This window comes from Populus trichocarpa, chromosome 12 (genome assembly GCF_000002775.5).
Source record: "Populus trichocarpa isolate Nisqually-1 chromosome 12, P.trichocarpa_v4.1, whole genome shotgun sequence".
Lineage (NCBI taxonomy): Eukaryota > Viridiplantae > Streptophyta > Magnoliopsida > Malpighiales > Salicaceae > Populus > Populus trichocarpa.
Genome location: NC_037296.2, coordinates 5,165,806 through 5,309,984, shown reverse-complemented (window position 1 = coordinate 5,309,984; position 144,179 = coordinate 5,165,806). Strand labels below are relative to the sequence as shown.

Below are 144,179 nucleotides of genomic sequence, written 5' to 3'. Positions count from 1 at the left end.
TGATCATTGAAGTAAAAGCCACATAAAATATAGTATGATTACAAATATAAAGATCAAGGTCTACACCAGTGACGGAGGCAAGGAGGCTGGCATAGGTCGGGGCCCCTGCAAAAAAATGTTTTTCTCAGTCATTTCCTTGTAAATATTTATAATTTTAGTAAAAATAACTAAAATTCTAATCTTTTTAAAATAATTTTTTTTATTTGACCCCCTCTAATTCTTTGTTCTTGCTCCGCCCCTGGTATACGCAAACTTAATTTCCTAACACGAACCTTAAATATATCCCTTGGTATAGACTTAGTTAAGGGGTCTCCCACCATGTGACTCATAGCTAAGTGTTGCAATGTCTACCATATTACATAGGTTTTTTTTAGTGAAGGCCAATGTTGCCATACTGTCACAGTGTAGCAATACTGAGTTGGTCACATCACCTACAACTCTAAGATCCATGTAGAAACCTCCTCAACCAATTTGCTTTCTAGGTTGCAAGCGAAAATGCTATGAAATCTGCTATTATAGTGGAAAGAGCTACATATATTTGGTTTTTACTACTCCAAGATGTGGCACCATGGTTGAATAGAAAAACATATCCAGATGTTAATTTGCACTTATCAATGTCACCTTCTCAGTTAGCATCATTATAAGTTGATTGTGGATAACTTGGATAAAAAAAATACAGAATAGAGAGATATTACATGATGGGGAAAATTTTTTGTATAAATCTGTTTGTTTGTGAATGGCAATTAAGTTTGCGAATTCTAATGCATCTGAACTAAGATGTAAGTTGATCTAGAATCATATATGGATTCATCAGCTTGCTTGATTTGTTTTGCTTCTTCTTGAAGATCTTTAAACATCCCACGACCAAATGAGGATACTCTCTCCAGACATTTCTATATTGGGTCCAAATGGGCTTCATGGGCCGTGGCAACCAACAAGGGCTAATGAAGGGGTATGTGTTATATATACCTTTACGTTTTGGTTTTCCATATGCAGTTCTTGCACTGACATATCTCATGTAAATGCAGGTCGAACACCCAAGCATCGTTGACTTAACACCAGTTCAAAATCCCAAGGTTAGATTCTTATTTAGGTTTTGGGATTCAATTTGTCCCATGCTCTGTGGATTTACAAGATTGACCCAGTAAAAAATTACAAGATTGTATGCTTAGATCATGCTGCCTGAAGCGGTTGCCATATATTGTCATGGCACCAAGAGATTCTTCGAGGTAAGTGTCATTATCACTATGAATTGTCATTGTTTTGGTGATGTATGTCAAGCTTCATCAAGTTCAATCACATCCTTATGCGGAACCCATGGCATCTTTAGATTGACAACTCATGGCGGTTATAAGACAGTGCCAGCAATCCTCACGATCCACCTCCAGATGGTGGTCCCATTTACAAAGCCTGTACAGTTGTTTATATGAACCCTAACCTAAAGTTCGATGATCTTAATTGTGCCATTAATCTTGCCAATGCAATTGTTCATACAGGAAGCATCTAGAACTATTGATTTCACTAATGGACTTCAAGATGTAAGAGCGGTTTATAAATTAAACAAGAAAGATAGAAAGAGGGAGGTTGCTGGTGCGTGTATCCAATTCTTTAAGAGCTACAAATCCTTCTCAAGGTGCCATCTCTTCATTTTGTGTGACAATAGAATTATCAAGACAAAGGAACTAAAGGAAGACGAAAACAGTGGTGCAGTTAAGTAAAATGAAAGCATTCAAAAAAAGTGAAGAAATCATGAGGAGACTTGAGTGAGATCAAATCAATCTCGTATGCCATAGGGCAAAAGGAAAGGAAGGTGAGGAGCGATCTCCACAGAATCTGTCCAGAGTCAACTTCGGCTGATGCTTTTGAAAAATGGATAGTTTTTTTTTTTTTTAATTATGGATGTCTAGACCAGCTTATATTATACCTTGACTAATCTTTTAAGATCCTGAAGTTAACGACCATATAAACTTTCAGCAAATCTAAAGTTTTTAGTACTTCAACTGGTGATTCATAGAAAACAAACTAAAAACCTGAACAATTAAGCAACACTTCTCAAAATTAATTTTTTTTTCTTGGATGTGCCTCCTTTTGGTTTACATGGGCGTCCAAGAAAGTTGTTTTAATCCAATCTCGATTTTCTTTAAGGTAACTTGCAGGGTACTTTAAATCGTGTTTGTGCACACACCTAGCGGTTGTCAAGAAAACTCATTCCACCCATCATATTTATTCCCTTTACTGCTTTAGATCAGCAATGTATGCTTCCATGCTTAAACAGTGGGGCAAGCATCTTAAAGCGTGCACCACCACCCATGAAAGAGAATCATCACACATGAATGGGTCTCCTTGTGTTATTCATGATGACAGTGATGGTATTTGTCATCAATGGAACAAGCTATGAGAAAAAAGACCCATCAGAATTACAGCACTGGTTGCAGATCAGGCAAGGATCATGAGTTAGAACTGCAGTGAAGGTGACGAGACAAGTGTCTGTGGTTCTGTAGGTCTGAATGCCACACTTCACAGTAACCACTATTTACCAGAAGAAGCCAAGTGGCAAGGACACAGCAGGTGATGTGTGGGGATCCCGTGGTGGAACAAAGACTAAGCCGTGTGCTAGCCAAAGCCGTCCTCTTTTGTTTTGTTTGGAATGGTTAAAATATTTCATATTAATTTAAAAAATAAAAATCTTGATCTGTTCTAGATTTTTTAGTTAAATTTCAACTGTAATATTCCGGTTTTATTTTACATGTTCCGTTCCGGTCTTGAAAAGCCATTAAATCAAATTGAACTCGGTTCAATTTAATTAATTAAACAACCCAAGTATAAAAAGCTCTTTTTCATTACTATTTTCAATAACAATGATATTAATAATAATATTGAAATTATTATTACTATTTTCATTAACAATGATATTAATTTTTTAAAATTAGATTTATCACTAATATATATGGTTTATATTCATGTTGTTTTTTTATATTTATACTTTGTAGGAATTTGAGCAAAACAAGAGATACTTTAGATCCTATTAGTCTTGATAACATTGACCTAGCTTTATATTTAAAATATTTGTGTTAAAACATTTTACTTTTATAATATTTTGATATTTTATTTAAGTTGAATTACTTTAAGTTAAAGATCTATTTAATCTTGACTATTTAAAAATATTTTAAATTTTGAAATTATATTTGTTTTACATTGTGTTTGTATTGAATTTGAATTAATTTTAAATACAAACACAATGAATTTGTATTTACTTTTATAATTTCTAATTAATTTATCTTGAATTTGAATTATGTTTATTGAATTATATATATATATATATAACAGTACAACCCCGAAACAGCACGCCGAAACACTCCGAAACTGAAACATTCCATTCCAATTGAAAAAATAAAACACCTACCGAAATGGAATTGACAACCTTGGTGCTAGCAAGGATTTCGTCTGAATCTTGGTGAGACTCCTTGCTATGGATCCCATGCGTTGATGTGGACACTTTTTTTAAATATGCTAAGATTATATTTGAATAAATTATAACTTGACATAATAAGAACTTATATTGAAGAATCAAAATTATATATAATAATTATCTTCATCCTACGCCTATAAAAATAAGATACAATGAATAATATAAAATTATAACAAAGTTGATTAATTATTTAATGAGTTTGCAAGTTCAATCTAGAACTTAGTACATAAAAATTGTGTTTTCCTATTTTTTTTACACACTCTTCTTTTCTTGTCCTTTCGTCCTTCTCTCTACTCATTTTCTCTCCACACCCGACTTTTCTCTTATTTTTTATTTATTTTGGATGAAGCCTTTAAATTTATCTTTAATCGATGAAACTTTACCCCTTGATGTTTCACACTCATGACTCATCTTTGTTTCACTCAGCCTCATATACTCACCATTATATTGTAACAAGGTTTGTTTGACTTCTTTTGCTTTCTTCAACTTCAATTAATCTTCATACATTTGTCTAGGTGACAATGGTGCAAATGTGTATCTTTCCATATCCTTTTCCAGTGCATATCTATTTTTAAAATCATCATTTTGATCTTTCTATCAAATTGCCAAGGTCTCCACAACAATAGGTGTGCAGCACGCATAGAAACAACATCATACAAAATCTTATTCTTATATCTTTCTACCGAGAATGAGAATAAAACCTATTTAGTCACTATAACATTTGCACATTCATTCAACCATCGAAGTTTATATAGTGTAGAATGCTTATTAGTAGTCAAGTTCAACTTTCTAACCAAATTTGTGCTAGTAACATTAATACAAATACCATTATCAATGATCATGCTATATACTTTATTTTTTATAAGACATCTACTATAAAAGATAGTTTTCAATTTGTTGCTCAACATCTTTTTCATTAACCTGAACATTCAAAAATCTTCTTATAACCAAGAATTCACCAGTAATAACATATTCAACATTACTAGCATCTTCAAGTATTCACATGCTTTCAAATTCAAATTCATCACTAGCTGATTTACATCTCCATCATCTCTTAAAATTATAATCTTTTTATTTGGACACTTTGATGCATAATACCCAAGTCTTTGACATTTAAAACATTTAATCTTTCACTTATGCTTTGGCTTAACATTATTTCTTTTTTTTTTTCCTCTATTGCCACAACTCGCTTTTTAACATATGTTGATTCAATAACTTTAGGTACTGTTATTAGCTTTGTTTGTGCATTACCCTTGTCATAACCCATTTCTGGGTTATTCCCTAAATTCACTTTTTTTCTTTCTAAAATAAAAATCAAAAAATAAAATAATAATAGCAAGAAGACTGATATTTTGGCAAAGACAAACTGAGAGGTTTTCAAATATAGAGGAAGATTAAGTTGTAATTTTGAATAAATTAAGAGCCAGATTATACCTCATTTTACCCAAAACTGGAGAGACAATGTTGATTTAAGGTCAAATTAAATCATTATTGGTGTAATTTGCATAAACATTAAGTTTAAGGACATAATTAGATTTTATATAGGCCAATTTGATTAAATCATAAGCCAAATTAAAGTTTAATTATGTTTAAGAATTAATTTGGATTCAATTGAATGATTTAATTGGGTGCAAGGACTTAATTATACTTTAAATGGGTCAAATTAATTTTATTAGGGGCTTAGTTGGTAAAAAATTAAATTTGGGAGCTCAATTTGAGCTTAATTGAGAAAATTAAAATTTTAGGAGACCACATTTAATTTTTATAAAGTCAATTGGTTCAAATCAGGGGTAAAATTGAAAAAAAAATCAAAGTTTAGGGTCAATTTATGGTTAAATTGATGAAATTTGCACCCGAATACCATTTTGCAAAAGGTGTCGAATTATGGGGACTCAATTGATTGAAATCATAGGTGAAATTGAAGGAAATTAAAAGTTTATTGGTCAATTGCGGGTCAAGTGGCATAAATCCAAGACCACGGATTCAAATGAAAAAGGCGCTGAAATCTGAGGTCAATATTGAAATTCAGCAAGGGTAAAATTGCATAAAATTGGAAGTTTAGGGTCAATTAGGGGTGCAATTGAAAGAAATTAAAAGATGGAGGACTATATTAAAATTTGGAAAAATTCCTAAATTAAAACCCTAAATTCCCTAAAACAACACCACGTTTTTTGAAAAAAAGGGGACCAAACAACGCGTTGTCGAGTGACTATTTATCTTCTTCTGTATTTTGCTCGAAAAAGCTGCTCGAGTGGCCACATTTCCAAGGCATTTAATGCTTTATCAAATTTAACAAAACTTGCATGTAAATGATGGCTTGACATCCAACTACACCCTAATATGGTCCTTTCTAGCTGATTGACGCCGTAGCGGTTGCGGCACTGCTCTAAAGTGGCCAACTCGACAACCCTTTTTTGCAGTAACTCTTCTAGTTTATGATTGCCACTTTGAGCCAATGCTTGGAATCCTTCGAGGTCGAATCAAGGGCTAAGATTTGATACCATTAAAGACAAAATGTTTTTTTTTTCACCCCCTATAAATAAATGTGGATTTCATGGCCTAAGAGAGTAGAAAATCGAGTGTAAAGTTGACAAAAAAATACCTCTCTCCCATTTTTCCAGCTGACATCTCTCTCTCTCTCTCCCCACCATCTCTCCAGCCATCACAACCTCATAACCACCACAAACCAACCTCATCCACCAACCAATCCCCTCACGACAACAGGAACCACCATGGTAGCTTCTCCTTCTTCTTCTTAGACGTGGTTGTCTTCTGCTCCAGCAACCAACGACAGTTGTCAACTCCTCCACCAATGCCACCACCAACCTCATGTCACCTCCCATCACGACCAGCCAGACCACCGACAACACTCCCTAACCTAGGTAACTCTCTTCTCTTTTCTTCTTCTTCTTCATGTTATTTCTGTAGTTGTAGCATGCATAATTTGTTCTGCATGCAACAACAAAAATAATTAACATGGTTGTTGGGCTGGGCCAGTAACCATGTTGGTCGTGGGCTGGACCTATTCCGGCCCAGCCCATATGGTTGGGTCAGGTCCAGCCCATCCTAAGAAAGGGAAGAAGGGTTTGTTGGGCTGCCAGTCGGCCCAACCAGACTAGGTCAGGTTGGAGTCGTTTTGGCCCAGCCCGGATTGCTGGGCAAGGTCCAACCTAATTTATATTTAATAATAATAATAATAATAATAATAATAATAATAATATAAAAATGAAAATTTTCAACAAAAATTCAAAAGTCCTTTCAATTTTTTTTTTATTTTCTCGCATATTTTTCTGTCAATTTTGCATAATATCGAGTTGTATATTTACACTGTACGATACAAATCTGGTATTAAATACTCGATTTTCTCTGAAACCTTTCTTTAAAAAAATTTCTAAAAATTCAAAACAAATCTTAAAAAAAAATTAAAATTAATTTCCCCTTTTCAAAAAAACAAAAAATATTTTATTTTCATACATACAACCAAATCATAAAAGTTTTTATGCAAGACCCATTTCTTTGAAGTACGATTTGCCATTCAGCAAAAAAGATTTTAACTGGTAAGTCTAAAACTGACATCTTTTCACACAAGCTTGTTTCTGGGATTGCTCATCTTGATGCTGATTTTTACTGGCTTTCTGAATTTTTATCAAGGACAAATTAACAAAGATATATGATAATCTAGCATTGCATCCTGAGAAGATCTACAATAATCTAACATTTTAATGGAATTGGCATTTCGATGGCTTTCCTCAGCACACCCAAACATTGCATCTCATCTCTGTGAGGAAAAGTAAGTGTTTAAAGTCCACACATCTCAATAGTTGGGATGTATAAACTATATATAGAGTAGGAAGGAAAATTTTCAAAACATAGATCTCAATAGTTAATGAATAATAACATCAAATTAAAAGGATGTGGGCGCCATATTTGTGAAGCAAAGTTCTGTCAATAATGTTTTCCAACTAATCCTAATAAAATTTTCTATTTATAATTATTATATAATATTACAATGAATATTTTCTAATCAGTTTATATATCAATTAAATTGATTTTTTAAAAAAGATCTTAAAATACATCTTTAATATCGGTCAAATGAATTAAAAATAATTTAATAAATTATAATAGATAATAATCTTAATGTTTAAACTCAGAAAGTCAAGAAATGAAATATAATTAAATCATACCGATTGATAATAATTCCTTAAGATTTATATTGATAATAATTAAATCATACCTATAGTGATACAAAATATAAATCATTTTATGATTAATATGCTTAATTGGATTAATGTTAAGCCAATCTACATCTTTTCATTTTTATTTTTAATGTGGGTGTCCGGGTCAGCTTGCACCCACTTCAACTAATCTCATGGACCCTGAAATTAATGACCATGTAAGCCTCCAGTGGCTCTGAGGTTTGTGAGACTCGAACTGGTGACCTCTAAATAGCAAACCTAAAGTCTGACCAGTTGAACTACATCCTTCAAGATTCAATCTATATCTTTATTCCATGTAGTGTTTGTATAGTCTGTATTTTCTCAAGATCTGATTAGTATGTTATCAGATTGTTTGTATTACTAAGCATATTTATTACACAGATGGGATGTGGTAGCCAAGAGTTTCAAAGAATTTAGTTATGAAAATTGAAATATAGTATCAAGATAGACAGAAACCATAAATTAATAATTCCATGATTGGCAAATTTCAATTCCTATTATCATGATCATGTAAGATGAAATATTGCACTTCTGTAGAAAAATAAAAACCTTGATATTAATATGGGTTGGTTGAAGAGATATTTGTCCAGGTGCAACCTAAGTCATCCATTATTTAGTTAACATTTGATTATTATCTTGAAAAAAAAAACAAAGACACTTAAAATAAAAAATAAATTATGAAGCTCAATTTTCAATTAACACAATGTTATGGATTAAAAATTAAAAAAAATAATAATTAAGAAATCTAAGGACCTAAAGAAACAGAACATCTACGAACAATAAAATCAAATATTTTTTTGCAAAATCGAGCATCAACCTAATTTCAAGACTATTTTTTAGACCATAATAATCTAAAAAAAATAAAATAAATTATAAAATTCAATTCCTAGTTGATTTTTCTTTTCTAGAAAATAAGCATCAATCTAATGCCGAGACTTTTTTGTGACCATGATAACCCGATAAAATACAAACCAAAATAAACCATGAAACTCAATTCCTATATTAAATTGTGTGATGGTTGACCGATATGACCTAATCAACTTGACGTGTCCAAAGACAACTTAGACAACCAGTAAAAAACATGGTTTGACTTAAAAAAAATAAAATTACAGACAACATCTTTTTTTTTAATATTGAGATGTCAACGTATTGGACAAAATATTTTTTTTTTAATATTGAGACATCGACATGTTGTATCAACCTAGGTGAACAAGAGTTAACCTATCAAACCTGCAACTTGGATTAAGAGATCAGGATAACCTAATAGAAAAAAATTAAAAAAATTAATATCAAGACGACAACATACTAGATCGAATTGGATCATCTCGAGTTAATTTGTCAAATTTGTGACTCGAGTCATAAGACCAAGATTACTCAATAGAAAGCAATAAAAAATAATGAAGCCGAGTTTCAAAGCATCTCAATGTTAAAGGATGAAATCGAAAAAAAAAATCAATTAAGAAAATGACCCAAAAACAAACAACCTGAGTCATCCCGGATTAACCTGATAAACCCGTGATTTGAGTTTTAAGACCGAGATAATTTCATAGAAAGTAAATAAAAAAACTACAAACCTAATTCCCAACCACTTCAATTTAAAAAAAAAAAAAACACTAAGAGGTGAACACTTTATTAACTCTTCAGTTTATGTTAATAATAATAATATCACCTGTGAGTTTTATGTTGGATCAAATCAGATTTGCAATGAAAAAAGAAGAAGTAAGGAGATAGCCCACCAAGCAAGTTGAACAGGTTTTGCAATTTCATGCAAAAAAGGGAAAGAAAACTGATTAATTACAAACAAACTTAACACTGTAGGAAATTTTTTAAAAATAAATTGATGTGTTAACCAATAAATGGTAAAAATATGGGTTTCATGAATAATAAATTATTTATCTTCCATTAAAAAAATCACCACATGTAAATGTATGGCGATTCTTAAGAGTTGTTTGTTCGTGTAACAAAACCAATATACACACTAGAAAACAGCAAAATCAGCCTGATATCAGTAATTTCCCAAAGAAAACATGATTTAACTATAACACCAAACACACCCTTATTACATCATAGTTTCCAAGAGAATTAAACCTTAGTCAAATGTCAAAGTATATATATATATATATATATATATATATAGACACACATACAAAGAGGGAGGGCGAGAGAGTCAATGCACGAAAACATTATGACCTACCAAATGTTGATGAGAAGAGCATTATTGTTTCTTCACCATTTGGTAAAGAAAGGGTGGAAAGCAACAGGAAAGTGGAGGGAGGAGCAAGAGGTAAGAATATCTAGAAGAAACAGTTGATTACCTACCACAGAAAAATAAATTATTTGAAAAATGAGTGGAAGGAAGGAAGGGCTGAACTGTGCAAATGTGTCAGCGGAGTTCTTCCACCTTGAAAATAATTTTTTCCCAAAAACATAAAGGAAACTGGAAGATTCTTGAAAGAACAAATGAAGCTTTAAGTGGTTGAAATGTTAGCCCAAAAGTCAATTATATGGTGAGAAGGTTAACACACAGGTCATTTTTTCTTAAAAGAAAACAATGAAATACTCATTTAATCTCCAATTCTCCAAAAAAAATATAAAAAAAGAAGAAGAAGAAGAAGATAATGATGATGATGATGGCCTTGTTGTCCCTTTCGTATCCAAAAATCGCCCTATATTTTTGTCAGTTTGAGCAAATTGTAGTTTTTATGTGAAGAATTCTTGTGTGCAGTTTTCCTTTGCTTCAGATAGAAGTAAACCAATTTTCTATTTGTCCCATGTGATTGGGCTTCATTTACAAATCTATGCAATTACCAAATGTCCCACAAAACTCACCCAACATTTTTCTTTTTGCTTTTTCTCTTCACCTTCAAGTAGCTTATTATTTCTCTTCTCTTCCTGTTTCTCAGGCCACCTCTCTATTTTACTCATGCTCCCTCCTTCCTTTTATCTAAACAGTAGCATACAACTTTTCTCTGCAGCCTGCTCTGCTCCATTTCAGAGAAGAGCAGAGCATGCTTCCTCTGTAGGATCCTTGGATTTTTCTAGATACACTTTCATCCTCAGACCTCCAAAAAAGCTGCAGTGATCTCTTGTCTTGTCCTGTCTGTTTTTTCTTCGAAACTCTGACGTCCAATTTTCTGTATCTCTCTTTTTTGACTTCCTGGTCCAACCATACAATATTGTCAATGTTCAACATCATGTGTTCTTCTCATAGCCACCGTCTTTGAATCTTTCTCTTTTTTTCGTTACCTTTTTTTTTCTCTCTTCTCTTACAACATCTGCTCTCATTCTTGAATTTTGTTTCCCCTTAACATCCACTCTTTGCTCCTAAAATCGCTCTCTTTGATTCCATTGTCTTTGACATGTTAGTAAGAATCTGAAACCGAGGTAACCAATATGTGCTCGGAAACAAGCCCTCGAATATCATTCTCTAATGGTCTTGGACATGACAGAGAAATTGAGCAAGTGTCAAGAAGGGACATAAAATTATTGGACTCAAATTCTGATTTTGAGTTCAGTATTTGCAGTAGTTTAGGCCATGAATCGTCTCCGGCAGACGAGCTTTTCGCAGATGGCATGATCCTGCCAGTTCAAATTCCAGAAAGAATTACTGCCTCAAAGCAAATACATAAATATGAATCTCCACGAAAAGATTCCCTTCCTCCTCTTCCATTTCCTTCTACTAATGGCAATTTAACTAAAGATAGCATGAGGGAATTGATGGTTGTGAATTCTGATCAGTTGAAGGAAAAGCCTCAGTCCAAGTCTTTCTGGGGATTCAAGAGAAGTAGTAGTCTCAACAGTGATATCAAGAGAAGCCTTTGCTCATTACCACTTTTATCACGGAGCAGCTCAACTGGTTCTGTGCCATATGCAAAGAGAACAACATTGAAGGATATGCGCAAGAACAATTCACAGAAGCAACAATCAGCTGTCATGGCAAAGTCAGAACCATATCCATCATCATCGTCTTCGGAGTCTAGTTTTGTTTATTCATTACCACAAAAGCCTCCATTGAAGAAGGCAGGGTCTTATGGTAAGATTAGTCCTGTGTTTAATTTGCCACCACCTTACATTTACAAAGGAACTGCAAATCTTTTTGGTTTGGGATCCTTTTTGCGCAATGGAAAGGAGAAGAAGAGCAGAAAGTGATTATTTTTACCCTTCAACTAATGATATGATGTTATCTTCTAAATTATAATTCGGGGGGCTCTTTTGGTTTTTGCTGATCTCAAGTCTTGTAGTACTTGAGTTAAAGTTTGTTGGAAGCTAGCAAGGACTAGGGAGAAATAATTGAGGTCAGGAACTGAGAGAGCTAGTTAAGTGAATTGTACAAAACAAATATAATAATGTCAATGAGGGATTGGAAGGGATGGAAGGATCACGTTCTTGGGAATGCTCATTGTTCATGCATATCACCCTGTCACAAGCTTAGGAGACAGAAGAACAGGTAACCTTCTTTCAAGGCTTGTCACATTCTGTTGTCTTTTTTGGTCTCTCTTCGTTAGAGGGAGTCTCTTCTAGTTTATTCAAAGGCAACTTTTTTTATGTCTTTGTTTTATTAATGCACAGATTGATTTGAGAGATGTCTCTTGGTTTGGTTAGGTTGTGTTTTTATCTTCTTGTGGGATTAAGGAGAAAGGCAATGTTTCAAGCCCTGGGCTTGAAAACCAAAAACACATGATAAGATGCCTTTGAACTTTTTCTGAGTTTTTTGTTTGCGTTAGCTTCATACTACCATCTAAAAACTTCCCTATAAGTGGGATGAAATTAGAATCCTATTCCTTCCTTACTTAGTCAGTTTCATGTAATAGTGATTAGAGCTCTCTAATTGACATCATCAGTTTCTTATTTCTCAAGCAACACACCATTTACAATGAATTCAAGAGGAAACAAAACCTCCCAATTTGAAACGGTTTGAATCAGTGATTTTATCAAGGAAAACAGAGAATGGTAATACATCAATCATCTCTGAAACGCCGGATTACCTCAAGTGAGCGTGCACTTTCAGCCCAGTGACTCTTGTTTTGTAAAGCTTGTCTTGTGCCCTATGACACCTCTTAAAACGATGGCATCTTGTTAAGACAGCATGATAGTTAAAACCTAAGGTCTAATTTCTATCCAGATTTCCACGCAGCCTTAATTACCACCTCAGGTGCTGAAATCTGATATTGAAAGACAAACCATTAAGTGGGATGTCATGTGAGGAGCAACCGACACTACCCAGCAGAACTTAAATCTATCTAATCCAAGTTTGAGTATGAAATTTAACTTATTATAGTGAAAAATTACAAGATTATAAACTATCTAATCACAATATCTACACATGAAGATGAACAAAAAAAAAGTATAAAATCACTAATAAAAATTGATCAATTCCTTTAAAAAGTTAAAAATTCAACCAAAAACCAAGAGAGATAATATTTTTATTCTACAAAAAAGTCTGTTATAGAAATATTCTTCACAAAGAGTACTTATAATATAAAGCTAAGTAACTCTAATTTTTCTAATGGGACATATATAAATCCAATTTAAATAATACACAAACCAAGCTAAAACTAGACCAAAATAATTAAAATAAATAAAATAAATAAGTCTGAAACTTAAACAAGTGTCGTACAAAACAAAGATAGTTCAATAGCCCAACTAATTAAAATAAAACAATGGTGGTTTTTCTCGTAATCTGCTGGCAGTATCAAAACTCAACTTCAAACAAATAGTTATCCCTCGTCTTAATGAATTAAAAAGCGGGTCATGAATCATTGAAAAGATATAGAAATCAAGTTTTTAGTCCAACTACAATCACATCCAAATTCAACTTATAGCTTTAGTTATAATCAAAATAGTAGCGAAAGATTAAATTATCCGATTTGAATCTTCTCATCTCAATCCTTGTGCAATAAGCCTTTCTTGAATCCTGAATCAGATTAATTAAAACTTGTTATTTATTACTTATTCCATTAAAAACTTCTTTGAATTTTTTAGCCGTAAACCTTATCACTAGACTAACTGTTACCTCCCATGTATGTTGCTTAGTTCCCATCATACATCCCGCCCCCCCCCCCCAAGCTTTTCCGTCCAAGTATTAGGTAGGAATATGATGTCACCCTTCAATGCGTTACAAGCTTAATTTTCCTCTCATAAAGGCGTACCTATCAACAATGGATCCCACATTTCAACTCTATGAAGTCCGAAATCAAATCATTCTTGTCGTAAAAACAAACTGTAAATGAAAAGCACTTTCACTATTTTGGCCTAGAACATTCACTGCTCTAGCTAAAAATTACTTGAGCTTCAACATGCCTAATACATGAAAGAAATATAGACGGATAACGGACGGACATATGTAGGGACTATCAATAATGCCAGGGGGCTTCATGGTAGCTTCCTTCAGGGTTGTTGAGAATTATGCAGTGTCCGAGTCCGAGGATAAGAAGACCATTTCTTCTGTGTTTTTTCAAGGTGCCCCATTGCTTCCAACCCATTCAAAACATGAACCATTCCCCGTGTTGATCAAAAGTGAGAAAATCAGGTAGTAGATCCCATTCTCACCACCAAGAAGCTTTGCAGGAGTTTACCAATTAGTCTTTTTCTTTCTTTTCAAATAAATAATGTATACCTAGGTAGTGGTCAACTTCTATCGTTATCATTAATTGTGGAATTAGAAGACCCGAAAAAAAAAGGAGTTGGAATTTTTCATTTCGAAGTTATTTTGTAGGTTCATTGAAGTATTGAACTTCAAAAGTTGAGGTGACCTTCTTCCTGCTTAATTCTCTCCCACTTTTTTCAGTTTTGAACCTCATATTTTCAGATTAAATTCAACTATTGTTGCTTATCCTCACTTATGAAAGAATTCAAAGCACAAGCAAGCTGTCAATTTGGATGTTATAATGCAGGCTTGGAGAGTACTGGTATACAGGGCAGTGCTGGCCAAATGAAAGCATCTTTAGTTAATATTTCTCAATTAATAAAGGATTAAATATACAGTGATATGATTTATCATTTCAGAATCACTGTTTCTTTTCCTTGTGTCTTCATTCAAATGGTAATATTTTCACAAAACAATAGTAATGGAGCAAATAGAGGATACAGTTTCATGATGAATTTAAAACCTATTGTTGGAAACATTATCTCCAGAGAGATTTCTGACTGAATTCACACAGGTGGAAACACAATGAAAGGGTGTTCTTAAATCCAAAACCTGGCAATGAAGATTGAAATACAAAATTTCTGCCCGCACTTGAGCATGCACAGTAATACTTGGAAACAAAATTTCTCATTGGATGCGAAGCATAGGCAAATCTAAAGATTGAATGGACATTCATCTTCAATGAAATTTAATAGTTATGCTGTATTGCTGTTAGCTGGGACCAATAAAAGGGTCAGAAATGGAACAGCTTTTTGTTTCTGTTTTCCCTGTTTCTTTTATCTGATTGAATAGAGTGTTCTCAGTGTACAAACTTTTCTTCTGTAGAATAACTCTCAAAATGTCTGTTCTGGCAATACCAAAATCACATCACTATTGATTAAAAAAAAAATGTTAAATTTACCCGTGCTGTTCATAATGCAAATTGTGCTGTGACAATGACTGCAGTTACAACATGGTAAGTTGACAATCTTCCACAGCAGCAAAATATGGCAGTACCCTTGTTCAATAGTGCATGAAGAGGAATACTTCCACACTAGTTTCAATATAAAGAGTTTTTTATCTGAGAGTATTGCGTGGAAGATGATTGGATAAACTCTGATCCACTGATAGCCCTTTTGGGCCAAAGGCAGCCTATGATAGCAAAAGCTTTTGCTTAAACAAGAGGTTCCAACTCGACATAAAGGCACTGAATTCAGTGCCAATCAGATAATCGAAGGAATGTTTTGCTTGAGAAGATAGAAAATCATGAAAGAAATAGGATAACAAGAAATAATGCCCTACAAATGAAGATAGATAACGCCATCAACAAGAAGCAAAGAGGATAAGATTTACGGTCAAGGCTGTATTTATTATATGAAGAAGCTAATCCTAGAACAGGCATGTTTTACTCTGATACAGAAATGACTAGCTTTTAGCCCCGTATCAGCCTGCAATACTGATTGGAGGATCGCTGTTTTTGGTCGTTTAATGTTAAACTTTGTTAACAGATTTTCAGAACAAGCAAAGCCAGATTGTATTTATGCCTGTCGAACCCAGTTTTCCAAAAATTTAACACCTATTTTTTAGAAAAACAGCTCAATAGACTTCTTAAATATGGAAGTCAAATGTGATCAATTGAGTTCCTCTTGGACCACAACTACATATGTAAAAAACAGTGAATTCAGCTATGAGTGTCCAATAAGAATACCAGGTTTTGCTCTCTGTAACTCCACACTCAATAAACCCAACACTTGACAGTGCAGAAAAGAAAAGAAACATTCCCACCACTGATACCCTTCCATCTTTGTGCACAGTTATCTGTGATTCTTCCCTACCACTTCGGTTCAAATTCGACTCATTTGGAACCATTAATTATGTTTCAGCAAATGGCTTGACGTAGGGTGTTGTTTCATTGTTGATGTTTCTCCCCAAGGCACCTCAGACTTTCACCGGCACAGCTAGGTTACGGCTGAGAGATAATGCAGCTAAGTGTGCGTGTGTTATTGCGACTAACTGCACAGCTGGCCGCAATAACAAACATAGTCAAGTGGGCTGAGTGTGAAGCATACCGATGATGTTTGCAATCCCTACAGGATAAAAGATTTTCTAGAATTAACCTATAACTAGGTTCACAAATGATTTTAAACATGACAGAGGGTGCCAATAAAAATTAAGCCAGATTATAGAACTCATTTAGCTGACTCGTGGTGTGTTCCTGTCCTGTTCCTACAGTGAAGCAGACTTCTATGTGAGCTCCCATCTGTTGCTGATGAAACACCATGAAATGACTACATATTACTCAATCGATTCACCTTCAATTATCTTGTTACCCTTGCTGACTTGAAATTGTGATAAGATCTAAGAAAAGGTGAAATAAGAAAATTTGGATTCTAGTATAATTGTGTTTATGGTCCAGTTTTACTATATTAAGCATAACTCTCAATATAACCGTTGGATCACGCTGAAATTTTATCAGGAGTTTCCAGACATATTTTTCTATATTGAGTTAAAATTTCAGATCAATTGGATTTTGAAAAGGTCTTGTGATACAGGTCAATAGATGCAATATGGATTTTGTTATTTGTTACCTTTTGACTTTAGACTTCCTATTAGAGAGGATTTTTCCCTCGAAATCCAAGGATATTGAACATCTTATTTTTGGAAGTTTTTTGGTTCTACAAGGATTTTTAACAGGCAACCTTTTATTATTGAATAATTCAGGTTTTTGCTCAGTGCAAATCACGTTCTTTGCTAAGACAAAGAGCAACAACTAACTTATCAAGGTATAACTGATCTTGTGGCATCTTCACATACTTCGGGTTCTTGTTTCACTATAAACAACAGGTCTGAATTCTTTTCCAATACATTTGGTTCTTCGGTACAAGGTTATTTTTAGGTCAAGGTTTCTATCCAAACCTGAATTTTGTTGTTTATCTACTTCATTGTGGGTTTCTGAATATTTATATCCATAAGGTTCGCATCAGTTGGTATTAGAGTTAGGCTCTGAAAATTAGGTTATATCCTCTTTGTTTTAGTTGTTTAAATTTGTTTCTGGGTATATCTTTTTCTTGTTTTTCTTTTTATCTTGTTCTGAGTCTGATTTGGTTATAGTTCTTTTCAGTTAGTTTTGTTTTCTCTTTTTCGTTATTGTCTAGTTTTACATTAAGGATCCCTTGATAAAAAAAAGTATCAACATTTAATTCTTTCAAGAATATCTATTTAGGGCAAAAAAAAAAGAGATAAAAAAGATCACAATTTCAAGTATTATAAGGGCTGATTCATTCAAGTAACAAGGTAAATTGAGGTTTTCAAGTTTAGTCTCATTAAGATCAGTTGGATACCTATAGTTTCAGATTTAAGATTTTGGATCAGAATTCCTATTTTATAGTGTTTTTATATCATATCTTGCTTGTCTTTCATCTCATTTTTCTACTTGTGTCAAGTATTCATCAAGAGAGAGAGAGAGAGAGAGTAGCAACAATGCCAAAAAGATAAAAGATGAAAAAGGATGACTGCTACTTTTATACAAAGTTGTTGGAGGCAAGTGTTTACAAGAAAAAAGCTTTGAATGCTTAAATAAGAGGTCTTAAAGTACTTATTGGTGATTCGAGGACGAATCATCTTAAAGAGAGATATAATGATATGATCCAAGAAAAGGTTGAATGAGAAAATTCAGATTCTAGTGTATTTATGTCTACTGTCTAGTTTTACTCTATTGAGAATAATTCTTAATTTGACCATTGATCGGGCTAGAATTTTATTTCATACATATTTTTCTATATTGAGTTTAAATTTCAAGTCAATCGAAATTCAGGAAGGTCTTACGATACAGATCAACAAATGCAATACGAATTTTATCTTTTGATTTGTAGACTTTTTATTTAGAGAAGATTCTTTTTCTCATATCACACGTATATTTAACAACTTATTTTTTGGAGTTTTCTAATTTTACGAGAATCTTTAATTGACAACCTTTTATTATTGAATAATTTAGATTTTTACTTAGTGCAAATCACATTTTTTGTTGGGACAAAGATCAACAACTAACTTATCAAGGTACAACTGACCTTGTGGCATCTTCGCATACTTTAGGTTCTTGTTTCACTATAAACAATGGATCCAAGTTCTTTTACAATACCTTTGGTTCTTTAGTACAAGGCTATCTTTTATGTCAAGATTTTTATCCAAACTTGAATTTTAGCTTTCTTGAGTTGTTTATCTACTTCGTTATGAATTTCTAGATCTTTATATTCACGGGTTCGCATCACATTGCTTCTAAGAAATTGCATCAGCTCCCCTTTGGTCTATTTTCAGTGTTAGAGAGCATAAAGAAAAATCATCAGAAGACCTAGATTAGTCAACCAAAGCATAAGCGGCAAGAGTCCTTGTTTCCAAGACATATCTTAATGAGTTCCAGTGTAATCAAATCAGGATTGCATAAACAAATCTTGATACATGAATGTTCTATCAAGCCAAGTCTCTCTTTTCAAAGTGGATAACAATCAACTACATCATGCAAAGTGGTTAGAACCAAGCAATGAAGAGAAAGCAACTTAGAAAAGTGCGGGCACTGGTCATATACAGCATGCAAAGGTTTGGTGGAGAAAACTCATGCACTTATTTCTGCTACCAACGGTTAGAAATCTTGCTCGACGTGTCTTGTGCAATACACTTCGGAGTCTAATCTAGCCTAGTGTGTAGAGGTTGCTCCGTACTGCGAGCGAACAGGTATGGCATTAAAAGTAATTCAAGTAGTTTGGCTAGAAAATGAAGTCCTACAAAGACCATAACCACAATTTAGTAGCCGCTTAATCAGTTGACAAAGACTTTTGAAGATGGTCAGGTCATTATTTCCCTTGTCATGCCGAGTCCTTTTTGGAGGGCAAGGGATTTCAAGTTTCAAATCGAAGAGACAGCATCAAAGATAGTGCACAATGGTATTTCTATTCTCCAAGAATATTCAGAGAAAACACAACTAAGGGAAGTGTGAAAAACTATACCCCAAATGTATTTGTAATGCACTGAAGGGTCCAGTAGGCATGTTGAAGTCGACAATTGGTACCATTATGGAGCTACATGAAGTCAACGGTTAGGAGAACCTATTTCTCACTCTTCAAATCATCTATGCAAGCTCCTGTGGTTAAGGTGGCACGGATATAGCAAAATAGCAGCTCGATTTGGTTACCCATTTGCAAGGACAGCAGTTTTTGTTATGGAACTAGACTGTATTTTCTGCAGTTCAGGCTCTCAAGTGCCTCTCTAAAAGCATCCAGTGACAAAGCTGTTATCATTTATATCATACCACGAGCCATGCAAATGCTTTTAGCGGCTTTATTTGTACACTACTCATGCCAAACAAGAAGGGAATGAGGTTGCCATCCTCTGAGCAAACTATTAGGTCCAAATGACACAAGCAGGATTGGTTCATAGATATTTAATTCCTTGAACAAAGGATTTGCATTCTGGCTCTAATCAATGAAGTACTTCAGTTCTCCCCGCAAAAAAAAAAAAAAGGGCATAGCATTTAGCTTCATGCATCAAATTAGAATGAACTCTTTTGATATAAATTTGAAACATGCTTTTAAACATAAAATTATGCCAAGAAGAGGGAACTACTCCATCATTTTTGAGAGCATCTCAGAAAAGAAATTGATGGAATCAATGAATGAAAGCAGAATCTTCAAAATAAAAAAATTGTAAAACAAAGCAAGAATTTAAGATTTTATTTCATTAAATTTGCAATTTACAAAAATGGTGCAGCATTACCATAAGTCGAGGTGAATTGCACCAGTGTTAGGAAGGAAGCAGAATATAAAGAAACTCCCCAGAAAACAATTTTGCTTTCAGTTCAATCCCTGCAAAACCAATTTCCAACACCATAACTAATAACCCAAACTATCCATGTAAATCATAAAAAGGTAATCAACAACAACAATGAATTGGATTATCCAACCAGAAATATAAACAACATGGATATGAAACTAGAGATTATCACCTTTCATGATTCAGGCACTTCTTGAACCTTGTATGAATCTGGTGTAATTTCAGCTAGCCACAACCCAGGGAAAATTGACTGTAAAATAGCCAAAAAAAAATTGTAAATCAGCATTCTGGAAACCAACTACAAAACAAAAATGAGTCAAATACTACAAAAAGGAAAGGAAATGGAAATCTACAACTTTTAATCTGATTAGTACTAGAACAAGAAATTTTTTGGAGGAAAAAATCAAATTCTATGGCTTGATAATTCTACAACTGACTGATTAGCCAATCACTCAATAAAAACAAAACTTTCCAACATTTTCTCAACAAACAAGCAAGAAAATCAAAACCCAGAAAAACTTACATCCAAATTCTTCTGTACGATTCGAGGCCTCTTCTTAGGCCTCCTTGGTGGCCTAATTCTAACCATCTCAAGAAAATCCTCTTCAATCTCTCTCTTTGATAAAGAAACCGAAAACTTGACTTTCTCCTTCATCTCGAAACTCTGCTGCCTCTTCACCATCAAACTCTCATAATATTTCTTTGGTGAATCAATCTCTAAATACCCCCTTGGAGAAACAACAACATTTCTCCTTGACGGCTGCTCTTCGATTCTTAGTGGAGCCTTACAAGCTGCCCTTCTAGTCCTCAAATTCCAGGGTCTTGGAGATTCATCAATATTTCCTCCTCCTTTCTCTTCCTCAACAACAAAAGGAGAAGAAGAAGGAAGCTTCAATCTTTTGGCAGCAGCATTGTTGACTTGAATCGGGTTTGGTTTATAATTCTTGTAAGAAACCAAATTGATGGGTTTTGATTGAAATCCTTGCTGGTGTTGATTATCATCATTGCTATTGATAATGTCATCACTGACTTTGACACATCTAAGGAGTCTCTGATTGCCCCATCTCAAACAAGGCAAAGAAAAGTTGTGCAGTTGCTTTGATCTCTCTTGAGATGATGAGGAAGCCATTGGTATTCGCAAACAAAACCACTACTTCTGAATTTGTGAGTCTTTCTTTATTTCATGTGAAGCTGTGTGTTGAAGGGGTTGGATTGTGAGGGAATTGTGGAATGAAGAGAGCAAACAAAAAGGATGGAGCTTTTGGTCATCAAATGAGATTGCTGTATGACAGGAATCCTTTTATATAATCTAATCGCCGGGGAATTTATAGTTATACTCTGAGAGATGTTAAATCAAGAGAGGAGAGGAGAGAGCGGTTTTAACGTTCGGGTAAAGACTTTGCTGTGGTTGGTTGGTGTTTCCACATTTGTTATTTACAATTGAAATTTAAGGTCCCTGTGGTATTTCATCTTCATCATATCAATCCCTGTGGTTCAGAAAAAGGATAACTGAGTCCTGCGAGGATCAAGATTATGAATCTTATTAATAATATGTTTGTTTCTTGTTTTAAAAGCATTTTAAAAAAAAAAATTATTTTTCTTTTTACTTTATATTAATTTTTTTTTGTTTTCAGATCATTTTAATATGCTGATATCAAAAATAATTTTAAAAAAATATATATTATTTTCTTATTAATAATATGTTTGTTTCTCGTTTTAAAAGTATTTTAAAAAAATTTGAAATTTTTTTATTTTTCTCTTTACTTCAAATTAAATTTTTTGTGTTTATAAATAATTTTAATATGCTGATGTTAAAAATAATTTTAAAAAATATTATTTTGATGTCTTTTTAAGTAAAAAATATTTAAAAATATAACCGCTGTTATATTTTTAAACACCCCAATAAGCATACATGGCTCCAGCACAGGATTGGTTTAGCAATAAGCCATTTATTTTGTTCACTTTAGTAAAGACTTGTTCTTGGTTGGTGGTATTTCCACCTTCTATAACCATTTTCTTGCAAAGTATTTTTAGTTTTTAGCTTCAAATAAATACATTAGGATAATGTGAGAAAAGTCTACCATGCTTAAAATAAATATATCTCTTCTTTTTCAAACAAAAGATATTCAAATTTGATAATGCTAGTTAAATTCAATTAAAAAATTATGTAATAGAATTGCATGGGGTTATAAGCTTTATTCCAAAATTCAAATATGAAGGACCAAATTGAACTCTTGGAATCCTAAGACTCAAAGTAAGAAAAAATATATATGAAATTAAGCACCCCATTAGAAAGAAAGAGAGACTTTTTTTATTTTTTATTTTTTCTTTACTTTGTTTCTCAATAGCGTAAACTAGCCATATGAATGCCCAAAATCTATTTTTACTTAATTATAAGAATAAATATTTTTAACAATCCAAATGATTTAAATTATAGAAAAAAATATAGTTTTTATTTAAATCTTTATTTTTTTATTAATATATTTTTTTATTTTTATGAAAACACTTATTTTTTATAAGTAGCATGATATTTTGAATGAAAAACTAACACAATTAAAATTATAAATTCACAATGATTTAAATCACTAAGAAAAAACATTTTCTTTAGCCAAAACCTTCCATCTTTATTCATGTATTTTTCCTAGAGAAAACATGTTTTTTTATTAGAATAATGATTTTCTAAATAAAAACTTAGCATCATATAAAAAGTAAATGTCAATAAAAAAAAACATGACATAATAACTCTGACGCAACAATATAAAAGAATGATTAATTTGAAAAAATTATATAAAAAAATAATATTATCATTGAATATTCATGAATAATCTTTTAAAAATTCATGCATACTAGATTTATATAAAAAAAATTTATAAATTAATTAAAAATATTACCATAAAAAACTCAATTCTTACTCGAAAAAATAAGGCATAACTGGCTAATTTTCTAAGTTTTATTGTAATAATATTAATTAAAAAGCTTTTTATTATAAAATAAAAAATATATAATTAAAAAACAATTAGAGGCCAAACTGTTTAGGCCCGCCTGACCTTTAAAAAAAAAGCCTAATAATCATTTTTTTTTTAATTCAGGCGAATGAAACATCATCTCATAGGTAATAAATTACATGAATCAAAGTGGAAGAAAATAGAAAATATAAATAATAAATGAATATGATTGTGTTAATAGAGTTTTCTGAACAATAAAAAGCATTGTCGTTTTTAAGTTATTGTATAATGTAAAATAAGATAGATCATTCTTTTATGATTAACCCCCTCCCACCTATATTATTTAGTTATTTTACCGATCACCCCGATAGACAAAACAACAATGTTGTTTTAAGTTTACGGTCAAAATAGTATAAAATAAATATAGTTACTCTAATTTTATAAATAAAAAAAGTAGCACTTAATTAAAATAAAATTTTGAAATATAATAACATTATATATTTTGAAAATTATAAGAAATTTTGTATGGGTAACGTTGTCATATATCTCTGTATTTTGTTTTTTATATAAATAAATCCTTCAATGTGTTATAACCCTTTTTAACCATCAATTATTTAATTTATGGTATTTAACTATTTAATTATGATAATAATATAGATAATAAAAAGAAAAAGAAAAGAGTTTGAAGAGTGAAATAAAGAGAAAGAGAACAATGGACTAAAAAGAGTGGGAATGGGAGATTATGCAAAAGATGAAAAGAAAAATAAATAGGAAATTAAACAAAGAGGAGAAATTACAGGGAAGAGATCCTAAATATTAAGAAGAGAAAATTTAATTAATTAGGAATTCATAATCAAGAAGGAAATAATATAAATTGTCTAATTTATTTTTCTAGTTTAATTTTTTTTTGTTTTACAGATGATCCCAAACAATATAAATAAGTGGCATTAAAATATACAAAGAAAGGGGGAGACACTCAGATATTAAAAGGGAGGTGCTCTTGCAAAGAAGAATATGATGTGCACGCAACATACATATCCACTCTTCCCCTCTCTTGGAGGCGCATGCAACAAATCTTTGGAGGAAAATATATTGTTCAAAATGTCTAATTTGTCCAGCAATAACAACAACTTTTCAGCCTCTAATCTTTAAGATCTGATGGAGGTGATCGACACCTCTAACACCAATAGGAATAAGAATGACTCTCCTACACCAAGAAAATATACACTCTCCTCATTTCCTAGTGACACATATAACAAGGCATCGAAAGAAAATCTATCTATGCACCAACACTATTATTTTCCAACACTATTTTTTTCATGTTTCAGTCTCTCCGATTCAATTCTAACCAACTCAAATGATTGGCAAAGGTCAATTTTGAATCCCAACAAATTATTTACTAGTTTATATCACAATTTATAATTTATTTGTTCAATTTTGACTTGCAATGATTTATATTTTATATTTGAATGAACTTGTGATGTGCTTATAATTTTCTTGTTGTATTCATTTATTAATTGAGTTGATTGAGATCATTGCGATTATTTATGGTGGATATGTTTGGGTAAATATTTGATTTGTGATGGATTAATATAAATTGATTAGTTAAAAGAAACAATTCAAAACTTTAGTCTCCATTAATTATTATTTTGATTATTTCCCCTATCATTAAAAAATTGAGATATAGCCTTCGTTGTCAAGCTAAAATCTCAAATCACTATCCTAGGGGTTTTTACCTCTAAAAAACACATATATTTAGTTTAGGCAAATAATGGCATGTAAGCATAAATAAGTGTTTTTATAATTAAAATCAAACAACAATGCAATTTATTTTTGATGAGATGTTTTAAGGTGATATTCATACTCCTTTTAGCATAACAAGTCCCTTACCCGAAAATCTTTAAAAACCAGTTAGGGTTCTTAGTATCCATAAAGTTAGGTGAAGACTCCTTCTTCTTTTTTTTACCTATTTCACAATAATTAAATTCTCTAAGATGTTTCTCGTGATCGAATGCCGATTACATTAAGGATTTAGGGTTAAGCTTTGATTGTTTAATTTTATGATAATATGTTTGATATGCATTGTACATATTTTATGCTTGTTTGCCTAAGCTATAAATGTGTGTTTATTTTTTGTTATTACATGATCTATGCTCTTTTATATATCTTTGTTTATATGATTTGTGTATGCTTTGTTTCATACACCATTCATTTTTATTAATCTCATGCATAATTCTTTGAATTGAACAATAGTTTACACTCATGCCCTTATTACTTTACACTTTGTTTTACAGACTTTACCTAAGTTAGTATATGGGGAATTAATGGTATTCTGATGTGGTTTTGTCTCGAGCTAGTACTCATAAAAACCTAGACTCTCATCAAAAGTTTATTAAGTGCAACTAGTAGCTGATGTGGATTTCCCTAATCTATATATTATTATTTTTTTGCGCTTTATAGGCCTTGGTGTAACCTTTTAAGGTTCACTTCCCCAAGCAATGATGGACCCTTTGAGACCAATAAGTTAACCAACCTACACACACGTAATGACTCGAATCTCCTTATTCATGCAAGATCAGCTTTGAGTTTCATAAAAGAAAGGGTGGAACAAACTTAGAGTATAATTTGAAAACTTGATTTTCTTCGAATGCCTATAAAGATTGAGCGATGGGAAATGAAGAAAGAGCTTGGACTGAGGGAAATCACTTGGATAAGGCCTGTTTTTTAAGAGGTGAAATGAATCGGTTAATTGGCTTGTCTGAATCAGCTTCACAATCCATACATCATAGTATAAGTTTTCAAGTTTCTACTATACAAATTACTATAAGGAAGTCTTCTCCTAGCCCTTCATCAATTGAGATAACCTTATAAATTTGTTATTCTTACACTCAAGGCTTGTCTGCTCGCGAAAAAAGAACTTTTAACTTCTATCAAGACAACCAAGCTAAACCAACCACTATTGTCAAGAAGAAAAATCTAGCAACTTGAGATTTAGTTCTAAAATCGCCTCAAGTATTCCAAGGTTGAACTATTTCTTCTGCTGAAAGGGTGATTGAAAACGCTAGTGCCAACCAATATCATTTGATTGAAGAGCGACTAAAAGCTATTACAAATTTATATGGTTCTTTTGAGGCTACTAAGATATGTTTTATACCCGATGTTGTTATTTCAGAAGGTTTCAAGATGTCACAATTCAACAAGTTTAATGGATCTTAATGTTTTAAGATTTATTTAAGGCTTTATTATACCAAAATGATCGAGAAAATCCATAATGATAAATTGTTGATGGATTGTTTCCATGAAAGCTTAGACAAACCTACTCTTAGTTGCTACATGAGTATTAATACAGCTACAATCAAGATGTGGAGTGATTTGGACAATGCTTTTCGTAAATACAACCAGCTAAATATAGAATTGGCCTCTAATAGAAATACTTTATAAAATACGGAGAAAAAAGGTTAATGAAACTATTAAAGGATATGCTCAAAGATGGCAAGAACACTTTCAAAGCTCTTTATTTTTGGTATCTGACTTATACTACTTCAAAATAATTCTCAGATATTATGGTTGTGAATGAAAGAGTCGAATGAGCTCTAAGATAAGAAAAGATCCAAGACATGAGGGCATCTCCTGCAATTGTTGAAGGGTACAACTAGAATGAATCAATGAGTCAATAGTATTCAAGGAAATGACCTAGAAATTTGGCCATATCATCCAAGTTTTTCTCATCATCAAGCTCCTAACATTTTAACTATTAATACACCTCTTTCAACCCCATTAAATGCTACATTCTGCCATAAAATCCAAACACTTACAACATCTTTTTTTCATCCTAAACATCATGCTTCTTAAAACACATAAAGTCTAAGCCATAAAATAAAACACCGTGAACAATCTTCCTTCCCAGTTCCTCTAATTAACTTTATCAACACCTTATGAATGCTCGTTAGATAATACCTCCACCACTCGAACTTATTCAACCACCTTTTTCTAAATGGTATAACAAAAATACTAAATGTAATTATCATGCAAGTGTCATGGGCCATTCTATAAATCATTGTTAGAGGTTTAAATAGCAAATTAATAATTTGATTTAACATGAGTGATTATCATTTGAAGAGAAAAATGATAAATACATCATAGTCACAAAGAGGTTTGAGGAACGTCGAAGAGGACAACTAGGATATGATGTTATTTTGATGATAAGCGGATCAAACAGTTGATTCCATAAAATAAAAAAGCTCAAATTTGCTTTCTGATGAAGTGATGAAGATAACATGCTCAAACTTTAAAGGTGTTGTTTTAGGATGACATTATTTTTTAAATTGTGCTTTTTTATTTTATGTTCAATTAGTTTTTTGAAATCAAGAGATGGTATATGAAAGTAACATTTGGTATTCAAAAATCTTTAAAATTGGTTGAATTCCGAAATATATCATGTAAATACTAGGGGGCAATCCTTCTTTTTATGAATCCTAAAATATCTTTGAACCTTAAAAGGTAAAGTCCAACTTATCTATCATTTTTTAATTTCAAAGTGACTCTTTCATCCTTAATAAACCTTAAATGATAAATTATCGATGATACCTCTTATAAAACACAACTTCTTTTCACTCCCAACAAATTCTAAAGAGGAAAATCTTGTTTAAAATAATACAATTAATCCCAAATAGAATCAAATGATTTAATGACATAAATGATAATGGATAGTGTACATATATGTCATGATCCCACCTCTTCTTCTCTAAGTTTCTAAATAAAGCTAAGATTTATCAACATGAATATATTTGAATTAGAGATGAAGAAAGGTTATATTTGATATATCCCTTAAAAAATAAAAATTTACCCCTTTTCATACCCATTTGAGTCTTGATATCTTTATTGGATAAGAACCTAGATAATGATCACCTTCCACACTAGGGGTATGTTTTGGAAGTTTTTGAACAATTAATGAAATTCTTTAAATGAAAGTGAGTAAGAAGAAAATATGAAAAGGAAAAGAGTATTATAAAATAGAGCAAAAGAAAAATAAAAAAGAAAAAGAAAAAAGAGCTCTCCAAAGTGTCAAAATTATAGTGTGTAAAGTCCACAAACGAAGGCAATGACAAAATGGCAATGATAAAACACAAAGTGCAATTTGGAGAATAAGGTTTTGGTAAGATCAATCATTAAAATCCCAAAATCAAGACAACATGTCTAAAAAATCTCTATAGATAAACAAGTGATCCTATATCTTTAAACCTTTAAAAATCATTTAAGCCTTATATACATCTCATTCTTTCATAGACATAAATATTATCCTACATTACATGCTTTCAAAAATCTTTTCTGATAAAAAAATAATTTGTTTATATTGATAATCTCTCTCTCTCTCTCTCTCTATATATATATATATATATATATATATTCAAAGCAAAATCATTACTCATGTGTGTGTTGTGTGTGTTGCATATCATTCTTTATACTATTAAATCATATAATCACATCAATAAATGCAATATCAATATAATGTGAAGCAAGATGGTCCGATTGAGAAAACCAAAACTCTTCATTACAAAATAACTCTTCATTTATCAGGGAATCCATCGCCATTTAAAAAAAAATAGCCAAAAAATCTGAGATAACCTTTTCTTTATATGCCAACAGAAATTTCCAAATTTATATCTTAGTACTTGAATGACATGTTTTGGGTTTAGCAAAGAAATCTAAATGTCTATACTTTAAAATTTATATCTCAATAATTTCATTTCAATATATAAAAACACAATCATTGAAATTTACGACTTAGTCTCGAAATAAAAAAAGATGATTTATAGTAAAATTTTCTCGATCAACTAAATCTACTAAGTTCTTAGAAATAATGATGATGATGATGATGCATGTGTTTTTTTTATTGCTACTAGAAAAGATGAGCACAATTAGATCAGTTGAGGACAATTCAGTTTGAAGAGACCAATAACAATGATAATAGAGAAACAATGATTCGATAGCTCCATCACAAACTGAGATGATAATTTTTTCATGGAGATTATGAAAAATAAAAAAAAAGTAATGAACATATACTCGTAGACTATACTTGAAGGTAATGAATGCCAAGTAGAGCCAATATGGGGCCAAACTAATACAATGGATAAACCATGCTTATTTAGTGATAAAAAATGAACAACATGGAAAGATAAACATATAGTACGCATTTCAGGTATTGGGTTCACTTATACAATTTAAGCAAATCAGTGTCTAGTTCTTGACAATTCTAAAGTTAAAGGTCTTGAAATATGCAAAGAACATCAAAAGTAAAATTGAACTTTCAAAAGGTGTAACTTATGTTTTCTTTCTACCCTAAAAGGTATGTTGGTTTCTTATCACTTCAAGTTTGTTTCTTTGTAACAAAAAAAACTCAATTCGAGTCTGTCACTTTATAAAATAACTATGTCACTTTGAGCTTGTCACTCTATAAAATAGCTATGTTTCTCTAAAATCATTTTGGGGTTGTCACTCTATAAAATAACTGGTTGAAAACCCCTTTGAATTCAACTATATTTTTGAAAATTATTTCAAGTTTTTCACTTTACAAAGTAACAATATTTTTTAAATCACTTTGAGTTTGTCACTCTATAAAGTGACTAGATTTATTAAAATAACTTTGATTTCATCACTCTGTAAAAATAATTGTGTTTTTAAAAATCAATTTGAGTTTGTCACTCTATAAAATAACAAGTTGGAAATTTCAAGCCTTATCATTAGGAGGTTCAAGCCCTATAATCTAGAAGTCTTAAACCCTATTATTCGAAAGTTCAAACTGAGTTTGCAATCAAGATATCTTTTGACCAAATCACATTGCGAGATAAATCAAACTAAACTCTACAATCAAGACTATTTCTAATTACTATTTATCTAAGTTTTTTAGGGCAGCCATCTCTCAAAGAGACTTATTCTAGTATTTAAGGGTAATAGCATTCCATTTAGACTATTTATTTGATTGTTTGATTTAAGGATAAATCACCTTTTAATGAGACCATTTATCTAATTATTGTTTTGATATTTATTTGTTTAGGGTAATCATCTTTTAACGAGATTATCTATTTGATTTTAGAGTCATCTTTTAATAAGACTATTTGTTTTTTTAAGGTATTCGCTTCTTGATGTGACTTTTTTTAATTGTTTGGAAGGTAATTGTCTCTTGATGAGACTTGCTTTGCTTTTTTTATTGTTTTAAGGTTAGTTGTCTCTTCACGAGACTTGTTTTATTTTAATTTTTTTAAGGTAGTTTTCTCTTGATGAAACTATTTTACTAAAAAAAATTATTTATGGTATCATTTTTCTTTACAAAGTTATTATACAAATACAAAGTAAAATGAATTTTCCAACATCTTTGTACTTTAAAAATTATAAAGAGGTGGCAATTTTCATAACCTATTTTTTACCATCAATTATTTATTTTTTGATTTTTAATTATTTAATTATGATAATAATAACAAGAAAAAAGAAAGGAGTTTAGAGAGTGAAATAAAAAGAAAGAGAAAACAATGGACTAAAAAGATTGGTGACTAAAAAATAATATGGGAGATTATGCAAAGATAAAAAAGAAAAATAAATAGGAGATTAAACAAAGAGGTAAAATTGTAAGGAAGATACCCTGCACATTAAGAGAGAAAATCTAATTAATTATGAATCCATAATCAATAAAGAAACAATATAAATTGCCTAACATTATTTTTCAGATTATTTTTTCTTGAGGACCCCAAACAATATAAATAATAGGCTCTCATACATACAAAGAGGGGGGCGATGCTCAAATATTAAGAGGGAGAGGCTCTTGCAAAGAAAAACCCAATAAAATGACAAAAGTAGACAATGAAACAGCTAAAACACAAAAAAAAAACCTAACCTCCCAAAGTTGTAAAAGTGACAGTTTAGAAAGTTCAACCTCAATAGAAACTTTTAGGCCTCTTATCTCTTAACTCCAGTGGAGGTGGTCGACACCTTTAACACTAAAAGAAAGAAGGACTCATGCATGTTGTGGACATATCCACTATCACCCCCTTCCCTAGAGGCACGTGAACAAATCTTCAAAGGAAAATCTATCATCCGATGCATTCAGTTTGTCCAACAGTAGCAACAACTTTTCAACCTCTAATCTCTCATATCCAATATAGATGGTTGATACCTCTAGCACCAACAAGAAGAAAAATGAGTCTCTTGTACCACAAACATATCCAATCTCTCCCTTTCCCTAGCTACGTGTGTAACGAAGCGTTGAAAAAAAATTTGTCTATGCAACAACAATGTTATTTTCCAGCATTTGTTTTTTACGTTCCAGCCTCTCCAATCTAGTTCAAACCAACTCCAATTGTTAGTAAATGTTGATTTCTAACCTCAATATATGATTTAGTAGTTTATAGAAGGATTTATGATTTATTCATTCAATTTTGACTTGCAAACATGTATGTATTTGTATGTTGTATTTGAATGAACAAGTAATGCACTTATAATTTTCTTGTTGTGTTCAATTACTAATTGAATCGATTGAAATCTTTGGGATCATTTATGGTGGATATATTTGGGAATATAATTAATTTATGGTGGATTAATATAAATTGGATAGTTAAAATAAACAATTCAAAACTCGAGTCTTCATTAATTATTATTTTGAATCATGCCCCTATAATATAATTTTAAAAAAATGAGGATTAGGCTTCGTTGTCAAGCCAAAATCTCAAACCACTATCCTATGAGCTTTTACCTCTAATAAACACATATATTTAGTTTAGATAAAAAATTGGCATGCAAACATAAATAGCTATTTTTATCATTAAAATCAAACAACAATACAACTTACTTTAAGGAAAATATTTTATGATAATATTCATTTTCTCTTTCGCATAACCAGCTCCTTACTTAAAAATCTCTAAAGACCAATTAGAGTTCCCAGTAACTATAAAATTAGATAGTGACTCATTTTCTCTATTTTACCTATTCCACAATAATTAAATTTTTCGAGATGTTGCCCACGACACAATGAAATGTTTTTTACAATAAATATAATTTAGTCCATAAATAAATTTTTTTTCATGTAAAATCATATATTTGATCAAAGTAAGTCAATCAATTCAAAATTGAGACAAAAATGAAAGAAAAAAAAATAAAGTGTTGTATTTGATTTAATTTGACCAAGTTTATAATTTGACATGTAAAAAATCAATTGAAAAAAACTAATTTAAGTACTAAATTATAAATACAATCAAATATGATGACCGAAATACTTTTATCCAAGGACCCATTTCTAATAAAAATAAAATACATGTATTAAAGTGAAATTTTTGAGAGATTTTAGTGGTCGAAATGTAAATCATTAGAAATTCTATACTATTAGCATGTGGAACATGTTAATTTTTAATGATGCTAGGAATAATATTTGACAGAAAAAAAGTGTAATAATAATAAAAAGGTAACGTATAGAATTGATAGTAGAAGAAATAAATAGTAGAGCGATTTTTTAAACACAAAACATTAGGTACAGGAATGTAGGGCAAAATTAATCCATTTTTTCATATGCTTTAGTTATTTTCGACGCCGCTGTGGTCTCAAAAACTATATATTTAATATTTATTATGATATCAAGATTCATGCTATTTTTAAAATAATTTTATTTTTTATTTTTTGGAAAATAGAAGAACGAAAAAAGAACGGTGTTCCAGAAGATTAAAGAAATAGTTAAAAAAATTGCTGTATCGATGATCCAATGTCTAATCCCTTCCCTGTATTGGGATTTCGGACAAGACAAATTGTTCAAGCCTCTTATGATTTGAGCAAACCTGCCCTGTCAAGCAAGCTTAAAGAGAAGGAAGCTTTGATCAAACAGACATCTATATACATAAACAACATTTAAATGATCTTATCTATTTCTGCTAACTTTGGCTCTAGTGCTCTGTTTCTTCTACCTTCAGCTGCGCTCACCGATTAACTAAAAGTTATAAAATAACCCTTTTACCCCCTACTGGCCAAATGTTGTTGTTACAAGAGGCAAAACCGTAATCCATAGTACCACCGAGTCTAGAGCTACAGTGATTGGCCATGTTGATTTCACCATTCCCTTTTAGTTTATTTTGTTGGCAAATTTCTCTATTTTGTTATGTTATTTGGCAAGGGGGATAAATAAATAAAAATGATTGATTAGCCATAAACGTATATACAGACTTGAGCCTAGACCTCTTTGTTTAAGAAATAAGTTGTCAGAGACGAGTGGTGCAGATGGGATGGGTCACCTCATTCTTGATTACCCGGGTGTTATAAGACCCACATAATCCACACTTGTGATATAACCAGTGGAATTGTGCAGACCCCTTTTGATCACAATCATTGCACAGTATATCCTGCATTAAAATATGAACATCAGAAGTCTCAACGTGGAGTATAATCAAGAAGATAAACAACCACTTCTGAATGAGACTAGTGATAATTAAACAACGATGGCTAGATTTTAATTTGTCCAAGTAATGCAGCACAAGTTGAATGCTTTCAGTCAGTTTTAATCTCAGTAAAAGCCGCAATCCCCTCGGGAATTAAGAAAAACCCATTTCTTCTTTCATGGAAAAAAGAAATTTCACCGGAAAACTGGCACGCTTGTGAGAAATCCGGCAGAGGAAAAGGAGAAGAGATTTCAAGTTTGTGTGGATAGCGTATGAACACATAATTCTGGGAACCCATACAAATCTAAAGCGAATTCTTTTTGTTTTTTGGATCGATAAAAGAAGAAGGAAAGAAATAGCTCTGTAAACTATAATTGAGATATTTTCTTGTTTCACTAGAAATAAATGCTGCGTTATGATGACTTTCACTAGAATGCAAAGTACCGGAGAGATCAGTTGTAGAGGTAGGTGTACCTGACAACGATCCCTGTATTCCTCTGGCAGCTCCTCGGCAGCCAACAATGCATCAAGCATGCCGAAATAAACCTGGGTGGGTTTACAATAATTGTTATAATAACATTACGATGCTTCACGCATTTCATAGCTAAGTAAACAGAAAGACTACTATGACAAAATTTTGTGCCTATCATTATATTAATGATTCAGTAGAATTTAACAAATAATGCTGATGGGATGTATCCTGTGCAGGATGGAGAGGATAGACTTTGTAGTTCTATTGAGCTTGGATGAAATCCATCAAAACAATTATGATACCTGAACCACAAGAAAGTTCATATAAACTAGTCAACTGTGTATTAGATCTTTCTTGTTGCCCAAGGGAATGAAGTTCACGTTTTAATGGGTATTATTGAATGTGCAAAAGATCCTCGATTACCTTGAGAATTTTATTGTTTAGAAGGGAATTTATCCTAACGATGAATTTCTGTTCTAACAGGGAAGAATGTTTCCTTGAGGATAGGAAGAAGCTGCCCAACCCTTTCCTTCAATCAGCAAGAGAACAAGGAAACCACAAATGGCAGTCATTCCAGTGGTCCATATAAAGCCATTGGAAAAGCTAAATCAAACTGAAAACTGAAAATTCTAGTCTTCTTGGGTATCAAAAGAATAAACCACCAATAAGCATCCTAGAAAAGCTAGATAAATTCTGTAAAATATATAATTACGGGTAGGGGAAATCCAATTCTCGACAAGTAACAATACTTGTTTGTTTATCCCCAATTTCTAAACCTTCCTCTCTAGGTAAAAGGCATTCTAGTTCAACTGATCATCAATTTCACTGTCATCTCCTCAAGTGCCCCTGGTGAGTATATTACAATGAACAAGGTAATGCACATCTCTGACGACAGAAATATAACAAGAAATTGTACTCTTACCGCCATATCTCCCAAGGATTTGCAGCATATTGGACAAGTATAGTGACTGCAAGTATATGCCTACAGAACATGAGATGGAGTAGAAAAATAAGCCACCTTTCTGAAATGCACGAATCAAGATATATGAAGAAAAACGGAAGAAACATGGACTGAAAACAAGAGAGAGTATACAAAACCTGAAAGCATGAGGAATGCATATAATGGCCACAAGGTAAAGCTCTGACTGGTGCACTTGATGTGAATAAAAAATCGCAGCAAATGGGGCAGTTAGTTTCTAAACCTTTCTCCAGGCACTTGTGGTTCACTGACTTAATCCCCAGACAACAGTTGCAAGTCATGCAATGAAAGAAATCAATACCAAGACCCTTCCCAACACGGCATAAATTGCAAAATGGGCAATGATATACACTCCTGAAGTTGGAAATACATTCATGACACAAGTAAAATGACTAACAAAACCATAATAGAAACAAAAGCTAACATAGAAATGTTCAATAATAAGATGGTTGTCATTCAAAAGCAAACTAACCAGCTCAATTTTAGTTTTCAAGAAATTCTACAGAGTAAGGAGTTGCTTATATCAACTTGAAATGCCATTGTAAATATTCAAGACTTTCAGAGGAAATAGAACCTACTTTTGAGCTATGCAAATATGTTATGTCCATCAATATTTGATATCACACAGTTTCCCCATATGTATTTCTAAATTTAGTGAACACGACTAGTCATGAGGAATGAGCTTCATGATTACATCAAAATCATATTGCAAGTTTTTTATTTTTTTTCTAATTTTTCCAGTTAGACTAGGCAATACCAGTTCTCTGTCCCTAGACTTCTTGAAATGTCATTTCAATTCCTTCAAGGAATGGTACACCGATCCTCCCTAATCTGACTTCTTATCACAGTATGATTATTAATTTCTTATTCAATTTGGCCTGTCAGGAGAAATGGATGGCTTTAGCATGTGATGCCCAGCAAGTAAAGCATGTCAGCGCCAACACTGATGCACAAAGTGCAAAATTTATGGTTTGTGGCACCTGATTGATGCCAATGTCAGTTAGAAGCAGAAAACTACAAGTTTCAACACATAGGCTGCTGAAGTTAACTACCCATCATAATAATTCAGTATTCAAATGATTAATTAGGATAGACAAAGATAATGCAAATTTGAAGCTATACAAACATTTAGAGTGACCTATATCTATTTAAGTGGCAAGTGGCATTCTAGGAATTTAACATGGAACTCTTTTTTGGACCATATATATATTCAAGTAGATGTGAACTCCAGTTACAGCAGATGAAACGCCCAAGGTTCTTTAGTTTCTTTCCACATATCTAAGCAATAAATAACCATCACAAAAGAAAACAAGCTGTTTCTGGACCAGGGAAAAGGACCTCTATCTATTCATGTTATTTGATCATTCTCAAGCCAAAGCAACATTAAAATAATAAAACAAGTTTTAAATGCTTTCTATTCATTGAATCTAATGAGTTTGACAAATGATTGATAGAAAAGTTAGAATTGCATACCTTTCATCATCAAAAAACTTGCATATGTTGCAATAATATTTCGCCATTGAAAGACCATTGCATGTTGGTGTTGCACAGATTTGCCCTACTGGTTGGACCTTCAGGCAGCGCATGCACATCATTTCCAATGTTGCTTTTCTACAGTGATTGAACAAAACATCATACATTCAGAATTCACTTGAAACCTGAAATGCTACGAATCATATCAAGCCTTACCTGTCCATAGTGTGATCACTAACTTTGTCATGGCAAAATCTGCAAGCAAACAGCTTACCACAACAAGAAGCCCGAAGTTTACAGCTTCTCTTGTAGTGTTCACACCCATATACTTGTTTTTCAGGGTCTCGAAATGTTGGGAAGCATCCCATTACATCAGCAGCAGTAGAATTTTCCCCTGCAGTTTCTTGAGGTGACTTTTGCTGAGCAGCTATCCAGCGGCTAGAACAAAACCATTTACATAACAGTAGAATTCATGATCAGGAAAGTAAGGCCTTCTTTAAGAAAGATCAAAACAGAGCTAGCAACTAAATAAATCCAAGCACGTGCTAAGGTATCAGATTGGAGAAAAATAAAGCATGTCATAGTCACCAGAAAATAACCTTGTTAGAAGATTTTGAACAAGATATGATTTTCTCCTAGGATCAAGAGTCGAGTCCCTATAAACCTTTCTAATCTCAGATTCAAGCTCATTTTGATTCATGCGGAAGATATCTTTCCACCCAGGCTTAAACAGATCACTTTGGTCTAAACTTTCTTGAAACTCTCTGCCTGTAATAAGAAAAGCTGAAATTAGTGAAATACTCATCACTAGCCTGCAACCAATCATGCCTTTGCTAAAAAAATTCAAATACACATGACTTTTCAAAGTATTTCAAGCAAAACCAAAATCTCTTATGCATGAGATACCTTCTTTATAAATTGTATCTCCTGATGGTTCAGTCTGCACAAGTGATGCTGAAGTTTCTTTCCAGCATTCATTAAGCCACTCATTAAACATTGTGTTTCTTGTTGCCTGTTTCCATGTGTCCATCATTTTATTTTGTTCATCTTGAGTCAGGGCAGAAGTAACCCAAGGCAACATAGATTGCAGTACTTCAGCCCCCGTCGTCCCAATTATGCGACCAACTAACCTGTCTTGCTCCTGAATTGAAAAATGCCTGTCAAACAATGGCCACAACTCAAGTTCTTCTCTATTAATATGTTGATCTAAAGTAACTCTTATAGATTTGCACATCCATTGAATCTTAGTGGCTAGCTCATTGTACTTTCCCATATAATCATCGAGATGGCCAATAGAATGCTCCAGAGTACTTCCTGTTGGGTCCTCCATCACTTGAAACTTTTGCAAATTTTCATGAAGGTGTGAAAGCTCAGAAAGGACAAATGAAATGTCTTCAAATAATTCTTCCTCCTGCTTATGGTCTAGTGTATAAGAATGGCTAACATTATGAAGTGCCTCTTTAGACTCTAACGCTGGAAAAACAATTTCATCCTCAGCATTGCTATGAGCTCTGTATAAGCCCCATAATAGACGGAATCTTCCAATGAACTGCTGAAGAAATGCCTCATCGCAATCACTGAGGTTTCCAGATTCAACATCAAGATACTCCAAGTCTTTGCTTATGGCTTTATGAAATTTAAAAATAGTATCTATCGGTCGTTCTGTATACCCCAAATCAGAAGAGACCATATCTGATTCCCAGACAAAAAGACTGGAGTTAAGGGCTGGAGCAGAGGATTTGACAGATAATGATCGCAAAGACTTGGTTGTGGAAAGAGAAGTCAATCCCAGATTTTTGCTGTTTACTCCCAAACCTGGGACACAACAAGACCGATCAGAACAAGATGGTTCATGGGCATCCGGAGTCTCTATGGGGTTGCAGACATTGCTATTTTTGCAAGATCCTGAGATGTTTCTTTTTTGTGGCCTTTTGATACCTTCACTGATTGACACAGGACTATCCTTTGAACAAAACGCACACAAACGCGCACAGCATGATGGAACAATTTTTTCCTCAATATCAGCAGGACAGCAATGAATTACACTTGAAGACAAACACACACCTTGGCTACGACCCTTGCATGCCCAACCAGTAAAAAGAGTTACAAGAGCTGTGTCTACTGCTGGAGCTGAACCGAAGTAACTCATTAGAATTGTGTATGTAATACTGATTTTTTAATAGAAAGTATTCATAATATGTGGCTACAAGAAGCATAATATAGGAACCTGCTGATTGCATATTTTTTAGGAAATTCCTGGCCTCGTGTTCTGTTAACAACCCCACCAGCCATGGCAAGACACGCTCAATCACTTTCAAAGGCATCATGCACAAGCTCTGGTATAAAAGTTCCTTCTGTTTTCTGAAGCTAAAGTGCTGACGGGCAAGTGGGAGAACCTAGACATGCAAGGAGCTTAGCATACAGAATTGAAGAATCAAAAGGGGATGTTTGGCGCTAAAGTTTTCTAGTCATGCAACACCAGTGACTTGTCTTTAAAAGACCAGAGTGTCTAATACAATCTTTCTAAGACCCAGGCGATATATTTTATGTTTTAACTTCCTCAAGCACCTCCATACATTATCAAGCCCTCCAACTCCCATGACTGGCTCCATTTGACAAGACACAGTGATGCTAGTTCAGTATTACTGGAAAATTGATGCATGACTTGGTGAAAATGCCAAACATCCCTTGAAAGAAATATTGTCTAAACAAGGAAAGCTAACCTGAATTTCCTCATTGTGGAAGTGCCTTTGTATAGTTTCTATTATTTGATCAGCATGCGAGCATAGCTTTGCATAAAAATCAGCTACAGAGTTAGAGCTTGCACCTGCACTTTGAATGCTTTCAATTAAACATCTGAACTCGTTAAATTGAGTTTCTTCTTCTGCATGCTCTTTTGAGAATGAAAATTCTCCACCTACAGCAGGAAATATGACTTTGTCCTCAGCAATACTGTAATCAGAAAAGGAAAAATGTTTCAGACAGAGAGTTCAATCACAACTAAGATTTACAAGACATTTTAAAAGTTCAAAATTGGCATGTTGAACATTTGAAAATACAGTATGGTGCCCAACAGATCCATGTCGAAACAGAATAATTGCATGCATGTTGTTCTGCTTCTGGGCCTTTTCCAGGAGTCTTTCAGATACACCATTATCATGTAACAGCATCCATGTGGCAGATGAAAATTTTATAAAAGCCTAGGCAAGCTTATTTCTGCATATTTCGAACTATGAAGATAAACATTATTCTAAGAATAATGATGCACTACAATATCTCCCAATTATGAGAGGAACAAACAATTCTAGATCATAAAATGGGTATGACAAAATTACGAAGTTAAGAAAAGGAAAAAAGAAAAAGGTGGGAAATAAATATCTCTTTAGCTGCAAAGTTAAACAATAGAAAGGAAAAATACCTGTGGAAGATGCAAACTTCAGCAATGAATTGCAGCCGCTCATCAAATGCTGATAAATTAGTAAAATCTCCAGAGCTTTGTATCTTCTTAGCCTCGTCAGCTATTTCATTTAACTCCCTCTTAATAGCATTATGCCAAAGAAGAATTTCATCTATTGGATGTGTTTCCATGGTATCAGAATCCTCATTACTTGGCTCCAAATATTTCCTTTTCCCAGTCTTGGATTTCTTACAGGTACATTTTTCTTTATCCAGTTCCAAAATTAACATGCTTGTAGGAGAATCCTTCTGGCTTAAAACCTCATGATTATCTACATAACTTTCAACTGCATCTGTGCTCTTCTTCCCTTCCATCCAGGTGAAAATAACCTATTTTGAGAAAGCATTTTAATCAACCACACATTCTGTGCATAATATATCCAACATGGGGGAAAATGATGGATGAAAAGTGCTTGCCTGTTGCAGAAGCTTTTCCTTTGGAATTATCATGCTTAGGCACTTGAGCATGTCTTGGTATTCAACTGGTGAAATAGAGGATGAAAGCCAAGGCAGAAACTCAGCCAACATGTTAACAGGAATGCTGCATATAAACTGCCAGACTAGAGATGCCTGCTCTTCGACTGAGAACTTCTCAATAAGCAAGGGAAAAACCTGACATATCAAACAGTGAAATGACTAAAATAGATATTTGCAACATTCTTATGTCTGGAATAAATAATTGTTAAAACCTATGTATTGTGCTGTAACCTAACCAAAGGCGTTCTCTGCCCCAATCATTTCCTTCCTACTAAAAGGCCATCTGTTTTGCCTTTATGGCATTTCAATGACATGGTAAATTAAACTATCTGGAAGAGAAATGATCTCACCTTTCTTTGAAGAGATTTCATATTCACAACATGCTACCAGATTGGCAAGAATCATATATGATAATTCAGTTCCACTCATTGATGCACAAGGATCCACAAGAAAGACAAGTGGATACATTACTTTCTATACAAGATCAAACTGTCACACACTTCCCTTGGTCCTAATGCACCCGATACATTATATTATATTTTTTAAATTGTTACCTATATGAAACTTTCCTCCTTTCATGTAACTATTACATCAATGCTCTGACACATTATATGGCAGCTGCATGCCTATTCTATTTCTCAAATGGTTTCATTGTATTGTACCTGACTGTCACAAGGTACGCACCCCCCCCCCCCCCCCCCAATACATCCTTTGTATGCACAGCCATCAGGCCAAGTCCATAACAACAAGAAATCGAAACCATACATGAAATGTGGACAAAGAGACTCCTAGCATCAAGTAAAATGGCTAGAATGTAAACTAGAGAAGCATATGGCAATTCAGGAGATTATCCAAAACAATAGAATAGCATCCTTTGATTTGAGATAGAGAAAATTTACAAAGATTGAGTTCTGAACCTATAATTGACAGCATTTTTCAACCAACGAGCTAGAGCTGAATTAAACCTATATATATATAGTCGAAATTTAGGTAATGAGTCCCTCAGCTGGAAAAAAAAAAAAAAAAAAGGTCATGACATCTTAAAAATGCTTCTCTAATGTATTAATTACAACATTATTTTTTCAACATGCAAGTTATATCTACTCATCAATTACATGCCATATCTCATAAATAAAGAGTAATCTCATTGAACTGTGTAGACGGAAAGTAAATAAACGGCAAAAACGAAACCTCACCTGCTGCTCTTCCTTGGCCATATGCTGACTAAGTGATGTCTGAAGCACTCCGGTACAGGATGCTAACTCACGTGGAAAACTTTCATCATTTTGAGTGTAAGAATTTAGAAGCTCAAATAATTGATCGAAAAGATTGCTTTCACCCTTGTGTTCTAATGAATACGAGTTTGCCACATTCTTCACACGATTATCAAGAGCTGGAAAGATGACCTGCAAAACAAAATCAATATCTTTTTCTTTATTTTTTTTATATAACCATTTGTATACTACTACAACAGTACAAGTTTTCCAAAAAAATTGAAGTTATTATCCTTATAACAATTATTTACACACACACACACACACACAGAGTACTTTCTTTAAATCATAATTAATTACTATACCTGCAAACAAAAACATTAAACAGTTATTATTAAAAAAATTCAAAGGATATATAAAACAGCAAAAACGAAAAAGGCAAAAATTAAAATAATACTCTTACTCAGCTCTCTCTTTCTTATTTTAAAACATAAAATAATCCTCCAAACAGAAAACAAAATAACTGTAAACACAAACAAAACGAAACAAAAATTGAAAAGAAAGATTCAGAAAAGGCAGACCTCATCTTCAGCATTAGAGTGATACTTATAAACCAAGCGGAGAAACCGGTAACGTTGAAAGAGCGGTTTAATCTCCACAGTCTGATGACCGGTAGCAAAAGCCAGGGTTAATAGGTGAAGCGTGTCAAGCTCATTCCGAATCGCCTTATGAAAGTACAAAAATATCAAAATCGGCGATTTCGTGTCTTCTTCTTCGCTTTCTAAACCACCTTTCGAATCCACTCTCTTCGCCGATTTTGACAAAACTACTCCCTCTCCACACTGCTGTATTTCCGGTAACGACGTCGCCATTTTCGAAAATCACTCTCTCCACTCACAGAAAAAAAATAAATTAAATAATATTTTAAATCTTTGTTTGGCAGTTAGTTTTGCTTTGTTTTTTTTTCTCTGTGTCTGTTTTGTTCGTGGAGAACTGGAGATATGGCTGATAAGGGAGCTTACTGATAAGGGAGGTAGGTTTATATAGTTGGATTGGTGCCACGTGGAAGACCAGTTGACACGGTGGATAGTGACGTAAGCAGGAGTTAGTTTTTTTTTTAATGGTTACACGTGAGGGAAAGATATGGCACGTGAGGAAGGGTGAGATGCTACGCTTTACTGTAGACGGTCAGAATTTGAAAGAAAAGTTCAAACATAGCAGCTCGAGGAGTGGAGTCCTGACTCCTGAGTGAGTTCTGACCTGTGTAGCTGTTGTGGCGTGTAAAATTAAACCACTCCAAAAGTTAAAACATATCACTTGCCCGCGGCTCATATCAAATATTTTTAATATAAAAACACTCAAGTATTGATAATGTATTTTTTAATAAAAAAAATAGTTAAGAATTTAATGCTTAATATATTAAAAAAAAAATTAACACCATAAAATATTAGATTAATCTAGATTAACATGTTAAACTCATAACTAAAATCAGAGATTATAATAACTTTATAAAAAATAAATCAAAATAAATTATGAAGTTCAATTCTTAATCAATTTAATAGTGAATGATGAAATTAAAAAAAAATTAATTATAAAAAAATTTAAAAAAAAACTCAGGAAAATACAGGTTAACTTATCAAACTCGTGACCCAATGCATGCTCCCCCACTTAGGTTTAATAACTTTTTTATGAAATAATTTTTTATTTAATTATACAACAAAAAATAGACACTAGCAAAATTAAATACTAACCAAATATCAGGATATTCTTTCAAGACCACAATAATCCCAAAATAAGCAAACTGAAATAGATCATAAAGATCAATTCAAAATCAATCAAATATTGAAAGATAAAATTAAAAAACAAATATTCATAAAAACATAAAAAAAACTTAATGTTAAGAATAAAATTGAAAAAAAATCAAAGAACAAAAAAAAGAGAAAAAAACAACCCAAAAATGTTAATAACAAATTTGAAAAACATTTTTCAACAAAGAAAAGTTGGAGCGGTTATTTTATACAAAACAAAGACTCATTTTTCAATAGATTTTTTACCTCAAAAAACCTTATAAATCTAAACAAATTTATTTATGGCTTTAAATATTAAAAAAATCAATAAAAAAATTAACACAAGTCAAATAACTTCTCGATGTCAGATCTATTCTCTTGAGAAAGGTGAAGGTCAAAGAATATCCTAGTGAAATTCTTCTTATCGAATATAATCCATTAACACTAAAATTAAGTTTTTTTATTGTAAAAATATTTTCAATTGATGATTTTCTCTCTCTTTCACCCGATGTCTTTCTCTTTTATCTCAAATTATGGATAAAAAATATAAAAAAAAATGAAGTTTTTAATAAAGAGTGAGTTTTCAGAAATTATAGATACTAAAAATGCATCAATTAAAAAGTTGGAATACCAAAGTTAACTTTTGTATTAAATTTGGAAGATATATATCACTATATATAGTATTTGTGACATCCAAAAATAGACAGGAATTATTATAGTATTTGTTTGACTTGGAAGATATATCACTATATACGTAGTAATGGGGAGACGTTGAAGGTTGGTGGCAATTAGGAGGGGCACACGGTATACGTGTGTGGAGCGTGTCATGTAGCGGTCGCCACTTGAACAGCCCGCGCTCTCACAAGCCTTCACCTCTTTTTATTTGTTAGGACACCTGAATTTCTTTTCAGGTCGCTATTACTCCCAAGTCATACCTCATTGCTAATTAAGGGTTTTTATGGACTAATTTGCCCTTCAAGACAAGTTTTTACCAAATAAATATTCATAGTTAAGTGCATATATAATTAATGGCATTACGCAATGATCTTGACTTTGAGATTTTAGTTTTGTATTTTTATTCTATTTCTATCGAATAATATATATTAAAATGCTTTGAAAGTTCATAGGAAGATCGGTTTTCTGTTTGGTATTGTAGACTTTTAAAGCACACTAACTTCTTTTTTTTCTCTAAAGATTTATTGATTTTATTGAAAAGAGAATTTCTTGAAATGATGTTTGTGTTATTGTATTATTTAACCTTTTTTTAATTGTAGCTTTCTGAATCTAAGAATTACTTTAATAAGAGGAATATTTATTCATGTAATATGAAAGTTATTAAAAAGTTAAAAATCATAAGGTTTAGTATTTTCAGAATATTTTAATATTTATTAGTTTTAATCAAACACTATTATTTGTTTTAAATATCTGTAAATATAATATTATAATCAATTATTTGGTCCCATAATATTAACAAAACCTAAAAGATGTGGCTAAATAACTATAAACCACACTCTCAAAGCATTGTTTATTGAAACAAATATTTGCTTCTTTTTTTTAGTTTTTTTTTTTAATTTCACTTTCTAACAATCCAATTTTTCTTCTTTTCAATTTGTTTTCACCATTTTCTTAATAAAATCAACATGTCTCTTGTTTTTGGAATTGACATTAAAATTCTTTTATTTTATAAAAAATAATAAAAATAAACTAAAAAAAATTGGATAATTAATAGCAATTAAAAAGAAAAATCTAGAAGAGAAATTAAAAAAGAACGCAAAGAGCACGATATCGTTCTTCCCTCAAGCACAACTAATCTTTTACTTGAATATCTGGAACTAGTGTTATTATCTAGAATCCATAGTTTCTCTTAAATCACTAGGTGGAGACTCTACTTATTGACGATATATATTTGGTCCCGGCCTCATGTCCATCAATTTCATGAATTAGATTGTGGATTTGTGAGGTTAGTTCGGGTTGACTCAAATTATTTTTTATCTTTTTTTAATTGAATATTTTACTTCAATTTTATTATTTAACATTAAGTTGATTTGAAGTCAAGCTTCATAGTTTATTTTGATTTTTTTATATCATAGTCTTATGACTTGGGTCACATATTTGACAGGTTAATGTATCGGGTTGATCCAATATGTCACAGTCTTAATATTTTCTTAAAACAATGTCTGTCCAATATGTCACCGTGTCAATATTTAAAAAAAATATCGTTTAATATACATCAAATTTTGAGTTTATAATTATTATTTTACTAAAAAAATACATTAGCAATACCTATATTATTTTTTTTACCATCAAATTTTTTTTAAATGCAACTTATAGCGTAGCACTGGCTAATAATCCAGGAATAATCAAAGCCAACAATCTCTAGATCTATTTAAATTGAGATGATATATCATAATGGTATTCGACGTAATTTAAATAAAAAAAAGGCATCAGTACACTCAATATTGCAAATATTTGAAGTGCTAAATATATCTAATATTATCTATAATCTACTGTGGTCGTAATAAAATCCAGAGTTCCAAAAAAAGAAGAAGAAAAAGTTACAGTGGCTTTGAATTGCCAAAAATTGAGACTTACTTGATTGGTAGAAACACATTGAAAAACCATTATGTTTTATTCACATTATAATTAAAATCTTCATATTTTAATATAAAGAGGTTTTACATGAGGATTAACCACATGTTTCCTATTCCCAGTCATTAATGTTGAGATTAAAAAAAAAACTAAACTACGATGGGTTCACTATTCATTTTTTTTATAAATCATAATCCTTCACTATAATACTTTGTTTTTGTTTTTTCTTTTAATTTAATTTTTTTAATTTCATCATTTAATTTTAAATTTACTGGGGATTGAGTTTCATAAATTTATTTTGTTTTTTTATGAGATTATCCTAATCTTATAACCCGAGTTATAAGTTTGGCGGATTGAGTCCGAGCTTTTTTTTTGTCTTTTTTTTAGTTTATTTTTTTTAATTTAATTTTTCAATATTAGATTGATTAGGAACTGAATTTCATAATTTATTTTGATTTGCTTTAAACGGGATTATCTTAATCTTACGACTAAGATCATGAATTTAATAAGTTAACCTAAGTTGCTCCAGATTATTTTTTTGTTTTTTTTTTTCACTGTTCAGCATTGAGTGAATTATAAATTAGGCTTCATTGTTTATTTTATTTTTTTATGTGGGGGATGTGAATTCACTATTCACTTTTTCATAAATCATAACCATTCACTAGAATAGTGCTTTATTTATTTATTTTTAATTAAGTTTTTTGTTTTCAATTTCATTATTTAATATTGGGTTTACTAAGGATTGAACTTCATAATTTATTTTTGTTTGCTTTCTATGAGATTATCTTGGTCTCATGACCTTGGTTACGGGTTTGGCGGGTTGACCATGAGTTTTTTTTTTATCATTTTTAATTGAAGGTTTTTTTCAATTTCATTCTTCAATATTGGATTGATTAGGAATTGAGTTTCATAATTTATTTTGATTTGCTTTTTATGAGGTTATCGTAATCTCATGATCCAAGTCGCGGATTTAAAATGTTAACCTAAGTTGATTCAAGTTATTTTCTGTCATTTAAAAAAAAAAAGTTGTCATTCAACATTGAGTTGATTGTGAATTGTGGTTCATGATTTTATTTTGGATTGCTTTCTATGGGGATGTAAATTTACTATTTACTTCCTCGTAAATCATCATCCTTAACTAGGATAATGTTTTTTTTTTTAATTTAGATTTATTAGAAATTGAGCTTCATAATTTATTTATTTTTTTATGAGATTATCATGTTTTCATGACCCGGATTACAAGTTTTACAGGTTGACTATGAGTATTTTTTTTCTTTTTGTTATTTGATTTTTTTTCAATTCCATCCTTTAACATTAGATTGATTAGGAACTGAGTTTCATAATTTATTTTGATTTACTTTCTATAAAGTTATCCAGATCTCATGACCCAGGTTGTGAGTTTAACAAGTTAACCTAGGTTGATCCGAGTTATTTTTTTATTTTTTTAATTTTTATTTCATTGTTGGACATTGAGTTAATTGTAAATTGAACTTCATAATTTGTTTTGATTTGATTTTTATGGAATTATCATGGTCTCATGACTCGGGTCGTATTGACTTGAGTCGATCTAATAATCTCAATATAAAAAAAAAAGATATTATCTTGAAAATTTTTTTAAGTTAAATTATATTTTTACTGGTCATCTAAATTTTATTTGGACCTGTTAAATTATCTGGGTCACATTAGATAAATTATCATGTGATTTAAATTTTTTTTTACTATAAAAATTAAAACACATTAACAATACTTGAACATATTTTTACATTCAAAAAAAATTTAATCCGCATGCAGCAGAGCCCAAGCCAATGACCCAATTTTGGACTAGAATGGGAGAAAAACAATCGCACGATTCTCCTATCCTGATAGAAGTGATATGCTTGATTTTCATATGACTTTTATCATAATTTTACTTTTAATTTTATTCTAGTTTGCCTTTAATATCTCTATTTTATATAGTCTTATTCATTTATTTATATGCAGAAAAAAAATAAATTGATGGAATCATGCCTTACTCTAATTGGATTTAAGTCTAAGAAAGCTCATTTGGAAGCCAAAATTTACCTTGAAGAGGTCCTGTTGATTTGTGTATTAGAAAAAAAATTGATTTGTGTACATGTTTCATTGTTTTTCACTTTGATCCCTTTTCTTTCAATCTTGCCACCCCTTAATAAATCAAAAGTAATTTGAGAGGCTACAGAGTGCATCTTTCCATACTAAATAGCCACACCATTTTAGTGTATTTATTATTAACATTTATGAGGTTTACGGTACACTTAATTCCCTACGCCGCCCCACTTTGTTCTTCTAGCAAGTGGAGACGTGGAGTGAAGGAGGCCACATACTCCATTGTCAACAACCAAAAAGTATCGAGGTTCGAATTCGTTCTTCGGTTGTATATTAATTCGTTCTTCGGAATTAGTTTTAATCATCTGTTGCATTAGGAAGGCAAGTGTGGCTTCCTTTGAGCTTCGATGACGGCCTTCCTTAGTTTCGTTGGAATCATCTCGGCATAGAATTCCTTTCAAGGTGGTGCATGGTGTTGATGGAGCTTTGATGTGACTTTGGTGACCAATTCTTCTTCTCTCTTCTTCTCTTGGTTTCCATGCCTGATTTATCTTCTTTTTTAAGGTTGCATTGTTTTTTAATTTTCAATTGTAGTCCTTTTAGTTTTAATCTTTGAAAATGAAAAATCCAACATTTATTTTTTGTAAAATTAAGCGACAACATGATGACATGTCGTTTTTTTTTACTATGTAAAAATCTCATATCAAGCCTATCAAAATAAACTATCAATGTTAATCTCAAATAAAATTAATATAAAATAATTAAATTAAAAAAACACTTCACAAAAAAACTTACATTGTGCAAATTCACGGTGCAATTGGGTGTAGGTGTAAAATGAAATGAACAACAAATTGCTTATCTCATTTAATATTATTCAATAACTAATTCATGAGCGAATTAATAAGATCAAACCTTACCATGCCATGATCAAACACCTTTCCATTATCACTTGATAAATTAAAAAAAAAATCATTAATGAGAAACAAACTTTATAATAGACTATTAATTTGACCATTGTCATAGCATTCATGCAAGGTTAACTGACCATTGCATTAAATCACATATTACATGCAAGGTTATTTAACTATTATAATTAATTGATGACTATTTGGCCACTATTTTAACGTCTCCCATTTGGCCAATCAGGCTCAAATTAATTCTTATTAACAACCATCACTTTCACAAGTATATGAAAATACTCACCACTCCTTAGTGAATGTATAATTATTCTCCTTGATTTCTTTATTTTGAAAAAATACAAATATAATAATAATATTGGCAGTCTATGTGTTGATCTCTTGAACTAAATTTACCATTTAATTGTATATATTACAGCTCGATTATCACATAGGTTTGTATTTTTATTTTTTGTTCTTTGAGAAAAAAAATTATTTTGAAGAGAACGAAATCTACACTTGGAAAAGTATTAGTTTATTCATATCAAAACAAGATATAGGCTAATTTACGTGATAATCACTCTAAAAATTCCCATTAAAAAAACGTCATTATATTTTTTCAGATGTGATTTATATGCTTGATATGTACAGCCTACATAGGCGAAAGGCAGTATTTTGATAGATAAGATAGCATTTTATCATGAAAAAAATTAATTCAATAGACAAGCAAGATTGTTTATTTTAGGGTGTTCATGGATATAGTCGGATCGAGTCGGGTTGGATAATGAAAATTTTATTTAAGTAATTTTTTTTGTTTTTTTTATAATTTAATATATATTTTATAATTTTATATTTCAATATTGAATTGATTAGTAATAAGTTTTTATAATTTATTTTGATTTTTTTTTATAGGGTTATCATGATCTCATAACTCGGGTTGCAGATTTAATAGATTAATTTTAATCAATTCAATGAATCATTGTATCAATATTTAAAAATAATATAAGTGCTATATCAATATTTTTTTAAAAAATTATCATTCAATATACATTATATTTCATGATTAATTTTTTAAACATATATTAATCATATTTTTTATATTAAAAAAATTGTCAATCCGCGATGCAAAGCGTGCCAAAGAAAGCGCGAAGATCTGTGGTGCAAAATTGATAGCACCTTTTTATTTATTTATTTATTATTATTATTATTTTATCTGGTTCGAGTCTTTGAGAGGCCTTGGCGACCTGCTTGGGCATGTAATTTCTCGTCTCGGTATTTATACATCTAGAGAAACATTAAATTATAGATAAAAGATAATTTCTTTAGCCAAAAGGCTTTTCAATGCTATAAATATTAAATAGGGAATTAAGAAAATCCTAATGCTTCTTAACTTGAAAAAAAAATATATATTATAGGATTAAGGCTGCTTAAAGTATCGGCCTAAAATTCTAAAAATCAAAGTCAAGTAAACCTTCTAAAAAAAAATAATCTAAATCTGCAATATATGAAATCTCTAGTGAAGAGTGCACATTTTTGTGTCCCCCGGCCCCGACCATGCTTTTACCTCACAATGGGCATACGTGGAAAAGTGATACAGCCCACTGAAGGGATCAAAAGTGAAGCCATATAACTTTAGGCGGTGACTCAGTAGTAAAAGCTCGGAACTAAGAGATTTACTTCCTCTGTAGTTTCAGATTCAAGCCATGTGGTTGCTCATATAATGATCACTGGAGGCTTACATGGTCGTTAACTTCAGGGCCCGTGGGATTGGTCGAGGTGTGCGCAAGCTGGCCCGGACACCCACGTTAAACTAAAAAAAAGAAAAAAAAAGTGAGGCCATATAACCATCTAGGTGGTGGCCCAGTGGTAAGAGCTTGGGACCAAGAGGTTTGCTTTCTATGTGGTCTCAGGTTCGAGCCCTGTGGTTGCTCATATGATGACCACTAGAGATTTACATGGTCGTTAACTTCAGGGCTCGTGGGATTAGTCGAGATACGCGCAAACTAGCCCGAACACCCACGTTAAACTAAAAAAAATAAAAAAAAGTGAGGCCATATCTCAGTCACCAGCTCTGAAATAGGATAGGCCATATCAACTGGGAAGGTGCTTAGGGCTTTGAATTGGTTTTGGACAGACTAGTTCAGAAGTGACGAGGCTTTCATGTGCCAACATGTAATCGCATATTGTTGTTTTTGGCATCTTTTATGCCGAAGGAGACTGCTTAAACTTGGAAGTGGCGTGAAATGGGAAGAAAATAAAGACCACATGCTGTGTCTGTCGAAGTGCAGATACATAAAGCTGAGACTTTGACATTGATTTCCATGTCTCTGTGTTAGCCCTAGCAGACAGCAGGTAATTTTGCTGACTGGTTATTTGTTTTATGATGAGAAAAATATAACCCCACACCTTTTGAATACAAGTCAAATAAACATCAAACAGACTCGATTAGTGTTCCATGAAAATAGAGAAGAGAGGTTCTTTCATGTTGTGGAAAGCGAGATTTGAACCATTATTTCACAAGTTCTTGCCCCTCAAACCCATCTAGTGATCCAATTATAATGTGATCTTATATTATATTAAAAGCTATATTCGTTAAACAATCCAAAAAAATAAAAAGAAATACAAAAATAAAACAGAAAGAAATTAAGGTTTCATTGATACTGTATAATACAATTAAAATAATCAAAATGAATAATTTTAATCTAAATATAAAGAGATTATATATAAGTTATACAAAGAAAACTAAAAAGAAAATATAAAAACTATTCTACCCTTAATAAATAATAAAACAAAATAACTCTATACTTCTTAACATCTAGTATTTATTTATTATATTTATATTAAAAACATGTTTGTTTTTATTTTTATTTTTTCATGTTTAGAAATTTAAAATTATATGCACTCTAGGCTTTTTTTAAATAATTTTTTATATTCGTATGCTCTTGTTATGATAAATTAAGCATGCTATGTGGTCTATTATATTTACAATATTAAATAACATTTGAAGAATTGAAATATTTATATATGTTTTTAATGATTTTTTTCTGATAAAATCAAACTAATAATTAATACGAGGAGTGACTGTACAAAAACATATTTTAAGCAGTAAGAAACATTTGAATATAGTAATTTTTTAAATTCCCGTACCATGCCATCTGAGATACAGATAATATTTGTGTTTATTTTGCTAAGAAATATTTAATGTCATAGAATTTACCATTTTTATAGGTCATCTTTTTTTTTTTTTCAAAACTAAAGATTGTGATATCTTCTGCAATGTAAGAATTTCTTTGATATTTGCTGTCATCAATTATATCATGAAGCCATTTTGCATGGTACATGTCATTGTCATCCTCATGCAGTGATTCTGTTCTCCATACACTCTTCAGGTAATGCTCTGCAGATTCACCATCCAAATTCTGTCTCAGTGGCTCAAAGCAATTCCATATATATAATCTTTTTATCCACACTCATACAAAGACAAGTTTTTTCCTGTGCATCATGCTTGATCTTGTTTCTCAAACCTCACAATTCTCACCACTCCTTTCTACAGTGGCATTATTCAGGAAGAGCAGAATTCGTGCCGTGTTTGCATTCAAGATTCCACTTACTTTCCCCCCTTCCACTTATATCTTGTTTGGTAGCTGAGAAACGGATTGGAGAGAGCTAAAAAGTGAAAGTCGGACAATTATAACTTGTTTGGTAGCGGAGAAATGGACTGGAGAGAGTTAAAAAGTGAAAGTTGGACTCTTGACTCAGGGCTATTTCGTCGACATATTGGCTGATGTCAGATTCCACAAGCATCACAAAACGATTTCAATATAGTGAATTTCCTCTTCACAAAGCATTCTCCTTCCTCAACAATCTTCTGCTGCCCAATTCAAGAGCAGCTACCCCAGCCCAAAAAGGAACAAGGGCAAAGAAAAAGTGATATAAAAAGATGTAATTAACCTAATTTCCTAAATCTTGTTTTGGCGACTTGTTGTCTACTTTGTGTTTCAGAAAAATTAAAATTGGCCCTTGTTTACGGAATCCTGTTTTGTGCAGCAATTCATGCACGTATATTAAAAATTTATAACTATATAGTAAATGTGTAAGAGGTAAGAATTTGGGATCAAAAAGTTTGCTTTCCTGTAATTTCAAGTTCGAGTTCTGTAGTTTTTTAATATGATGATAACTGAAGACTTACATGGTCGTTAACTTCAGGGTCCGTGAGATTAATTGAGATGCACATAACCTGATCCGGACATCCATATTAATAAAAAAAAATTAAATAAATAAAATTTGTCATTTCTAAAACAAATTTTGGTATCAATTTAAATAGAGAAAGTATTTATGGTGGAGTATCTCTTGTAATTCAAGAATCTTTATCTTCTAGTGATTAATAGTTGCAATTTTGTTTTTCTCGAAAAAGGAACATCTAAGACGAAGAGCAAAATAAATTTTTTATTTGTTTCAATATTTTTAGTAATTGTCTGGCATATATTTAAAGTATAATCTTGTAAAAATTCACATCATGTACCTTTGTATTTGTGTTAGGGTTAATGACTCAATTTATTTTTACATCATAGGTTATTTCTCTAATTTATCATGTTATCCATAATTGAGTATATTTTATTCCTAATACGCTACATGGATGAGACTTTCAAATCAATCCACCAAAATTAATTATCGCAATGGATAATAAATTTATATTTTAATATTAGTTAAGTTCTAAGTCGAATATTTTTACGTGGAAATTACATGACTAATTTTAATGGATTGGCCTCTAAAATAAAATTATTTTTAATAAATAAAAATATTTTAAATTAAAATAGGCTCCTTCATCCAGACTTACAAAAACATTGTAATTATGTACTAAATATATAGTTCCCTAGTTATTTAACCTGTGATTCACTGCATGTTGTAAATTTTTTTTTCAAAAAATTTTCGGATATACATACTATTTTGATATGTTTTTTTACATACAATAACTCAAAGTATAAATCGAAAAGCCTATATAAGTATCTAATTAAATAAATCGATAACCATCTATATAAATAAACAAAAAAAAATCATTAACAATAAGCAAAAGAAAAATTGAAAACAAATTGAAAGATAAATGTAGATCAATATATTCAATCACACAAAATGAGATATTTATTTGATTGTGTTTACTTAACTTATTTATTTAAATCAATAAAAAATAATAGAAATAGAAACATAAATAAAATTGATTGAATAAACCCACATCTTAAAAAAATATTACGCAAGGCCGAACATATAAGAAATATTATTTAAAAATAAATATTTTTTATTTTAAAAAATAAATTTTATTTGTATAAAAAGGATTATTGATGAATTAGAATAATATCTTCAAAAATCAAACATAAACAAAACAATTTAAGAAAAAAATTATATCCAAAAAAGGCATGCAAAAACTAATATTTAAAATAAAATGATGAAAAAAAGATGTCGAACGACATTAACTTTTCAAACTTGAGACCCGGATCATTATATTTGAAGTGCTACAAATGAAAACAATATGAAGTTGAATTCCCAACAAATCAAATGTATAAAGATGAAACAAAAACAAAATCAATTACACAAAAGGATCTAAAAAAATATTTTAATTAAAAGAATAAAGGTGAAAATAAAAAATAATAATTAGAGGGCGCACAAGAATTTTCAATTGAAAGGTTAAATTAAATTGAAAAATAGATTTAACGAAAGGAAAAATAAATCAAAAGAATGAGAGTCAAATTGAAAAAAATAAATAATATAAACTTTGATTGAATGATGAAATTAAAAGTCAATAAAACTTTAATGAAAAGGCCAAGGAAATAAATTAAAAATCAAAAGAATAAGGTCCAAAATGAATATATGTATATATATATATATATATATATATATATATATATATATATATATGAGAAATTGTAATTGAAGGACAAAATTGAAAACAAACAAAAATTTTACAAAAGGAATAATAACAAAAAAAAATCAAAAGAATGAGGAATAAAATTGAAAAAAGCAAAAACAAAGAGGACAATCATGCACTTTATCCGGTAGGAGAGAGAAAAGAAGGAAAAAAAGAAACAATCACCGACGACAATCCGACCACCATACGCTATCACGCGTCACACCATGAGGAAGAGGACACGATGACATTCCCAAAGACATGGTGCAAGGTTATGTTTGACTATCGAGTGGTGTTGCACGCGCTACCAAAAATAGCACAGACGCCACACACTAGCTGGCATAGAATGAGCACCGTCGGCAGGTTTTTTGAATTAAAAAAATAAAAAGTCAACATGAAAATACCAAAACACCGTCCATGTCCCTATTAATTACCAAAAAAACAAGTGTGAAAGTATAAAAGTACCCCAAAATACAAACCTTATTTTTTTTTTTTTATCTATTCTAAGGTCAATAATGTATTTTAATTGTATTCGAAGAAAGGAAATAAAAAAAAAAACCCTTGGCTAATAGCCCAAAATGTTTTGTGATTCTATAGATAAAGAAGTATTTTTACTATTTAAAAATCTATGAAAAGTCGAAAGAATTTTTGGTTAACAACTCTTAACTTTGTTAACCTTGAGAGTAAAAACATGTTTTTACTATACAAGAAATTTGAAAAAGACTAACATACCCCCTAATAATTTTTTGATGATCAATGAGTTAGTGGAAAAGACCAAAGCACTTACACCCTTTAGGCTTTTTTTTTTTTTTTTATCCATGGGAAAAAAAAATAATTTCATTTTAGCAATTCATAATAAATTGTGTCCAGTGCTAAAATGAAAAACTCATGCCCTATATATTTTTGGTAAATATAATATAATATAATACTAAATAATTGCACTATCAGTTCATTAATTTTACAAGCCTTTCAATTAAGTACATGGGCTTCCATTAATATTTTTTTTTGTTATTAAATGGTGCTTTATTAAATTGCTATTGCTGCTCCAACTTTCATTTTATATCAATCAAGTATATAAATTTTAATCTTTTTTGTTTTGATAAACCAACCTTTTTATATATTTTTTTAAAATCAAGTGCTTTCATTAAATTTTCATTTTGTAATATGACTCTTTTTTTATATATATAAAAGTACTATTTGAAATAAAAATATTTTTAATTAAAAAAGTAATTTTATAAAAAATAAAATAAATAATTTCAAGATGCAAACTCTTTCCTTCAATGGTAATTCATCTACATAAAGACTAAAAACTCTTTTATAATTAATTAAAAGTGACAAATAAATTATTGATACAATTAAAAATAGGCCCTTGTATCAAGATTATTTTTGTCCCTGTGCTATTTCTTTGTTTGTGTTATTTGAAATCACATGTTTTCATGATACTTGTCATGTTTTTAGACTATTATTTGCTATCAAGATTAACACAAAGATCAATTTTTTTTTATCAAAAAAAAAAATTTCAAGGTAAAAAAAATTATAATTAAGAAGATAAGTTCATTTTGTCCCTCAGTTCAAAGTAGTTTTAGGTTATTTAGCTGAAACATTTACTAGAATGCTTGATTGAAATAATAAAAAAAATATGGTGTACGAAGATAGTTTTTTTTAAGTCTATGTACTTTATTGACATGAAATGAAAGTTACTTTAATGGCAAATGACACATCATTAAATAATAAAGAAATTGATAGAAAATGAATGAAAGTCCTTATTTAAATTTTTGAAAAGGTTTACAAACTAAAAAAAAATGAAGTTCATATATTTGACTAAGATTAAGTGAAAAATGGGTGTGCTAATAGTAATTTTATATTGGATGTTATAACCCGATTTCAAGTTTCCTCCAAATTAGTAATTTAGCAAAAGCAGGCTTAGAAGGGTTTCAAATGCATAGAGGATTCAAGTGAAAATTTTGGATAAATTTGGAAGTCCAAATATACCCTATTGTACCTAAGATTGAAAGATAATGCAAGTTGAAGGTTAAATCAAATGATTATTGGACGAATTTGCATAAACATTAAGTATGAGGACTTAATTAGGCTTTTAATAGGTCAATTTGATTTAATCATGGACCCGATTAAAGGTTTAATTAAGTTTTAGAATTAATTTGGATCAAATTAAAAGAATTAATTAAGTGCAATTATTTAATTAGGATTTTAATCGGGCAAATTAATTTTATTAGGGACTTAATTTGTAAAAATATTAAGTTTGAAAGCTTAATTTGAATTTAATTGAGAATATTGAAAATTTAAAAGACTACATTTAATTTTTTTTCAAACTCAATGAAGTGAAATCAAGGATGAAATTGCAAAAATATCAAAGTTTGGGGGTCAATTAAGGGTTAAATTAAAGAAATACAAGACTAAGAACCTTTTTGCAAAAGGCGCTTGAATTTGGGAAACCTAATTAAGTGAAATTAGGGATGAAATTGAAGAAATTAGAAGTTTGAAGGTCAATTAGGGATGAAATTAAAAATATCCAAAACCAAAGACCAAATTGAAAAGACACTAAACATATAGGATAAGGTTGTTAAAATCGCGATTTTGACACGGCATGAAAAATGCGAAACAAACTCGGATCGTAAAAACAGATTGTAAAATCGTAAAATCATGAGGAATTTTAAGATTATGCTATTTATTTTATTTTCATTTAATTTTTGTTGATAAAATAGTTATTTGTGCGTTGTATGTACTTAGGATTAAGGTTGGGAGTTTTTAAAATTATACTAATTTCAACTATAATGAATTTTTTTCTTTTCACCTATAAATATCAATATCAGTATAGTTGAACCATGTACACAATATACTTTGTGTAAATTGGAATGATTCTCTTTATAAGGTATAAATAAAACAAATAGAGTTATTTTTAAAAAAATTATTTATCCAATTCAAACCTCGATGAAAAACTATTATGTTTTGCTCCTTATTCTATCGTCCTGTGATTATAAATAACTGAATTTTTAAATAAATAAAAAAGAGATTAACACAATTAAATCAATGTGCGCATCATGTTCTAACTTGATTTTAATTCTCTATTTTGATTAAATTTTTACAAATATAAAAAATATCAGGTTTTATAGTTATTGTTATATTCAATTAATCTAATCAAGTAGTACTTTGAAAATTTTAAAAACAAACATAAAGCAGTTTATTTTAGATATAATATATATGATAATTGTTATATTTTCTATCGTACAACTAATCTCTAACCTAAAGATTCTGAAAAATTTGGTAGAGTTTTATATCTAACATGAATCTAGAAACAACTCCTTTCACTATTTTATATATATATATATATATAGTCTTGATGTCCAATGCCACACATCAAGTAATTATCAACCCAAAGTCACCAAAAAGTTAACTAATAAGTTGACATTTTTAATTCTTATAGAAACTATTTTTTAAGGAGAAAGTTAGCAGTTGGTTTTGATCCCATCACTCAATGTACTTATTTTACTTCTTTAAATAATCATGACTTTAAGCACAATAAATTTTTGTACCGTCACAGAACCGATGGATAAACATAACAATATTTTTTTGCAATTTTTCCTTTTGTTCTGGCCAAATGCCAATAGTCGGTCGACAACAATTGCAATTTTATGGTAAAATCGTTTAATCGGTGGTGAAATCATGATTTTACGTGATTTTACCCGATTTTAATGATTTTACCCAATTTTATCGATTTTCGAGTTTTATGGACGATTTAGCACGTAAAGCCTACTTTGACTTGTAAAATCGTACGATTTTACAAGTCAAAACATGATTTTAACAACCTTGTATATGATCATTTTAAGATTTGACATGGGTGAAATTGAATTGATTCTTGTAACCAAAATTCATTTGAGAACTTAATTGGATAAATCAGAAGATTAAGAGCTGAAATTAACCCTAAACACCAAAACAACACCGTTTCATTTAAATGGTGCGTTTTGGTGTTGTTTTGACCAAAATGATGGTTTGAACAAAAAAGGTGTCGTTTTGGTCGACAAAGGTAAAAAACATTATGCCAGATGACGCGTCATCTGACATTGTTCATCATCTTCAACCTTTGTACTTAAAAAGTTGTCTGAGTGGCTACTTGTCAAAGACATTTAATGCTTCATCTTTCCACCAAACATAACAAGCAAGCTATAACTCTTATAGCTCGACACTGTACTTCAAAACAAAGCTAACTTAGATGCCCAAGGATACAACCAAGAGGAAGGAATCGACAATGATGAAACTTATTCTCCTGTAGCAAGAATGAGATCCATTCATATGTTGCTTGCATTTTCATGCTTCAAGATTTGTATTTCTTGTTGCATACATACATTATTGCATCATTGCATTCATGTGTAAAACTATTACATTGATTGCACATCCATGCCTAATACACTAAATGGTGGAAGGAAGATATACAGGGGAGGTCATTTTAGCAGATCATTTGGAAAAGCTACATGTTTAAAACAAAAGGCTAAGACATGGGACCTATGAGATATTTAATGCACACTTTGATAAGTGAACTTGAGTTAACTATTTTTGCAATCAATTTAATTAAGATAAATGTGCATGAACCACTATCACTTGAATTTATCATGAAAAAAGAAATCCATATGCAACAAAGGAAGTACTCATACATTGAATGAAATCATTTATGGTATATATTTTACATGGAGTAAGAGAAAAAAATTGTTCATCCAAACTATTGCTTCTTGCTTCTTCTTTCTCTCTTTTGCTCCACACTCTTTATAATTATGTTTTCCCATAAATCAATATTTAAGTCATTTTTTTATCTAGAAAGTTAAAGCATTTTGTCAAAACTTTGCATACTTATGGTTGATATCATGTAGGATAGCTTGACCATTACATTAAATGCCTTTCACTTTTATAAACTTAGTCAATTACTTTTTTATTTCAAATTTTTTCATGGTGCGTGTCTTTGTTAAAGACACTCTAAACAAGCTATTTATGACTTAATTTCATGACTTGATTATTCCATACTCCTTTTATTTTCTTAAATTTTGAATTCCAAATTTTGCTCAAAACCAAAGTTACCTGGTTAGCTTGTTCAATTTTTTTTTTATCTTATATTTACCTTCATTCATCCTTTTCATCCCACCAAGTCTTCGGGACCATTTGACATTGTGGTCCAATCGTGTTTTTAAAAAGTTTTGAATTTTTTAGCTTCAAATTAATATATTTTTAGTGTTTTTTGATCGTTTTAATGTGCTGATATAAAAAAGAAATATTTTGAAGTATTTCCAAGTAAAAAATATTTTGAAAAACAATCTTTATCATACTCCTAAACAAGCTCTTCATCTTCTCTATACCTTAACCATAAAACTTATCACTTTGTCACTTCTTCAAGTTAAGCCTTTCCTTATTCATCACAATGTCTTTAAGAAATCGTAGTCATGCAAGTAAGATGATTTTTTTATAACTTCAAACAATAAGGAAGGTTCCAACTCATCATCCCACAACACCAATCCCTTTATTGGACAATTTTCCCACACTTCCAACCCATCCAATATTCATGAAACTTCTTTTGATGATAACCCTATTACCTAGAGAGTTTTGTGTAAATTTCAACTCTTATGGAATGAATTACACCCATATATACTATCAAAGACTTGTTCTTAAAGGATGTTGTGCCATCCTTAGTGAATTGGATGCTTTGAACTCAAATATTTGTAATATTCTATAAACAATTAACTAAGAATTCAATTTATTATTTGATAGATTTTGATGTAATCTAATTACTTTTGGATTTTCGTAGTTCATATTTGTTATTGGCTTACTTTAGGCCTTTAAAAATATTTTAATTAGCTTGTTTTATATTGTTTAGGGTCTTCTATTATGTATTAATAAAAGGATAAAAAAAAGGTAAGATCTACATATATTTTAGGATACATTCTAAGAATAACCTCATTTTTTGAAGTTAAGAATTTTATTTTTAAGAATTTAATCAATACTAGTCTTTTTCTTAATGAGAGGTGGAGTTAAATTTACAATATTTAATCAATAGGTGAGAATTTTATCTTTTTAATTCTTTATCCCTTTTACTCATGTTTGGTACAATTTTTAGAGAACAAAAAGATTTAAAGGAAGGGGTTAAATGTTCATCTTGATAAGGATGTAAAACATTTTTCTAGAGGGGGAAACTTTGAATATCAAACCCCCCCTTCTATTTTCAATATTTTTTCTTTTTAAATTACATCTTAAATTTTAGACCACAAATAAATAATTTAATATTTTTCTTAAATATATTTAATTTGATATTTGATTTAACTTAAGTGGGACTCACTATTACCCATATTGTTTTTAACCTTTACCAAACATTCTTAAAAAATTTCATACCCTGATACTTGACTATTAAATCTTACCGTTTTAATATTTTTTCTTTAAATTTTCTAACTCGATACCAAAAACAATCTTATTATTAGGTTATGTTTGGTATGAGATGAGACATTTGAAGGAGAAATGTTAACGGGTAAGATATAAGGGTGTAAAAAAATGTTTAGGAATGTATTAAGGATGTTTAAGTAGGAGATAGAAAAATTATGGATATAGTGGATTCTAATAATAATAAAAAATTAAATTAAATATAATTGAAAAAATTTATATAACATATATTCCTAAAATGAAAGGAAAAAAAAAAGAACCATATTTTTTCCATTATATAACATATATTCCTAAAATGAAAGGGAAAAAAAATAACCATATTTTTTCCATTCATGTTCTTTTTTTTTAATTAAAAGATTATATAGTCTAGCAGTTTTACTTGATAATTTTTTATAGTAAAATCAATTAGAGTCTTAGTTACAATAGTTTATTTAGTTATTACTAGTTTTTTGGCATGTGCTATGTTATAGGTTGGATTACGATTTTTTGAACCTAAAAAATAAATAAGCCCCAAGGAACTATTTCATATTTTTATTAAACTCAACCCAGCTTATCAACCATAAATTCTCTCAACCTGACTCTTTGCCTAACCCTAATATAAAATTAATTATGTGATTGTTGCCCTGACATGACCTAGTTGACTTAATAGGTCCAAAGACAATCAGGAAGACTGGTAAAAAGCATGGTTTAGCTTTAATAATAAATTCAAGATGAAACTTTTTTTTTTAATATTTGGACGGTAACATATTAGATCAACCTAAGCTTTGCGGCTGAATCCACCAAACTCACAACCAAGATCATGGACACCACTGGATTTAACAATTTTATTTTTTAAACTATCATTTACTTAATGATATGATAACAAAAATAGTCGCTAACAAAATTAAGCACAAACCAAATACCAACATGTTTGTTTGAGATTGCAATAACCTCATAAAAAACAAATAAAATAAATTATAAAGACCAATTCAATCAAAAGAAAAAATTGAAAGATGAAATTTTGTTTTTTTTAAAAAACTATCTGACATTGTTATTAAATCGGACCCAAAAGTTCAACCTTGAAATCTCCCGACTCAACTCCTTGCTTAGCCTATGTTTAAAATTAACTTACATGCTAGCTAACTCTACATGATTCAATTGACTTAGCAAGTCCAAAGACAATTTGGACGACATGTAAAAGTATGATTTGACCTAAAAAAATAATTCAAAATGATATTTTTTATTATTATTATTGAGACGATGACATATTGGATTGAGTTGAGCTTTATGGTTTAACTCGCGATACATGTGACCTAGATAAAAGACTCCACTAGGTTTAAAAGAGTTTTTTAAAAAATTATTTTTTTATTTAATAATATGATAACAAAAATAGATACTTGTAAAAATTAAGTATCAACCAAATGTCAAAACTTTTGTTTTAGAGTGCGAAAATCTCATTGAACAAAAACAAAAACAATTATGATGATCAATTCAAAATCAATAAAATATTAAAGGATGAAATTAAAAAAAAACTAATTTGAAAGGTAGATTTCAAAAAGGAAAAAAGTTTGAAAAATTAGAAAAAAATTTAAAGTGCTTTGCTGTTCATATAAATAATGAAGCACTTGAAAATTCTCTATTTTTTTCGACAAAGAGAATGTATATGAATAGTGAAATTAGATTGATAGTTCGTGTTATGTCATTAGTTAGGTTATTTTTAAACTGACATGAAAAAAGGCTGCTGAGGTGCCAGCATTTTGAAAGAAGCAAAAAAAAAAAAGATTTGAGACCTAAGTTATTGATTTGATGAGGTTCAATAAGCTCGATTAATTTAATAATATAATTGGAAAAAAGACATCAACACCATACTTGGGAGGAAAAAAAATGTCACTATAAAAGGCTTTATAACGACACCTAAAGAGGCTATATGCGCTATCAAATCAATGACTTAGATGATAAACCAAACAAACTATTATGAAGCTAAATCTCATGTTTGTATTAAATCAATTAATTTAATCCAATTAAAAAATATATTTTGAAATAGCTAAACTTAACAAAAAAGATAAATAAAAAGACATGAGATAACCCAATTCAATGTTAAATTAGTGGAGAACCCTATAGAAAAAATTATTATTATTATTATTATTATTGATGATGATGATGGATCCTAATTGAAGATTGAATAAATATCGAGGGATGAAAAAGAAACATGAGCTTTAAAAAAGAAATGAAAACCAAGCAAACTCAAGCGAATCTCCTAAACCTGAGTTAATACCTCAAATTTACAGCCAGTGAAATCCCAACCTAGACTCTATTAAGAAGCTTAATTCTCAATAATTTTAATGCTAAAATATGAAATAAAAAATATCATTTTTTAAAAAATTTCTCAAGCAAAAAATAAAACAATTAAAAAAATAAGAATCAAATTTGATATGAAAAAAAAGGATGAAATTGCAAAACAAAATCAATTTTAAAAATCATCCTAGATAAAAAACAAATATAGCAATTAAAAGAATAATGACCAAATTTGACTATTGAAAAAAATTAAAGGGGTGAGATTGAAAAAGAAAACTCCAATCTTATAACTCATTCAAAATATATCAAATAGTAATTAAAGGAAAATGAACTAAATGTGAAGGAAAAATCAATTGAAAGGCTGAATTAAGAAACCGTTTGGGAACGCGGTGCAAACGGCGTTCCTAAAAAATTTAAAATATGTTTTGTATGTTTTGGATCGTTTTGATGTGCTGATGTCAAAATGATTTTTAAAAAATAAAAAAAAAATCATTGGCATGCATTTCGGCACGAAATGTTATTTGAAAAGCAACCGCAACCACACTGCGAAACATACTCTAAGAAATTAGAGGGCAGACCTGTAAATCAAGAAAGAGAGAGAGAAGAAAAAAAAAAAAAAGGAGGCTTCCAGCATGAAACCGGAGCCCCTCCACCCACACGTGTTGAATCTTTGTGATGGGAACACTATGGCGAATCAAACATCATTGTTGAAGATGATGTGACCTGAAGGCAGCTCATACATTGCCCCGAAAGGTGTGGAAGTTGCCCATTTACGGCACAGTCCAATCAATTTTTTGAAAAACAAATTCTATATTTATCAAAATACTAAATTTCTCTTAGCCAACCTCATAATATCAATAAAAACTAACTGGAAAGGAAGAAAAAGGCCCTAAAAGTTAGCCTTACAAATTTTGTTTTTTAGGGTACCGGGGTCAATTTCCTATTAAGAAAGAAATAAAATTACGTTAAAACCCTTTATAAGCAGCTAAGTGTTTTTTTTTTTAATTTTAAAGGTATTTATATTATTTTATTATGTTAAAAATTATAGAGAGACCATTTTAACTCATCAATTTTATTGATTTTGAAATAGATGAATTTAAGATAATTTAAAATCTTTTATGAAAATCTCTAATCCTAATCATATGGCTGCTCTATGGGTCGGCAGAGAAGCCCACTTAAAAGCCTATGAACTTAGGAGAATTGTACTGAGCAGATTAGAATTAGTTAGTGTTACGGTTTATAGTAAATTATAAATTAGTCCCTATAGTATTGTAAATTATAAATTATAAATTATAAATTATAAATTAAATCAAATAGCCTCTCTAGTTTTAAAAATGCTTAATTAATTCTTGTATTTCAATTTTTTGTAACTCGATACTTTTCACCTATTTCATTATTTCTTAGTTTATTATATTTTTTGAAAATAAAAAATATAATATAGAAAGATCGATGAAGAAATAAGATATTTCTTGAAAAAACTAATTAGTCAATTAAGCATAGTCAATACTAGTGAAGAGATTAATTAATTATTTTAAAAACAAGAGATTATTTAATTTATTTTATTAAACTGGAAGGACTAATTTATAAGTTACTCTATCCTTTATGCATCCTGCCCCTCTCAAATAAAAAAACAAAAGGAAAACATGTTCAAAACACATAATTACTAAGAGTTAATTATCATTAGTCCCTCTAATTTAATGAAACTAAATTTCATTACTAAAAGTTAATTATCATTCGTTTGACTTTACCTAGATTTTAGCCACTATAATACCTAGAAAATTAGGGTGGACGAGTTTTTAAACCAAAAACTCATTTTCAATCCATTTTTGTCCAAAAAACCTATAAAACATCCTAGGCAACATAATAAATCCATTCATAGCCTTAAAAAAATAAAATAGTCATCCCAAAAACCGAAATCATCCCGAAACAAAAAAACTTTATAAGTTTAGATCTGTATTTTTAGGCACTTTCAATGTTAAAAAAAAACACCTAAGTTCAACTCTCCTCATCAAATGAAATTATTTGAAAAAAAGATCAACCATTTTTATGATCAAAATCGGTGTAAACGATATTTTCCTGTATCTAATGTTAGAATTTGACGACCTCTCTCTCTTATCTCTCAAATTAAGGACTAAAAATAACAAACATGAATTATTATATCAAAATTAAATTGAAAAAATATTGAGGGACCGAACAGGTATAACAAGTGAAGTTTGAGGATTAAAGTGAACTTTTTGGAAGAACATGAAACCATCACCCATTTAGGGTGTCTTTTCCACTTTGGTCCCCCATAACGTAATTTTACCCTTAGTCAACAAATTTGATTCAATTGTCCTTTAATTTGGCTTAAAAGGATGTAGTTATAGAAAAAACAAGTTTGAGGACCAAAATGAAAAAAATAAAATATTTTGGATAGTAAGTCCACGGTAAAATGTAAGAGAATGAACAATGTTGTCTACAATAAAAAAACTCAAACCTTTTAGTGTATTTTATAATAAACAAAGGTCTTCGCAACTAGCAAAGTGCGGAATCCACTTTCATATCAAAATTATTGGAGAAATTGGTAGAGAAATCAAAACCACTTACTTGTAAACCAATATTGCTTATTTGCTATAAAGTAATTTCTTTTTGGAAATTAAATTCCTAGAATATGGATTATTTTTTTATATTTGGTAATATCAAGAAAAATAAGTTGAATATACTTTTCAGTGTTTGACTATGTTATGAAAAATAAACTTGAAAAAAAATTACTAATGTTTATTTTTTCTAAAGTTTATTAAAAAATAGGGATCAAAAGTGACATATGAAAAAGTTAAAAGATAATAAAATTAATAAAAAATCTAATTTTATATTTTTTAAAAAATAGAGACTAAATCTGATAAATAAAAAAGTTGAAAGAGGATGAAATTGAAAAAAAAATTCAAATTTTATAAATTATTTTAAATAAAATAATTAGTAATAAAAAAAGAAATTAAATTTAATAAATAAAAAATTTTCAATTAAAAATATGATAAAAAATAAATAATAAAAAAACTAATACTGATATAAAAATATCATTAATTTTTTTTATAAAATGAATTTAGAAAATAGAAACATCAAGATTAAATATATAATTTCCTAAATTAAGATGTAACTAACTCAACCCATCTTCCTCATGCAATTTCACTTCCCAAAAAAGGAACAAACCTTGTTCTTCGACGCTTTCCCCTAAAACACCACCAAACAAAAACATAAATAAGAACGAAAAAAAATCCTTCCTCTTCAACCAATCATTCTCTCATTCAATTCATAAATCAAAACCCATCTCTAATTCTTCAATGGCATCTCCTTCTCTAATGGACACCCTTTTCCAGCGCAGTTTAGATGACATAATCAAAGGTCTTCGCCACCAACAAAGTACCGAATCCACTTTCATATCCAAAGTTATTGAAGAAATCCGTAGAGAAATCAAAACCACTGACTTGCAAACCAAATCCACTGCCCTTCAAAAACTCACTTACCTCAATTCAATCCACTCCATTGACATGTCATGGGCATCTTTTCACGCCATTGAATGCATCTCATCTCCCACTTTCGCTCACAAAAAGATTGGTTATCTTGCGATCTCTCAGTCCTTCAACGAATCCACACCTGTTATTTTGCTGATCACTAATCAATTAAGGAAGGATCTCAATAGTGGCAATGAGTTTGAGGTGAGTTTGGCTCTTGATTGCTTATCTAGAATTGGCACTGTTGATTTATGTAGAGATCTTACTTCTGAAGTTTTCACTTTGATGTCCACTTCTAAGGTTTTTGTTAGAAAGAAAGCTGTAAGTGTTGTTTTAAGGCTTTTTGAAAAATACCCAGATGCAGTTAGGGTGTGTTTTAAGAGACTTGTTGAGAGTTTAGAGAGTAGTGATTCGCAAATTGTGTCTGCAGTTGTTGGGGTGTTTTGTGAGCTTGCTTCCAAAGAACCCAGATCGTATCTTCCATTGGCACCTGAGTTTTATAGGATTTTGGTTGATTCGAGGAATAATTGGGTGTTGATTAAGGTCTTAAAGATTTTTGCAAACTTGGCTCCTTTAGAGCCTCGGTTGGCTAAAAGGGTGGTTGAGCCGATTTGTGATCATATGAGAAAGACTGGGGCGAAGTCGATGGTGTTTGAGTGTATTAGGACTGTAGTCACTAGCTTCACTGAGTATGAATCTGCAGTGAAGCTTGCAGCTGTCAAAATTCGTGAGTTTTTATTGGAGGATGATCCGAATCTTAAGTATCTTGGACTGCATGTGCTATCAATTATGGCGCCAAAGAATTTGTGGGCAGTTTTGGAGAATAAGGATGTTGTGATTCAGTCTTTGAGTGATGAAGATCCGAATATTAAACTCAAGTCTTTGTGTCTGGTTATGGCAATGGTTTCAGAGAGCAATGTGGTGGAAATTTGCAGGGTTTTGGTTAATTATGCGCTCAAATCTGACCCTGAGTTCTGCAATGAGATTCTTGGTTCAATTTTATCAACTTGTTGCCAGAATGTGTACGAGATTATAATTGACTTTGATTGGTATGTGTCGCTTCTTGGGGAAATGTCAAGGATTCCACATTGCCAGAAGGGGGAAGAAATTGAGAATCAGCTAATTGATATTGGTATGAGAGTCAAGGATGTTAGGCCAGAGCTTGTTCGTGTTGGCCGTCACTTACTGATTGATCCAGCATTACTTGGGAATCCTTTTCTGCACAGGATATTATCTGCTGCTGCTTGGGTGTGTGGGGAATATGTAGAATTCTCAAGGAACCCAGTTGAACTTATGGAGGCATTACTACAGCCTCGTACTGGTCTCCTGCCTTCATCAATCAGAACAGTTTACATGCAGTCTGCTTTTAAAGTCCTAATCTTTTGTGTATGTTCTTACCTTGTGCAAAAGGAAGATATGACATCAGAAGTTTCAGATTTGGCTTCTAAAAGGGAATGCTCAGAAAGTTCTGATTTAGCATCAGCTAAAGCTCCAGTTGAACGTGACCAAGATGAAGGATTCAATCCAAGGAATTCAAACCAATCTTATGAAGATCCTTCTGTTGTTAATGGTGGGCATGGACAGTTGTCTACATCTGCATTAATGGAGGAAAAGAGTTTCACGCATGAATCTATTTTTAAACTGTTAAACTTGATGGAATTGGCTATGTGTCCATTATTAGGCAGCTATGATGTTGAAATAGAGGAGAGAGCACGGAATGCACTTGGATTTATTGAGTTGGTAAAACGGGATATATTGAATCCTTCGCTGCGCGAGGCAAATTTGGAGACCGAAGAAGTGAGTGCTTCCAGAATTGTTGAATGGGTACATGATGCCTTCTCTGAGGAGCTTGGTCCAGTCTCAATAACTGCCCAGGAGAGAGTACTAATACCAGATGAGCTAGTGCTTAAGGAGAATCTTGCTGACTTGGAAGCAATATGTGGAAATGTAGAATTGCCTTCATCTTGTTCATTTTCTCTTAGAAGTCCATATTATGGAGAAAGTGCTGGCATTTCATTCTCTAACCTCCAAGATGAAGAAGATCCAGAACCATCAACCGAGGCCACTTCCTTGCTTACAGAACACCGGAAGCTGCATGAGTTGTATTACCTCCCTTCAGAGAAGAACGAAACTATAACTATAGCAAATGATTACCCACCTGCCAATTATCCAAGTTCTGGCATTAATACAAATGATGACACCCAAGATTTAGTTACGCTTACAAACCAATCACTAGTCTCAAAGAGAAAGCCAAACCATGCAAAGCCTAGGCCTGTGGTGGTGAAGTTGGATGAAGGAGATGCAGCACCTGTCACTGCCAAGAAACCAGAGGTGAAAGATGATTTACTTTCTGGTGCCATTCGTGATATACTCTTATTAGGTAATGAAGCTAAACCTGCGTCATCTCAAAGTAATCCATCTGATAAGTCATCTATTAAGAAAAAAGGGAAGGAGAAACTAAACGTTGATCTATCTGATTCAAAAGAAGATCTAGCTGTTAGAGAACAGCCCAATCCTGAAAATCCAAGTTCAAGGAGAAGTAAACACAGGGGTCATGGTAAAGAGAAAAGCAAAAAAAGTCAAGGGAAGAAGGATGGGGATGGAAGCGAAGATGGTGGGGAGAAAGAAAAACAGAAGAGTAGAAATCGTAATGGTAAACACAAAACTCGTCAAAGAGCTGATGCACCATTAAACGTGGTTGCTCAAACACCACCTATTCCTGATTTTCTCTTATAACATTAAAACTTTGGATCAGTGCTGCTATTAGTGACTACCGAAGTGAAGATGGTTGAATTCATCCCAAGTATTCAACCACTTTGAGTGCTAAGATTAGTTGGTTTTTATTTTTCGGCTGTAGACTAGATATATTCATTTTTTGTAAGATATTGTGCTTTTGTTAGAACTTTTTAACTCTGGGATTGCTTTCGAATGTAAGACACTGTAAAAAAGCAAAATTGAAATGTTGAAATTGAGGCTGGACAAGTGAACAAAAAAAGAAGAGATAGAGATTGCTTAGATCTCTTAGCTAAAAAGACTAACATACAGTGTTAGCTTATCATCTGTCTCTTACTCTTGAATTCTGACTCTGAGCCTTACAGGATAATGTCACTGCATGCATAATTTTACCATCTGAGTGGAGTTTGGTAATAATTGTCCTCCATGTATGTCTATTTTCAGTGCCACCATGACCTTGGACCAAAAACAATCTACCTTTTTTTTAATTTTGTTTTTCCACAGATTCAATAACCACATAATAAATCTGTTTTTGTTCATCATTCCAACGCTGGTTAAGCTGGACAATTCCCGCCTTAATTGATCTTGACCATAATTCATCTCTTCTTCCAACCTGTTGAGCATTTCTGCAAACCATTGAAGCATTTCCACTAATCTGTTTTAAGGTTTCGTCACTCCTTTGCACAGTATTTTCAATCTCTGTCAATGCATAATTTTTGAATTGTGCATCCCTTAAGTGTAGCTCTCTGAACTTAATATTATTCTGGATTTTCTATAGGAAATCTTCGCTCAATATCTTTTACTAGTTTCCCCAAATCGTCGCGCGTCAGAAATCTCACAATTGGTCAAGATTGTCTCAAACAATTTTCAGTTCTGCTCAGGATGCCCAATCATAAGCCCCCAAAATGTATTGATTTCATTCCGTCATCTCTTAATAGGCCACGTTCAAGGGAAGCTTTAAAAGTAGGTTACAGAATATTATCTATATTTGTAATCTGATCATAAGATCTTGGCAGACCATGATTAAGTTGAATGAGCATATAAACAAGATTTTTTAAAATATTTAAATTGCCATCCCTATACTCAATGGCCTTCATAGAGTCATTGACTCCGCATAAATCTATTCCCAATAAAATGAAATAAAGTATCCTAACACACATGAAAATATCTAAACAAGCATTCTAGAAAAAACATATTTTTACAAAACAAACACCAAGACAATATTTACATGATATATTTTTCAAAAACAAAGAAGTTTTGAAAGGGTAGGATATCAGTTCACTATATTATAAAGAAGTGAATTAAAAGGGTATTACGAAGAGCACCCTATCAAGGAGGATTCTACAGATCATGAAACAGCACACAATTAGCCTACAATCATCCTGTCATTCATTTGTAATTATTCTGTCATTCATTTGTAATTACACCAGATACAATGCTCATTAACCACAGCTGTAATGGTAGCATAGATTCAGCATAAACGTTTGAACATTTCTTATATAGACTCTCTGTCATTGTAAATATAAGGAACCATTCTCATCTATTCAAATAAGCTTTTGAAGCATTGTCTGTAATCTTTCTCTTTATGATATCAGAGCCTCAAATCTCTAACGAGACAACAATCCAAGCAACTACAATGTCTGCCTCTCCAAATCAGACCTCAACTTTCTCTCTTTAACCCCACCCCTCTTCCGCAACAGACAAGCCACTCATTGCTCTCAATATCACTGCACAAATCAATGAAAAGTTAACCCCCTCTACTTTTCTCCAATGGCGTGCTCAGTTTGAAGCACTTCTCATAGGGTATGATCTGCTCAATTATGTTGAAGGCACGTTCTCATGTCCTTCCTCCTCTAGTTCCACTGTTGATGAGTTGCACAAAAACCACTGGATCAGACAAGATAAACTCATCTTGAGTGCTATTCTCGCCTCCACTTCCTCCTCAATAACACCCCTCATTGCCACGGCTCCAACATCTCATGGAGCTTGGAAAAAACTCAAAACTCTATATGCTAGCAGATCCAGAACTCGTGCTATGCAGTTGAAGGAGGAGCTCACTTTAATTCAACGTGGACATCGATCAATCACAGACTATCTCCATGCTGTTAAGAAATTGGCTGATGAAATCGCCATTATTGATCATCCAATTTCGGATGATGACCTAACTCTGTATGTGCTAAATGGATTAGGTCCGGATTTTCAAGAGATTGCAGGACCTATCCGTGCCCGGGAGTCCTCTCTCAACTTTGAAGAACTTCATGATCTTTTAGTAGGTCATGAGGCGTATTTAAGACGCCTGGAAACTGCAACACAGACTGTCATCACCCAATTTTGGGTGATTCCCCAAAATTCATTTTTTTCCCAAAAATAAAAAATAAAAAATAAAATAAAGGCTGGCAATGCGGAGAAAGCCGACCAAGAAAGGCTGCAAAAATAGGCGAAAATCAAGCTGCAATTTTTGGAGGAATTTCAAGGCCCAAGTGTACGCTATTATGCCCAAAAATAGAAAAATGCAAATTCAAAGGTCAAATTAAATGAGTATTGGACGAATTTGCATAAAAATTAAGTCCAATGACATAATTAAATTTTTAATGGGCCTATTTGATTTAATCATGGGCCAAATTGAATTTTAATTATGTTCAAGAATTAATTTGGGTCCAATTGAAGGATTTAATTAAGTGCAAGGACTTAATTATACTTTAAACGGGTCAAATTAATTTGAGGGCTTAATTGGTGAAAAATTAAGTTTGGGAGCTTAATTTGGACTTAATTGAAAAATCAGAATTTTAAGATACCCAATTTAATTTTTACCAAGTGAATCGATTGAAATCAGGGGCCAAACACAAAACTTGAGGGACCAATTTTGAAGCCCGAAAAACTATTTTGCCTATAAATAGCCTTCATTTTCAGCTAAGCAAGGGGGGGCATTTTTGACAAAAAAAAAAGAACAAACCTAACCCTAAAAAAAACCTAATCTTCTTCTCTTCCAGGGCAGCCGCCCCCCCCTGTTTCTTTGTTGGATTTTCGGTTTTGTTTTCTCTTCAGCCGGCCACGGCAGATTTTCCTTCTCCACGCCGTTTCACCATTTCCTTCCCCTCTCCACAGCTGCCCAACACCACTTCCTCCCTCTCGGCCACGACAGATTTTCCTTCTCCCTTTTCCCTTCATCTCTGCATTTCCTCACTATCTCCTTGGCTGCTCCCACTCCAGCCTTCACCCAACGCCATTTTCCTTCACCAGAACAGTCGGCCGAACAGCCTCCATCGGCAGCAACAACACAACAACCAACCGATCTCTCCTCAGCCAACCGATCTCTCCCCTTGCCTCCACCGGAGCTTCAGCGGCCACAGACCCACATTCTTCACTGTCGGTCGCAGCGGCGGCCGAACACCAGCAGCAGCGCCGATCCGCCCTCCATCCTCTCCTTCGGCGCCGGGCTTCCCCCTCAGCCTGCAACGAACGGATTCCACCGCCAGCAGCCGATCTCTTCTCCTTCTCAGCCGATCTTCCCTCTCTCTCACCAGAGCAGTCGGCTGAACAGCCGAGACCCAGCTCCCCCCATTTCAACGGATCCTCTGCTCCTTCGGTCTCCCCCACAGCCACCGAACGGCGGCAGCAAGCCACAACCGTCTCCTTCAACCAGCGCCCACAGACCAGCAGCTCCATGGTCCAGCGACCGGCCACTTGAAGAAGAAGAAACCGGATCTGCAGTGAAGCAGATCCAACCGTGATAGACCCGAAGGAACCGGATCTAAGAAAAATAAAATCAACTGCCTGCGTTGTTGCGTTTCTTTGTTGTTATGCAGGTCACGGCGTCGTCGGCGTTGCAGAAGAGAAGAGGAGAAGAAGCCAGTTTTGGCCTGCTGTTTTCCCGGCGGACGCGCCGCCACTGTTCCAGCACTGTTGCTGCGATTCCAGAAGTGTTCCTCTGCAATTCCTGGAGTTTTGGGGGACTATTTTGTAAATTTAAATTATTTAATGTAATTTTTATTTATTTTTGAATTATTATATTTGTATTGTGGATGTAAAAAGAAAAAGAAAAAAGAAGAAAAAAGAAGGAAAAAAGAAAAAGAAAAAAGAAAACAAAAGAAGAAAAAATATAATATAATAAAAAATGTGTGTTTGTTTTTGTATTTTTTTTTATTTATGTTATTGAATTATAAAAAGAAAAACAAAAAAACAAAAAATGCATGTTTGTATTTATTTCAGGGATCTTTTCATGATAAGACGGCAAAAGAATAAAGAAGGATTTAATATTTTGATCGGATCACGGTGTAGAAGTACAAACTTGTACGAAAGTTGTATTTCTAAATTCCGACGAAAAGACAAAATTTTTAAAACTTCTTTAACACATCACAACCACGAAGCAGCTTACCTCAGGTAGGGTGCGTTAGGGGTGCTAATACCTTCCCTAACCACAATCAGTCCCTTACCCGCGAATCTCTGACAAGACCAGTCAACCTGGGTTTCCTAGTAACCCTCAATTAAATACTAGGTGGCGACTCCCAACAAAATCAATTCCAATAACAGAGAGAAAAACCGCCATCGCCAGGACGGGGACGCCGCGCGGGTGTTTTCCAAATTGCGACACAGACCATGGTTGCATCTGCCAATTACACGAAGACAAAGCAATATGTGCAAGGAGGATATAATCAGGGCTCCTCACGGCACAACAGGCCACAATCTCAACGTGGACCTCACACTTTCAGTCCAGGATGAAATCCCAATGGGGCTCACCGTGACAGACGCAGCTCCAATTACAACACTGGCAGGCCCACTAATTTTAATCGGCGTTATCAGCCCAAATGCCAACTTTGTGATCAATTTGGCCACACTGCCAAGTTCTGCTCCCACTCAAATTCCTCAAATCTTTCTGTAAATTGTGCCACATCATCCACAGGCAAAGACAAAAATTGGCTTCTTGATTCCGCAGCCTCTCACAATATCACAGGAGATCTCTAATCTTTCTATTCATTCTGAATATGATGGAACTGATGAAGTCCTACTTGGTGATGGTTCAGGTTTGGTAGTCTCACACGTTGGTTCTTTGGCTTTACACTCCCCCAACCAGACTTTTCTTTTACGTGACACCCTTTGTGTTCCAAATCTTTGCAAAAATTTAATCTCTGTTCATCATCTTACAAAACAAAATAATGTGTTTGTTGAATTTCACCCCTTTCATTTTCTTGTGAAGGACATGATCACGGGGGCGACACTGCTAAAAGGAGCATGTAACGATGGCATCTATACCTTCCCCACATCAATGGTTCCTATCTCCTCCAAAAAGGTTGCAAATGTTCATGTACGAACATCACTTGATGGATGGCACAAGCGCCTTGGGCATCCTTCTAATAAAATTGTTCACAATCTTATCAACAGTTTTTCCCTTCCCATTACATCTAAACAAAAGTTGCCCTCATTATGTCATTCCTGCTCCATTAATAAAGCACATCAACAACCATTTCATGTCACAAGTCTTAAAAGCCATGCACCACTTGATATTATTTACACTGATGTGTGGGGTCCTGCTAGTTATACTGGTTTTGATGGATCCAGATATTATCTTATTTTTGTGGATCATTATACTAAATATACATGGTTTTATCCAATGGTCACAAAATCAGGTGTCTCTACCATTTTCCCACTTTTTAAAAAGGTTGTGGAAAATCGTTTTCAAAAAACTATCAAAACACTGTATTCTGATAATGGTGGAGAATTCATTGCTTTAAAATCATATCTCTCAACTCATGGCATATCCCACTATACCACTGCTCCCCACACACCTCAACAAAATGGTGTCTCTGAACGTCGCCACCGTCATCTAGTTGAAACAGGTCTTACTCTTCTTCATGATGCACATCTTGATTTCTCGTATTGGCCGTATGCCTTTCAAACCGCGTCTTATTTTATAAATCGGCAACCCACACCCCTTCTCCATGGCAAATCACCACTAGAAGTTCTTTTTGGTCAACCTCCAAATTATTTAAAACTAAAAAAATTTAGGTGTATTTGCTACCCGCTTACCCGGCCCTATAATTCAAATAAAATCCAGCCCAAATCTCAAACCTGCATTTTTCTTGGCTACTCTTGAACGCAAAATGCATACAAATGTTTTGAACCTAAAACAAAAATTTTTTTTACTTCACGACACGTGCTATTTGATGAACATCAATATTTCTTCCCTCCGTCCACTTCTGTGCCTTCTTCTTCACCTCCCACATCCTCAGAATCTCACACATGGCTTCCTCTCCCTCATGTTCCCTCGGTGCCTGTTCCTCCACTTTCAAACCAGAACTGCCAGCACTAGGAAGGTCCCCCTGCCATCGTTACATTCTCTTCAGGTAATCTCGACCCCTCTTCCTCTTCCCCTGAGCTTCACCCTGCTAATATGCCTAGCTCCTCCCCATCATCTTCTGCTCCCACTTCTAGTTTGCCTCCAGCCTCCTCTCACTCTTCTCACCTATCTTTCCTGCAGCACCTGAACCTTTCCAACGCACCCATCACATGACCACCAGATCCATGAACCAAATCTTCAAGCCTAAGCACCTCAACACCATATCCAAATATCCCCTCCCTCAAACCATTGAGCCAACTAGTGTGAGTCAAGCCTTGTCCCAGCCTCACTAGCGTCTTGCCATGTCTCATGAACTTACTACTCTTATGAAACACGGCACTTGGGACTTGGTTCCACCTCCTTCAGATTGTCAGCCAGTGGGTTGTAAGTGGGTATTCCGCACCAAACGCAAAGCAGATGGATCAGTGGATCGTTTCAAAGCCCGATTAGTCGCCAAAGGCTATCATCAACGTCCTGGTGTTGATTACAACGAGACTTTCAGTCCCGTGGTTAAACCATCCACCATTAGGACTGTTCTTTCTATTGCTGTCATGCATGGATGAGAACTGAGGCAAATGGACGTTAACAATGCCTTTTTAAATGGTGCACTAACTGAAACTGTGTTTATGCAGCAGCCCCCCGGTTTCAAGAATTTGTCCAAGTCTTATTATGTTTGCAGATTAAACAAAGCACTCTATGGCCTCAAACAAGCCCCGAGGGCTTGGTATACTGCTCTTAAATTTGTCATTCTTCAGCTGGGATTTCAGAACTCCAAGGCAGACTCCTCTCTTTTCATTTACAAGAACAACTCCACTATCTGCTATCTCTTGGTATATGTGGATGACCTTGTCATTACAGAGAATGCTCCATCATTTGTGCACTCTGTTATTCAACAACTTGGTGCCCTGTTCTCCCTCAAAGACATGGGTTCCCTTCATTATTTCCTAGGCATTGAAGTTATTCCCACTCCAGTCAGTTTGCTTCTGTCTCAACATCAGTATGTGCGTGCTCTTTTAGCAACTACCAGTATGAGTGGTGCGAAAAATGTCTCCACTCCTCTGTCATCCACTCAGTCTCTTCAACTGGATGATGGCACCGCTGCTGTGGATAGTTCCCATTTTCGTCGCATCATTGGCAGCCTCCAGTATCTTACGTTGACGCGTCCTGATATCTCGTTTGCTGTTAATAAACTATATCAGTTTATGCACAGGCCTACAATAACACACTGGACTGTCGCTAAAAGACTCCTTCGCTACTTAAAACACACCATCTGTCATGGTCTTCAGCTCCGCAAGACTGGCAACACAGCTCTACGGACGTATTCTGATGCTGACTGGGCTGACAACATTGATGATCGCACGTCTACATCTGCCTATATCAGTTTCCTAGGTTCTAATCCTATTTCATGGAGTTCCAAGAAGCAACGGGCAGTTGCACGATCCTTAACCGAGGCTGAATATCGGGCTCTTGCCACTGCAGCCTCTGAAACTGTGTGGCTGTCCACTCTTCTAACAGAACTAGGTGTTCCTGCCCCACACTGTCCCCAATTGCTATGTGACAATCTCGGTGCAACCTATCTCAGTTTCAATCCTGTTAATCACTCGCGCATGAAACACATTCAGATCGATCTTTATTTTGTCCGTGACTTGGTACAGAAGGGCAGTCTTTAGGTCCACCATGTTCACACTCAAGACCAGTTAGCTGATCTCTTAACAAAGCCATTGTCCAGGCAGCGTACTGAGTTATTACGAAACAAGATTGGTCTTGCTGATGGAAGCTCAATCTTGCGGGGGCGTATCAAGGAGGATTCTACAGATCATGAAACAACACACAATTAGCCTACAATCATCCTGTCATTCATTTGTAATTATTCTGTCATTCATTTGTAATTACACCAGATACAATGCTCATTAACCACAGCTGTAATGGTAGCATAGATTCAACATAAATGTTTGAACATTCCTTATATAGACTCTCTGTCATTGTAAATATAAGGAATCGTTCTCATCTATTCAAATAAGCTTTTGAAGCATTGTCTGTAATCTTTCTCTTTACACCCTTCAACTTAAAATCTTAATTAGCATTTTAGAAAACATAATAGTTAAGCCGTGCGCACAAACATACAATGAAGTGTTAACATCTAAGTAACATTATCTTAAATAATATGATTCTTAAACAGGTTAGTCATTCAAATATTAACACTTTGTTATGAGTGTATGTGTGTCTATATATATATATATATATATATATATGAAAATAATCTTATTGTTTTTTAAAAAATCATTGAAGATTTTTAATATAAATTTATTTCTAAAAATTAAATAAACATCAATACTTCAAATATAATCACATATAAAAATAAAACATTTACACAAAAAAAATTCACATGTGGAAATTAAACATCTGCACACAAAAATCATCCAAACATGAAAATCAAACACTTGCACACAAGGTCATGTTATTCTCCCAACCCAATTATAGAGTATTAATTTGACCTTATCACTTCCTAGATACAGATCCATCAACTTCATTCCAGAAGGGTTACCACGTAAGGGTGCAGATCTTAACCATTTGAATATTTGTAATATCCACAAAGAGTCAATAGTAATATATTACAAAGTATACAAAGCAAATATTTTTCTTTTCATTTAGGTCTGCAAGTTGATCATGTTTGCTGACATGAGAGACCTGTAGCATTCCTTTGGAAACCAGATCAAAAACAAAATGAAGATCAATTGCAATGTGTTTAATCCTTGAGTGCAGTATAGGATTAAGACTTAATTGAGTAGCACCAATATTCTCACAAAATAAACATGGTGGTTTTGTTACTGGAATACCCAAGTTCATGAAATAATGAACGAATCTAAATAATTTCTGAAGTGTAGAAGCAAGAGCACAATACTCTGCCATAATGGAAGAGCGTGCAACAACATGTTATTTTCATGTATTCCAAGAAATATGACAATCTCCTAGAAAAATAAGATAGGAAGAGGTGGAAGATCTGATATCCTTATCAACTACCTAATTTACATCAGAGAACCTTTAAAGAGTGAGATCAATAGTGCGCTTAAGAAGAATACCATGATTAAGAGTACCTTTTAGATGGCAAATAACACGTTTAACAGTAATCCAATGAAGTTGGGTTGGTTTATGCATAGGTTGAGCCAACTTGTTGACAAGAAAAGAAATGTCAGGCCGAGTCAAAAAAAGATATTGGAGAGCTCCTATAACTCAGCGATACTCAATAGGGTTAGCACAAGAAGATCCATTATTAAGTTGTAGAAAATCCTTAGTGGTAAGAAGAGTCTTTATTTTCTTGGCACCATCCATCTTGGTGCGTGTTAGTAGGTCACGAATATATTTTTGTTGGGACAAAAATAACCCATGTTGGATTGAAATCACTTCAACACCAAGAAAATAATGCAATGAGCCAAAGTCCTTAAAGAAAAAATGAATACTAAGATGCTTAATAACTTTGGAGATAGATGCACAATCACTACCATTTAGTACGAGATCATCCAAATAAATAAGAAAAAAAATATTGTAACCCCATCACATATATAAATAAATAAAGAGGAGTCAGATTTGGACTGCTAAAATCCCAATTAAAGAAGAGCAGTGCGCAGTTCCTGATAACAAGCACGTGGGGTTTGTTTTAAGCCATAAAGATACTTTTTTAACTTGCAAACATGAGAAGTTAGAGTAGAATAAACAAAACCTAGTAGTTCCTGATAACAAGCACATGAGGCTTGCCTGTCAATCAAATGATAGTGTTGCGACTTATTTGTTTAAACTAATCCTCGACATATAATTCAGAAATGGTAGACATATTTTGAAAGCTTTCATAATAAATCACATCATTGAAATCTTTAGCCGAGATCTTAAATAATGCATATCCTATTCATTGAAATCTTTAGGATAAAAATTATCAATAAACTTGCAAATAACATGAGCTTTAAATGATTTAAAGTTGTTCTTTGGTTTTAAAGTAGAACTAAGCACATGGAGTTTCAATGTCCCATCATTGAATCTAGAATTTAACTCTTCAAACTGAAAATCTATTGGTAAGTTAAATATATCATTATGATAGTATTGGTAAACTGTCACCTATCCTCGTTGATGACATGAACGACCTGTAGCCTTTTTATACGAAATATTCATATGTGGTATGTCAATCCTATATTGTGTGCAAATAGATTGCACATGTGCAAGGAGAAGATCAAATCTGATGTTTTTTAAAGTTTGAATCAATGCTTTAGTAGTTGAATTTATGTGCTGGATATCATCACACAATAAATAGAACAAGAAAATATGTTGCTTTTGTTAAATTTTATGAGCTGAATATATAAGGAAACAAGATGTGATCTAGCATAGGAAGGGATATAATTTTTGATTTTGGCTTTCTTAGCTCAGGAAGATAATAATTCTAATGAAAAAAGGGGTGGTTGAATTGATGGAGAAAGCATGCTTTTTTAGGCTAATTTAGTTAGTTGTAACTTGGACTGATGTAATATCAGTATAAAATTTTGACTTGGACTATTGCTGATCCAAGCCTTCAATATGGTTTAGCCCTTATTAGACATTATTGACCATCTTTTCCCTTTTATAAATCTACTATTTTTTCCCATTTTTTCACAGTAATCATAACTAATCCCTAAATTATTATGAATAAAAATTAAAACCCAACAATGAAGTTTTTTAATATAAAATCATAATTTTAATTTTGAAAACATCTGCCATGGTGATTTAACTAATATTAAAATAATCTAATAGAATATATATATATCAACGCAATAGTTTTAAGCATTAAAGACAAACATCAGTAGATATTTTCTCTGTGCCAAAAAAAGAAAGGTATTCGTCATGGTTATTTCTTCGTTACCAGCTACTGAATTTGGGGCCCATCTCCTGTCTCCACCTACAAAAACAAGATGCTTCTCAGAAATGAAGCCGATGTCTGACCATTTTCATATTTTCACACGAGAATATTTAAATGATCAAACGGCAAAATTCTCCATCAAGAGCAACCCAATATATCTTCATAGACGCAAATATTTTACCGTATAATCCGTTGAATGATCACAGCCGCAGAATTCATCGATTTGAGAATCAATCTCCCCAAAGCCTATCAGTCACACTTGATTCGGGTTGACTTGGAGAGATGTTGCGTCAAAGTCGTGACATCTTATACCCGTAGTTCACTCCGCCTTTCCATTTACCAAGTTATTTCCTCCATGATTCCAAGAAAGTGCTTCTCTTCTTTTTTTAAAATAGTTTTTGTGCCCTTATATACCACTTGTAGATAAAAAAGCCCTAAGCACCACCGATCAACCCTGAACTCGAAACTCCTCCTCCATTTCATCTTCTAGTTAACTCTTCTTCTTCTTCTTCTTTTCCATATATATCTTCAAATCACATGGCAGGTAAACGTTTTCTTGAAGAACCGGGTTCGGACTTGGATCAGCCCCACGATCAGAAAAGAATGAGAAGAAGACCTTCTTTTGCCTCGTACGTGCTTGAATTTTATGATTGAGATTCTTATTTTCCTTTCCATAGTTCTTTTGTTTCTATTTGTGAAAACTGAGTTTGATATTTGGAGAAACCAAAAGAGATTGCACTGCCATCAAGAAGGTGTATCTCATGTGGTGCAATGCTTTCTATTTATTTACAGGGTAATTGGAGAAGCAGTTATGGTGAATTCCTTAAAGAACTTCTGTTTGGCCTTAGAGCCAATGCTCAGGAGAGTTGTAAGTTAATTAAGCTCTACTAAGTGATGTTTTTTCCAATGAAGAAGAAACAACTTGAATACATGAGATGTTTGTAGTTCATGTTCATTCTTTCATAATAGCACTTGTTTAAGAAAAACCTCAAGTATACTTCGTTTTACTTGTAGATCCTCACACCATTTCTCTCCTTGATCGAACATAAATCTTATATGTCTTTCAATCTAGGGTTTGCACTAATTTTGTTTTTTGGACAACTTACATGCATGTAAAAACCCTACCAAAAATACATAAAGCATGCCACAAATTACAAAGAACAATTAATTTGATTCTATTAAATATGTTTTTTCTTAGGTGAATGAAGAAATGGAAACCAATCTAAGACGTTCGACATCCTTTTTGACTAGATCACCTTCGTTGCGAATCCAATCCCTTGAACCATCAAGTCTACAACTAATGTTCAGCAAAAATCTCTTGCTCCCTATATTTACAGGGAGCAAAATAGTTGATCTTGATAGTTCTCCGCTCCAAATCCTTCTTGTAGACACAAGGGGTGATCAAGTCGTTTCGACATATCTTCCTCACCCGATCAAAATTGAAGTTGTGGTTCTCGACGGAGACTTCCCTTCATATGATAACCGTACTTGGACTAGTGAAGAATTTAACAGCAATATTGTGAAGGAGAGAAAAGGCAAGCGACCTTTGCTTGCCGGAGATTGCTTATCGGTTACACTAAGGGATGGGTTTGCACCGATCGGAGAGATCGAGTTCACCGATAATTCGAGTTGGGTTAGGAGCAGGAAATTCAGGCTTGGTGCAAGAGTAGTTCCGGAGAGCTATCAAGGAGTCAGGATTCGTGAAGCAATCACTGAAGCTTTTGTTGTCAAAGATCATCGTGGAGAATGTAAGTTTCTTCTTCCTAATTATCTTTTAATTTCTTAATATTTCATTATGATGTCTCATCAATTGAAGCATGACTGCTAGCATGAAACATATATAACCTTAAATCTACAATTAGCTCATGGTATTTTATGTCTACCGAACGTACGTGAGTTGGTGATAATAAAACTGATGGTATAATATTTCTCAATTATTATACTAATTATATTCTCAATAATATTTACAAACCCTTTTCAAGATAATCTTTGCTTAGTTTTCAATTTGTTGCCCCTCAATTATTTTATCTTCTGCTTATTTAACATTTCTAATGTTAGCGCCTAGCCTATTACTTCATGATGTGCATTTTTATATGATTTCAATTGGAATCTCCCTTAAACAAAGAATCACAGCTTGGAAGTGGGAAGGGATAATTCTTTTTTTTTTTTCTTTTTCTAGAAGAAATTAAAAGGGAAATAGCTGTTCTTGGTTCCTAGTATATAGCATAACTCTACGTACATGCTTCGCTATACAACAAATTTAAAAATAATTATCATACTTCACGTTTCAACACAAAACTCTTAGGGTGGAGGAATCGGATGCCATTAATATGTAAATTAATATTTACATATTTATTTGTTTATTTTCTATCAATTATTGTTATTATTAGATAGTGTGTTTTTGGTATTGAAATGTAGATATTTTTGATAAAACTATTTTTCAATTAAAGAAATACATCAATTTCATTATTTTTTTAGGTTTTTATAATGATTTTAATATTCACATCAAAACTATTGAAATCAATTTTAACTTTCATACTCTTATAAGGTTTTAGAGTAATCGCGTTACAAGCCATCATTCTTGTTAAATAACACTAATTCATTGAAACATCTCTTTCAAAAATTTCAGCCATGGGATTTTGATTTGGAATTCACATGGGTTTATTTAACATGGCCTATATCGCAAAAGTGATTATTTAGAGCATGTTTAGGAATGTGTTTTAACCCGTGTTCTAAAAAATTTTTAATTTTTTTTGTTTATATTTTGTAGTGTTTTTGAATCATTTTAATGCGTTGATATAACAATTTCTTTTTTAAAATAAAAAAGCATCATCTTGATGTATTTTTAAGCGAAATGCACTTTGAACCGCAACCGCTATCACAATTCTAAACAGACCATTAGTTTTGCTATGATTAATAATTTACAGCATGAGAATGCTCTCACATTGAATTTTATATATATATATAAAAGGCTTTCTTTATAACTTTTGATCTACTTAACATAAAAATATACTCTTTACTAAATAATTCTTCTTTTAAGAATAATCAGAAAAATTACATAACACAAAAACAAATTAATGAGCTAAACAGAATGAACAGCTAATTAACATGATTTCACTAGTCATAAACAATATTTCATAAATATATGGTTGAAAAAACATTATCAATTAAAATATACTAGAAAAACATTACGGTCGTTTCATTATTCGACTGGACATTAAAAAATTCTTTTGAATCAAGGAGGCCCAGCAAATTTCAGAGGCAATGTATATATTCAATAGGTTAAACTCTAACTGAGATTGGCAACTGATCACGTACGTGTCCTACCATGAATAATCCCATGATCCTAACTCCTAGAATGAGTAGTCCCAATAAAATACAAACAGCTTGATTTTGTCCACTCATCAATGATAATTAATTACTCATTCCTTTTCTCTCATTGATTGAAAAAGAGAATTGTGTGAAATCTTCGTTTCCTATTCATCTTCTATAATAATCTTCCACATGTAGTGTACAAGAAGCATCATCCACCAATGCTACAAGACGAAGTTTGGCGACTTGAGAAGATAGGGAAAGATGGGGCTTTCCACAAGAAGCTAGCCACCGCGCGCATTCACACCGTGCAGGACTTCTTGAAGTTGTCCGTTGTTGACCCACGGAGACTTAGGGAGGTACGTATGGATTTACCTTTTCCCCTTTACAGCACGGCAATTCATACATTTTATAGTCTGTGCTTCCAAATATTTAGAAATTAACTTCGTTTCTATTACTTGAACAGATTTTAGGCAATGGGATGTCTGAGAAAATGTGGGAAGTTACAATAAAACATGCTAGGACTTGTGATCTGGGGAACAAACATTTTGTTTTTCGACGGCCCAATTGCACCATCACCTTCGACCCTATATGTCAAATTGTGCACGCAGTGATCGACGGGAATTCATACTCCTCTAAAGAGCTTCCAAGCAAGACGGTAAGGGATCATCTAGGCACACGTTTGCACAGGGTTTTTTTTTTTTTCCTTTTCTTGAGATAATTTATTTGTTTCATTCTTGACATTTCCACAGGGTTATATTGAGACTTTGGTAAGACACGCATATGTAGAATGGAACTCTTTAGAGGAGATTGTTGGGATTTCAAGTGGCATACCTCTGCTCACACAAGGTGTGTATATATATATATATATAGTTAATTCTTCTATTGATAAAAAATGCAAATAATAAGACTTTTCATTCTATATATTAACCATGGAATCGCTTTATAATAAATAAATAAACAGGCGAGCTGGTGGATCAATACCCCAATCACCATCAGTCGATTGTGAAATCATTTCAACCACTTGGGTATTCAATATTTGATCATGGAGACGTCGAGATGGGGAGCCTACCAAGCAGTGCCCATCTTGGATACAACAATTAGCTAGGAAATAACTTCAACGTACCTATCATGGTGAAGCAGATCAAGTACCGGGGATCCGCCATCGGACGGTGAAATAACACCCAAGTCTTCCATCTATGGCAGTTGGTGGTGGATCGATGGAGCATCAGCTGATGTGTAGAAAACACTCAGAATCTACCCTGATGCCGCGGTTTGTGAACTAGTCAATGTTCGCCTACAATTGTGATTCCCCAGCAATTACACTATCCTGCGCTTTCCTTGCAAGTGCAATTATGCAAATAGTTAAGCAATAAAAGTGAGAGAAGCTACGTAGGAAATCCCTGAAGCTTGATAATTATGGTATGAAGATACCATGCATGTATCCTAGTCGGTCAAGCAATATTAACATAATAATATTATCTTTTCGTTCAAACTTGTTTATTCATCGCTACAGCTTGGATTAAAAATGTATTAAATGTAAAAAAATAATATTTAAATTACAAGAAAGTTTTTTATATTATTATAAAACTCAGTAAAATGGTTCAAATTTAAAAAATCAGTACCCAATTATTTTTTTAAGAGCCCGAGTTTTACATTAAATTATATAAGAGTTGTTCTAAAGTGATCTTGTTCACTAGGTAGGCTCAAAGAAAAAAAAATCAACTTATTATTGAAAGATAAAATCAAATAAAACCTCACATTAAATTATGAAATTGGAACTAAAAAAACAAAGGATAAAAAAAGTGGTAAAAAAACCAAAAGGAATTAAAAACACAATATTAAATGATGGAATTGAAAAAAAAAACCAAAGATAAAAAAAAGAGGCAAAAAACTTTTATTACATGATAAAAAATACGAAAATCAATTTACCATCAATCTAATACTAAAGACTAACATTAAATAAATACCTCACATTAAAGGATGAAATTAAAAAAAAAAACATAAAAAAGGACGGCTAAAACAACCCAAATGATGGAATTAAAAAAAAGAGCTAATAAAAAATAGTTATGGGCCTGTTACAAAATCTCTTTATTCTTAACACTTTCAGCATATATATTTTCAAAACCTATATCTCTAAAATATTTTTGCACTTTCTTTCTCTACAAAGTTACTGACTTAAACATCTGATAGTCCCCACATCCATCAAATGGTACCTTTTGCAGGTACAAGTTACCAGCTACCTTGGCTTACCAGAAAACATGAGCTACTAACTACCAACCACTTAAGATTTTCGTATCCAACCACCAGATACCTTGGTTAAAGAGAATAAATCAAATTGTTTAAATTAAGAGATTAACCAATTATCCAACACATCATTTTTATTCCTAAATATCTTGGATTTTGGGACTCATCAAGAGTTTTTTTCATTTGATATAATATCATCCATCCTAGTAAGGAGACTTTTGAACTTTTCTTTTACATATAGTATATGATATGAGCTAGCCAATTGCAAACACAATTTGTGCATCCAACATTTGACCGTGATCATGACACAACCTCTCAATTTCTTTATTTCCTATGGATATGGAGATGACTCTGATTTATCTTCAACAAACTATCCTATAGCATATGTGATACGATCCAAGTAAGGTTAGATTCAGATTTTGGCGTAAAATTTATTACCGTCTAGTTTTACGCTATTGGGCATAACTCCAAATCCAACTGTTAGATCAAGCTAAAACTTCACCAGAAAATTATAGAGGTATTTGTCTATGTTGGGGTAAGCTTTTATGTGAATCGGAGTTTGGGAAGGACTTGTGATATAGGTTAATTAGAACAAACTGTATGACTTTTGTTATTTACTTCCTTTTGACTTGTGGACTTTCTATTTGACAATGATCATTTTTCTACAAGGATGTGACAGCTTGTTTTGAAAATCTCCTAGTTCTACAAGGATCTTTAATGAGTTGCAACATAATTTCTAAATATGACAAGGATTCATTAATGTTTCAGAATCCTTTTCTTACAAGGATTTATTATGACTTATGAGCTTTATCTTTATTATTGTTAGTTACTACCCTAAGCTTGTTTGGGTGTAATTAATACTTTGTTTTTAGTTAGGATCCAAGGCTTATTTGAATCAGGTTATGAGCTTTTTAGTTTAAGATTTTTATGCCAATTTGTAAGTGGGTCAAATCAGTCCGTTAGGAAGATCCATTAGGGTTTATTTCAGTCTAGAGTCAGTATAAATAAAGTCATAATCAGACATGTTGGGTTATGCAATTCAGATTAATAAAACTTCTTTGCTGCACTTTATTGTGTGTGTTGATAAGATATTATCCCTTATTTGGTTCTCTAAAGAATTAAAAACGACTTATCGAAGAATAATTGACTTCGTGACATCATCCTTATACTTCTCGTTCGCAAATTAATATTTGTTGGGTGGAGGTTTTCGTTTCCAATAGTGTTGATGCCTAGATACAAGTTATATTTGTGTCACTCCTATCAAACCTGATTTACTTGGTTTTATGAGAATTGATGTCTTTGTGTGTGGGTTGCTTGACCGCGTGTTCAAAAGGTTCATATCGATTGAGTCATGTGGTGATAATATAACCATTAAATACCCTTTCTGACGAATGGATGTTGATAATACCTCCAACCTATATTGTGCTATCCATATTTTGGTCTTTCATGCGCAAATGGTGAAACAACACTTAGATTTTCTGGTAACCGCACTTTTCATGTCACATATATAAACTACATCAACCGTTCTATCACCCTCGTAGACATTGATTATGGCACAAACGAAAACTGTATCAGAACCCCATCGCAATCTTACTTTGGAAACCTTACCCTTAAATTACTCATTTGGATTTGACCCTCAGTTTTTACTTTAATTGCACTACCAATCTATTTTCAGAGCCTCCCATATCTCCCATAGATTGCTTAAGGTTTAAGGAAAAGCAGTCTTATGTCATTGTGTTGACGGGGAATGAGACGGACCAAGTTAATTGGTTTGGAATATGCAAGGAAAATGTAAGGGTGATGGTGTTAAAGGCTCAAGTCGCAGGCTATGACTGGGTCATTGGGTTTGCTGGGGTGATAGGCCAAGGGTTCATGCTCGATTGCGAGACTGGTATGGGGTGCGGTGACTCTGAGGATTCTCATGGGCACTGTGGGTATAACAATACTAGGAAGGATGTAAAAGTACAAAGCAACCATTGTCGAGGTATGCTAATTTTTTTTAATGTTAATTATATATAAGCATCAAGTCAATTTATTTACCTTAGTGAGGAGAGATTAGATGTTTGATCATTGCTTGATTTACTGTGATGGTAGTTCTTTGCAAGCTTCATGCCTCGTGCCTTGGTAAAAGAATCCTCAAATCCTATTATCAAATTGTTCAAAATGTGATGTAGGATAAAGGAGGAAAGAATCACTAAAATAAAAGAATTAAAATAGAATAATAATAAAAAAATCACCAGCAAAAAAAGAAGTCACGAGATAAAAATTCAAATTTTAAAAGCAAAACAAAAAAGGCACACTTAATCATGAAAAAAAAAACTTTTAATTTTAATTAATTATTCAATAAAAAATAAATAAAATCCTTATTGAACAACTAAATAATAAAATCTAGAATAATCTTACAATATTAGAATTCCTAAATAAAGAAAACATATTCTCATCATTCTACTTCAATATTCTTCGTCCAATTGTCTATAAAATATTTGATTAAATGGCAAGGGCACCTTATCCTTGACTTCAAAGACAGTGGGCATATTCATTTATTGTAGACATTGAATGGAAGAAAGATTGGACTTTGATGTTTGTGGTTTGAACCAATGTTAAATTCTTTCAGGGAGTGCTTTTTTACGATCGGATGTCAGATTTTATAGAATAATGAGCCTAAAAAATCACCAAGACTTGGTCAAAATACTGTAGTTTTCACGAGTAGAAAACGAAAAACTCTGCTACATCTAATCTGAAGGTGGGAATTCGTTAGCAAATTAATGTGAAGAGCTTTTGATACCTCAATTGACCAGAAAGCGATCGTCGAATGAGAGCTCTGCTTGCTTGTCGAAGCCAAAGTACAAATATTTATAGAAACCGTGCAAATCCTGAGAATTGCCCGACGACCATAAGAGAACCCTAAAGCACTACTGTTTGTTTGTGGAGGGCCACTATATCTATGAATTTTGTTTTTTTGTCTGTGGACTGGTCATCTATGCGTATAGTTCTTTGCATCTGCTGTCCCTAATAGAATGAAACTTTTGACCTGGTTTCGGGTCATATTTAATATATACATATAAACTTGACAACGAGAGAGGCATGACAAAATTGCACTTATATTTCACCCCACCATGCATGCAGCCTCTAAAGATCCGCAGCCGCGAACCGTGTTATCATGACAGGGGCAAAGTCGAGGAACAATATTATTGCAATTTTAGAGTATATAACTTCGGTTTTTCTTCCCTTTTCCAACATTGAAGCGCTTAATTGAATATCATATAATTTGTGAGCTACCTGCTACCTGCTACGCTGCATCTTCTAGTTGTCAAATTATGAGAAGGAGCTCATCCTCTTCAATAAATGATACAAATCTGGCCATCTTGTTTATGGATTTTTTTTTAAAAATTAGTATAGTAAGTTCAAAGTTTTGGCAGGATAACACTATTTATAAAAGATTTGGTGAATTAATATATTTTTACATAAAGTACGGTGCCATTTACTCAATTTTGCTATTTATAGCGACATTTAATTAAACAGGTTGTATTTCTGAAGCACGACAACTTAAAATATAATTAACCTCACTACTAATCATCTGTCTCAGCTGGTCGACCGATTGATTCAATTATATGAATCGGTCAATTATTTCACACAAAAACCATAATATACATATATTTTATGAGTCAAAATATACTTTTTTGTCTAACTTTTGGACTAAAAATAGACTCCAATTAAAATATTAAAAAGTTATTATTCACATAACAATTATCCTATGTTTTTTAATGTCAATGATGTAGTTGTGCTTGCGATAACGGGTGATTATGAGCAGTCAGGTGCGGGTCTGCCATGACTAGATGAGGATCTGCCCTAGACAAATTACGTGGATGACCTAGCATATGCATTTATGGACTAGCGGAACAAGTCTAGGCTCAAGAGGAGGTCTGATTGTGATAAACCAGAATGATGACTCCAATAGACCACAACTATTGATTCTACCGTTGGATTACCCTTAAATTTTTACAGAAGTTTTCGGAGGCAGTTTTCTTTTTATATAAAAAATCTAACCTCGAAGCTCTGGTTTTGATAGTTTTGTGATTTTTCTTACTAACAAGTTGATCGGTGTAATTGATTATTACGATCCAGTCAACTGATTAGTCTTGAATTTAATTGATATCGTGGTTGTGAACTGTGATATTAATTAAAATTTTATTAAGATTTCTAACCGTAATTTTTAATTAATATCGTAGTTCAGATTGTGATATTTAATTAAATATTACAGTTCATAAATGCAATATCTAAAAATATACTATTTTGCAAAAAAAAAAACATTTACTGCTATGTTAATTAATATTTTATTTTTATTTTGATTGCTAATTGTAAAATTTATCCCTTGTTCACTACGTAACACGTAACGCCCGCCAGTGCCACCAAACACAGTCCACAATATTTTCTACTGCCACCCTGGAAGTCAATTGTCAACTTTTGTTTTTCTTTTTTCTTCATTCTCCATAATAATCTTTAACTAATATTTGGGCATCTGTACTTTTATTTTCTTTGTGAAAGCAAATAAGAGGCCCCTTGTTTACATTATTATAAGGTACACCTTAACATTTGCCCAAGCTTCCTCTCTTTCATTTCCTTGAAAATGATAGAATAATCTGTGTTGAGCCACCACTTAAATCCCCTTCTCCTAGTTGAAGACTCTTCTCTTCACGTTCTGAAACAGAAAAATGGTTGCCCATATTTTGTTCTTACTCTATCAACACCACCCCATCATCACCATCTTCCTTGTCCTAATCCTTGCATCAACATCTTATGGTGAGGATGATAATAAAGATTACAGAGACTGCAAAAAGCATTTTAATTGTGGAGTCTTATCAAACCTTTCTTATCCTTTCTGGGGAGGTGATCGACCTGAAGTTTGTGGACATAAAGGGTTCCAGCTCAAGTGTGAAGAAGGCCAGCTCCCTATAATACCAAGTGACAAACTAGAATTCCGCCTATCTCGTTTAAATCAATCTTCCAGGTTGATGACTCTGCAGCTAGTGAATTCCAAAGATTACATTTGTCCTACTCAAAATTTAGCCAATTCAAGTACTGAGAGTGACATCCATGTCTTCGGTTATGACCTCAACCTTCAAAACCTGAACTTACTTTACAACTGCACGGTCTGGAGCCCGACGCTGGTGCAAAATAGAATTTCGAGTTCGTATTCGAATTGTAGTGAATATAGTGGCAGATCATTCTATGGAAGTGATGATATCTTGGAGAGCAGTAGTGGGCTAGACCAAACGCAATGTAGCATAAGGTTCAAAATCCCCATTCCAGCTGAGTCTTTTCGTCGACTAACGGGTGACAAACCAGAATTGGAGCAAGTTTTAAGAGAAGAGTTTAAAGTGTCGTACAAGTATGATCAAGGTCCTTCAATTTGCGATGGATGCATGGCTTCGAAAGGAATATGTGGAACCAACTTGACTGATCCCAATAGAGAGTTCTTGTGCCTTTGCCGTGACCACCCTTATCCTTTTGTGTGCAAAGGTCAGCTAAGTATACCTTTTCCTTTTTTTTTCTCTTCCCTGTTATATGTTTTATTATTCATTTCAGTGTGTTTCGTGTTATTTGTGTGGGCAATTAAGTTAGTTGGGTAATTAGGGTTGATAATTAGGAAGAGGGCTTTGTTCGGAACTCAAAATTAACTTTCCAATGGCATTAATGACCGCTTAGAAGCCCATTAACCCATCTATCATAGGAAAATTGTTAAGCAATAGTCTAGTCTCTCGATCGCTTACAATTCTGCAAGCTAGTCCTTCTAGTTTTTTTTTTAATTAAATCTCTAGATTACCCTTTTTATTTCTTTTTAAGAAACATTTTGGCTGACCCCACAAGAAGGTGAGCTTGAGTGTCTTATTAATGGAAAATGACTTCCCCAAGTCTAGTTAATTCGAACCTGTCAACGGTCCGCAAAAGCAGCGCAAATATCTTATTTCCTTGCAATCCATCCTCTTTTGGATTAGAATTAGAGAATAAGCTTCGAAGCTTCGTTGCCAATTGCCGTGCATATTCGGGGCTTGTTTTCTTCAAAAGCTATGTCAATTTTCATGGCCATCTAGGCTTTTTTCCTTTTTTTATTCAATGGTAGACAAAATTGTTTGTTTTTACTTTATTCAAAGTGAATGAAATATCCTAGAGGTAGCCTGGAGGGGTCAACAAATATTTGCCAATTTCATTTTATTAATTTTTTATGCATAAGCTATACGAGAGTGTTTTGTTTTTCTTACCCAACCCCTGCTTGAATTTCCCTCTTTTTTGTATTTCAAACAATTTTTCTTTTAGATATCGAAAAAAAACAGGTTTAACCTTGCACTTAATTTATTTCGAAAGTCTCCTTTCCATTTCTATTTTATATTTTTATATATATTTTTTCTAATCTTGGTTTTTAATTCTTTCGAAGTTTCCTTATTTATTTGATCTATTCATTGATTCACAAGAGTTGATTTTATATTAGATATCATCATTTGTTATGCCTTTTCGTGGCTCATTAACTTGATTATCTAGTTTTAGATCCTGGTTATTTTTATGTTTTACAAGTATTTTTAAAAAATTTAAATTTTTTTATTTTAAAATAATATTTTTTAATGTTTTTAGATTATTTTGATACATTAATATTAAAAATAATTTTTTAAAAATAAAAAAAATATTATTTTAATAAATAAAAAATACTTTAAAAGATAATTATAATAACATTTCTATATTTGAATCTTTATAGTTTTTCTTACGATAAGCCTGATGTCAAGAGCCAGCCCTGTGAACTGTTAGACTTGGCTAAGTCCGGTCCCCTATTCACCACTGCAAGGGAGTTGTCCTTTTCTCCACACTTTCGGTTCAACCAGCGAGTTCTCACACAACCGCAACCTTCCATTTCTATTTCCCAATATGCCTCACCTAATTAATCTGCCCATAACCCTATTCCCCATTTCTAATGTTTACTGGGTTTAAGCTTGAAAACTTCAATTTTGCCCATCATGGCTCGGCTCGATTATTAGAGATCTTGTAACTAGCTAGTCTGTTTCTTCGAACTTGTATGTGCCAAAGGAATATGTTGCTTTCGAGATTAACATGTTCAAAGGTTTAACATCTTGGATGTCAAGATAGCTTGGCATATGCTCCATGTGATCTTTAATGCTAGATTTTCGTCTGGCTTACTTCTTGTACAAATTCTATCATGTACTTGCATTCTTTCAAATATTTTCTGATATTTCTCTGAAACTTGCAAGAAAATATTGACAAGCTCTATCAAATCAACATCCCAAGAGATTGTCGCTTTCTTTTCACTGAAGTCATGCCAATATTTTGTTAATGCTCCTCTCCACACTGGTGAAGATATTGGTAGTTGCTTTGAACAAATTAATTATAGTGAGGTTTTGAAGAGGAGTCTCCTCATGTGTTGGACTTAATTTTGAAATTTTTATTTAAAGGATTTTTAATTTTTCTAAGTGTCTCCTAGATATATTATCTAGGCATTTAATTATTAAAAGTGTATTTATTTTTTAAGTCTGCTTCAAATATTTCTAACAAATTGGACTGGAAAATATAGTGAGGTTTTGAAGATTTTTTAGGCTGAGTAGCCATTTCTGATTTGGTTTAGCTTGAAGATTAGAGAATTTGGATTGGTTTCTTGATTAGGCCATGATTTTACAAGATAATCAGCCACTAAAAAATGATGTCAATATCTCACATTTAGTGACATGAAGGCACTTCTACTCTTTGAAAATCTCCATGCTTGAATAGAGTTGTGCTGGCATCAGAGTATTTGTCAGTCTAGAACCATATTTCTTTCTATATATTTTTCTTATACATTTTGTTGGCTTGTTTATATGGAATGCTAGATGCTTCTATTTATTTGATTGATCTTTTTCATGAATACAAGTACATGCAAACAAAGCATTTGCTGTGGAAATTTTGCAGTTTAATTTACAAAAGTTCAGTTTTTTGTATATAAAGCTGTTCTTATCTTGCAGAAGTCTAAAATTTCAGTTTTTAGTTTGAACTTTTTCATTAGAAATCTAACTCCTCACTGCTTTGTACTATTTTATCCAGGAAATAAAGATGTCATGAATGTGGGTCGGAAGGTTCGTATGGGTAAGATGTTGTCATGATCTCTTTTTACCATTTACATATGTTTCTCTTCATTGTTAATCACTGCAATTACGTATCTAAATGCTGTGAAAGTTTTCGCACCTAACTGTTACTGAAAAGGCTAACCAATCCCAGCATTCTCCTTTCAGCTCTTGGGGCATCTCTTGGTACGGTAATCATAATGTCCATAGCCTTCTTCTTCTGGTACCGCCACAAGAAAAGGCAATATGTATCCTTTGTCTCTCGAAGCATTAAATCAGTTCCATCTTCCAAGGCATATATGGAGAAGCGAGGTAGCTACAATGGCGTCCATCTCTTCTCTTATGATGAACTTGAAGAGGCTACTAACAATTTTGATGAGACTAGAGAGCTTGGAGATGGAGGCTTTGGGACAGTATATTACGGTAAAGAACTAACAATCATTATTACAGTGTTGGCTTTTGAAGGACACAATTTATTTAAATTGTTGCTGCTTCCTATGTTTCTTCATTAGGCAAACTTCCAGATGGCCGCGAGGTTGCAGTCAAGCGCTTGTATGAGAACAATTACAAGAGACTTGAGCAGTTTTTGAATGAAGTTGACATCCTAACTCGCCTGCGCCATAAAAATCTTGTTCTGCTATATGGATGCACCTCTCGGCATAGCCGTGAACTCCTACTAGTATACGAGTACATTCCCAATGGTACACTTGCTGATCATCTTCATGGTCAAAGAGCAAAGCCTGGTGCATTGACTTGTCCTACTCGGATGAACATTGCTGTAGAGACCGCAAGTGCATTGGCATATCTTCATGCTTCTGATATTGTGCACCGTGATGTGAAAACCACCAATATTCTCCTTGGTAACGATTTCTGCGTAAAAGTTGCAGATTTTGGGCTGTCTCGACTATTTCCATTAGACGTCACCCATGTTTCAACTGCTCCACAAGGGACTCCTGGTTATGTTGATCCAGACTATCATCAATGCTACCAGCTGACTGATAAGAGTGATGTCTATAGCTTCGGGGTGGTCTTGATTGAGCTTATATCATCAATGCCTGCCGTTGATATCTCTAGACACCGGCACGAGATTAATTTGTCTAACATGGCAATCAATAAAATCCAAAGCAATGCATTAAATGAACTTGTTGACCCAAGTCTTGGGTTTGAATCAGATTATGCAGCAAGAAAAATGATTTCTGCGGTGGCTGAGTTGGCTTTTCAATGTCTACAATCTGCAAGGGAGTTGAGACCTTCTATGGAAAAAGTCGTAGAGATTCTGAAAGATATACAAAATAGAGACTACACTGCGGAAAAGGCAGAGGAGATAGATATTCCTTCAGATGATGTTGTGCTGTTGAAGAGTGGCCCGATACCACTTGACTACACGCTGTCACTGTGACCTGGATTAGCACTACTTCGACCCCTTGTGCGCTAGTGCTTACCTGACTTTTTCCTTGTTTCACTATATTTTCAAGTACATATATAGCGAAGAAGCAGCATCCTGTGTGCAATGAAGTGACTGATATTGCCAGTCTCTATTTATTTGCCATGGCTTGGCAGTGTATTTTGACCAGATGTACATACATTGTTGGAGCAGCAGTGGAAGTTGAAATTTTGCTGATGACACTACAACATTATCCAGTTTTACCGACGGATTAATTCCGTCGGTGACAGCAATTAAATCCGTCGGTGAAAACAATACCGACGGATTCACCGACGGCAGTGCTCCGTCGGTAAACCAGTCGTCGGTAAATCCCATTTCCGTCGCTAATTCTGTCGCAAATAAAAAAAACCATACACCGACAGAAACACCGACGGTAATACAAACGGATACGCGCGCCAAAAAAAAAATTCCTCGCGGGAACATTACCGACGGCCAATCCGTCGGTAATTTTAAGGGTAATTACTGACGGCATCACCGACGGGTTGTCCGTCGGTATTTATGGCATGACTTGTAATTTTGTTGCAACTCTCTGTGTAATACCGACAGATATTATCCGTCGGTATGGCCGTCGGAAGTTAATCACCGACGGATAATATCCGTCGGTGATACCGTCGGGAAATATGGCATGGATGGTAATTGTTCGACAACTCTCTGTTAAATACCGACGGATAGTATCCGTCGGTATGTATTTGAAATATATAAAAAAAATAATTTATTAATTGTAAAAAACATTAATAAACGAATAAAAATGCATTAAACATTAAAAATCTAAAAGTAATAATATTCATTACAAATTTAATGTGTTTAAAAAACAAAATTAAACTAGTATAGCGGCGGAGCTGGAGGAGGAGGCGGAGGAGGAGGAGGCTGGTTGTTCCCGGGACCAAGCATAGAAGTTCTCTTTCAGCCTGTTCCCTTCAGGTAAAATGCTTCTCGCCCATTCAATAATCTTGTCATAACCGGCCTCACTCAACCCGTGATCTGACTTGATGGTGAACACCTGTGCTACGGCTGATAATTTACTGTGGTTCGTGCAGCCATCCCATAATGGTTCGTCAGAATCTCTCAACAGATCAAAAAACCTTGCTGCATCTGAATTAGGTTCTTCTTCTACGATTGGACATCCCCTGACATTATCTTCACTCATTCTCATTGCATCCATAACCATATTCCTGTAAGGATTACTGTTCTCATTTCCAACTTCATGCATGTTACTAGCACTAGAAGTTGACCCAGCCACCTGTTCTTCCATGCTCTCATCAGGAACAAATAGTTCTCCGTGAGCATACCAACACAGGTAATCTTCCATGAACCCTTTGGTTAGAAGATGCATCGTTACAACATCTTGATGCAGAAACTTTAAATTTTTACACTTCCTGCATGGACACCTAATACCGCCATCAGTAAAATTTCTCGGAATAGATGTTGCGAAATTAATAAAACCCTGGACACCGTTACAATAATCCATCCTCCGCAATCCTTGGGGTGAGTTCTGATACATCCATGAACGATCATCCATGACTTCTATTGAACCTCTATAAAACATAACAAAAATATTGGTTTTCCCCGACATTATCCAACAAACTATAACAACACTTATGTTAAATATTCATTATCAATTATCAACTATCAACGTTCATACATACAAATTTATACATATATAAATTTACAGAATTACTCACAACTTCGAAATATAATTGATAACAATTAAACAAGACACTTAAATAAGCTATTAATTATTTATTTCATCACAACGACACATTTAATTCGGTGTAATTCAAACAAAATTTCAACAATTTACAAACAAATATAATTTGATAAAATCTAAAACAACCTATAACAACTACAAAATTATACATTCATACTACAAGTTTCTTTGACAAATAACAATTAAACAAGTACAAACGTTAACAAAATACATATACTAAAACAATAAAATTCACAATTAAATATTAAAACTAATTAAAAAGGATAGATTTACTTCAAAAAAAATGATAAAATCTACAAGAAACGGATATTGTGACCACGTACAAGATATAAGAAACTTGAGTGCTCGTGTTGAGAATAGTGGAGAGTTTGGGATGAGTGTTTGGCTGCAGTTTGGGAGGGGAGAGGTGGGATGGGAAAGAAGAAGAAGGAGAAACAGAGGATGAGAGTGTCGGCAGATGGGTGTATATAATGGCTTTTTCCGACGGAATCACCGACGGAATAATTTCATCGGTGATGCCGTCGGTGACATCGCCACGTCACTGTACGGCTATCACAGTTTGAATCCCTCGGTACTTTCCGTCGGTAAAATCGCCTGACGTCACCATTCCGTTGCGTATTTCCAGACGAACTGTATATGTCGTCGGTGAAGTCGACGGTATATACCGACGGCATTACCGACGAAATTATTCCGTCGGTATATACCGACCGATTTTGAGACGGAATTATTTCCGTCGGTATTAATTACCGACGGAATATGTCCGTCGGTAATTCCGTTGCTTTTCTCCGGTTTTCTGGTAGTGTGACTTCTCTAATCTTTTACTTTGCTGCTGATTAATAGTTTCAATATTTGATTGTTTCGCTCATTCTATTGATAGAAGCTAGGAAAAGCAATTCCTGAAAACAAAATCTACTTTTGCAATGCATAATTGTCATTCAGTTAGTATTGCATCTATAGTATGTTCATTGGTTATTAGATTTTTAAGGATAGAAGACAGGAAAAGGTTGATTTTTAAGGATAGACTGCTCAATTTTCTTTCCCATCTATATTTCAACAGAATTTTCTCTGCAGTACAACTGATTCATGTTGGATGCAATCTATTAGAATTGCTTGCTTCGACAGGGCAGCCGTGAGCTTGTTGCTTATTAGCAGAACCTCATCAGCTATCTTGATCTCAGCGACTGGCTTCGTAAAATTCAGCAGTTCATCTCTAGGCTACGGCATTATTTCCATTAAAAAAAAACGGTTCACGAGATATATCATCCACTTCTCCGTGCTTGAACAAGGCTCAGCTGTAATTTGATATTGTTGGTTGTTAGTGAATATGTCCGGTAACTAATTGATTGATTATATATAGTACTAATTTTATTTATGTAAAATATATTTATTATTAATAAAGGTTTTTTTATCTTTAATATTCGATTTTATTTTATTAATGAATTTAATGTTTGATTAATAAATCTAGAGAAAAATAAAATTCATGTGACAAATATTTTGCATAGAAAATTATAAAGTTGTTATAATTATGAGATTTATATTGCATCAAAGTATTGTTCATAAATATTTTTTTTATCAATACTCTATTGAGACTGAATATTAATTAAAGTTGTTGAAATCAAAGCATATTATGTTTCTTTTTTTATGAAAGGAAGCAGCTACTCTCATAAACTAAGATACAAGAGATACCTAGAACTCACATGCAAGTACTTGTTAGATGACATGTACACTATACTTGCATAAAAGAGAATTTCATATGGAGAGATCACCTATGTCCATGAAAAAACTCACGTTATAGTTGTGTAAGTGATCCTTAGAGTTGAGATCATTAAGTTATCTTATATAGAGAGTGTTATGTTTTGATCCTGACGACACATTGTTCTAATCAAGGGTAATAAATAGGTAGATATTAGATATAGTGTAAACTATATGAAGATATTTAAGTAATCAAGAGAGGATTCATCACCTTAGGTGAATTAAAAAAAATATTAATTGTGAAATCCTTGATCAAGGTGCAATGAGATTTTAAAAAAATTTCAAATCGTATTTAAAGAATCAATGACTATAGTGTTGAGAACTAAAATGATTTAACAAAGTAGACATACTTCATGCTATAATGTCTAAATCGAAACATTCTTGATTAAGGATAATAATTAAACTGAGAAATTGATCACTGAAAGGTTAAGTCAAACCACTTATGACTTTCCTAAAATTTGGAGGATCATGATAAGATGTTAAACATTGTATCTAATCTTCAAATAAAAATCAATCAATTGTTGAATTGTTAATAAGTTAAATTGTATAATTTATATAATTATATTTTAATAAATTAATTATTCAATATTGATTTCAAGAAATGGTTTGAAGCCATGAAATCTGAAATGGATTTCATGTACACCAACCAGGTATAGACTTTGGTTGATCCACCTGAAGGGTTGGAAAATATTCTCTATACTTCGGTTATAAAATCCATTATGTATGCGATGTTATGTATAAGATAAAATGTATTTCATGCTTTGAGCATAATGAGTAGATAACAATCCAATATAGGTAAAAGTCATTGGAAGATAGTTAAAAATATTCTTAAGTACTTATAAAGAACTAAGAATGTCTTTTTGGTATATGAAGGATATGAATTGAAAGTTCATGGTTATTCAAATGCTAGTTTTCAATCAGATATTAATGATAGCAAATCTCAGTAAGGATATGTTTTTACTCTAAATTGTGGTGTTGTGAGTTGGAGGAGTTCCAAGTAAGAGACCACAATTGATTCCACAACTAAAATTGAATACATTTATGTGTCTAAAGCGGTGAAAGAGGTTGTTTGATTTAATAATTCATCAATAAACAAGGTGTGATTCCTAACATTGTTGATCCAGTAGCCATGTAATATAATAACAATAGAGTCATTGTACAAGGAAAAGAACCAAAGTCTCATTAATGATCCAAACATGTACTTAGGTGATTCTATTTAATTATAAAAATCATAGAGAAAAAAAATGTAAAGATAGAGTGAGTATGTAAACCTTGGTTAAAATTTTACAAGATTCATAAATATTAAAATTTTGATTCATAAATAAAATGGGTAAAATTAAACTAAGGGATTGTCATGTTAATAATAATATGGATACAAAAAAATTGTACTGAATTTAAAATTGTCAGGTTGACGAGACAAAATACCCTTTTAAACAAAAAACACTAGATTACTAAAAGGATGGGAATTCTTATCTTTAAGGGCTAAAAGATGAGTATATAAGCACTATTGGCTTTCAAAGGAAGCCAAGAGTTGCCAGTTAAATAGAGAAGGAAAGAGGAAGGGATTTTTGACAAAATCCCTTCATTAATCTACCTAAATTCATATCTCTACACTAGAAATTAAGGGGTAAGAAAGGATTAAAAGAAGATTAGGCTTCGAAAAATGAAGAAAACTTAGGGGAATTTGGGATGGAAGGTGGCAAGTTCGGGAGGAGAAATTAGAAGGAAAGAAAACGTGTTTCTAACACTTTCTTTTCTTCAAATTCTTGTGCTTAAGAGGCGAGAAGCTTTAAATCAAGCTTTAATTGTGTGTACGTTACGTGAAAAGTACATTGTTTATTAAAGAATGCATTATGGGATATGAGTTTGAATGAATGATTGAATTAATGCTTAATGTAGTGTTTGATTAATGCTTATATACATGAATATTGAATGGGTTATGATCTAATTTGGGAAAAAATTGAAAATAAACTTATCCCCATCACTTGCTACGTTTCGGCCTAAGGGAAAGAAATTAAGAAATGAATTTGCATGATGAAATTATTAGAGGAATTGTATTTAGAAATGATGTGACTTGTATTAGAAAGTTGAATAATTAGTATAATCCCTAAAATGAAAATTTGGAACCATTTTCTTTGACGGTAAGGTTTTGGCTAAGAGTAGGAATTAAAGGGGAGCGAACCATTTTGTTCGATTTGAGTTCTCGATAATAAAATGAATTAATAGTAGTATAAGAAAAAAGTAAAGGAAGTACATTTCTTTTATAATGGTTTAAATGTTTTGGTTGTGTGTTAAACTTGTAAGTTGAAATTGTGATAGTTTCGTCATCTAGGTTCTGGCTGCAATTAGGACAAGTAAATGAGAGATCTGGAAATATGTTTCTTCATAAAAGTTGTAGCATGATGTGTTAACTTTTTTAAAAAAACTACCTTTGCAAAATTTGGAGTTATAAAACTCCTATCATGTTACTATTAAGGGTGATTTCAAGTTGGTATATGGCAAAACTGGTTATTGCTTCCTTTATCAAAGCTGTAACCTTACATCTTACCTTTTCAAAAAGACCAACCATGCCTAAAACAGAGCTCAATAACTCTAGGTATAATTAAAATACCTAACAGTGTTCAGGGGTCGAGTAGAATAATCCAACCAAGATTTTATAAATTTCTAATGTTGTTTGAAATTGTTGTTAAAGAATAATATTAATGTGAAAACTAAAAGAATGAGTATGAATATAAAAAAATGAACATATTTATATGCATAAGTGGAATCCTGAAAAGCTTTTCTTGTTAGTGTTTAAATGAAAATAGAGTTTGGATATGGTTGATAATTATATTTCTGATAATAATAATTGTAACCATAATGGTCGGGTCAGAGAGCAAGTCAAGAGCAATAGGACGAGCACATGTGCTAGTTAGGAGTTAATTTCACACTCATATTTTTCTTCATATTGTAGTTTTAAATGTTAGTCAATGTTAAATTCTAGAAGTGTTATATATGTCTACATTGATAATGATGGATTGAAATTGACTGGTACCTGGAGTGGTACTAAAGGCGTTAGTGATTTTGATGACCAAAACTGAAATTGACTAGTACCTTGAGTAGTACTAGAGGCGTCAGTGAATCTCATGACCGGGACTGAAATTGACTAGTACCTTGAGTGTACTTGAAGCGTTAGTGAATTTGACAACTGAGACTAAAATTGATTAGTATCTTGGAAGGTACTAGAGGTGTCAAAGAATTTGACGACCAGGATTAAATAAAATCGACTAGTACCTGGATGATGCTAGATGCATCAAAATGTCTGATGACCGGGATGATATGTTATTTAAAGTTTAAATGAAAATAACGGTAAATAGAAACATTGTATAAACAGGATAATCATAAGGTATCTAATTAGATAAAGAATTTATCTTCATAATATGTTATTACACAAAAGAAAATGAAAAATAATAAGAATCATAATTAAGGAGATATAATTTCTTCATATTATAATGGTCATTAAATAATGTTTTCTCATTAAATAATTAAATTTTGATTTTAAGATCTCATATTCATGCGAGCAACATATTACTTCTATGTTTAGGAGCTACAAAAGGTTGTAATAGGGACTTTTGTAAACTTTTCATGTATTATAATTTTTTAAAATGCTATTTGATGTACATCTAAATTTCAAATTTAGAAAACATATAACATTTTAGTCTTATAACCAATTAGTAATATTATTTCATAATTAATAATTTTATATAAAAGGAAAGCGTTAGTTTTCTTTTTATTACTTATCTTCTATCTTGTTTATATTTTATATCGCAGAGGAAAATAAATGTAATAATGACTATGATGATTATGAAAATAGTCTAGAATGATTGGATTAAATGTTTAGGTTGTGGAAAATTGTGAAAGACAAGGATATCAATACTTAATGTCGCACGTGTGTGGCGTCGCGACGATCATCTACCACTCAAGGAAAATGGTGTAATGGTTTATCTGGCAAAATATGAAGAGACGAGGAATTCTTGTCTCTTATCAGTAAAATATGGACTGAGAGTCGCCACCTAGTATTCTGGTCACTAGGAACCCTAACTGGTCTCAGAGATGGGGTAAGAAGACTGGTTGCGTAAAGGGGAGATATTAGCACCCTAAATATGCCCTACCTAAGGTAAGCTGCATTGTTTTATCTGATAAAATCTAAAGTATTGTTGTGGTTTCTAATTGTCGGTCCGTTTACGGTTTAAGAAAAGTCCTCCTCTGTAAGGAGATCCTTATCTTATCGGGTAAAAACCTAACTGTTCTAAGTCGTCAAAAGAAAATACCTTTTTAATATTGGGAATACGTTTTACGTATAAATTTATAATCCCTGATACTAAAACAAAACAAAATAAAATTTTTGTTGTTTTTGAAATTTTGGCCAATGTTCTTTTGACTTTAATAAACTGGTTATTAAAGCCAAAATGCATGCTATAACATTGTTTTTTGGTGTATGAAAAAACACAATATGATTTTTAGCTTTGAGACACTTGGCCGTATGCACAAAAATATTTTTTTCTTTTTTCTTTTTAATTTTTTTTTGTATTTTTGGAAGTTTTGACGAAAACCGGGTATTTTAATACCGGATTTGTATTTTTACGATGTAAAAATATAAATCGATATTAACCAAAATGGATAAAATAAAAAAACACGATAAAATCACTAATGGTTTTTTTTTTAAAGAAAAAAACAACATGGGCCAACACCGGCCCAAAATAAGAATGGGCCAGCACCGGCCCAAAAATTATAATTAGCTGGTTACTGTGCACAGCATAGTAACCACCTAATTATTTTCATTTGCTCTCACGTTCTGCATGCAAATGAAAACAGAGGGATACGGAGCAGCGAAGGGGAAGAAGGAAGAAGAGAGAGGCGGGGGGAACTGACCTGCGGTGGCTGCTGTGGAGGCTCCTGGTGGTGCTCGCTAGTGGCGGTGAAATGTCGGTGGATCTAGGTGGCGTTCCTTCTCTCTTCTCTCCTCTGTTTTCCTTTTCTTCTTCTCCGTTTTTTTTCTTTACTGCCTTCTTCCCCTTTCTTTTGGTCTTCAGTTCTTTTTTTTTTTCTTTACTGCCTTCTTCCTCTTTTTTTTGTCCCTCCTTTTGTGCTCTCCCCCTATGTATTTATAGGTAAAATAGAGGGGAGAGAGGCAGGGGCGGCCACTGTGCAGCCGCCCTAAAAAAACCGACAGAGGGGCACGTCCCCTCTATTTTTTTCACCGCCCTGTGGTAGGCCACGGGTAAGAGTTTATGTAAGTGGCTATGGTCGGCGTCTTTTTGATGTTTAGGAGAGAGAGGGAGAGGATAAACATCGGTGAAAACAGGGGAACAAAACTTTCTTTTTCCCCTATTTTCTGCGCGTCCAGGGGAAGAAGAAAGGCTATAGTGCCGTTCAAAACGACATCGTTTTGGGCTTTTTTTTTAACAGTGTATGGAACGGCGCCGTTTTGGACAAAACGTGCCGTTTCATTTAAATGAAAAGGCGTCAAAATGTGTCTGAGTTCACATTGTTCCTCAATTTGTGATTTGTTCAATCGCGTCCTCAATTGCAATTTTAATTGTAAAAATCAATTCAATTACATCCCTATCAAAAATCAGACAGCAGCCCTGAAGTTAGCCGCCCTTTTCACTTTGGTTCTTGGTCTTGAATTTATGCAATTTGACCCTCAATTGAGCAATAAACTTCTAATTTCTTCAATTTAGCCCCTGATCCAGTTTTAATTACAGCCCCTCTATTTACGCGCCTTTTCCAGTTTGGTCCTTGGTTTTGGATTTCTTCAATTAAGTCCCTAATTGGCCATCAAACTTCAATATTTATGCAATTAAGCCTTTGATTTGACCAAATTAACTCTCAAAAATTATATTTTGACCCCAGAACTTTAATTTCTTCTAATTAAAGCCTAAATTAACTCCAAAATCAATTTTTCTTGCAATCAGAACCTCCATAAATTCAATTAAACCTTCAATAAAATTTAATTGAGTCCATAAACATCTGATTTTGGATTTTTCTTCCTCAAATTAAATTTTCTTTGTCAACAGGGTTCTCATCAGTCAACAAAATACTGTCAAATTTTAATCTTTGTAATTTCAAACCTTCTCAACCAATTTTTGACCATTTTTAGGGCACTCCGGCATCCTCTTCTCACTACTACTATTTTTTTAAATACTTTTTATTTTTTGTATTTATTTATTTATTTTTCTTTTCTTTTCAATTTTTTTCCTTTTTGCGCGGTGACCCAAAAATGGGTTATGACACTTAGAAACATAAAAAATTAGAGGAAACATAATTCATCGATTTTACATTCTAATCATAATGGATAAAATAAATCAATTAAGTGAAATTAAAAAGTTGAAGATGTTATTGAATGCCTACTGAAAAAATCTTATAGATACTCTTATTAAGGCACTGTCCCAACAGAAGCATGGTCACCGTATGGAAGGATATTAGATACATGAGCGACTGACTTTAGTCTAAGTAAGAGATTGTTAGTGAATATACCATGTAGTTAATCGATTGGTGACATATAGCACTAATTTTATTCATGTAAAATATATTTATTATTAATAAAGGCTTTCTTTATCTTTAATATTCAATTATATTTTATTAATGAATCTAATATTTGATTCATGAATCCAAAGTAAAGATAAAATCCGTGGGACAAAAATGTTTTGTATAGAAAATTATAAAGTTGTTATAATTATGAGATTCTTATTGCATCAAAGCATTGTTTCTAAATACATCTATGCATAAGAAGTGGCAAATAAGATTGTTTGAATCAAGAAATTCAGGACTAAACTAGGTGTAGTTCCTAGAATTGTTGATCTAATAGCTTTATAATGTGATAACAATTGAGTCATTGCACAAGTAAAAGAACCAAGGTCTCATCAAAGATATATATATATATATATATAGACGATTCCATTTTATTAGAGAAATCATAAGGAATGCCTAGAACTAATATGCAAGTGCTTGTTAAATGACATGTACACTGAACTGACTTGCAAGAGAATATCATATAAAAAAATCACTTATGTCTATGGAAAAGCTCACGTGATAAATGTGTAAGTGATTCTTAAAGTTGAGATCCCTAAATAGTCTTATATAAGAGGTGTTATGCTTTGATCCTGACCACACGTCTCAATCAAGGGTAATAGACAAGCATATATTGAACATAATATAAACTATATGGAGGTATTTAAGTAATCAATAGAGGATTCATCACCCTAGATGAATTATAAAAAACATATTCTATTTTTTCTCAAATAATATTGATTGTAAAATGTTTGGCCAACATAGAATGAGATTTGAAAAGAGTTTCAAATCTTATTCAAAGAATCAATAACTACAATGTTGAGAATTAAAATTATTTAACAAAGCAGACATACTTCATGCTATAATATCAAAATCAAGACATTCTTGATGAAAGGATAATAATTACACTAAGAAACTAGTCACTGAAAAGTTAAATCAAATCACTTATGAATTTTCAAATATTTAGGGGATCATGACAGGTTGATAGACATTGTATCTGATCTTTAAATATGAATCAATCAATTGTTGAATTGATAAGAAACTAAATTGTATAGATTATTTAATCTTATTTTATTTAGGATTATGATTTATATTTGAACCAATTTATTAGAGAACCTACTGAGTCACACATATAAGAACATTTGGTTAGAAATGAAAATGAGATGATTAATCAAGTGTGGCTTGATGGTAAATAAACTTTAGAAATTAAGGACTAGAATGTATTTAATACTAGGGATTTGCAATTTTAGACCTTGAAATAAATAAGTGAGGACTTGATTGAATAAATTTCTAAAATTAGTCTAAAATAATATATGTGATGGTATTTAAGGGTCAAATTAGTACTTTATCATTTATAGGGTTTTTTAGATTTTTCTATAAATTGAAAGTTATGCCTTTTATTTTCTAAGAGGAGAATATAATATATAAACACGTAGAACACAAAACAAGTAATCTTCTTATAAATCCCCAAATAATTTTAGATCTATTTAACGAGATTTTTGAGACTCTTAAAATTTTTTTTAAAAAATTTATCATTTTTACTGTGTATATATATTTCGAGAAACCTAACCTTTACCGCATAGATTGTGCTGTGGAAATTCTATTGAAAAGGACATCCTGATTAATAAAAGGGACAGTACTGAAATTCGGAACAAAAACTGTTAGATGTACGCATGTCTGGCAAATAAGAAAATTTAGGAAACCATTTGATATCAATACGCTTAAAGCGACAATAAAATTCTTGACTTGGTAGTAAGTCCCATGTCTAGCTCTATATATCAAACATATAGCTAAGCGATTTTAGACATTACTCATGTGGCTGTAAATCTGTCCATAAAATGTATAATTAAAGCAGAATCTATCCTTATTCTTGTGGATAGATCACAGAATCACATAGATCCACTCTATTAATTCATGAGACACAGACCATTCTTTTTACACTATAGTGATACAATTTCATGTTAATGATGTTGTTGTTGAATATGGAATTAACCTTGGAGGAGAAGACAGGAAAGGCCTTGGTGGAATATTCAATGCTCCAATAGGTCCTTCTAACATTTCTAACACTTTACTCATGGATGGTCTATCAGCTGGATTTGTCTGGATGCACCACAAGCCAACTATTATTATTTTCCTCACACTGTCAGCTTGTTCTGAAGTTGGCACCCCATTAATTCCAGATTCATCATCTACCTCAAGATGCTTATAAATCCATTCCGGAAAATATTTTTCGCTACCAGAACTGATTTCAGCTTCATGATTCTTTTTGCCTCCAACCATTTCCAGAACCATCATTCCATAACTATAGACATCGGACTTGTATGAAACTCGCCCAAAGTTTCTACTGAACACTTCTGGCGCTATATATCCAATGGTTCCTCTTGCCTCCAATAACGATACATTGCTCTCCTTCCCAGTGCATGACTTCGCAAGTCCAAAATCAGATATCTTAGGGCAAAAATCTGCGTCGAGAAGAATGTTATGAGGTTTGATGTCAAAATGCACAATCCTTGTATTGCACCCTCGATGCAAATACTCAAGCCCTCGAGCAACGCCGATTACAATTTGGTACAATTTTTCCCATCCTAGTTGTTGACTGGCTTCGAAGGCATTTTCATGATTTATGAACTTCTCTAAGGATCCGTTGGGCATGAAGTCGAAGATGAGAAATCTTTTGTCACGTTCCAAACAAAATCCTATCAGAGTGACAACATTAACATGGGAAGTTCTACTAATGCTTGCTACCTCATTGACGTATTCTTCCCCATTCCCTTCTGAAGCTACCAGGACCTTCACTGCCACCAAATGGCTATCCGTTAGCCTTCCTTTGTATACAGTTCCATAACCTCCTTTACCAAGTTTATCATTGAAAAAATTGGTCATTTTCTCGACATCCGAAAAACTGTATTCTTTCAGAGGTGGAGGCACATGATGTCTTATCAAATCCTTAAGATCTTGATCATGTGTCTTCTTTAAAAAAACCTGTGGAGAACTTGACGAGGCCTTCCTTCTGGCACAAAGAATTATACGGATGATTAAAATTCCTGCTGATCCAGAGGCAATACCTGTCAGTTGAGGAAAGAGATGGATTACTTGGGGGGGTGATGTTATCACGATATACATACAACAGCAGAAGCAGTAAAATGAAATTTTAATTAATCTCTTGATTCTGGAGGTACAGGTAAACTTTCAACATATAAACTAAGAACTAAGGTAAAGAATTAATGGCAGACCAAGCGCAAGCAGTGCAAAATGTTACTTACTTAAATATGTTTTTTTCCAGCCAAACCAGTCTGACAAAGTAGAGATAAATTGCAAGGGGAAATTAAATAGAGAAATTTTAAGTCAGCAACTGATCCACTCTATTGAAAGCTCAACATAATCCCCCAAGTTAGAATTAAAGTGACCTATATTTGTTAAGATAGAAAAATCACCAGCCGAATGGTTGCATTATAAGCATGGATTCAATGATTTACTCCCAGAAATTGAATCACACACATTATCATGATTTGAAGGCCCCGCAGATCAACTGATGAGCATTTCGAATGCCAGTTTGGTTAACAAGATATTGAAGTGGAAAGACGCCAATAGTGACCAAGGAACAAAGCAGAAATAGGTCAGGGGACTATCTTACCAATAGCAGCAATCCGAAGTCGTTTGTCTTTCAGAATATCACCTGGAGAACAAATAATGAGTGATGCATCAGTGCAAGATGAGGACAGCTTTGCCTTCAGAAGCAACTCTGAACCAAAATGAACACAACTACTGGAATTTACGTTCGTAGCATTGGATATCACTTGATTTAGACACAGTTAACGTGATCAAAAGATTTTAGATGAGGTTGATCAATACAAAAACAAATTCTCAAATCCACTGCAGCCGCCACTTCTCTCACAAGTGGAGCAGTTAATCATAGCAATGTAATTCAAGAGGAACCCCATATATAATCGAAACCTCACTATATTTTTGTTCTAAGCAAACTACCATTATCTTCACCAGTGTGAAGGGGAGCATATTAACTAAATCTTGGCATGACTTCTGTGAGTAAATGTTGTACATCTCCATTTCTTCGATGTGAAAACCAGAAAAGGAATAATGCGTAGAATTGGTAGATCAACTAAATGCATCTAGAGAAAGAGTAATCTTTAGGCTTTGAGGTACAATTGTAGAAAAAAGAAAAGTTGGCATGACCAGGTGCATGATGAAGCCCAAAAAAGTTGGATTGAAACCAGGCCTTTTCATGGCTATTTGATGAGCTGATGGGTGAATGTACTTTGCTATTCTATGTTTTTTTAAAAAAATATATCTCTTATCGAGAGATCCTTAGTAAATATACAAGAAAAAATAATATACAAAAAAGAAAAGGAGATATAATGGAGTTGTATCAAGGCTAGTGTTATGCAAAGGAGCTCGACAGGTTTTCTCATAGACAGCAGCATTAGCCACAAGCAAGGAATTATTGGCATAAAGGATACCTTTGATGAACAATCATCATCGGAGATTGGGAGTACAGGCCTTTTGTCAATGCAAATGAGCTCAAAATTTGGATATTTACGAAATGATTCTTGTTTATGAGATAGCAAGAAATGATGGCTTATGTTGAGGCCATTGCCACAGTTTTTTTGGGTTTTTTTTTTTATTTGTGTCAAGTTTTTTTCTTCCTAGCTTATTTTGTCTTTATCTGATGGTATACCTTGGGTAGGAGATTTGATGACAGAATACGGATTAATCCCTAAATTTGCTCTATGTACTAATTTTAATCCAAATAATTAATTTTTGCATATATTAAATCATGGGGGTAAATTTGATCTATGTACCAAGAAGCTAATTAGCTAGTTCCTTCCTCCTTCATCCTTTGTTATCAGCTTTGAAATATTTAATGCAGTTTTGTGCGTGCTAATTAGGGTCATAAATGAAAACGAAATTGGGAGTTCGAAATATAAAAGAGTACTACACTACTAGTATTTTAAATATTCCACTCAATATTTTGGGAGTTCATTGGAAAGATTTTTCCCATGAGTTTACATATGGATAATACTATTTGTTGGAAAATTTAAAAAAAAAATCATCGGTATTTTTTTACAATAATTTTCTGGTTGTTGAATATTTTATTAATTAATAAGCCATTGACTCGGTTGGATGTATATAATAGTGATAAATGAGGATCCACGTTGGCCATAGAAGACTTATGGTTCTCTTATGGTCATTGGGCAGTTCTCAGGTTTCTATAAAAATTTGTACTTCGGCTTTGACAAGCAAGCAGAGCTCTCATTCGACGATAACAGGGAAGAGAAAAAAAAAAAAGGAAAAGGCATACCTAGCTTCCCACCCACTTTCTTGACACCATTAGTTCCTGGATAAAATAGTACAAAGCAGTGAGGAGTTAAATTTCCCATGAAAAAGTTCAAACTAAAAACTGAAATTTTAGACTTCTGCAAGATAAGAACAGCTTTATATACAAAAAACTGAACTTTTCTAAATTACACTGCAAAATTTCCATAGCAAATGCTTTGTTTGCATGTACTTGTATTCATGAAAAAGATCAATCAAATAAATAGAAGCATCTAGCATTCCAATTAAACAAGCCAACAAAATGTATAAGAAAAATATATAGAAAGAAATATGGTTCTAGACTGACAAATACTCTGGATTACTTGGGTGGTGATGTTATCACGATATACAAACAACAGCAGAAGCAGTAAAATGATACTATAATTAATCTTTTGATTCTGGAGGTACAGGTAAACTTTCAACATATAAACTAAGAACTAAGGTAAAGAATTAATGGCAGACCAAGCGCAAGCAGTGCAAAATGTTACTTACTTAAATATGTAAACCAGTCTGACAAAGTAGAGATAAATTGCGAGGGGAAATTAAATAGAGAAATTTTAAGTCAGCAACTCATCCCACTCTATTGAAAGCTCAACATAATCCCTTAATTTCGATTTAAAGTGACCTATATTTGTTAAGATAAAAAATCACCAGCCAAATGGTTGCATTATAAGCATGGATTCAATGATTTACACCCAGAAATTGAATCACACACATTATCATGATTTGAAGGCCCCGCAGATCAACTGATGAGCATTCTGAATGCCAGTTTGGTTAACAAGATATTGAAGTGGAAAGATGCCAATAGTGACCAAGGAACAAAGCAGAAATAGGTCAGGGGACTATCTTACCAATAGAAGCCATCCGTCGTCTGTCTTTCAGATTATGACCTGGAGAACAAATAATGAGTGATGCATCAGTGCAAGATGAGGACAGCTTTGCCTTCAGAAGCAACTCTGAACCAAAATGAACACAACTACTGGAATTTACGTTCGTAGCATTGGATATCACTTGATTTAGACACAGTTAACGTGATCAAAAGATTTTAGATGAGGTTGATCAATACAAAAACAAATTCTCAAATCCACAGCAGCCGCCACTTCTCTCACAAGTGGAGCAGTTAATCATAGCAATGTAATTCAAGAGGAACCCCATATATAATCAAAACCTCTATATTTTGTTCTAAGCAAACTACCATTATCTTCACCAGTGTGAAAGGGAGCATTAACTAAATCTTGGCATGACTTCTGTGAGTAAATGTTGTACATCTCCAATATTTCTTCGATGTGAAAACCAGAAAAGGAATAATGCGTAGAATTGGTAGACCAACTAAATGCATCTAGAGAAAGAGTAATCTTTAGGCTTTGAGGTACAATTGTAGAAAACGAAATTGGGAGTTCGAAATATAAAAGAGTACTCTATACACTACTAGTATTTTAAATATACCACTCAATATTTTGGCAGGAGTTCATTGGAAATATTTTTACCGATGAGGGTACACATGGATAACACTATTTGTTGAAAAAATTAAAAAACAAATCATCGGTATTTTTATACAATAATTTTCCTGGTAGTGCTAGTTGTTGAATATTTTGTTAATTAATAAGCTATTGACTCGGTTGCATGTATATATATACTAGTGATAAGTGAGAATCCACGTTGGCCCTAGAAGACTTATGGTTCTCTTAGGGTCATTGGTCAGTTCTCAGGTTTCTATAAATATTTGTACTTTGGCTTTGACTTTGACAAGCAGGCAGAGCTCTCATTCGACGATCGCTCGCTTTATGGTCATTTGAGGTGTCTCAAGCTCTTCAAATTAACTAATTTGCTGACGAGGTCTCACCTTCTAGCATATATTTTGTTTTTATTGCTTAATTATGATAACTACATTAACTAATACATTAAAACAAATTGAGATTTTTTTTATTGTACTATCTGAAGCACTATTTATATGAGTAGTCAAGTTCTTTTTTAAATTTATCAATTCATTAATCTTTTTATTGAAATTTAAATTAGTACCTTCTCTCGGCTTTTTGAATATTAGAATACTAGGTAGTTTTGTTTTAAATTATTTTGTATTTTTTATAATTTTAAAAACAGACTTTTATTTTTTATTTGATATAAATAGAATTTGTTAAGAACGAGGATAGTAAAACCCACCTAGTAAAAAAACAAAGTTAAAAATAATAATAAATATTATGTGTAATGAAGAGTATCATCTCCATGGATAAATTTAAAGGTATTAATGAAATTGAAAAGAAAATTACAAATTTTAAGTTCAAAATTCATTGCGTTACCGAATGGTGAAAAAGGTAACAAGTTTTGATGGATAAAAAAAAAGTAAAATAAGAAAAATAATTTCAAAGAATTAATAAGGTTATGAATAATAAATTACTAGAAAAAATGGTACAAAGAAATGTTAAGAGCAAGCACCAATTAAAAATCAATAACATTATTATAAAATGGTAATGAGTAATGAATAAATTAAATGATAAAAAGGTAAAATATTAAATGGTTTTGATGATTTGGTTGAATAATTAATATGACTTATACAAGGATTGGATAAAAAAAATTATATTTTTAAATAAAAAATAACCTACTAATCAGCTTTATACTATCATGTAGAGCTCTCACACTACAATTAGATCTAGATGAAATTTTTAAAGAAGTCTCTTAATATGTTATCCTGCGATGGATTGAACCTCCCGCACTCATGATTTATGTAATAGCCAAGCAGTAACACATAAAGGCATAGAAGAGTGATAAATTTGTAAATAAATTGAACAGTGCCACCCTTTCCTCTTTATATACTCAACTGTCCAGACTTGGACGAAGGGGGGAGATGATTTATTTATCCAAAAATGGAGAGAAATTTCCATAATTTGAGACATTAAGTGTGATTAATCATGAGTATGGGTGGAAAACGCAATTAAAATGGATGGGGAGAAGGAATTTAAAGGGAAGAAAGTGAGGGTTTTAGTGAAAGAAAGTTTGAAACTAAGAGTGATGAAGGAAAAGCTTGGATTCCTTCATCAAAAAGCATTATTTTTTTTTAACTATAAAGAAATTAACCGACTCGCAGTAAAACACCAGCCATCAATCTAGTTCTAATCCAAAAGAGGATGGATTGTAAGGAAATAAGATATTTGCGGACCGTTGACAAGTTCGAACTAGACTTGGGGAAGTCATTTTCCATTAATTAATATTAAGACACCCAAGCTCACCTTCTTGTGGGGTCAGCCAAAATGTTTCTTAAGAAAAAATAAAAAGGGTAATCTAGAGATTTAATAAAATAAAAACTAGAAGGACTAGCTTGCAGAAACTATTGCTTAACAATTTTCCTATGATAGATGGGTTAATGGGCTTCTAATCGGTCATTAATGCCATTGGAAAGTTAATTTTGAGTTCCGAACAAGAACAAATTAAGCCCTCTTCCTAATTATCAACCCTAATTACCCAACTAACTTAATTGCCCACACAAATAACACGAAACACACTGAAATGAATAATAAAACATATAACAGGGAAGAGAAAAAAAAAGGAAAAGGTATACTTAGCTGACCTTTGCACACAAAAGGATAAGGGTGGTCACGGCAAAGGCACAAGAACTCTCTATTGGGATCAGTCAAGTTGGTTCCACATATTCCTTTCGAAGCCATGCATCCATCGCAAATTGAAGGACCTTGATCATACTTGTACGACACGTTAAACTCTTCTCTTAAAACTTGCTCCAATTCTGGTTTGTCACCCGTTAGTCGACGAAAAGACTCAGCTGGAATGGGGATTTTGAACCTTATGCTACATTGCGTTTGGTCTAGCCCACTACTGCTCTCCAAGATATCATCACTTCCATAGAATGATCTGCCACTATATTCACTACAATACGACCTCGAAATTCTATTTTGCTCCAGCGTCGAGCTCGGGACCGTGCAGTTGTAAAGTAAGTTCAGGTTTTTAAGGTTGAGGTCATAGCCGAAGACATGGATGTCACTCTTAGTACTTGAATTGGTTAAAGTTTGAGAAGGACAAATGTAATATTGGGAATTCACTAGCTGCAGAGTCATCAACCTGGAAGATTGATCTAAACGAAATAGGCGGAATTCTAGTGTGTCACTCGGTATTATAGGGAGCTGACCTTCTTCACACTTGAGCTCGAACCCTTTATGTCCACAAACTTCAGGTCGATCACCTCCCCAGAAAGGATAAGAAAGGTTTGATAAGACTCCACAATTAAAATGCTTTTCGCAGTCTCTGTAATCTTTATTATCAACCTCACCACAAGATGTTGATGCAAGGATTAGGACAAGGAAGATGGTGATGATGGGGTGGTGTCGATAGAGTAAGAACAAAAGATGGGCAGCCATTTTTCTGTTTCAGAACGTGAAGAGAAGAGTCTTCAACGTAGGAGAAGGGGATTTAACTGGTGGCTCAACACACAGAGGAAGCTTGGGCAAATGTTAAGGTGTACCTTCTAATAATGTAGACAAGGGGCCTCTTATTTGCTTTCACAAAGAAAATAAAAGTCTATGTAATGGCCAAGAAATCAATAAAGGTAATGGCCAAGAAATCAATATATGTAATGGCCAAGAAATCACCAAGTGTTTTGCCAGGAAGTTTCACAGAAGAGACGTGACAGTGTCTAATTAATTTCTTCAATTGACTTGGATGCTCCTCCTTACAAAATACAAACATGACCAATACTGTTTAAAAATAAGGTAAACTAAAAATAGAAATGGAAAGATCTCATATATTAATTAAAAAATAATAAATATTGTCTCAAAAGATTAATCTTCAAGCCGAGTTAAAAATTATTTTTATTCTTACATGTTTTAATTGAATAATTTTAGAATTAATTGTTTTTTATAAGGATATTTTAAAGATAAAAAATAATAAATATTGTCTCTAAAAACATATTCTCTCGCGATACCTCTTATTTTAAAAAAATAAAAATTTATTTTAAAATTATCTCGAGACCAAATTTATTTTTATATATTTATCTCTCTAAACAAATATGTTTCTTTTCTCATGATCTTATTAATCTCTTTTATTATGAAATAGTAACAAAACATTATCATTAATTAAAACATGTATTGTTCTATTACAGATCTCACATTTTCAAAAACCAAAAGTTATTATTTTTCTGAACCAAATAGTCTTCTGAATTAAAAATTAATTCACAATTTTTTCCTATCCTTTGATATTTTTACAATCAAATATTAATTTACAATAAAAAAAATAAAATATTTTTAAGATGCAGAAACAAATAAAACCTCGCCTTATCTTCCTTATCTCGACCAAATCCACCACCATCAACCATTCGCGCCATCAAAAGCTCCGCTCGCCAAAGCCACAGCCTCTCCTCTACAACCATTACAAGCCCACCGACCTCATCGCACCATCTTCAACAACCACTGAGTGGCTGTTTGGTAATGTGGCTACAGGTGAATTCACCCGCAACTATATATATCAATGTTTTGTAAAGCAAAAAAAAATAATAATTTTGCTTGGTAGGCCTCACTAACTTTCGCTGCCGCACTGCAAGATTTGGAGAAGCAGCATTTTCGTGGGTATTTTTAATGAACAGTTGAGCCATGCTCTTTTTTTGAAAAACCAGTGTGAAAAGTTTAGTTTTTTTTTCCCCGAAAAACCAGTGCAGTTAATTGATTTCACTCGCATTGTTCACGTGAACGTGAAAAATATTTTTTTTTTGTTTTTTTTTAAATTAGTTTAAGGTGAATTACATTTACTCGTACTGTAATCTCAATTTTATTCCTGATAATATTTTACCTAATTTTATTGTACGCTCAAAAAATCATGGAAACTATAGTTCTTGTCGAATGACTTTTGTATGTAATGAAATTGTAAATTTTTTTTAAAAAAATGTGTTTTACTCGAAAAACTAGTATTTAATATTATTTAATAACACTACATAAATTAGAAAGATATCACATGATGATGTAGTATTTGTGGAATTTGATCGCAATTCCAATTATGTTCTTGCCGGGTCCGACCCAGTTAAAAAAAAATTCAGTTTTTGTTGTTGCGCGCTTAAGAAACCATGAAAAATATAGTTCTTGTTGGATAGATTTCGTATGTGATGACATTGCACATAGTTAAATGGAATAATAAAAAATATTTGATATCAATATTATTTATTTCATGATGTAATAACACTAGTTAAATCTATAATATTTAAATTAAAAATTATTAATATATATATATTTTTTAATTATTTTATAACCTCAATTTGAAAAGCATTTTTTTAACCAAACACATTAAACTACTTTTTGTTCAACCTCAATTTTAATCATAATTTTAACCAAACATCTATTTTTTCAAACCAGTCTTAATTAAAAATACTTTTTATAAAATAATTTTTTTCAAATCACAACCACAACAGCTACTGCAATACCAAAAACCCTGTCACCAGCCCTTTGAAAACCCATTATTGTTTTTCCTCTTCCCTTAACCAAGGACAGTCACCAAAACCCCCTTCGCAGTGTCAATCTCTATCTTCTCAACACAATCCAGTCGAGCCCCGCTTGTATTTCAATCAAATCCAAACCTGCTTAAACAGAAATAAAAAAAATTTTATTTTTATTTTAAATTAATATATTTTTAATATTTTCATATTATTTTAATATATTAATATTAAAAATAATTTTTAAAAAATAAAAAAATATTATTTTAATATGTTTTAAAATATTTTCATCTTCAGATATAATAACCTACCGTAGTAAATAAGCCCTAATTTTATCCTCCTCCTGGTCGAAACTCATCCTCACATCAACCATATAACTTGAATTAAAATCTGGAAAAAAATTAAGATCCCAATTCCCAATTTCTTTTCTTCAGGTATTATAATCGGGTGTGTAATTCATACGTTTCTTATTTTTTTAATCAGTTAGAATCATTTCATAGATATATTAACGTTATTAAAAATGTTAAAAATGAAATTGAAGCGTGTTTTTGGTGAATTATTATTAATTTTTTTTTTTTTTTTCATCACATCATTTTATTTATTTTTTTCATAGCTATTGTATCTTGAATTCTATCTTTTAATTATTTAATATTTATAAAATTTTAAATTGATTTTTATTTAGATTAATTAATTTATAAGAAAACATGTATTATAAAATATGATGAAACAATCATTATTACCAATAAAAATTGTAAGCAAAAATGATATTCAAAATTGTTCAAACTATATTATTTTTAAAAAAAATTCAGCTTGTATTATTTTAAAAATTTTACCACACTATGTTATTAAAAAAAATCAACTACACACATAAATTATAAAATTGACAAGAAGTCTAAAAGCCTAATAATGCCAAATCATGAGAAAGGGCCCTTAGTATATATAAAATTCATATTTTATTTTTATCTATAGATTATTTAGATACAGTTTGAAATTATATTCTAAATAGTTTTTTAAAAAAAAATAATTTGTTTTTATTTAATATTAATTTTTTTATATTTTTAGATTGTTTTAATATACTGATATAAAAAATAATTTTATAAAAATAAAAAAAATATTATTTTAATATATTTTTGAGTGAAAAATATTTTAAAAAACAATCATTATTACACTCTCAAACACCCAAAAACAAACTCGTCCATCATTCATAATGTTTGATAATTGATTTGATTAAACGCCTATATGCTATTAATTAGTGATTATGGAAAAAAAAAATCAATAATGTTAAGAAAAATGACCACGTGTGCAATTGAAAATTTTATTTTTTCGCAATTTGGGAAGATTGGATTGGAACTTTCCATTTTGGTAAAGCAAAGGTAATATGGGAGCCATTATTAATAAAGAGGACCAAATTGAAACACACTCAATTGATTGAGGGTATATGTGTAGTTTGCCCTAAAAATGAAGAAATCAGAACCTCAGAAAAGAAAAGAAACGAACTAGCCGTTAGAAATCAAATTCAAATTGGTCACAGGTTTTCATTTCATAAAGAAGGCAATGAAAAGAGCAGACCCTCTCTCTCTCTTTAACCCCTGCAAAAACCCACCTCTTACATTCTCTCTCTGAAAAAGAGCTAGTTCTTATCGGTTCTTCTCTGGATCTGCTTGTTTATCTGGAGACCTCGGCTTGAGATTCCTGTAGGTAATTGTTTCATTTACTTTTTGTCCCATAATGTTTTCTATTTTTAAATCCTTATGGTTTTTAAAAGGTAAGACATTAGATCTTAGAGCTTCAATTGGTTAGAATTTAGAGGGTTTTGAGTAACTTTCCACGTATGATTTAGTTTATATTGATCATCGAAAACCCATCTTAACAATGGTAAGGAACTTACTTTTTTTGTGATTGATTTGTGCTTCATTTAATTTACCGGATAACGCATGAATTTGGAAAGAATGTTAATAGGAAAACTTAAAATTTTTTTGGGCCATTAAAGCATATTATTATTTATTTGATCAATCAATTTGGATCTAATAGAAAGTGAACCGATAATGGAGTAAAGTTTACAGCTTTTTGTTTCCTTTTTCAATTTTCTGCTGTTTTAATTTGGAGAAATTGATTTTCTGAAAGAACTTGGTCAGGAGAAGAAATGAGTCTTTCGATGCAACTTCTAATCTTTTTATTGAATTGGATTTGGCAGCTATTTATTTGTATAAACAAATTCTGCATCCAAGACAGAGAGGTCCCAGTTTTTTGTTAGTCTCTCCAGTGAGAGAGGCAGAGGCTGGTGATTTCCATTTTCGGGTCTCTTGTGAGTGAATTGTAAAGGGAAAGAGTAGATTTTGACCAAAAAAGATGACACTTAGAACCCCTGGAACACCAGCTTCTAAGATTGACAGGACACCAGCAACAACCCCAGGAGGGCCTAAAGCAAAAGAGGAGAAGATTGTAGTTACTGTCAGATTAAGGCCTTTAAACAAGAAGGAGCAGTTAGCTAAGGACCAAATTGCTTGGGACTGTGTTGATGATCATACTATTGTCTTTAAGCCACCCCCTCAAGAACGAGCAGCTCAACCGGCCTCTTTCATTTTTGGTAATTTAATTGCAGCTTTCTTTTTTGTTTTTGTTGTTTGAATTATATAAGAGAGTTTCTTGTGATTTCATGCTTTAATTAAGGTTTTTTGTTTTTTGTTTTTCCGCTTTCAGATAAAGTTTTTGGTCCTTCTAGTATAACTGAAGCTGTTTATGAAGATGGAGTGAAAAATGTTGCTTTGTCTGCTTTGATGGGCATAAATGGTAATATAACCTATTCTTTCAATGGTAAATCTCAGGTTATGTGATTTTTGTAGTGCATCTGGATTAAACAATTCTTTCATTTTTACATTACAGCAACCATATTTGCATATGGGCAAACTAGCAGTGGGAAGACATACACGATGAGAGGGATAACTGATAAAGCTGTTAATGACATCTATAAGCATATAATGAATGTAAGCTTCATCAAAATCTGACATTGTGCTCTAGAAAGTTGGATTTTACTTGGTCTAGTTTATTGAGTTTATAGCAAAACTATATTCATTAGAAAGTTGTGGTTTTTGTTTTGGACTGACTGCAGACACCAGAGAGAGATTTTACAATTAGGATTTCTGGACTAGAAATCTATAATGAAAATGTCAGGGACCTGTTAAATTCTGAATCTGGTCGCAATCTAAAGCTTCTAGATGACCCGGAGGTATTGTTACATTTATGAGTTTTTTTCTGCAGTCAAGAATGAACTTCATATGCTTTTCTGAATGATTCTCTCATTTACTGTATTTCTTGTGATTCCCAAATGCAGAAAGGTACTGTGGTTGAGAAGTTGGTAGAAGAGACAGCAAGTAATGATCAGCATTTAAGGCATCTAATCAGTATATGTGAAGGTAATTTGGTGAAGCTTCTTCCTTTGCAAATACATTGCTAATTGGCAGTTGATTAACTTGTTTCTGATTATGTTGTAGCGCAAAGGCAAGTTGGTGAAACTGCCCTTAATGATACTAGCTCACGATCACACCAAATTATAAGGCTGGTAAGGTTCACGGATCATATTATGTATTGATTCAAGTTATAACAGTTCTTCTATGAAAACTAACATGTGAGTTGTTGTTGTTGTTGTTGTTTTTTTTTTTTTTTTTTGTGTTTGATGTAGACAATAGAAAGCACACTTCGAGAAAATTCAGATTGTGTGAGATCTTTCGTTGCAAGCCTGGTAAAAAATATAGAAACTCTTGCCTTATTTCGCTCATCCTTTCGGCCCAATGAGTTGCCATCTAAAGTGCAGTATTTCTTGTGTGATTATAACTAATAACTATTGGGTTACCAATGACTTGCAGAATTTTGTTGATCTAGCTGGAAGTGAAAGAGCTTCACAGACACATGCAGATGGTGCCAGACTCAGGGAAGGTTGCCATATTAATCTTAGTCTGATGACCCTGACAACTGTGATTAGAAAGCTCAGGTCAGAGCCTATTCTTAGCATGCTTTCACATGCTATAGCAGTACAGAATTGCGAAATGTACACATGCTCACAATTATAAACCTTAAATTTATCATTTAACATAGAAAAAATTTTCTTTTTCTGCATTGACCATCTGTTTTTATCTATGTAGTGTTGGGAAACGTAGTGGTCATATACCTTACAGAGACTCGAAGCTTACTCGCATATTGCAGCACTCACTTGGTGGGAATGCTTGTACTGCCATCATATGCACTTTAAGCCCAGCTCTGACCCATGTTGAACAATCTCGAAATACCCTTTACTTTGCCACACGAGCAAAGGAAGTAACTAATAATGCCCATGTCAACATGGTATCGATCTTTTGTTTCTAAACCTGTTTAATTGAGTTTCCTTCTGACTTTAAATGACAATTCAAATACTGAATATTTTTTATGTGAAACTTTATTAGGTTGTTTCGGATAAGCAGCTTGTGAAACATCTGCAGAAGGAGGTAGCCAGGCTGGAAGCAGAGCTGCGCACTCCTGACCCTTCAAGGGAAAAAGACTTCAAAATTCGGCAGGTAAGCTGTCGTATTACTTTAATTTTAGTTGACTTCAAAATTATAATAATGCAAATGAATCCGTGGCCTTTGTATCTTATTGTGTCTAGATGGAGATGGAAATGGAGGAGCTGAGACGCCAAAGAGATCTTGCGCAATCTGAGGTGGATGAATTGCGCAGAAAACTTCAAGAGGATCGACAGGTTTCAAGCACACTGGAATCACCCCGTCCATTAGTGAAGAAATGTCTCTCTTATTCTGATGCATCCTTGCCAAATCTTGACATCAAGGAGTCAAGCCACTGTGATAGAACCAGGAAAACGTTGCTAAGGCAGTCTATGAGGCAATCATCAACTGCACCTTTCACGCTAATGCATGAAATTCGCAAACTTGAACACCTTCAGGAGCAACTTGGGGAGGAAGCAAATCGAGCTCTGGAAGTTCTACAGAAGGAGGTGGCTTGTCATAGATTAGGCAACCAAGATGCAGCTGAGACAATTGCTAAACTGCAAGCAGAAATCAGGGACATGCGCACTATCCAACCGGTTCCAAAAGAAGTTGAAATTGGAAGTGTTGTAGCTCCTAACAAGAGTGTCAATGCTAATCTCAAAGATGAAATAACAAGGCTTCATTCACAGGGAAGCACTTTTGCAGATCTCGAAGAGCAACTTGAAAATGTTCAAAAGTCCATTGACAAATTAGTAATGTCTCTTCCAAACAATAATCCACAATCAAACTGTGAAGCAGCTTCAAAAGCTAAGAATCAACAGAAGAAGAAAAGGATACTTCCTTTGGCTTCAAGTAATGGCACCAACAGGCAAAATTTTATAAGGTCTCCTTGCTCCCCGCTGTCTACTTCTCGGCAAGTTTTGGAAAGTGAGATTGAAAATAGAGCTCCGAATAATGATGACATTGTAGTCAGCGAGACCATGTCAGAGTCTGAGAAAGAGACTCCTACAAAGATTGAAGAAGGGGGGGAAATCTCATCAAAGGAAGGGACACCTGGTGGCTATCGGCGCTCAAGTTCAGTGAACATGAAGAAAATGCAGAAAATGTTTCAGAATGCAGCAGAGGAGAATGTTAGAAGCATAAGAACTTACGTGACCGAACTTAAAGAACGTGTGGCCAAATTGCAATACCAAAAGCAGCTACTTGTTTGCCAGGTATAATTGTTATTCTATCATCTGCTTTGATTATTTTTTTTTTCAGTGCACCAACCGGTTCTTTTCATTTGCATATTTATTGAAATTATATCACGGCCAGTTTTTCTGATTTCATACGAAGTTTTGAAATTTAAATCATCTGCAATTGTGATTCATTTAGGTCCTTGAGCTGGAAGCAAATGAAGCAGCTGGATATACTATAGAGGAGGAAGAAAATATAAATGAGCCAGAGCAGCCCCAAGTTTCGTGGCATGTGACTTTTAGGGAGCAAAGGCAGCTGATCATTGAGTTGTGGGATATGTGCTATGTATCCATAATCCACAGGACACAGTTTTATTTGTTATTCAAGGGCGACCCTGCTGATCAAATATACATGGAAGTGGAGCTAAGACGCTTGACTTGGTTGCAGCAGCATTTGGCAGAACTTGGCAATGCAAGCCCAGCTCATTTTGGAGATGAGCCTACAATATCTCTGTCATCAAGGTTCTCTCTCCCTCGCCAATTTTACTAGAACTGGCATTTCCCTTCTTTCTTTATCTTCAAGATGATTGAATATTTACAATTCTTGTCTCATACTGTCTTGCAGTATTAGAGCACTGAAACGTGAAAAGGAGTTCCTTGCAAAAAGATTGACCTCACGTCTGACTGCAGAAGAGAGAGACGAATTATACATCAAATGGAATGTCCCACTTGATGGGAAGCAGAGGAGGCTACAGTTTGTTAATAAACTGTGGACAGATCCTCATGATGCCAAGCATATACAGGAGAGTGCTGACATAGTGGCAAAACTTGTAGGGTTCTGCGAAGGAGGAAAAATGTCAAAGGAGATGTTTGAACTCAATTTTGCACTGCCAACAGATAAGAGACCATGGATTACGGGCTGGAACCAAATTTCAAACATTCTACATTTGTGAGAAACTCTCTTTTTGTTTGTAAGTATTTCCATTCTGTACATGTAAAGGAATTTTGGAGTTTCTCTCCAAGCATTCTAGATTCTTTTTTCATGATGGTGTGATCAATTGAGAGCACTATGGATGATGATGTTCTGGGATCTTCATATTTCAATAAAAAGGAATTCATTCATTTAGTTTTCTTGTGATTGATTAACCTTCTAAAGACAGAAAAGAAAGAAATGCAGTTAAATTAATCAATGCCAGCCAAGAAGCTCTACTGTTTTGGCATTCCCTTGACGCATGAAAAATTATATGTAGTATTTTCTTGTACTTGCTATCTCAAAATTAAGCACCTTGCCTGCTGACTAAACTGCTCTAAAAATATGATTATGCTGTGCGTGTGAGGGAGTGAGAGAGAGAGAGAGAGAGAGTCTGGAGTCATCAGACATGTTGTGATGAGCTAATGATCCAGCATAGATTTCAAAATTTAAAATATTACAGAAAATGCCTTCTAAATTACCAGTAGTATACAATAAACCACACCAGAGACAGAAATTGGTGACATGTGACCATGACACCAACATTATTTCCATTAACTAGGGCTCTACTACTAGTACCACCATACACATATTATACCACACCTGCAGATTTAAAGATAAATTAAGCACCGACTCTCAAGCCTCCGCACCACCCTTTTAATCATGCAGTAACCTACATGATTCATTCAGGATACAGAGAAACTGAGAGAAGAAAATCCTTATCATATAATTAAGGCTCTAATAGATCATTTAGCATTTGGGGAAGGGAGTTCCACAGGTGCTAGCAACTTTCCTGGCATTTGGAGTGTTGATAAACTTCTGAAGTTTTGGGTTCTTGAGGTACTGGCAAAGGCAAGGCTTCTGTTCCTTGATCTTGCTGCAGCATAGGTTAGTTGGTGGAGTAGAAGATGTGATTGCACTCACACAAGAGCTCAGCTGTGCTGGGCTGCATGTCACAGCATCCACTTTGGCATGTTCTTTAGCCAGAAGTAGTACCAAAAGAGTGCAAACTACCATACAAGATGTCCTCATTTTCACTTGATCCAAAAAAATAGGCTGAATACACAATACTAGGTATGTGCGTGCTTGAGTGAGTGAGCCAGAGAGATTTGAGGGGTGTGCAGTGCATTTGGCTTGGCAACCCTCTCGATTTATAGAGGAACAGAGGAGGAAAAGGAAGTATAAAATGATTAAACAATGAAGTGCAATAGGTATTTTCCTGTTCTTCACTACTGGGCTAGCTAGTAGTTACCAAACAATATGAAAAGAAGAAAAACTCAAGTTTAGGGTCCACCATGACCATTGCCATTTCTCAAGTCGCAAATCCACCCTGTATAAACATAGAAAATGTGTATTTGTGTGTGGGGTTTCTGGCGTGAACAAATGCTTGGATTATTCCGGAAAAGTCAAAACTATTTTTAATTTTTCTTTTCATTAGAGCCCATGATCAAGAACATTTCTTTGCATTTGCACTTTGGTTAAATGCGCACAGTATTAGCCTCATGATTATTTCCAAGGAAAAAAAAGAGAAAGTGGGGCATCCATCCAATAATACATTACAGTATCTCGCATGGGAATGCAATGATTTCAATCAATTATTTCAAAGGGTTGCATGGATAGTGAGGTGTTATTTGCCTCGTCTTTTATTTTTCCATGATATAATTTCCAAGAGAAATTAGGTCCATAATGCAGCATTGATTCAATGGTCAAAATTAAGTAAAGTAAAGGGAAAAAGAAAGAAGGAAAAAAATTGCTGAGGACCTCTTGTTGGCCCCATACTTGGTTAAATTTCGCAACAGGATTTTCTTTTGATGAAAGTAAAGCAAGTACAGAAGAAAGGGAAGCCTCATCATATACAAGTGTTGTCCTTGACAAAGATACAAGAAAACAGAGGATTTTCTATCAAAACTTTCCCATTTCTCAGAACTTCAATGTGAACATTTGAAGTGGATATTCAAGATGCAATTCTTGCTTTTCTCATGTATATCTATTTCTGCAGTTTTCCTTACTGTGGGTTGTAGTTGAGGCAGCCAGGAGCCTAGTGGAGGCCCAGTCCCTGTAAAAATCTTGAAATTTTCAAAGCGCTCTCTCTCTCTTTTTTTCCTTTTTTTTTTTTTTATAGAAAAACAACCTCGTTTTTCCATTAGGGATAAAAATCCCACTTCGAGACACAATAGCCAAAAAAAAAAAAAAATTCCCTTCCTCTCCTGTTTTCCCTAATTTTCCCTGACCTAAATCCTTCAATTAAAGCTACTTCTTCCTAAGCAACAACATCTGACTTCAATTCAAGTTTGGATTTTTTTTAATCTAATGCAAGTTAACTTTTCCCTTTTACTTTTCTTCGTTAATTTCAACAAAGTTTTTTTATAAGTAGATTTTTTATAGCATTTCTGTGATGGGATTGAATTTGATTTTTTTTTTTACATAAAACTATTGATATTCATGGTGTGATTCGAAATCTTATGTCTCCTGTTTCTTGCTTCAAGTAGAATCTTAACTGATTCTGTTTAGTTAGCAAATGGAATTGTTTCTATTCCAAAAAAAAAAATTAAAATAAATATAAGAATCTTTCTTTATTATTTTTTGTTATTTTACTTTATTTAAAAAAAAATATCATCCATGAATAATACTTTGTTTTAATTAATATTTTATAAAAACTTTATATCTTTATATTTGATAAATACAAAGACCAACAAAAATAAAATGGTGAATGCATTATGAAGATTAAATTAATTTCATAGTTATGATTCAGTTTAGAATTACTCTTAGTCTCTTTTTTGTTAGTTTATATATTTTGTGTTTAATTTTAAATTTTTAATTCAAATTGTATATACAAATGTAGATTAGAAGAAAAAATTATAAATCTTGTTATATTAATTTTATCCTTTTATAAAATTATACTAGCTCCATCCTAGAGTTTTGGTGTCGGCTTCAAATATTCTAGAGAAGCATCTAAGAAAACTCTTATTCTTTATCATAATTTTTTTAACAATTAGAGACCAAGCATGTTATCTAATAAGAGAAATTATTTTATCAAAAGGGTACTCTTTTGTTTCATATAAATGTAAAAAATATGGATAATTTTCAAGATAGTTCCCATATTTAATACCTAATAATTTCTCATCAAATAAAATTATATTATTTTATGGTAATGTTGATCTTGTGGGCGACTGTGATGCAATAATTTTTGGTGCGTCGTATGGATATTCAGAAATATCATGCCAAACTTATTTAGAAACTTTACGAGCAGTATTATTTGTAAAACCAACTACACACACACTAGACTAGTGAACAATGATATTTGGTTTATTATGACAAGACATGCTAAATATAAGAAAGTTTTTTTAAAAAACCTAGAATTCATATGAGTTTAAATCTATAAGCATGTAAAAACATAACTAATGACAAACATGCTTTTAATATAAAAATAATTATAAAAACTCTTCATTCACCCTCTTTTTTATAATGAATTTTAGAAACTAAAAGGTTGAAGAATTACTAAGAATTAATTCTTACCATTATCAATTATTAATTTGCCACCATATATCAAGAATTAAATCTAGAAAATCCAAGAGTTCTTTAAGTGGGAAAACCAAGAGTTCTTGGAGATTAATTTCTCATTCATCTATAATTTGTTTATTTAAAACAAGTTTCCAATAATCCCCCACATGAATTAAAATTATCTTACCAGTTTAAAAACGACTCAAAGATTTATTAAGAGATACTGATTTGGTAGATTGCTACACTAGGATATGGAACTTTTGGTTTTGAGCTTCTCTTAGTGAAATACTATCGGATTTATTCAGCTAAATAGTAAACACGATGTATTAAACTATTCAACCTTTTTTGTAAACCAAGAAAAGAGTATTCATATAATTCTTTACTTAGATATTTCCTTTGGTTATCACTGTTGTGTTCATTTTTCTTTGAACAACTCTTAGATCCATGAGTGCTTTAGAGAATTAAGCGTTTATCGAAATTCTAAAAGAAACGACCACATTTCTCACTCATATAGGTGGTTTTTCATTACGAGTATATTGTTATACTCTATTTTTTGTACCAAGATATGAAAATCATTAAGAGCTCAGCTTACCCTTTATCACGCTGCAGCTATCACTTATTTTATCATAGGAACAAGTAGGAAATAATAATTTTCTAATGCTACAGAGAATATTATATGACTTAGTTTTCTATTTGAACCTAGATCTTGAAATCTCCAATCAAATAGGTATAGTTACCATCATTGCACTCTTTCATCTTTTAAAGGCTTTAAGCTCATTCCCCTCAATAAATTATATACACAAACTCTATCGACAATCCTTTGGTTAAGGGATCCGCAATATTTTCATTTGAATTTATATAGTCAATGGAAACAATTCTATTTAAGAGCAAGTATTTAATATTATTATGTTTATAATGTATATGTCTAAACTTCTCACTATATATATTACTGTGTGCCATTCCAATTGCTAACTAACCATAAAAAATGATACAAATAGCTAACATTGGTTTTGGCCAACATGAAATATCCTCTAAGAAACTTCAAATGCATTCAGCTTCCCTCTAGCTTTATCAAGAGTAATAAACTATGATTCTATCATAAATCTAGTAATACATGTATTTTTAAAGGATTTCCATGACACAACTACTTCACCAAGTGTGAAGACATATCTACTATAGGATTCTGAATCCTTATTGTCGAATATCTAATTAGCATCATTATACCCTTCTAGTACTGCTAGGTAACCAATATAGTGTAGCTTATAATCAAAGGTTTACCTTAAATACATGAATACCCTTTTTATTGTCATTCATTGATCTATATTTGGATTACTTGTAAATCTACTAAGTTTACTAATTGAGTAAGCAACATCAAGCCTTGTGTGGTTCATAACATACATTAGGCTTCCAATTATTCAAGAATATTTCAGTTGATTTATTCTCTTACCGCTATTCTTAGACAAATATACACTTATATCAATTAGTGTTTTGATAGTATTATTGTTATTTTTAGAAAAATTTTCGAGAATTTTCTCAACATAATGATATTGAGACAATAGTAATCTATTAGATATCAGAAAATTTTTTATTTCTATTATGACATCTGCAACACCTAAGTTTTTAATGTTAAATTTATTAATTAATATTTTCTTAGTAATCTTGATCATGTAATCATTTATGTTTAAAATTAGTATATCGTCCACATAGAGATATACAATAACATGGTCTTTATATATATTTTTTACATAAACACATTTATCAACTTCATTGATTTTAACTTCATTTGACGACATAACCTTGTCAAACTTTTCATGTCATTGTTTAGATGCTTTTTTCAAATCATATAATGATTTGACAAGCTTATAGACCTTGTTTTCTTATCCATCTTGTTCATCGACAACAAACCCCTTAGGTTGTTCCATGTAAACCTCATCTTTAAGGTCACCATTTAATAAAGTTGTTTTCACACCCATTTGATGTATTTCATGCTTTTTAATAGCTAAAATTGCTATTAATATTTGTATAAAATTTATTCTTGAAATAAGTAAATATGTGTCAAAATAGTCTATACCTTCTTGTTGTCTAAAACCTTTAACAACAAGTCTAGTTTTATATTTATCAATAGTGTCATCAACTTTCATCTTTCTTTTAAATATCCACTTAAGGCCTAATGGTTTACTTCTAGAAGGAAGATCACCTAGTTCTTATGTATGATTATTCATAATGGATTCAATTTCACTATTGACTATCATTTTTCAATAAAAAGCTTCTGGACAAGACGTTACCTTGGGAGTAGGTTTGAGGTTCATTTTCTAACAAACATGTTAAGAATCATGACCAAATGTTTTGGTTGTTTTTTTCATTTATACTCTTTCTAAGCTCAACTTAATCATCTTCGTATTGATGATGATTACTTGAGTTAACCTCATTTGTTCTCTTAAGTGAATGATTTTCTCATGTTTCTTTCCATAGAAACACAACATTTCTTGATTTCATAATAGTAGTAGGATGAATATTCATAATACTTGACTTGTGTACAAGAAATTAATATGCACTATTATTGTATGCATATCTGATAAATACATCATCCATAGTCTTATGTCCTATCTTGACCTTTTTAGAATCAAGTATTACTACTTTACAAGACATTCTCATACTTTGAGGTATTTGTAGGAAAATCTTTTTATCTTTTTAACAATTTATATGGTGTCTTATCTAAATTTTTATGGGGTACTTTGTTAAATATATAATTGGCAGTTAGAATTGTCTTCCCTTACAAGCTCTAAGGTGATCTCGAATTTATCAACATGACATTCATCATTTCTTTTATATTTGGTTCTTATGTTCCATAATGCCATTTTATTATGGTAAATAAGGAGTAGTAGTTTGGTTAATAACACCATTTTGGGAACATAATTCACCAATTAGTGCTTTGTATTCTTCACCTATATCACTTCTTATATCTTTATCTTTTTTCAAGTTGATATTCAACTTTATTCTTGTAATATTTAAACATTTCAAGAGCTTATCTTTGCTAATAAGCAAATAGATATAATAATACCTTATGCAATCATCTATAAAAGTAATATAATACTTTTTTCCATCTCTTATTTACATAAACTTTTAAATCACCAATATCTTAGTGGATTAACTCTAGAGATTCATTACTTCTTTTACTTGTTTGAAAAGAAGGGTTAGTGAATTTTGATTCTATACAAATTTCACACTTATGATTTTTCTCAAAAATCATATTTGGTAATAATTTATGGTTTTATTAACCTTTGTATAGAATTATAATTCACATGATCTAACCTGTCATAACACACATCACAAGACTCAAGCAAATAAGAAGAAGAGGTATTCTTATTTTTGTTTTCATTATTGGTTATAATGGTCATTACATTCATTTTAAAAAGGTCATCAAACAGATACCTCTTTCCTAAAAACATGCTACTCTTGAAGAGATTATAAATTTATCACTCTTGAAAATCATCTTGAATATACATTTGCTAATTAATGAGCTAGGAACTAAGTTCTTCCTAATGTTAGCAACTTGCAATACATTGTTAAGGGTGAAAAGCTTTCCAAAGATCATCTTCAGTATGGCATTTCCAACACCCAGTACCTTGAAGGTTGATGAGTTCCCTAGGTATAGGTTTTCTTCATCCATTTTTTTAAGTGGAAAGCATGTTCTTCTTAAAGCATATATGTCTTGCAGAACCAGGGTCAACCCACTACTACTTAGGATTATTGATAAGGTTGCCTTCAGAAATAACACAAGCAAATTCATTTGTGAAACTTCATTAGTAAGGTGATCAACCTCGGTGGAATTCAAAACATCTTCTTCTTAAAGCATACATGTCTTGTAGAACTAGTGTCAACCTACCACTACTTAGAATTATTGATAAGGTTGACTTCAGAAACAACAAAAGAAAATTCATTTTTGAAACTGCATTAGTGAAGTGATCAACCTCGATGGAATTAGCTTAGCAATCTTTTTGAATAGTTTCCTTGCTTACTTTTATTGTTGCAATATTTGGCCAAACATCCTATCTTTTTTGCAGATAAATCACTTACCATTAAACTTCTTAGCAATTCTTTTACCTTTCACAACAAACTTCTTTTGATTTTTATTGTGTGACCTTATCACTTATTCCATAACATTTTCTTTTAGGGAACTAGAAGAGTTATTTCTATTTTCAAATAACTTATTGTCCTCTTCTATCCTCAATCTCAAAACAAGGTCTTTAATTTTCATCTTCTCCCACTTATGCTTAAGATAGTTCTTGAAGTCTTTTCAACATAATGAATATCTTCTAATTATTGCAACTACTTAGAAGGACTCACTTAGAGACATACCTTCAGCATGTATATCATGCAATATGAGTTAAAACTATTTAATTTGGTTCATTGAGGTCCTTGAATCAACCATACTAAAATCTAGAAATTTATCGACTATGAATTTCTTCATACCAGCATCTTTAGCTTTGTATTTTTTGTCTAAAGCTTTTCATAGTACTTTTGCGCTCTTGATTGAACTATATACATCATGTAATGTGCTTTCCAACCCATTCAAAATGTAGTTCTCACACATGAAATCGGTATGATTCCGTGCATCCAGTCACCATAGTAGTTGAGTCAAATTCATTTTCTGATGATTTTGGTGCTTTCTCAATCAAGAACTTTGCCAAGTTTAAGACGATTAGATAGAATAACATCTTTTGTTTCCACCTTTTAAAGTTAAATCCATTGAATTTTTCAGGTTTCTCACTGTGCACCCCATAAAATGATGGTGGGGTCCTTATTACAGAAATAATACTTGTCAAAGCAACATTGGTAGGTACAACCAAATGTTGAGTAGAAGAAGTGGAAGACATGATATATATGTCTAAGAAGATTGGGTTTTAAATGGGGCCGTTTGTGACCCCTTCAATCTTTCATGGAAACTTATTTAGTGAAAGTATTATTCACATAATAACTATTTTTGTATATGGTACATTTCATAAGTGAAATGATTATTGATTTTATCTTGCATAATTTAAATATTTTTTATTTAAAAAGTTGTTTTACTACATGTTTTTATTTTATTACTTGCTTGTTGTACCACCACCACTACCACCAGTACTACTACTACCACTATCACTACCAATAACACTACCACTACTACGACCACCACCACCACCACCACCACTACGGCCACTAGTAGTAGTAGTGGTAGTGTTAGTGCTAGTGGTAATGGTAGTTGTAGTAGTAATTGTGGTAGTGGTAGTAGTTGTGGTAGTGGTAGTCGTTGTTGTAGTTGTTGTTGTTGTTGTTGTTATAGTAGTAGTAGGAGTAGTAGTAGGAGTTGTTATTATTGTAATTTTAGTTTTAGTAGTAGTTAGTAATGATAATAATAGTAATAGTAATTATAGTAATAGGAATAATAATAATTTATAGTAGTGGTGGTGGTGGTGGTGGTGGTGGTGGTGGTATTCGTTAATAATGATATTAATGATAATAAAAGTAATAGTCATTATAGTAATAGTAATAATAATAGTTTATTATGATGGTGATAGTGGTTATGATATCAATAATTATGATGATGATAGTAATAATAGTAATAATTTTGATAATAATATTAATAATAATCAAAATAATAATAGTGATAATAGTGACGACGACAACAACAACAACAATAATGATAATAGTATTAATGCTATTAATAGTTAGTATGATGATGATGATGATGATATTACTTAATAATAGTAGTAATAATAGTAATAGCTATAATGATAGTAATAATAATAGCAATGATAATAGTAATAGTAATAGTAATAATAGTGATAATTCATCATTCAATATTAGATTTGTTGGGGACTGAGTTTCACCATTTTTTCATATATGGTATTTCCACTCTAATAACACAGGTTACGAGTTTGAAAAGTTAATGTTGCCTGACATCCTCTTCTATTTTTTTTCTTATTGTTTTTCTTTCCAATTTCATCATTCAATATTAGTTTTTTTAAAATAAAAACTGATCATTCGAGTTTTCCATGAACCTATTAAATAAACAATTCACTTCGAGTTAACTCTTATATAGTTTAATTGAAAACTCAAGCTAAGTAAAAATTCAAGTAAATGGATTTCAAGATTTATTTTTTTGCTCGGACTTAATAGCAATGCAAAACATTTCTCATGCTCTTGGTATTATTTTATATATTTTAGAAAAATTAGTTCACTCATGATAAAGCGCGAGACAATAAATTAGTATATTGTACTTAAAGAAGCTAAGGAGTGGGTGAGATAAACTTTCCTTTGTTTATTTGAGTTGCCCACTTTCTGCATGATAGAAATCTATATCCTTCGAATCATTCAAGCGTGATCGTGGACCTATCTAATAAAATCATGAGGCAATTCCATACCCTTTTAATTTGCAATTGCATGGTGCCCACTTCCACCGTACAGCTTTCAGTGGTGTTGACATTATATGTAAGCATAAATTTGGGTTCAAATCATGGGCACTTGGGTAATCGTCAATGGTTTGTTGAACAATTTATAAAACTATCCTAAATTCTCATTTCAACATAAATTTGGTAATGGCAATTCTATCTTTTGTTGGTCTTTATTAAACTTATATTATAGCATAATATAATAATATAATGATAAAAGTTCTTCTAAATATGTTACCAAAATATTTGGAGAGAAGGAACACTTCATTCTAATTAATTTCTGCCTTATTCCTCCTCACTTATTGCATTTTATATGAACATTGCAATTTCATCATATCGATTATCCAAATTTTATAATTACAATTTCATTCTTTTAAGTTATATTAGCATAAGATTTCTTTACGTTTGCATTTGCTCACATATATAAAGTATAGAGAAATATTAATGAATTAAATATCGCACAATGAAGAAGAGAAACCCATATAGAGTTTCAATAATTGAGTGCATTATGCAAGCACTTATTAAGGAATTCTGTGTAAATAGAAGTTGGTTAAAATTTATTTTTTTATTTTAAATTAATTTTTTATTAAGTTTTTGAATTGTTTTAATGTGTTAATATTAAAAATAAATTTTAAAAATTAAATTAAAAATTATTTTAATATTTATTTTTAATAAAAATTATTTTCAAAAGCAATAACCATCAAACATATCGTATCGTAATTAAGAGAGGCATGAAAACCAAAGTAACAAGAGTGATAATAAGACGATCACAAGAGAGCTCAAAAGGGAAACTTTAATGTATCTGTCCAGAGGTTGTCTCATTGTAAGCTAAGGTAGCTATGGCGTCGATTGTTGATGAGTCATGACTCATTCTTGATGATTAAAACCAGAAGCACCACCATGAACTATTGTTATTAAATCCGGCCTGGCCCGGTGGGTCGACCCGGGACCCGGTCGACCTGGTAGCTGGACCGATTCAGGTTTAATAAAAAACCGGCTGTGGCAACAGCCTGGCCAAACCTGGACGATCCGGCGGGTCGACTCGGGACCCGAGCGAACTCGGACGAGACCCGATTTTTTTTTAAAAAAATGTGAGATTTGAAACCCATTAGTATATATACTCTATGTTCCCAAGAAAAAAATCATGTTTTTTCAATGTGGGATAAAAAATCTTTTGGTTTAAATACTTCAACTTAAAAGGATAACATAGTATCTTTTCAATGTGGATTTGAAGCCCTTTCTTATATGCTCTATGTTCCTAAGAAAAAAATTATGTTTTTTTAACGTGGAATAAAAAACTTTTTGATTTAAATATTTCAACTTAAAATGATAACATAGTATCTTTTCAATGTTGGATTTGAAGCCCTTTTGTATATATACTCTATGTTCACATGCAAAAAATTATATTTTTTCAATGTGGATTTGAAACCCATTAATATATATACTCTATGTTCCCAAGAAAAAATCATGTTTTTTCAATGTGGGATAAAAACTTTTTGCTTTAAATACTTCAACTTAAAAAAATAACATAGTATCTTTTCAATGTGGGATTTGAAGCCCTTTCGTATATATACTCTATATTCCCATGAAAAAAGTTATGTTTTTTCCATGTGGAATTTGAAACCCATTAGTATATATACTCTATGTTCCCAAGAAAAAAAATCATGTTTTTTCAATGTGGGATAAAAAACATTTTGGTTTAAATACTTCAAAATGATAACATAATATCTTTTCAATGTGAGATTTGAAGCCCTTTCATATATATATACTCTATGTTCCCATGAAAAAAGTTATGTTTTTTCAATATGGGATTTGAAACCTATTAGTAGATATACTCTATGTTCCCAAGGAAAAAGTTATGTTTTTTCAATGTGGGATAAAAAAACTTTTTTAGTTTAAATACTTCAATTTAAAAGCTTAACATATTATATTTTTAATGTGGGATAAAAAACTTTTTAAAATATTCTTTTAAGCTTCATTATTTATAATACGTATAATCTATATTTACATGGATTTTTTCATATGAAATATTAAAACTTTCATTTTTTTTTAAATTTTCCGGGTTGACCCGAGTTGACCCGGTTGACCCATGAAACCCGGGACCCGGCCCCTTGGCCGGGTCAATCCCGAGTCGGGTTTAATAACTATGCCATGAACTTGCAGAATGAGACTGGTGTTATGATTCTGATTATTTCTTCACCTAAAAATCAATTACACTTTTGGGTCTTTGATTTTAAAGCCAGATTTTAATTTATGCTAGTGTGTTTTCGATTTGCTTCTTTGGGTGGGGACGTCCATGTGATAGTGGTCATGGAGGACAGCCATTATCCGTTCATTTTATTGTTGACGTTATTCATGAATTGGGATGGCAATTTTTTCAAAATGTGATGTACATCTATGCCAACCAATGCGAATGCATAATTTTTATTTAGTTATTTTATGTGATGAATAATAAATAGAGTATAGTTATTATTAATTTCAATCTAAAACTCAATCCAAACTTAACCATATATATATATATATATATATATATATATATATATATATATATATTAGAAACTCGATTTGTGATACTCATTGTCATCTCTAAATTAAAAAAAAATAAAAACCATTTGAAATCACTACATTAAAAAAAAAAAGAAGTTTGAAAAAACTAAAAAATCTAGTAGAAAAGAAATAAAAGCTATCATGGTGGTCAATAATAAGATGAGATACTTTTTTGACATCAACAAAATTGAAGAAATCTTTGACTAGCTAACATTTGAGGGGGAAATCAAGTTATTTGGAAATCATATAATGTGAATAAGTATTACAAGTAACATGACTCATGGTGACATGATATTAACAGCTATATTATCATTAGAAACTAGATTTAGAAGACATTGAATGTTGGTTGCATTTGTTTTTTAGATTAAAAAAAATAAAAGTTAATAATGATTTATTCTCAAGAATAACAAAAGTTATGGCTACCTTTGAGCTAGAAAGACTTATTGAAAAAAAAAATTGTAATAGGTAAAGCTTGATGAACCATCATAGTGGCTAGAACTAGTCACATGTCCCAATAATAGAAAGAATATATAGATCATGGCAAGGCCAAAATGTGGTGATAGAAGTGTAAGGTGTACATCTAAAAACTTTGATTTACTCCTTAAAGTTTCAGTTTATTTATTGTTTGGTCCATGTTATTTTAGCATTTCACATTTTGATTTTAAACTTTATTTATTTCATGTTTTAATCTCTAATGTTGAGAGAGGAGAGAGAAATTGCTCGGAAAGAAACATTTCGACTATAAAAAAAATAATCTTATTGTCAATGAGTTTTTCTTTTTAAAGGAAATTCAATAGAGATGGTGTTGCCCCTGACCATACTGGAAAAGGTAGATCATGGTCCTTAAAAAAAATTAAATTTGTTTAATTTTCACTTTATAAAGAGATTAGAGGTTGTTGTGGGGTTGGAAATGAGTATTTGTTAAGGTTTTTATAATGCTTTTTAAGTGTTTTAAAGTGAAAATAAGTTGAAAAATGAATTTTCTGTATCCTAAGATCCAAACCCCAATTTTATAGACATCAAAGGTAATAAGAATATGGTGCACAAGGCCATCAATAGTGGCACACAATATGTTATCCAATTAAAGAAAAGAACTATATGACATCAAAGGTAATAAGAACTTTTGATTTATCGGTTAATATATTTTTGTAACTTATTTTATTAAACATAAATGTATTTTTGTTTCTCGATTAAAAAAAATCATAAAATTGCATATATAATGACACCTTCTTTTTTATTTTTTCATTTGAAATTAACTTCAAATCTTATTTGCGGCGTAGCATAGATTACAGGATTAGCATATACTATAAAATGTCAAGCTGAGAGTTTTGGATAGCTTATATGTCTCCTATTTTTCCTTCTAAAATATGGTAAGTGAGTAATATATCCTGACATATATTTCTCCTTATGCTACCGCATGTTCTCATCATTAGTGATTCGACTTGGATTTTATATACAAGTAATCATTATTTTTATCCCTAATAATGACTATGATTCTTGTTTTCACACTTCATCATAAAAGCTTATTATAGCAGAAAACTGTTTTTTTTTAGCATAGCAGAAAGTTGCTTCATGCCCATACCTGTTGTTCACACTAACTTGATTCCTATCCGAAACAACATTCAAAATGTGAGATTTCATTGCAGTTTGCCACCTACCTCCAAATAGGAATTTCAATAATTTTAATTATATGAAACTCTAAACCTCGTGGTTCCTCAAATTTATTGTTTTTTTTTTCAATTTGTTCATTAAATTTTAGTTTTGAATGTCATACTTCAAATATCTATCGTACTTGATTTTTTTTTTAGAATAGCTTATATATCATATATATTCAAAATCTCTCTTTAATTTTGCATAAAATATATATGTGTGTGTGTGTGTGTGTGTTTTCCCAAAAGAAACTAGTCTTTTATAGTGATTGGAATGCCTCTGACGGCTAAAGCAATCGACTGGTTCAAATAACTATATCATCATGGATGAACAACGGTCGACCAGTTTATTTGGTATGCCAAAACGGTTGACCAGACCAGCTTAAAAACTAATTTTGGCAGTTTCAAACCTGGTGAAAGTTGAACCGATTAAATGTATATCAATCCTATTTATACATCCAATGTGAAGTATATGAGTTCATTTCTGTTTGTTATTGAGTAAGATATAAAGATTTAACAATAAGCATTGAAATGAATTCTTAAGAACTAAGTTTTTACTTGTTTTGTATCTTGGACTTGTTGTGGATTTCTTTATTTAATTCCTTATGCTTATCGATGTGATCTTCATATAGACCTGTTTAAACTTAATCTCATCCAAGCATATCATTAATCCATTTTAATTTAATTCTTATCATTAAAATATATAAAATATTAATATGTGATATAATGGTCAACAATCTCTCCCTTTTTTATGATGACAATTAATATATATTTATAGATATAAAAATATGTATCTCCCCTTGTATTTTGCAATATAGTTTCTTGGAGACTTAAACAACAATATGCAATCTATGAATATAAGTTTCTCACCCCCACTTAACCATGTAACTATGTTTTATATTTATTCTTCAATTCTCTCCCCAATACTTCTCTCCCCATAATATATATTCCAATTCTCTCCCCATTTGTCATCAACAAAAAGTAAAAAGATGAAGTATAACAAACATAGAGAAAAAAACATAAAACTATTGCATAATGTTCAAAAGATAATACTTATTACAATAAAGGTAGAAAATTTTAAAGACATAAAATAAATGTAAAACATGAAAATAAGAAAACATCAAGATGTTAATGGTACAATCGCTTAAGGTGGTGAATATTAAGAGAGTAGACTAGTCATCATGTCTTTGATATCACACGCATCCTCTCGAATATAATGCATCTCACCTTCAATATGCTCTAATCGACCTTTCATTCTTGATCACCAAGAGCTTGTACCAACATCTTCTAACAAGAGAAATTATGGGTGGTGTTACAAGGATGTCAACAAACTCATCATCATCACTAGCAGACTATTATTGTTCCTCTTTATGTTCTTCCTCAACATGAACTCCCATTTATTCTCTTGCAACCCAAGCACCGTTCTCATTTAATACGAATTTCATCTTGGTGAGGGTTTTGTGATCTATCTCTAAATGTTTGGAATATGATGTCCTATCCATATCCATTAACTTAATATCAAAATACTCAAAGATAGTCAACAAACATTGACCATAAGGCAATGATTTTTGTTTTTGATCATTTGTCATTATCAAATTCTTCATCATAATGTATGAAAAATTAATTGGCCTTCTTCTAATCATACAATTGATAAGGTATAAGTCCATAAAAGTTCATCAAATTGCCCTTTTTTAGCTTTAAAACAGGTCGTAACAATAAATCTTGGCTTTTAATTTTGCACCTGGTACAAAATCATGCCTCCTAGTATGCATAATCACCACTTCATCATATACAAATCCCTTAATGGTAGGGATAATGTTCATTTCAAACACATGAGGCCTATCATTTGAAATACCCAAAATATTTGCCAAAATTTCATAATTAAATTCAATGAGCTTATTTTGAAAGTTACTCATGATTCTAAGTTCAAAGATTGTTCTCATATTACCAAAGAGCATTCTAATAAAAGAGGGATATATAGCCTTTTTCATGATATATATGCTACTTCAACCCATTTTCTCAAATAAAGTATTTATCCCAAAGGTATTTATCTCATTACCTATACCTCTTTACATAGCAATAAATTTATTTGAGAAAATGGTCATGTACCTTTTCACATTGTCACTTAGAGATGGTTGAGGATCATTAGCCCTTTTGCTCTTTGATTCACTTGTTTTAGTACATTTCTTTAGTGTCATTGATGTTTAAACTTCAGGAAATTGACATGGAAAGGTTAGGTTTTGGTGACTTTTAAGAGATTTAAGAGAGGGGTTTCGATTTAGGGTTAGGGTTTTTGTAATTGGGAATTTTTTCTTTGCTGGAAAAAAAGGATGGTATTTATACTGTCGAGCAACCAGTCAGCTGGTTGCCTTAATTAGTTAAACTGGTCAACTAGTTTAACCTAAACCTTGAAAATTTTTCAAATTTCTCTTCTGATCTTTCTTATAAACTTAAAAATGATCCTTTTGATGTAAAAACTTTATCCAAAACACAAAAAAATAAGGAGGTAAAAAATATTAAATTTAGGCAGTAGTAAAGGTTTTTGTCCTCTATTTCAATTGGTTGGCCAGTTGTCCCAGATATATGAACCAATCGACCAATTCATATGAAAATCATATATTTCAAGTTTTGATCAAAACAGATGTCTTATGAGAAAAAAAAAAGCCTTATGTTTCCAACTTTTAGTCTAAAAAACTAAACCCCAATAAAACCTTAAACAACTATTGTTCATCCAGTAGTGAAACATTTGTTTCTCTATTTCAATCGTCGGTTGAAATTGTATGATGAACCAATCAGCCAGTTTATCTCAAATTACACAATTACACTTACTAAGAATTTTTCTACAATTATGGATTCATTTGGAAGCATTTTGAATAACTCATATTAATGTACAAGTATATCAATTTTGGATTCTTTAACTTGATTAGTACCTTTATGAGCTACTTCTAAATCATGCCATATATCCCTAGAATTTTTACAAGATCATATTCTATTAAACTCACTTATACTCAAGACACAATACAAAGTATTCATAGCTTTAGCATCCATAAAAAACAACTTCTTATCACCTTTGGTATACTCACTTCTAGGTTTATAAATCGTTATATCATTTTCAATCTTTGTGGGCTTGTAAGGTCTATTTTTAATAGATAGCCATAAATCATAAATCATAATCAATATATTAAAGATATATAATCATCATAGCTTTCCATGTCTAATCATTACCATCAAATAAGGGTGGCCTAAAGGTAGATGCTCTTTCATATTAAACATTTAGCTAGTGGTTGTCATTCTACTCAAATCTTAGCAAACTTATATATGTGAGAACTAAGCTCTGATATCAATTGTTGTTTTAGGATTACTACAACAATAACATCTAAGAGGAGTGAATTAGGTATTCCACTAATTATGTCAAATAATGCAAATAAACACACTAAACACATATAACACAATAAACAACAATATAATTAAAATGCTTAAAGTAAAGAGATAAAAGAAGAGAGATTGCAAACTCGGTTTTTAACATGGTTTGGCAAGCCTCTATCCATACCTCAAGTACCAACCGTACTTGAGTATTGTACTCCTATACTAATCCAAGTGAAAGGATACAATACCCTTAATGAATTCATACCAAGCAATTACACCACTTGAAAATGTTCTCTCTTCATGATTTTTTTCTTGGTGACAATACCTCACCAACATTAAAAGTTTATCAAAACTCTCAAGTGTTTACAACAAGATTCACTCTCTCAAAGAGTAGATTGTACAATTAAAAACTATAATCTCTATAACTCACTCAATAGCACGTAGGATGATTGAAGATGTGTAAGTGTGATGAGTTTGAGATTTTATACTCTTGTGTTAGAATATAAAGATTTAATTTTGAACAACTTAGAGTATGTTAGGAGTGATGATTTCTAGTTGAATTTTTTTTTTAATATCTTCTATATCATGTATGTTCAGAATCTCTTTTTAATTTTTCATAAAAAAAGAGTTATATATATGTTTTCAAAAGAAACTAGTTGTTTATAGCTGTTAGAATGTCTTTGACAGCTAAAGCGGTCAATCGGTTCAAATGACAATATTATTTGGTCGACCAGTTCCTGCAAAATTCTCAAGTGCCCATCATGGATAAACAACGGTCAACTGGTTCACTTGGTATGCCCAAGCAGTCAACTAGTTCAGCTTACAAACAAGTTTTGCAGTTTCAAACCTGGTAAAACTTGAATTGATTAAATGTATATCAATCCTATTTATGCATGCAATGTGAAGTGTGTAAGTTCATTTCAGTTTGCAATCCTATTTAAGCATTAAAATGAATTCTTAAGAACTAAGTTTTCACTTGCTTTGCATCTTAGACTTGTTGATGGATTTCTTCATTCAATTCCTTATACTTGTAGATGTGATCTTCATATAGACCTATTTAAACTTTATTTCATCCAAGTTTATCATTAGTCCATTTTTATTTAATTGTTATCATCAAAATACATGAAATTTTAATATATGACCTAAAGGTCAACAACACCGGTAGGGGGGAGGTGCATGTGCACTTAGGGTTTTGCATGTGACGCCTCCCAACAGCCAAAAATACCCTTCAGTTATGTCATTAGAAGCGTCGTTGCGACCTCTTCTTGATAGTGCAACATGTGTTGATAGTGATGAGGTGGCTTGTCACCGGTGAGCCTTACTTTTTTTTCTTCTTTCTCCCCCCTGAAAATTACAGCTTGATCATCTTTGTTATTGGTATTTCAACTTAGTCCTTATTTTTTAAAAAAAAAATTTTTGTTCTTGACCCTTTTATAGAATTGTTATTTGTTTTCAATTTTATCCTTCAATCCTAATTTGTCATCTACTATTTTTTTTTCAATTTGGTCCTTATTCTTTTGATTTTTTTAAGCCTTTTGTTGGATTTAATTTTCTTTTCAATTTCACCCTTAAATGAAAATTTTGTTTGTATTTCTTATTTTAATTTTGATCCTCCTTTTTTTATTTTTGTTAAAATGATTTTTCGTTTCAATTTCACCTTTCAATTAAATATAAAATTTATTTGGTATTTCAGTTTTGATCATCATTCTTTTAATTGCTATTTTTTTTAATCCGTTTGTATAATTAAAATTATTTTTCAATTTAATCCTTCAATATTTGATTAATTGAGAATTAGATTTCATGGTTTTTTAGATCGAGTACTTCCAGTCTAATAACCTACGTCATGAATTTGAATAGTTAATACAAATTGACATTTATTTTTTTTATATGAGCTTTTTGTTTTTATCATTTTTTTATCATGTTATCCTGATTTCATGAACTAAACTGCCAGTTTGATGGGATAATCTGGATTAGCTTGGCCCTGATTAATAGAATTACAAGTTTATCGTGCTAACTACTCAAATTGATTTTTTTAGATTCTTTTTTCACTCAATTTTGTCTTTTCATATTTAATAAGTTGAGAATTACGCTACATCATTTGTCTCTTTTTTTTAAAAAAAAATTTCCATTGGTTATCTCAATTTCTATTTTTATTTAGTTTGATTTATCTACCATCATTTTTTTTTTTAATTGGTTAATTAAAACCCAGTCAAAACTCAAATCACAATTTAATTTTAAAAAAAAAAAACACATTTTCAAAAACCG

The 144,179-nt window shown here is 32.3% G+C and overlaps 8 protein-coding genes across 17 annotated transcripts; 5 read left to right on the top strand and 3 right to left on the bottom strand.

Annotated features, from left to right (window-relative positions):
- The first annotated feature begins 10,394 nt into the window (after nt 1-10,394).
- Nucleotides 10,395-12,392, top strand: LOC7486767 (uncharacterized). The gene has a single exon (XM_024582126.2). It carries the CDS (start codon nt 11,080-11,082, stop codon nt 11,833-11,835), a length of 756 nt encoding a protein of 251 aa, XP_024437894.2. The 5' UTR covers nt 10,395-11,079; the 3' UTR covers nt 11,836-12,392.
- Nucleotides 12,393-20,005: 7,613 nt separating this feature from the next.
- LOC7486760 (uncharacterized) lies at nt 20,006-21,619 on the bottom strand. The gene is made up of 3 exons (XM_002317871.4): nt 20,658-21,619; nt 20,307-20,384; nt 20,006-20,166 (listed from the first exon to the last, which is right to left on the bottom strand). The coding sequence occupies exons 1-2, from the start codon at nt 21,261-21,263 to the stop codon at nt 20,310-20,312; spliced, it is 681 nt and encodes a 226-aa protein (XP_002317907.1). The 5' UTR covers nt 21,264-21,619; the 3' UTR covers nt 20,006-20,166; nt 20,307-20,309.
- Nucleotides 21,620-33,231: 11,612 nt separating this feature from the next.
- Nucleotides 33,232-42,569, bottom strand: LOC7493517 (zinc finger protein BRUTUS). Of its 4 annotated transcripts, XM_024582421.2 has the most exons (14): nt 42,141-42,569; nt 41,542-41,751; nt 40,286-40,480; nt 39,831-40,198; nt 39,136-39,364; nt 38,640-38,808; nt 37,319-38,542; nt 37,012-37,180; nt 36,629-36,850; nt 36,413-36,550; nt 35,059-35,293; nt 34,883-34,942; nt 33,963-34,034; nt 33,232-33,452 (listed from the first exon to the last, which is right to left on the bottom strand). In XM_024582421.2, exons 1-14 carry the CDS (start codon nt 42,429-42,431, stop codon nt 33,312-33,314), a joined length of 3,723 nt encoding a protein of 1,240 aa, XP_024438189.2. In that variant the 5' UTR covers nt 42,432-42,569; the 3' UTR covers nt 33,232-33,311. The 4 variants fall into 4 exon arrangements, with proteins under 4 accessions (XP_024438189.2, XP_052301844.1, XP_052301846.1 ...); XM_052445884.1 differs by lacking the exons at nt 33,232-33,452; nt 33,963-34,034 and adding an exon at nt 34,571-34,806; XM_052445886.1 differs by lacking the exons at nt 33,232-33,452; nt 33,963-34,034; nt 34,883-34,942 and having other exon boundaries at nt 35,059-35,190.
- A 24,074-nt stretch (nt 42,570-66,643) lies between these two features.
- LOC7493516 (AP-3 complex subunit delta) lies at nt 66,644-70,003 on the top strand. The gene has a single exon (XM_024582683.2). It carries the CDS (start codon nt 66,818-66,820, stop codon nt 69,722-69,724), a length of 2,907 nt encoding a protein of 968 aa, XP_024438451.1. The 5' UTR covers nt 66,644-66,817; the 3' UTR covers nt 69,725-70,003.
- Nucleotides 70,004-81,370: 11,367 nt separating this feature from the next.
- On the top strand, nt 81,371-85,741 carry LOC7493515 (protein SAR DEFICIENT 1). Of its 2 annotated transcripts, none has more exons than XM_002318506.4 (7): nt 81,371-81,563; nt 81,727-81,802; nt 82,133-82,682; nt 84,445-84,605; nt 84,713-84,904; nt 84,999-85,095; nt 85,211-85,741. In XM_002318506.4, exons 1-7 carry the CDS (start codon nt 81,472-81,474, stop codon nt 85,348-85,350), a joined length of 1,308 nt encoding a protein of 435 aa, XP_002318542.4. In that variant the 5' UTR covers nt 81,371-81,471; the 3' UTR covers nt 85,351-85,741. The 2 variants fall into 2 exon arrangements, with proteins under 2 accessions (XP_002318542.4, XP_024437838.2); XM_024582070.2 differs by having other exon boundaries at nt 81,409-81,563; nt 81,665-81,802.
- Nucleotides 85,742-91,059: 5,318 nt separating this feature from the next.
- Nucleotides 91,060-96,211, top strand: LOC7486759 (LEAF RUST 10 DISEASE-RESISTANCE LOCUS RECEPTOR-LIKE PROTEIN KINASE-like 1.2). Its single transcript, XM_024582770.2, is given in 5 exon segments — nt 91,060-92,013; nt 94,573-94,614; nt 94,761-95,015; nt 95,105-95,971; nt 95,974-96,211. Coding segments are annotated over 5 exon segments (2,037 nt in total). The 5' UTR covers nt 91,060-91,205; the 3' UTR covers nt 96,039-96,211.
- Nucleotides 96,212-107,727: 11,516 nt separating this feature from the next.
- On the bottom strand, nt 107,728-115,849 carry LOC7493513 (LEAF RUST 10 DISEASE-RESISTANCE LOCUS RECEPTOR-LIKE PROTEIN KINASE-like 2.1). The gene is made up of 5 exons (XM_024582207.2): nt 114,942-115,849; nt 112,231-112,269; nt 111,366-111,401; nt 109,683-109,724; nt 107,728-109,113 (listed from the first exon to the last, which is right to left on the bottom strand). The coding sequence occupies exons 1-5, from the start codon at nt 115,741-115,743 to the stop codon at nt 108,005-108,007; spliced, it is 2,028 nt and encodes a 675-aa protein (XP_024437975.2). The 5' UTR covers nt 115,744-115,849; the 3' UTR covers nt 107,728-108,004.
- A 3,490-nt stretch (nt 115,850-119,339) lies between these two features.
- On the top strand, nt 119,340-124,576 carry LOC7486757 (kinesin-like protein NACK1). 6 transcript variants are annotated; one of them, XM_024581813.2, is made up of 14 exons: nt 119,340-119,498; nt 119,995-120,387; nt 120,501-120,590; nt 120,684-120,784; nt 120,910-121,026; nt 121,132-121,213; nt 121,292-121,359; nt 121,480-121,539; nt 121,664-121,788; nt 121,940-122,138; nt 122,237-122,347; nt 122,437-123,489; nt 123,650-123,972; nt 124,076-124,576. In XM_024581813.2, the coding sequence occupies exons 2-14, from the start codon at nt 120,150-120,152 to the stop codon at nt 124,401-124,403; spliced, it is 2,895 nt and encodes a 964-aa protein (XP_024437581.2). In that variant the 5' UTR covers nt 119,340-119,498; nt 119,995-120,149; the 3' UTR covers nt 124,404-124,576. The 6 variants fall into 6 exon arrangements, with proteins under 6 accessions (XP_024437581.2, XP_002318539.2, XP_024437582.2 ...); XM_002318503.4 differs by having other exon boundaries at nt 119,343-119,494; XM_024581814.2 differs by lacking the exon at nt 120,910-121,026 and having other exon boundaries at nt 119,343-119,494.
- The last annotated feature ends 19,603 nt before the right edge of the window (nt 124,577-144,179 follow it).

Coding starts and splice junctions, on each gene's coding strand:
- LOC7486760 (XM_002317871.4), bottom strand. CDS start 21,263: ATGGCTTCCTCATCATCTCAAGAGAGATCAAAGCAACTGCACAACTTT. Junction 20,385..20,657: donor TCGTACAGAAGAATTTGGAT/GTAAGTTTTTCT, acceptor GCTATTTTACAG/TCAATTTTCCCTGGGTTGTG.
- LOC7493513 (XM_024582207.2), bottom strand. CDS start 115,743: ATGGCTGCCCATCTTTTGTTCTTACTCTATCGACACCACCCCATCATC. Junction 109,725..111,365: donor GAAAGTGGGTGGGAAGCTAG/GTATGCCTTTTC, acceptor TTTGTTCTCCAG/GTGATATTCTGAAAGACAAA. Junction 109,114..109,682: donor ACTTCGGATTGCTGCTATTG/GTAAGATAGTCC, acceptor CTCAACTGACAG/GTATTGCCTCTGGATCAGCA.
- LOC7493517 (XM_024582421.2), bottom strand. CDS start 42,431: ATGGCGACGTCGTTACCGGAAATACAGCAGTGTGGAGAGGGAGTAGTT. Junction 34,943..35,058: donor TGCATTCCTCATGCTTTCAG/GTTTTGTATACT, acceptor CATGTTCTGTAG/GCATATACTTGCAGTCACTA. Junction 34,035..34,882: donor AATCCTTGGGAGATATGGCG/GTAAGAGTACAA, acceptor AAACCCACCCAG/GTTTATTTCGGCATGCTTGA.
- LOC7493516 (XM_024582683.2), top strand. CDS start 66,818: ATGGCATCTCCTTCTCTAATGGACACCCTTTTCCAGCGCAGTTTAGAT.
- LOC7486767 (XM_024582126.2), top strand. CDS start 11,080: ATGTGCTCGGAAACAAGCCCTCGAATATCATTCTCTAATGGTCTTGGA.
- LOC7493515 (XM_002318506.4), top strand. CDS start 81,472: ATGGCAGGTAAACGTTTTCTTGAAGAACCGGGTTCGGACTTGGATCAG. Junction 81,803..82,132: donor AGCCAATGCTCAGGAGAGTT/GTAAGTTAATTA, acceptor GTTTTTTCTTAG/GTGAATGAAGAAATGGAAAC. Junction 85,096..85,210: donor CATACCTCTGCTCACACAAG/GTGTGTATATAT, acceptor ATAAATAAACAG/GCGAGCTGGTGGATCAATAC.
- LOC7486757 (XM_024581813.2), top strand. CDS start 120,150: ATGACACTTAGAACCCCTGGAACACCAGCTTCTAAGATTGACAGGACA. Junction 121,214..121,291: donor TCTAATCAGTATATGTGAAG/GTAATTTGGTGA, acceptor ATTATGTTGTAG/CGCAAAGGCAAGTTGGTGAA. Junction 121,540..121,663: donor GATCTTTCGTTGCAAGCCTG/GTAAAAAATATA, acceptor AATGACTTGCAG/AATTTTGTTGATCTAGCTGG.